This window comes from Coregonus lavaretus (genome assembly GCF_964263955.1).
Source record: "Coregonus lavaretus genome assembly, chromosome: 30".
NCBI classification, from domain to species: Eukaryota; Metazoa; Chordata; class Actinopteri; order Salmoniformes; family Salmonidae; genus Coregonus; species Coregonus lavaretus.
In genome coordinates, this window is record NC_140017.1 from 32,198,300 (window position 1) to 32,316,807 (window position 118,508).

General features: G+C 44.1%; 6 protein-coding genes and 1 pseudogene across 10 annotated transcripts in view; 3 read left to right on the forward strand and 4 right to left on the reverse strand.

Moving 5' to 3' along the window:
- The first annotated feature begins 5,500 nt into the window (after positions 1–5,500).
- Positions 5,501–10,184, forward strand: LOC311106209 (thymus-specific serine protease-like; annotated as a pseudogene). The gene is made up of 6 exons: positions 5,501–5,598; positions 6,498–6,612; positions 7,968–8,174; positions 9,373–9,463; positions 9,649–9,851; positions 10,071–10,184. The product of its transcript is annotated as a thymus-specific serine protease-like (transcript).
- Positions 10,185–14,756: 4,572 nt separating this feature from the next.
- On the forward strand, positions 14,757–22,500 carry LOC311105527 (glia-derived nexin-like). Of its 2 annotated transcripts, none has more exons than XM_084147704.1 (9): positions 14,757–15,085; positions 16,627–16,919; positions 17,298–17,525; positions 17,774–17,971; positions 18,818–19,016; positions 19,426–19,523; positions 19,846–19,932; positions 20,095–20,178; positions 21,944–22,500. In XM_084147704.1, the coding sequence occupies exons 2-9, from the start codon at positions 16,655–16,657 to the stop codon at positions 21,979–21,981; spliced, it is 1,197 nt and encodes a 398-aa protein (XP_084003830.1). In that variant the 5' UTR covers positions 14,757–15,085; positions 16,627–16,654; the 3' UTR covers positions 21,982–22,500. The 2 variants fall into 2 exon arrangements, with proteins under 2 accessions (XP_084003830.1, XP_084003831.1); XM_084147705.1 differs by having other exon boundaries at positions 14,918–14,983.
- An 8,246-nt stretch (positions 22,501–30,746) lies between these two features.
- On the forward strand, positions 30,747–59,605 carry LOC311105945 (WD repeat and FYVE domain-containing protein 1-like). Of its 3 annotated transcripts, XM_084148183.1 has the most exons (15): positions 30,747–30,907; positions 33,267–33,334; positions 33,476–33,549; positions 33,765–33,819; positions 34,580–34,730; positions 34,867–34,979; positions 39,978–40,104; positions 40,492–40,597; positions 42,336–42,437; positions 42,820–42,950; positions 43,403–43,511; positions 55,662–55,840; positions 56,969–57,077; positions 58,161–58,298; positions 58,393–59,351. In XM_084148183.1, exons 1-15 carry the CDS (start codon positions 30,771–30,773, stop codon positions 58,426–58,428), a joined length of 1,635 nt encoding a protein of 544 aa, XP_084004309.1. In that variant the 5' UTR covers positions 30,747–30,770; the 3' UTR covers positions 58,429–59,351. The 3 variants fall into 3 exon arrangements, with proteins under 3 accessions (XP_084004309.1, XP_084004307.1, XP_084004308.1); XM_084148181.1 differs by lacking the exons at positions 55,662–55,840; positions 56,969–57,077; positions 58,161–58,298; positions 58,393–59,351 and adding an exon at positions 44,586–44,756; XM_084148182.1 differs by lacking the exons at positions 30,747–30,907; positions 33,267–33,334; positions 33,476–33,549; ... (6 more) ...; positions 42,820–42,950; positions 43,403–43,511 and adding an exon at positions 54,721–54,837 and having other exon boundaries at positions 58,393–59,605.
- LOC311105809 (dehydrogenase/reductase SDR family member 12-like) lies at positions 49,076–54,110 on the reverse strand (the record flags this gene model as incomplete). The annotated part of the gene is made up of 10 exons (XM_084148009.1): positions 49,076–49,191; positions 50,171–50,308; positions 50,574–50,664; positions 51,369–51,473; positions 51,619–51,680; positions 51,776–51,857; positions 52,161–52,256; positions 52,362–52,444; positions 52,618–52,751; positions 54,040–54,110. 10 exons carry the CDS (start codon positions 54,108–54,110, stop codon positions 49,076–49,078), a joined length of 978 nt encoding a protein of 325 aa, XP_084004135.1.
- Positions 59,482–63,339, reverse strand: LOC311105944 (secretogranin-2b-like). Its single transcript, XM_084148180.1, has 2 exons — positions 63,274–63,339; positions 59,482–61,914 (listed from the first exon to the last, which is right to left on the reverse strand). Exon 2 carries the CDS (start codon positions 61,900–61,902, stop codon positions 59,887–59,889), a length of 2,016 nt encoding a protein of 671 aa, XP_084004306.1. The 5' UTR covers positions 61,903–61,914; positions 63,274–63,339; the 3' UTR covers positions 59,482–59,886.
- A 23,560-nt stretch (positions 63,340–86,899) lies between these two features.
- On the reverse strand, positions 86,900–88,101 carry LOC311105675 (potassium voltage-gated channel subfamily E member 4-like). The gene is made up of 2 exons (XM_084147892.1): positions 88,037–88,101; positions 86,900–87,794 (listed from the first exon to the last, which is right to left on the reverse strand). Exon 2 carries the CDS (start codon positions 87,756–87,758, stop codon positions 87,222–87,224), a length of 537 nt encoding a protein of 178 aa, XP_084004018.1. The 5' UTR covers positions 87,759–87,794; positions 88,037–88,101; the 3' UTR covers positions 86,900–87,221.
- Positions 88,102–92,849: 4,748 nt separating this feature from the next.
- The window catches only part of LOC311106303 (fatty acid CoA ligase Acsl3-like), a 56,258-nt gene continuing 30,599 nt past the window's right edge, over positions 92,850–118,508 (reverse strand). The window contains exons 4-15 of the mRNA XM_084148606.1: positions 117,617–117,726; positions 112,639–112,777; positions 108,418–108,568; positions 107,481–107,604; positions 107,284–107,355; positions 104,433–104,572; positions 104,025–104,197; positions 101,931–102,005; positions 99,991–100,179; positions 98,875–98,989; positions 95,269–95,426; positions 92,850–95,071 (exon numbers count right to left, since the gene is read on the reverse strand). Of these exons, the coding sequence (XP_084004732.1) occupies positions 94,914–95,071; positions 95,269–95,426; positions 98,875–98,989; positions 99,991–100,179; positions 101,931–102,005; positions 104,025–104,197; positions 104,433–104,572; positions 107,284–107,355; positions 107,481–107,604; positions 108,418–108,568; positions 112,639–112,777; positions 117,617–117,726 (1,604 nt within the window). The 3' untranslated portion in view covers positions 92,850–94,913. The remainder of the gene's footprint in view (positions 95,072–95,268; positions 95,427–98,874; positions 98,990–99,990; positions 100,180–101,930; positions 102,006–104,024; positions 104,198–104,432; positions 104,573–107,283; positions 107,356–107,480; positions 107,605–108,417; positions 108,569–112,638; positions 112,778–117,616; positions 117,727–118,508) is intronic.

Genomic DNA, 118,508 nt, shown 5'->3' on the forward strand with positions numbered 1-118,508 from the left:
CTTTACACGGATCAGTCGTCCTGGTCCCTTTGCAGAAAAACAGCCCCAAAGCATGATGTTTCCACCCCCATGCTTCACAGTAGGTATGGTGTTCTTTGGATGCAACTCAGCATTCTTTGTCCTCCAAACACGACGAGTTGAGTTTTTACCAAAAAGTTCTATTTTGGTTTCATCTGACCATATGACATTCTCCCAATCCTCTTCTGGATCATCCAAATGCACTCTAGCAAACTTCAGACGGGCCTGGACATGTACTGGCTTAAGCAGGGGGACACGTCTGGCACTGCAGGATTTGAGTCCCTGGCGGCATAGTGTGTTACTGATGGTAGGCTTTGTTACTTTGGTCCCAGCTCTCTGCAGGTCATTCACTAGGTCCCCCCGTGTGGTTCTGGGATTTTTGCTCACCGTTCTTGTGATCATTTTGACCCCACGGGGTGAGATCTTGCGTGGAGCCCCAGATCGAGGGAGATTATCAGTGGTCTTGTATGTCTTCCATTTCCTAATAATTGCTCCCACAGTTGATTTCTTCAAACCAAGCTGCTTACCTATTGCAGATTCAGTCTTCCCAGCCTGGTGCAGGTCTACAATTTTGTTTCTGGTGTCCTTTGACAGCTCTTTGGTCTTGGCCATAGTGGAGTTTGGAGTGTGACTGTTTGAGGTTGTGGACAGGTGTCTTTTATACTGATAACAAGTTCAAACAGGTGCCATTAATACAGGTAACGAGTGGAGGACAGAGGAGCCTCTTAAAGAAGAAGTTACAGGTCTGTGTGTCAGGTGGCGATGGTGAAATGCGGTATTCGAAGTCAAACGCAGGACACAGAGCTTACTGGAAACGTACTTTACTTTACAGTAACCAGGAAAGAAAACCATCTCCATACAAGGAGGAAAACAACCCGCACACTAACACTGCCGAAGACGAATACAATAACACACAACACACAATGCACGACAGAGGGTTAAATAGGGGAAACAATACAACATAATTGGGAACAGGTGTACACAATCAGGACAAAACAAATCAAACACCGAAACATAGATCGGTGGCAGCTAGTACTCCGGGGACGACGAACGTCGAAACCTGCCCGAGCAAGGAGGAGGAGCAGCCTCGGCTGATTCCGTGACAGTACCCCCCCCCCTTGACGCGCGGCTCCAGCCGTGCGCCGACCCCGGCCTCGGGGACGGCCAGGAGGACACGGAGCAGGGCGAGTCGGATGACTCCGGTGGAAGTCCCTCAACATGGAGGGATCTAGAATGTCCCTCCTGGGGACCCAGCACCGTTCCTCCGGACCGTACCCCTCCCACTCCACGAGATACTGCAGGCCCCCCGTCCGACGCCTTGAATCCAAGATGGAACGGACTGAGTACGCCGGAGCCCCCTCGATGTCCAACGGGGGCGGAGGAGCCTCTCGTACCTCATTCTCCTGGAGTGGACCAGCCACCACCGGCCTGAGGAGAGACACATGGAACGAGGGGTTAATGCGATAATACCTGGGCAGTTGTAACCTATAACATACCTCGTTCAATCTCCTCAGGACTTTAAAGGGCCCCATAAACCGCCAACCCAGCTTCCGGCAGGGCAGGCGAAGGGGCAGGTTTCGGGTCGAGAGCCAGACCCGGTCTCCCGGTGCATACACCGGAGCCTCACTGCGGTGGTGATCGGCGCTCGCCTTTTGACGCCTGATGGCCCGCTGCAGATGGACGTGCGCAGCGTTCCACGTTTCTTCCGAGCGCCGAAACCACTCGTCCACCGCAGGGGCTTTGGTCTGGCTCTGATGCCAAGGTGCCAGAACCGGCTGATACCCTAACACACACTGGAAAGGCGTAAGGTTAGTGGACGAATGGCGGAGGGAGTTTTGGGCTATCTCTGCCCAGGGAATATATCCCGACCACTCCTCTTGCCGGTCCTGGCAATATGACCTCAGAAACCTACCCACATCCTGGTTAACTCTCTCCACCTGCCCATCACTCTCAGGGTGAAAACCTGAGGTAAGGCTAATCGAGACCCCCCAGACGTTCCATAAATGCCCTCCAGACTCTAGAGGTGAACTGGGGACCCCGATCAGACACTATATCCTCAGGCACCCCATAGTGCCGGAAGACGTGTGTAAACAGGGCCTCAGCAGTTTGTAGGGCAGTAGGGAGACCTGGCAGGGGAATGAGATGGCAGGCTTTAGAAAACCGATCCACAACGACCAAGATCGTAGTGTTCCCCTGGGAGGGGGGAAGGTCCGTGACAAAATCTACCGATAGGTGAGACCACGGCCGTTGTGGAGCGGGTAGGGGTTGTAACTTCCCCCTGGGCAGGTGTCTAGGTGCCTTACACTGGGCGCACACCGAGCAGGAGGAAACATAAACCCTCACGTCCTTAGCTAAGGTTGGCCACCAGTACTTCTCACTAAGGCAGTGCACTGTCCGACCAATACCCGGATGACCAGAGGAGGGTGACGTGTGAGCCCAGTATATCAAACGGTCGCGAACCTCGAGCGGCACGTACCTCCGACCCTCTGGACACTGTGGAGGAGTAGGGTCGGAACGTAACGCCCGCTCGATTTCCGCATCCACCTCCCACACCACCGGTGCCACTAAGCAAGACTCCGGGAGTATGGGAGTGGGCTCAATGGACCTCTCCTCTGTGTCATATAGTCGGGACAGGGCGTCTGCCTTAGCGTTCTGGGACCCTGGTATATAGGTGAGCTTAAATACAAAACGGGAAAGAAACATTGACCACCTTGCCTGGCGAGGATTCAGCCTCCCCGCTGCCCGGATGTACTCCATGTTACGATGGTCAGTCAGAATGAGAAAAGGGTGTTTAGCCCCCTCAAGCCAATGTCTCCACACCTTCAGGGCTTGAACCACAGCCAGCAGCTCCCTATCCCCCACGTCATAATTGCGCTCCGCCGGACTGAGCTTCTTAGAATAGAAAGCACAGGGGCGGAGTTTAGGTGGCGTACCCGAGCACTGAGACAGCACAGCGCCGATCCCAGCCTCAGAAGCGCCCACCTCCACCTGGAATGCCAAAGAGGGATCCGGATGCGCCAGCACCGGAGCCGAGGTAAACAGGTCCTTCAGACGTTTAAACGCCCTGTCCGCCTCAGCTGACCACTGCAGGCGCACCGGACCCCCCTTTAGCAGAGAGGTAATGGGAGCCGATACCTGTCCAAAGCCCCGGATAAACCTCCGGTAGTAATTGGCAAAACCCAAGAAGTGCTGCACCTCCTTTACCGTGGTGGGAGTCTGCCAATTACGCACGGCAGAAACGCGGTCAATCTCCATCTCTACCCCTGACGCGGACAACCGATGTTCCAGAAAGGAGATGGACTCCTGGAAGAACAGACATTTCTCCGCCTTCGCATACAGGTCATGCTCCAACAGTCTACCAAGCACTCGACGCACCAGGGACACATGCTCGGCTCGTGTAGCGGAATATATTAGAATGTCATCAATATATACATTTTACATTTACATTTTAGTCATTTAGCAGACGCTCTTATCCAGAGCGACTTACAGGAGCAATTAGGGTTAAGTGCCTTGCTCAAGGGCACATCAACAGATTTTTCACCTAGTCGGCTCGGGGATTAGAACCAGAGACCTTTCGGTTACTGGCACAACGCTCTTAACCACTAAGCTACCTGCCGCCTCATACCACAACACCCTGTCCATGCAAGTCCCGGAAAATCTCGTCCACAAATGATTGGAAGACTGAAGGAGCATTCATTAACCCGTATGGCATGACGAGGTACTCATAGTGACCCGAGGTGGTACTGAATGCTGTCTTCCACTCATCTCCCTCCCTAATGCGCACCAGGTTGTACGCGCTCCTAAGATCCAATTTTGTGAAGAATCGCGCCCCGTGTAATGACTCCGTCATACTAGCAATCAGAGGGAGAGGATAGCTGTATTTGATGGTGATCTGATTTAGACCACGGTAATCAATACACGGGCGTAAACCCCCATCCTTCTTCTTCACAAAAAAGAAACTTGAGGAAGCAGGGGAAGTAGACGGCCGTATGTAACCCTGTCTCAAAGATTCGGTGACGTAGGTTTCCATAGCGGCCGTCTCCTCCTGAGACAGAGGATACACATGAGTACGTGGAAGCGCAGCGCCTACCTGGAGGTCTATCGCACAATCCCCCTGTCGATGAGGTGGTAATTGAGTCGCCGCCTTCTTACTGAAGGCGAGAGCCAAATCGGCATACTCAGGTGGAATATGTAAGGCGGGAACTTGGTTCGGGCTTTCCACCGTCGTTGCCCCTACGGAAACGCCTACACACCGCCCAGTACACTGATCAGACCATCACTGGAGAGCTCTCTGCTGCCATGAAATGTTGGGGTCATGAGCTGTTAACCAGGGAAGCCCCAACACCACGGGAAACGCAGAAGAATCAATCAAATACAAATCTCCTCATGACCCTCCTGCGTTTTCATCCGGAGAGGCGCCGTGACCTCCCTAATCAACCCAGACCCCAACGGGCGGCTATCTAGGGCATGAATGGGGAAGGGCACATCAACAGGTACGATAGGAATCCCTAACTTATAGGTGAACTGGCGATCAATGAAATTCCCAGCTGTGCCTGAATCTACTAGCGCCTTATGCTGGGAGTGAGGAGAAACCTCGGGAAACACCACTTTAATACACATATGATCAGCAGAGAGCTCTGGGTGAGTTGGGTGCCTACTCACCTGGAATGACTCATCAGTGCGTCGCCCACTGCCTCGATTCCTAGGAGACCCTCCCCAGCACCGACCAGCAGTGTGTCCTCTGCGGCCACAGTTGGTGCAGGGGACGGCCTCCCTCCTGGTCTCCCTAGCACCAGCACCCCCGAGCTCCATAGGGGTCGGCTCGGAAGTGCTGGGGGATGGAATGGGCGGCCCCGAATCCGGACGTCCGCGGGTAGCCAACAGGGTATCCAGGCGAATCGACATGTCCACCAGTTGGTCAAAGCTGAGGTTGGTGTCCCTGCAGGCCAATTCCCGACGCACGTCCTCCCTCAGGCTGCATCTGTAGTGGTCGATGAGGGCCCTCTCATTCCATCCCGTGTTGGCTGCTAGCGTCCGGAAGTCCAGCGCAAACTCCTGCGCGCTCCTCCTCCCCTGTCTAAGATGGAATAGACGCTCACCCGCCGCTTTACCCTCTGGGGGATGATCGAATAATGCCCGGAAGCGGCGGGTGAACTCCGCATAGCTGACCGTAGCGGCGTCTATCCCACCCCATTCGGCGTTGGCCCATTCCAGCACCTTGCCGGACAGACAGGAGATGAGGGCGGAAACGCTCTCGTATCCCGAGGGCGCCAGGTGAATGGTTGCTAGGTAGAGTTCTACTTGGAGCAGGAAACCCTGACACCCGGCCGCGGTGCCATCATAAGCCCTCGGGAGCGAGAGCCGAATCCCACTGGACTCCGGAGATGGAACGATGGGTATGGCTGAGGGTGGTGGTATTGTTGGAGGAGGTGTGGGCCAACCTCCTCTCTCCCATCGGCTCAAGGTGTTCATCACATCTTGCATGGCGGTGCCCAGTTTCTGGATCATGGCGTCTTGGTGGATTACGCGCTCCTCCAGTGACCCCGTTGGCACCGCTGATCCTGCTGACTCCATGGGAAGGTGTGTTATTCTGTCAGGTGGCGACGGTGAAATGAGGTAGGCGAAGTCAAACGCAGGACACAGAGCTTACTGGAAACGTACTTTACTTTACAGTAACCAGGAAAGAAAACCATCTCCATACAAGGAGGAAAACAACCCGCACACTAACACTGCCGAAGACGAATACAATAACACACAACACACAATGCACGACAGAGGGTTAAATAGGGGAAACAATACAACATAATGGGGAACAGGTGTACACAATCAGGACAAAACAAATCAAACACCGAAACATAGATCAGTGGCAGCTAGTACTCCGGGGACGACGAACGCCGAAACCTGCCAGAGCAAGGAGGAGGAGCAGCCTCGGCTGATTCCGTGACACTGTGAGAGCCAGAAATCTTGCTTGTTTGTAGGTGACCAAATACTTATTTTCCACCATAATTTGCAAATAAATTCATTAAAAATCCTACAATGTGATTTTCTGGATTTTTTTCCTCAATTTGTCTGTCATAGTTGACGTGTACCTATCATGAAAATTACAGGCCTCTCTCATCTTTTTAAGTGGGAGAACTTGCACAATTGGTGGCTGACTAAATACTTTTTCCCCCCACTGTATGTATTCTGCTTACACTTCCAGGTAGTTTTATGTTTAATGTGTGTATGTTTCCCCTTGCACAAAAAGGAGTAGATAGAAAGGAGCGAGCTAGTGTCAAATTGACTCTAAAACAGAACAATAGTGTCCTAGTGTAGAAGATGAGGTTGTTTAGACAAAGATAAATACTATTGTACCATTAGCGTGCCAGGCTTACTTATACAGAGGTCTAGTTCCATGAATGCCTATACTGTCATCAGCAGTGGCCCTCAGTCTCTGTAACGCAGCACTCTCTCTGTCTCTCACTCACTCTGTCTCTCAGCTTATGTTCAAAACTGCAGATCTAGTCAGAGAAGGATCGGGCGTATATCCTAGATGCCCTGGCAGACAACATTATGAACACAGTCCAATACAACAATAACAATAGAGAATTTGAGGTAAGAGAGGTTTGTGGACAGTAAATCATTTCAGGGTATAAGGAGCCTGGTTGACCTAGGAGAGGAACCATTTTGAATGAGAGTTAGGGTAGTTTGGGGGTGAAATGGGGTTGGGGAAGAAGAGACAGGTAGCTCAAAGCTGAAGCCCAAGGTAGGAAATTTAACCGCCATTGTTCAAATGCGAGACGCCCAGGGTTGTGGCCCAGAAAAGAGGCTCTCCTGGGGGTTCACTGGGCTTTCATGCACCCCTATTCGAAAACCGTGCCCCCTCTCTTAACCAAGTAGTGTCTGTCTTTCCCTCAGGGAGGGGGGCCAGGGAGGGGGGTCCGAGCTTAGAGATGGGGTATCTGACCATTTTCCCAGAGGTCTGTTGTGGTCACCATGGTGATTCTCTCTGTGGCCTGTTGCCAGTGGAGATGTGAGTGCATTTACCAATAAGCTGATGTGGAAATGGCACAAAAGAGTCTTTAGATTCATACAGGCTCCAGTTTCCTTCCCTCAGAGCAGAGAGCTGCTTTAAAAGGAGTGGTGTTGTATGACCTCCACAGAACAACACACTAATAGAATGATTGGTAGGCTCCAGCGCCCAGAGGGATGGATAGGGGCTGGCTACACTGGGGGTTCAGGTACCACTGAGGAATTTGAATAGGGATTAAAACAGATAGGGGTGTGTAATCTAACCAGATAATCTAATACCCTGCATGGTTGAGCAACGTGTGGCTCACAAAATAGGAAGGAAACTTAATATAGCTGTCACGACTTCCGCAGAGGCTGCCGCCCTCCTGGTTCGGGCAGGCTTCGGCGTTCGTTGTCACCGGAGTACTAGCTACTGCCGATCCCATTCTCATCACTCCACTTGTCATGTCTTGTCAATCACACACACCTGGTGCTCATTCCCCTAATTAGTATGTGTATAAGTGTTCCCTCTGTTCCCCTTGTCTTTGTGAGTGATTGTTTGTTGTGAGAGTGTTTATGCCAAGGTGGATGTTTTCCCTTGTAATAGTTTAGTTTGACGCTTTGGGCGTTTGATTTATGTAAACGGAATAAACTCTGGACTTCGGTATTTTACCTCCTGCGCCTGACTCCTTCATTCACACCTTGTCACAATAGCAGAGATACAAATATGGACTTCTTGTGATGGTCACAGGTGGGGTTAATTAATACAGGTCTGTGTAGAACCCAGTTGTAGTAAATATGTAACTAACTAAATATCTAATGTGTACCTTAGCTGTTTAGCATACTAAGTATTGCTCTGTATGATGCCAGTGAAGGAGAGACACAGCGGTAGTCAATGAGATTCTACAGACTTCCACCCACAGTTGTAGTAAGTAACCATTATGTTTGTGTCATTGCAGCATGTGTTGGACACCAACTGCACCATTAAGACTGTGTGTGGGGTGATGTCCAAGGCCTCTCTGGGAGACCCCTACCACCACTTCACTTATTTTGTTCGCCTCAGAACCAGGACCACCTTCTTAAGCCCTGTTTTAAAGGCCTCACGTACAACGTCAACCTTCAGGACCTCAGGAACACATATTATAGCGAACCCCACAGCGGGGAGGGTGAAAGGGGGAGAGGGGCAAAGGATCCCACGGCGGGGGAGGTGAGGAGGGAGAGGGGCTGGAGTGGTGTTTGGGGGAGAAGGGGTGTGGAGAGTTGAGGGGGAAGGGGTATAGCCTGTCTCTGGGGATGTATGTCAATATCCACAATAAAACCAATTCTGTACAATGCCAAGGGACAGAAGAATCCAAACCTGCTTTATCAGCAGTTAACACCCTGATGAACACACAGGCCGTCACTCAATAACACCTAGGCCGTCACTCAATACTGGTCCAGGGGACCCTTGTCCATAAGGCTTTTATTTGCATTGTTATTTTCACAATTATTTGCTTTGCTAAATTTGAATGGTGATCACTATTTGAATGAATTACCTCTTGCTATATCTTTTGTCAAGAAAGAGATGAAAATGAAGAGTATAAGTGATGGCCTGTAGCTAGAGCATCTTCGGCTCCTTTTGCCTCTGCATCGTGCAAAGTGTGTTTTATAGACTTGTAATAGTGTTATTCAGCAGTAAAGAAAGATCCCTCCTTGTTATACTGCTCGATGGTAGAGTTGTGTGTGCGCGTGTGTTTGTGTGCATGTGCGTGCATGCATTTGGAAAGGCAGTGCTAAGACAGGCGTTTTACACATCTTCCTTTTAGTTTACAGTGGAAAGTGAGTCTCTCTATATCCTCTGATCCAGAACTTTGGTTAGAGCCCTGTCGTAGGTTGTGTTCGGTTAGTAATAATGACTTTGCATGTTCAACCAGTTTCCATGTTGTGCTCTGACCTTTGGCTGTGGCCGTGGTTCCCAGGGCTAGTTTCCTTGACTGGGAGGGCGTATTGGTTTAGTGGGGATCATAGGAAGTGGGCTTTTAATGAGCCGCCCGGAGTGTCTATAAACCACCCACTCCTCTCTCTCTCTCTCTCTCTCTCTCTCTCTCTCTCTTTCCTTTCTTTGTCTTTGCTCAAAGGCACAAAAAGGAACAGTAAATCGTTTTTTACTCAAACTATTTTTGACTGATTGTTGACCTAACCTGTGTCATTCAAGTATTGTGGTATTAATATGTAATTTAAGCAATGAAGTTGAAAGTTAATATTTGTTCTAGTGAGACACATATTTGCTCTAGTGAATCAGACGAGATGAAGTCACCAGAGACGTACATACAGATGATGATTGTCCCTACTGTGTGTCTGTACGGTATGTATCTTTGTATCCAGGGAGACAGTGGACGTACCAGACCTGCACTGAGTTTGGCTACTTCCAGACCACTGACTCTCCTAACCAGCCCTTTGGTGGCTTTGGCCTCCATTGAGTACTTATTTAATGCTGACAAGTATTCTCCTCCAGGTGTGTGTGTGTGTGTGTGTGTGTGTGTGTGTGTGTGTGTGTATTAGTGAAGGAATGTCTATCTGTGGTATGACTGGATCAATGGGCCTCTCTCCTCTCTCATCCCCCTCTCCCTCCTCTCTTTCCATCCCTTCCCTCTCTGGCAGGTACCATGTGGAACAGTGTCAGGACAATTTCAACATCAGCGCAAAGACACTCTACTCTGGAATAGACCAGACCAAAAAGAATTACAGCAGCTACAACATCCGTGCCACCAGAATAGTCTTCCCCAACAGTTCCATCGACCCCTGGCATGCCCTGGGCATCACCTCTAGCATCTCAGATGACCTCCCTGCCATCTTCATAAAGGGTGAGGGTTCAACGTTGGTCCTTCTATCCTTCAACTGATGTCTATGGTGTCTTGTGACTACATTCAGGTCCTTTCAGCATCTGACAAACGCTTTGCAGATAGTTATTCTTCCATACTGTATGTACAGGAAGAGGTCAAGAGAGCAGCTGTGTCATATCACTGTATAACAACAATGCTGTATAACAATAATCTCTATCTCACTCACTCGCTCTGATCCAGGAACAGCCCACTGTGCCAACATGTACCCTGCAAGAGCTGAGGACCACCCCCAGTTGACCCTGGCTCGGGAACACGTCTTCCAGCTCCTACAAAACGTGGCTGAAGGAGAAGTGATAGACAGCCACGGTGGCCAATCAGGCTAGGCTGAAGGAGAAGTGATAGACAGCCACAGTGGCCAATCAGGCTAGGCTGAAGGAGAAGTGATAGACAGTGAGATGATTTTACTTGGATCTTACAGTACATTCATTAAAAATAAAAAGTGTATTTCCCAATATATCTGAATTGTTTTTTTCCATACAGTCAGTGCACTTCACAATGTCTGACTGTCTTCTCTTGTGAAATATTGGCAGGAAAATGCATAAATGATGCTCTCTCTCTTGGCACTATGACAGTAGGAGAACTATGATTATGTCCTACAAAAAGACCAGAAGATGACGTGTCAAACACAAACATTCTGGAAATACAGTCACTCTACAGCAGAGGAGCTGTGTTACAGTATATCATCCAGACCATATACAGTTGAAGTCGGAAGTTTACATACACCTTAGCCAAATACATTTAAACTCAGTTTTTCACAATTCCTGACATTTAATCCTAGTAAAAATTCCCTGTCTTAGGTCAGTTAGGATCACCACTTTATTTTAAGAATGTGAAATGTCAGAATAATAGTAGAGTGATTTATTTCAGCTTTTATTTATTTAATCACATTCCCAGTGGGTCAGAAATGTACATACACTCAATTAGTATTTGGTAGCATTGCCATTAAATTGTTTAACTTGGGTCAAACGTTTCGGGTAGCCTTCCACAAGCTTCCCACAATAAGTTGGGTGAATTTTGGCCCATTCCTCCTGACAGAGCTGGTGTAACTGAGTCAGGTTTGTAGGCCTCCTTGTTCACACACGCTTTTTCAGTTCTGCCCACAAATATTCTATAGGATTGAGGTCAGGGCTTTGTGATGGCCACTCCAATACCTTGACTTTGTTGTCCTTAAGCCATTTTGCCACAACTTTGGAAGTATGCTTGGGGTCATTGTCCATTTGGAAGACCCATTTGCAACCAAGCTTTAACTTCCTGACTGATGTCTTGAGATGTTGCTTCAATATATCCACATAATTTTCCTTCCTCACGATGCCATCTATTTTGTGAAGTGCACCAGTCCCTCCTGCAGCAAAGCACCCCCACAGCATGATGCTGCCACCCCCGTGCTTCATGGTTGGGATGGTGTTCTTCGGCTTGCAAGCAACCCCATTTTTCCTCCAAACCTAACAATGGTCATTATGGCCAAATGGTTCTATTTTTGTTTCATCAGACCAGAGGACATTTCTCCAAAAAGTACGATCTTTGTCCCCTTGTGCAATTTTTTATGGCGGTTTTGGAGCAGTGGCTTCTTCCTTGCTGAGCGGCATTTCAGGTTATGTCGATATAGGACTTGTTTTACTGTGGATATAGATACTTTTGTACCCGTTTCCTCCAGCATCTTCACAAGGTCCTTTGCTGTTGTTCTGGGATTGATCTCTAGGAGACAGAACGTGTCTCCTAGAGATGAACGTACTTTGGTGCAAAAAGTGCAAATCAATGTTTTTATTTTTCCTATTTATTTTATTTTCTTGACCATTGCTGGCCGTGATGGGTTCATATTCCTGAAGTGGCCATACAACAAATTACCATGCACATCATTTATTTAAACCTAGTAAATAGAAACGCTATATGTATTTCAAGTTTTGCAATCCCATAGGCAGCGCAGTTTATAATATACAGTCAAGTTTAACAGGTGAACAGTTGATATTTTACATTGAAGTAGGCCTATGTATGCTACTATAACTAGGCTACCCTATTCCCAGTGGGCACACACTGGTTAAATAAATAAAAAATCCACATCATTTCAATGACATTACATTGAACCAATGTGGAATAGACGTTGATTGACGTCTGTGCCCAGTGGGTGTAATTGTATTTCTTTACAATGTTTCAGAATTCACAGGGAAATGTTGATATAAACCATTGTTGAGTTCAAACATTCTGCTGACAGGCCACAACAATTTACCATTGTTTTCTCCTATAGAAACTGAAACAGTCCTTTTGAAGATACAGCATAAATTACTGCTAAAGATTAAAACATCCTGCCAACACAGTAAATAGACCGGTAGTTTATGCTAAATATTTGACAGTATGGGTAATCTACGGCATTGCTATGCGATAACAGCAGGACATCATTGCCTATTTCATCTCAGAGCCTATACCAAGGCAGGACATAGAAACCCAATAATCTATTGATAGACTAAATATTGAACAACAATTTCTCTTTTGCATAGAAGTGTGGGCTGTAGCGTTTATCCTACTTTTAAATTGTTTCGAATATACAATCAATCTTGCAGAATGCACGAACAGGCACTCGACTATATAGGCAGCATGCATGTTTAGTTTGGAAAAAGTCACTTCAAAATATCAAAACATTCTGCCCACACCTCTACAGAAATGTGATTAAAATTGCCATTGCTCTTTCTTTTAGAAACTGCTGTGGCCTAATTCCAATAGTTTTAAAATGATACAGCAAATAAAGGGCGTTATTAGCACCATAAAAGGTGAATGGAGGGCGTTTTCCAGGCGGGGTTTTAATGCTCATTCATGCACGCACAGTCTCCAACTGGGCAGAGGAGCAAAGGCTATGTCTGCGGGGTCTATTAAAGGGAAGGACAGAGAGGGCTCCAATATCTACTGTAGATATAGAGTAAGGGTCTATTAAAGGGAAGGACAGAGAGGGCTCCAATATCTACTGTAGATATAGAGTAAGGGTCTATTAAAGGGAAGGACAGAGCGGGCTCCAATATCTACTGTAGATATAGAGTAAGGGTCTATTAAAGGGAAGGACAGAGAGGGCTCCAATATCTACTGTAGATATAGAGTAAGGGTCTATTAAAGGGAAGGACCGAGAGGGCTCCAATATCTACTGTAGATATAGAGTAAGGGTCTATTAAAGGGAAGGACAGAGAGGGCTCCAATATCTACTGTAGATATAGAGTAAGGGTCTATTAAAGGGAAGGACAGAGAGGGCTCCAATATCTACTGTAGATATAGAGTAAGGGTCTATTAAAGGGAAGGACAAAGAGGGCTCCAATATCTACTGTAGATATAGAGTAAGGGTCTATTAAAGGAAAGGACCGAGAGGGCTCCAATATCTACTGTAGATATAGAGTAAGGGTCTATTAAAGGGAAGGACAGAGAGGGCTCCAATATCTACTGTAGATATAGAGTAAGGGTCTATTAAAGGGAAGGACAGAGAGGGCTCCAATATCTACTGTAGATATAGAGTAAGGGTCTATGAAAGGGAAGGACCGAGAGGGCTCCAATATCTACTGTAGATATAGAGTAAGGGTCTATTAAAGGGAAGGACAAAGAGGGCTCCAATATCTACTGTAGATATAGAGTAAGGGTCTATTAAAGGGAAGGACAGAGAGGGCTCCAATATCTACTGTAGATATAGAGTAAGGGTCTATTAAAGGGAAGGACAGAGAGGGCTCCAATATCTACTGTAGATATAGAGTAAGGGTCTATTAAAGGGAAGGACAGAGAGGGCTCCAATATCTACTGTAGATATAGAGTAAGGGTCTATTAAAGGGAAGGACATAGAGGGCTCCAATATCTACTGTAGATATAGAATAAGGGTCTATTAAAGGGAAGGACAGAGCGGGCTCCAATATCTACTGTAGATATAGAGTAAGGGTCTATTAAAGGGAAGGACAGAGAGGGCTCCAATATGTGGTCCTCTGTAGCTCAGCTGGTAGAGCACGGCGCTTGTAACGCCAAGGTAGTGGGTTCGATCCCCGGGACCACCCATACACAAAAATGTATGCACGCATGACTGTAAGTCGCTTTGGATAAAAGCGTCTGCTAAATGGCATATTATTATTATTATCTCCTGTAGATATAACCTACAGTTGAGCATCTGTTATTAGCGTACATGACTCTGCAGTCTGCAGGATCTGCTCTGCTTCTAGTTTCAGCAGCCTTTTGAGCAGGACATTTAAAAAAAAGATGCCTCCCTCACCTGCTTACATAACCAAATCCCCCCTTATTGAGCACACTGCCTCTTGATTACATGTACATTCCCTCTTATTTAATCTCCTGTAACTCAATCCCCCATACATCCACTAACTCTTAAATAATCATGTATTTTTATTATGGCAGAGGGGGTGTAACTGAGGCAGGGCCCCTCCTGTATGTGTGTGTGTGTGTGTGTGTTTGGGCGGCACACAGGTGAACAGAGGCACCAGGTGGTCCTTTTGTCCTGCCAACAGTTATCTGGGGGACCCATACAGGGGCCACAGGGGGCAATTGACTTACAATACAAGCTTTCTTACAATGTCTCCATAGTGAGTGGGGGAGAGGTGAAGTTTGAGTAGGCTACTTATAACTTTATGTTACAAACACTCTCTTCTGGGTCTGACATGTCATTGCTGGGTGAGAACACACCACTCCCTTGTGTTAGCATTAATAAAAATGAGTAAAAGCAATTAAGCAAATGTTTAAAATAGGACACCCACCACTATCACATACACAAAGCTAAATTAAATAAATGAACCATTTTGAATCCCAAATGGTAGGCTAGCAGTTAAGACAATTATTTTTAACCGTGAAATAACAAGGACTATTCAATGTTGCGCGACATGTTCATTGTCACTTCCTGTTGACAGCAGCCTACTAATTTAATAGTAGTATTAAACATTTGCAAGTTGTCACTTTATGCGTTGTTTTTTTCTTCTCTCATCAACCGTTCTCCGATTCGAGTTTCACTCTCGGGAGGGCGGAGTTCAACTCACCAAAACCCTCCATATTATAAACTAAGTGTCAGACAGAATCTTTACCTTTGGGACAAACGTCGACGGAGACCTTGTGCCTTGCTATTCACTCTTCTGGTAACTCGAGAGAGGCTGTTGACGTATTTGTATTGAGTTACTAACCGGAACCGTTGTATGCTCAAATAACGTTTTTGGACCGTTTACATCCAAACTATTCAAGTAAGGATCTATTATCTCCACATGGAGACGCGATATACACTTAAAAAATGTATGTAGGATATGGCAATGTAACTATGTTTCAGGCTAGCCTATGTCTTATGTTCTTTGTAGAGTTCGAGAGAGATGAATGATGAGGCTGCATTTTGCCAGCCAGGATGGACGAATTTTAAACTTCAAGTGCGACTCTTCAAAGTGTAGCTATTCTAATTAGCTACATCGTAAACAATGATCATCATTGGTAAACACTTGGGTCATATTCTCATTTGTCTCGATTTCACGGTTAAACGTCATGTACTGTTAGCAAAGCCTACTCGATTTCCATAACTGAAATGCAGAATTATACGGCAGTTTTTTTTTGTTTTAGCCATGGATAGTGTTTCTCAAAGTAGATGTCAAGGTGATTTAGTAGGCTGCTTGTCAACTCATTTCTTTATTCAAATTTCCAGACTGGCGTCCTTCACTTTTGTAACCAATTTTAATGAATAATGAACAGTAGGGTAGGCTTTAGCCTACGATTTCCTAGCCAAACACACACAGCTCTGAAGGAGCTCTGTTTACAGTCTGTCCGTACATGTCTGAACTGGAGTTAGTTTAATTAACTTGTGGAGGAGACTCAGGAGAGGCAGGGGCAGGTTGTCACCACCTTTAAATACCTTGGCTGCAGGAGTCTATGACTGAGCACTATGACTGAGGGTTGTTGATAGTTCCTGGTCAAGATTGGGCTTGGTGTTGGGTTATCTTGTTCAATATCTCAGTCAGTAGCCTACTGTTCCAAGGGCTTTTTCTTTTACTAACAGTTTCAGAATAAAGTAACTGTGATGAGGATTAAACATCCCAAGGAATGTCCGAGAATTCCAATGATTAGCTTGGTAACTTAGTTGATATACTGTAGGCCATTGTGTAGAGAAACGCCTTACTTATATTATTTAATATTTTTTATAATATAATTAACCCACCCCATCTGTTTCTCAATCTGCACTGAGACAATGGCTGTCTGGGTTTATTGCAAGCATAATTGAATTCATAAAGCCAGTATTTCCACAGGAAGGAGGATAGATATGATGTAGTCTCCTAAAAATGTTATATGACTTTATATGAACTATAGAAATACTGGCAATGAGGTGCCAATAACAGGATAAGTAGTGCACTACTTGGTGCTGGTTTTGGGGGCTGACAGTATCCATTAGTCATGTTTAGACAGCATGACTAACCTTACATTTTACATTTGAGTCATTTAGCAGACGCTCTTATCCAGAGCGACTTACAGTTAGTGAGTGCATACATTTTTCATACTGGCCCCCCGTTGGAGACGAACCCACAACCCTGGCGTTGCAAGCGCCATGCTCTACCAACTGAGCTACAGGGGACTTCATTTGACAATGGTGATACTGAAGCCAGTGCCATAGGGGCACAGCACCTTTCAGCTCCTGTCAAAACCATTCGGAACAAGGACATGCTTGGATTATGGTGAACCACAGTGAGTCATAATCCTACATGCAAATGACTTCCATGACTCTCTCTCCCCCTCAACCCTCTTCCAGGTGTGTCAGTCAGTGAGTGAGACCTGAGATGGGCCTCCCCTCGTTACTGTGCCTGCTGGTGACCCTGGGTGTCCACCGGGGGGTGCTCTCCCAGGCCCCCTCCACCCGCTCCTATGGCGAACGGGGCTCCGACCTGGGGCTCCAGGTGTTCCAGCAGGTGGCCCGCTCCAGACCCCAGGAGAACGTGGTGCTCTCCCCTCACGGCGTGGCCTCTATCCTGGGCATGCTGCTGCCAGGCGCCCATGGAGAGACCCGCAGGCAGCTCCTCACAGCACTCCGCTACAAGAAGAATGGTAAGACTCCCTTAATAATAGTCCTTTCATAGCCTCATCCAGTGTCTCTCATTAAAGGGATACTGCGAGATTCTGGCTTACCCAGAGTCCGATGAACTCGTGGATACCATTTTTGTGTCTCTGCGTGCAATATGAAGGAAGTTGTAGGTAGTTTTGCAAGCCAATGCTACAGTAACTAGTGTTAGCGTAATGACTGGAATTCTACAGGTATGCTAGCGTATGCTACTGTACCTGTAGACTTCCAGTCATTGCGCTACCCAGAGGAACAACATGATGATGACTTGAATGACTTCCAGTCATACTCCTACCCCGAGGAACAACACTGTTTTCAGAAAATCCCAAAATATCTCATTGAAATTCCCCAACTCTTCTTTCCAGGCCCTTATAAGATGTTGAGGAAGCTCCACAAGACGCTGACGGCCAAGTCCAACCAGGACATTGTGACTATCGCCAATGCTATGTTCTCCCAGCAGGGCTTCCCTATGGAGGAGGCTTTCATGTCCTCCAACAGGGCCAACTTCCAGTGTGAGAGCCGGACCTTAGACTTCACTGACACCCAGGCTGCTGCAGCCGCCATCAACGACTGGGTCAACAACCAGACCAAAGGTGAGACTGCAACTGGATTCAAACTTACTGTAGGACAGTCAATTAAAACATGACCATAGATCTCTAATGGTATGTAATTAGGTTACATTCTAATAGCGCCAGACTTTATTTCACTAGGTCTTGTGATGATTTTACATTCAATGGGGGTATCTAACTTGTCCTATTCAATTAATGAAGGTTTATATTGGTCAGTGTGTCATTGGTGTTGGAATGATACATTTTTCTGACGGCTGTGTTCTAATTTACAGGCCACATCCCCACTCTGGTCAAGGCAGACATGTTGGATGGAGCTCTGACCCGCCTGGTAGCCGTTAACGCCATCTACTTTAAAGGCCTGTGGAAGTCCCGCTTCCAGACAGAAAACACCAAGATGAGAACCTTCAACGCGGGAGACGGCAATGCATACAAAGTCCCCATGATGTCCCAGCTGTCGGTCTTCAACATTGGTGAGTTCTGCTCTGAGACCTAAGACACCACTTTGAACCCTTCTGACCTTCTCACTGGGATAATATTTTGACCTGCATGTGAAATGATATACTGTCTGCTGTAGTTAGACCCCATAATTCCATCTTGACTGTAGTTTAGCCTATTAAGTGACGTGGATAGAGTTTGCCATGTAGGCTTAAGAGTAGTCGAGTTGGGTATTTATCAATGCCTTACAGCTTCAGCACAGAATAGCGACTGTCTGGGATTATTTCCCTGACAGCCTAGTTCATTTCTGAGAGTAAATTGTGAAAGACTCTTGAATAAAATTACTGCAATAAAACAATGCTCTTGGGAATCATATTTTCATCCTCCATTTACAGAGAAAATACTACAAAGCAACACATTTGGCAAGCATACTTCTCAGACATAAATGACAGATTAAATCTCTTTTGATATTTGAGTATAATGGGAAACATATTGTTGCTTTAGTACAACATGTGGAGTTCAGCTTTGATTACTTGTTGTATGGCTGTTTCACAGTATGACTATATGGTCCTGTCTATAAATGCTTGTGTTGTTGGATTGGTATCACTGTGGTTTTGGCATTTTTGTCTTGCCACATCCCACCACAGATTGTTCTGGGAACCAACAAACACCATCCTTGTCATTATGCAACTAAAGTCAAACTAGGCTAGAAAACTAACATATTAATGTCACTATAGAGGAGAGATATAGTATTTATTCACAAGATGACTATCCTCATAAAGGTGTTGAATAATGTCAGAATTTCAGATGGACCATGAATACAGTAACACTTCTTAGCCTACGGTATGAATATCCCTCACCCCTGACCCCTTATCTCCTAGGTCTGGCCAGCACACCCCAAGGGCTGAATTATAAGGTCATTGAACTACCGTATCACGGCAACAGCATAAGCATGCTGATCGCCCTGCCATCAGAGGAGGACACGCCCCTAGGTGATGTCATCCCTCACATCAGCACAGCCACTGTACAGAGCTGGTCCAAGCTGCTGCACCAGAGGAAGGTCCGCTTGCTGCTGCCCAAGTAAGACTCGAACACAACAACCCACTCACTGGTTCAAAAACCCTTACCCAAGATCCTGTTCAGGAGGGTGCAATGTTCTTAACACATTGCAGTTAAAAATATATTGTATAGAGCTGACGTTATTGCCCACTACATGACAGAGAAGCGTGTTGGTAATGTTGCACCCCAATGACCAGGTAACTTCCAGGTACTGTTGCAGGGACAGGTCAAAGACAAGACACACCCACTCCTGGCTCTTATGGCCAGGAAGCACTTCCTATCACCTGCTAACACTCATCATATGTCACACTTAAATGACTAACTCCTAGGTACAACATTGTGCAATCTTGCTATTTGTTATGTGTATGAAAAGTCTTCACTAATTGGTGAAGGAAATGCTCATTACGTCATTGGCCTGTGTTGTGTGTAGGTTTACAGCTGAAGCCGAAGTGGACCTGCAAGCCTCCCTCTCAGCCCTGGGGATAACAGACATCTTTGATGAGGGCAAAGCCGACTTCAGACACCTCAGTGAGTGGCACTGGGATCATAAATCAAACATCACATAGAACTGTAATGTCTTCTTTCTGACAGTGTATCAACCATTGACACAACAATGACTGGTGCTAATATATGAAAGCATCGTTGACTGTTTACTGTAATGAGAGCTCCAAATAGCCATGATTCATGTCTAGCTGTCCGGTGTGAAGTGGCCTTATATCCTTATATAATGGACCAGAATTAATATGTGCATAATAATTGGGTTGTCCTGTAGCAACACCCAGTGGGACATTGTTTTTATCAATGGAACTTTACAGCACTTTAATATTTTGTCATCCAACTTTTCCCTCAGGTACAGAGCCTGTGTATGTATCTAAAGCTCTACAGAAGGCCTTGATCGAGGTCAATGAGGATGGAACCAAAGCAGCTGCTGCCACGAGTGAGTGTTTGTTGGTTTAGTCATTTTTGCTTCTGTTTGTATTTAGTTTAGTGTGTGTGAATTGAGTTTTGCATCTGTGTGGATATTCTCTCTGAATATTAGAGGAGATAAGGCAGGTTGAAGACTTAAGTGTTTTTGTTTGTATTTCTCATTTTTCTCCAGCTGCCATCTTAATGGCCAGGTCTTCTCCACCTTGGGTCATCGTAGACCGACCCTTCCTCTTCCTCATTCGGCACAACCCAACAGGTACAGCATGCCGCCTGTCTCTGTCAATCTCTCATGTTTCTATTACTTTTAGAATGTACTCTAATGGTTTCAAAAGACTGACATCCTATTTGGCAAAGATCACTAGTTGTTGAACTAGCTGTTGTGTAATTGACACGACATACACTACCAGTCAAAAGTTTGGACACACCTACTCATTCAAGGGTTTTTCTTTATTTTGTACAATGTAGAATTATAGTGAAGACATCAAAACTATGAAATAACACATATGGAATCATGTAGTAACTAAAAAAGTGTTAAACAAGTCAAAAATATATTTTGAGATTCTTCAAATAGCCACCCTTGATAACAGCTTTGCACACTCTTGGCATTCTCTCAACCAGATTCATGAGGTAGTCACCTGGAATGCATTTAAATTAACAGGTGTGTCTTCTTAAAAGTTAATTTGTGGAATTTATTTCCTTCTTAATGCGTTTGAGCCAATCAGTTGTGTTGTGACAAGGTAGGGGGGGGGTATACAGAAGATAGCCCTATTCGGTAAAAGACCAAGTCCATATTATGGCAAGAACAGCTCAAAAAGCAAAAAGAGAAACGACAGTTAATCATTACTTTAAGACAAGGTCAGTCAATACGGAAAATTAAGAACTTTTTATGTTTCTTCAAGTGCAGTTGCAAAAACCATCAAGGGCTATGATGAAACTGGCTCTCATGAGGACCACCACAGGAATGGAAGACCCAGAGTTACCTCTGCTGCAGAGGATAAGTTCATTAGTTACCAGCCTAAGAAATTGCAGCCCAAATAAACGCTTCAGAGTTCAAGTCACAGACACATCAACATCAACTGTTCAGAGGGGACTGTGTGAATCAGGCCTTCAGGGTCGAATTGCTGCAAAGAAACCACTACTAAAGGACACCAATAAGAAGAGACCTGCTTGGGCCAAGAAACACGAGCAATCTCCAAATGAGATTTTTGGTTCCTACCGCCGTGTCTTTGTGAGACGCGGTGTGGGTGAACGGATGATGTCCGCGTGTGTAGTTCCCACCGTAAAGCATAGAGGAGGAGGTGTTATGGTACTTTTCTGGTGACCCTGTCTGATTTATTTAGAATTCAAGGCACACTTAACCAGCATGGCTACCACAGCATTCTGCAGCGATACGCCATCCCATCTGGTTTGGGCCTAGTTGGACTATCATTTGTTTTTCAACAGGACAATGACCCAACACACCTCCAGGCTGTGTAAGGGCTATTTTACCAAGAAGGGGAGTGGTGGAGTGCTGCATCAGATGACCTGGCCTCCACAACCCCCCAACCTCAACCCAATTAAGATGGTTTGGGATGAGTTGGACAGCAGAGTGAAGGAAAAGCAGCCAACTAGTGCTTAGCATATGTGGGAACGCCTTCAAGACTGTTGGAAAAGCATTCCAGGTGAAGCTGGTTGAGAGAATGCCAAGCGTGTGCAAAGCTGTCATCAAGGCAAAGGGTGGTTATTTGAAGAATCTCAAACAAAATATATTTGGATTTCTTTAACACTTTTGGTTCCTACATGATTTCATATGTGTTATTTCATAGTTTTGATGTCTTCACTATTATTCTACATTGTAAAAATAAAGAAACCCTTGAATGAGTAGGTTTGTCAACTTTTGACTGGTACTGTACAATCGGGAAGCAGGTCAGGTCATATTCTGTCTTTGTTTTTCTACTTATTGACATGTTGACCATGTTAATTTCCTTCAATTTGCTGTAGAATTACTTGTTTATTATTATTGTTGTTTCCTTGGTCCTCAGGTACGATCCTCTTCATGGGCCAGGTCAATCAGCCTTGAGCCTTTCCAGCCTGCAGATATCCCTTTCACTGGAATGTGCCTTCAGAGCTTCAAAATAATACATGAATATACACAGCAAACACTTCCTTGCTCACATGCAAACACACCTATACAACACTTGCACACAAACAAAATTCACACTCATACTCAGACTTGTATTTGTGTACAATGTGGACATATTATGATGTTATTTGTTTTAAATGTTTGCATTTGATTTGACTTTTATTATGGTCCATAATATAGTGTTCTGCCAATGAGACATTTCCATAGTGTTTTATCCTCTGTATACTTTCTAGAGTATTTGCTAGCTTTTTTATATGACCCTGAATGTCAAACGTGTATATTATATAGAGTACATTATATAGTGTACATTTCAGTTTGAATTAATGTTATTGGTGGTTTTACATGTTCATTTTAAGATTGGAAAGTTACACTTCAAGTCCCTGAATTAATTTAGCCACTCAAACCCATGTTTTGATATGTCAATCATTTGCATTAAACTCTGTTTGAGGACTCCTATACTTGGAATGAATTTTTTTATTTTTTCATATGTAATGTAACAATTACCATCTGTTGTTGAGGTGGATGAGTTGGTATTTTGACAAACTTAAAATATTGAGGGGTGTGCTTAAATAAACACTTTTTGTATCAAATATACAAAACGTTCTTTAAAGTAAATGCATATATTTATAAAGTTCTAGCTATATGTAAAGGATACCTTCTATTATTGAAAAGTACCTTTGATGTGCATTTGACTGGGGGAGATTCACATTTGGAAAAAACAGTCTGCTCCTCGACTCCTCCGTGACCTGGAAACCACTCAAGTGGTAGAGGAGCGTGTCAATTAGTTAGTAGGCGAATGGAGGAGTGTCCTTGCCTCCCTCGCCGACGAAGCACAAGAGTAATGTGAGCTAAAGTTTTGCCATCATGGAGAGGCTAGAGATAGGCAGCCTTGTAAATTGGGCTAAGGAATAGAAGGTGCGTATTGAACAAAGGCCATCCGTATGTGTTCTACAAACAGTACAGCGGATGAAGGCACGGCATGACTGTGGTGAACGGATATATATGGTTATGGACAGCGAGGAAGAAGGAGAAGAGCCGAGTGCAGTAGGAAGGTGTGTGTTGAAGTACAAAATGTATTCTGATGGCTCAGAAGTAGAACCCGACAAGAGTGAGAATGAATTACCTGTGGTGGCAGGTGTGGTGAAGACCTCTGAGTCCGAGCCTCACCCAGATGGTCATGCAAAGGATGATTCGGGCACAGTGGAAGTGGATACCTGCCTTTTGGCTGAGCCATATATAGTCTCAGACTGGGTAGAAATAAGTTGAGTACTGTTAAATCGGTGAAGGTAGCTCGAAGTGGACTTGTGATGATTTTATATGCTTCTTCAGTCCAGAGGGAGCGGGCACTTCGCGTCACGCACCTAGGGACAGTGGTGAAAAACCTACCCAATTGTTATACTTGAGTTGTGACGAGGTGTGATTGACGGAGTCAGGCGCAGGAGGTAAAACACAGAAATCCAGAGTTTATTCAGTTACATGAATAAAGCGCAGCAAGCGTCAAAACGAAACTAGCACAAGGGAAAAATCCACCTTGGCTACATACAAGGAAAGCGTAGCTCAACCGAGTTACTCACAAGGGAGCAGAGGGAACACTTATACACAGACTAATGAGGGAATGAGTACCAGGTGTGTGTGATTGACAAGACAAGACAAGACAAATGGAGTGATGAAAAATGTATGCACTCACTAACTGTAAATCGCTCTGGATAAGAGCGTCTGCTAAAATGACTAAAATGTAATGATAAATGGAGCGGTAGTGGCTAGTAAGCCGGTGATGACGAACACCGAAACCTGCCCGAGCAAGGAGGAGGGGCATGAGTAAAAGTAAAGATACCTTAATAGAAAACGACTCAAGTAAATGGGAAAGTCACCCAGTAAAATACTACTTGAGTAAAAGTCTAAAAGTATTTGATTTTAAATATACTTAAGTATCAAAAGTTAATTGAATTGCAAAAGTACAAGTACAAGTATACATCATTACAAATTGCTTATATTAAGCAAACCAGACGGCACAATTGTCTTGTTTTTTAAATTTATGGATAGCCAGGGGCACACTACAACACGCAGACATTGTTTACAAACGAAGCATTTGTGTTTAGTGAGTCCTCCAGATCAGAGGCAGTAGAGATGACCAGGGATGTTCTCTTGATAAGTGTGTGAATTAGACAATTTTCCTGTCCTGCTAAGCATTCAAAATGTAACAAGTACTTTTGGGTGTCAGGGAAAATGTATGTAGTAAAAAGTACATTATTTTCTTTAGGAATGTAGTGAAGTAAAAGTAAAAGTTGTCAAAAATATAAATAGTAAAGTAAAGTACAGACCCCCCCCAAAACTACTTAAGTAGTACTTTCAAGTATTTTTACTTAAGTACTTTACACCACTGCCTAGGGATAAGACATGTGACTTGCTTTGCTCCCCAGAGCAGAGTGCCTTTGAAAGGAGTGATTACTGGGGTGGCGTTAAGTGTTGAGGTGGAGCAACTGAAAAAAAAAATCCCTGTGTCTGTAACGCCCACCGTTTGGTGCGAAGGCAGACCCGGTGGTGAAACTGAGATGACACTGTCTTTCCTTTTGAGTTTTGAAGCAGCCTTTACCTGATAAAGTCAGTTATCCCGTGAGAGCTTTTGTGCCAAACCCACTATGGTGTTTCAGATGCCAAGCTTATGGTCATGTTGCAGCAGTGTGTAGGAGGTTGATTCCAAGATGTGAGAAGTGTGTATGAGGGCATGGGACAAAGGAATGTGTAGTATCAGTGGAAAAAACAGTGTTAATTGTGGGGGTGCCCATGTTGCTGGGGATCAGAAGTGCCCGGTGCGAGAGAGATAGGTTGGGTTGCCAGGGTCAGAGTATAACAAGGTGTTGCAAGCTGAGGCAGTGAAGAGAGAAGAGCATGATGAGTCAAGGGTGAGTAGTAGGCCTAGGCCAATACAGAGTGATACAAATTTGTGCTTCGGTAAGGTTGGCATCTTAGCATTCATTGCCATGGTTATCAACTGTACCACAGAAATGGAACGTAAATCACAGAAAATAGATGTTGTGGTGGCAGTTGCAGAGAAGTACTTGTGTGTACGAGGTTTTACTGCAGAAGAGTTACAAGGTGTGTTGAACGAAAGAGTCCTGTCCTCCCAAGCCATCGGCCTGGTGTAGGATCAGTTAGGGTAGTAGAATGGGGTGGTGATTTATATTTTATTTTATTAAATAGTGGTATAAAGGTGGAGGGTTAGTTGGTGGTATGTAATAGTGGTATATAGGTGGATGGTTAGTTGGTGGTATGTAATAGTGGTATATAGGTGGAGGGTTAGTTGGTGGTATGTAATAGTGGTATATAGGTGGAGGGTTAGTTGGTGGTATGTAATAGTGGTATATAGGTGGAGGGTTAGTTGGTGGTATGTAATAGTGGCATATACAGTGAGGGAAATAAGTATTTGATCCCCTGCTGATTTTGTACATTTGCCCACTGACAAAGACATGATCAGTCTATAATTTTAATGGTAGGTTTATTTGAACAGTGAGAGACAGAATAACAACAACAAAATCCAGAAAAACGCATGTCAAAAATGTTATAAATTGATTTGCATTTTAATGAGGGAAATAAGTATTTGACCCCTCTGCAAAACATGACTTAGTACTTGGTGGCAAAACCCTTGTTGGCAATCACAGAGGTCAGACGTTTCTTGTAGTTGGCCACCAGGTTTGCACACATCTCAGGAGGGATTTTGTCCCACTCCTCTTTGCAGATCTTCTCCAAGTCATTAAGGTTTTGAGGCTGACGTTTGGTAACTCAAACCTTCAGCTCCCTCCACAGATTTTCTATGGGATTAAGGTCTGGAGACTGGCTAGGCCACTCCAGGACCTTAATGTGCTTCTTCTTGAGCCACACCTTTGTTGCCTTGGCCGTGTGTTTTGGGTCATTGTCATGCTGGAATACCCATCCACGACTAATTTTCAATGCCCTGGCTGAGGGAAGGAGGTTCTCACCCAAGATTTGACGGTACATGGCCCCGTCCATCGTCCCTTTGATGCGGTGAAGTTGTCCTGTCCCCTTAGCAGAAAAACACCCCCAAAGCATAATGTTTCCACCTCCATGTTTGACGGTGGGGATGGTGTTCTTGGGGTCATAGGCAGCATTCCTCCTCCTCCAAACACGGCGAGTTGAGTTGATGCCAAAGAGCTCGATTTTGGTCTCATCTGACCACAAAACTTTCACCCAGTTCTCCTCTGAATCATTCAGATGTTCATTGGCAAACTTCAGACGGGCCTGTATATGTGCTTTCTTGAGCAGGGGGACCTTGCGGGCGCAGCAGGATTTCAGTCCTTCACGGCGTAGTGTGTTACCAATTGTTTTCTTTGTGACTATGGTCCCAGCTGCCTTGAGATCATTGACAAGATCCTCCCATGTAGTTCTGGGCTGATTCCTCACCGTCTCATGATCATTGCAACTCCACGAGGTGAGATCTTGCATGGAGACCCAGGCTGAGGGAGATTGACAGTTCTTTTGTGTTTCTTCCATTTGCGAATAATCGCACCAACTGTTGTCGCCTTCTCACCAAGCTGCTTGGCGATGGTCTTGTAGCCCATTCCAGCCTTGTGTAGGTCTACAATCTTGTCCCTGACATCCTTGGAAAGCTCTTTGGTCTTGGCCATGGTGGAGAGTTTGGAATCTGATTGATTGCTTCTGTGGACAGGTGTCTTTTATACAGGTAACAAACTGAGATTAGGAGCGCTCCCTTTAAGAGTGTGCTCCTAATATCAGCTCGTCACCTGTATAAAAGACACATGGGAGCCAGATATCTTTCTGATTGAGAGGGGGTCAAATACTTATTTCCCTCACTAAAATGCAAATAAATTTATAACATTTTTGACATCCGTTTTTCTGGATTTTTTTGTTGTTATTCTGTCTCTCACTGTTCAAATAAACCTACCATTAAAATTATAGACTGATAATTTCTTTGTCAGTGGGCAAACGTACAAAATCAGCAGGGGATCAAATACTTTTTTTTCCCTCACTGTAGGTGGAGGGTTAGTTGGTGGTATGTAATAGTGGTATATAGGTGGAGGGTTAGTTGTTGGTATGTAATAGTGGTATATAGGTGTTAGTTGGTGGTATGTAATAGTGATATATAGATGATAGTTGGTAATAGTGGTATATAGGTGTTAGTTGGTGGTATGTAATAGTGGCATATAGGTATAGTTGGTGGTATGTAATAGTGGTATTTGGTGGATGGTTAGTTGGTGGTATGTAATAGTGGTATATAGGTGGATGGTTAGTTGGTGGTATGTAATAGTGGTATATAGGTGGAGGGTTAGTTGGTGGTATGTAATAGTGGTATATAGGTGTAGGGTTAGTTGGTGATATGTAATAGTGGTATATAGGTGTAGGGTTAGTTGGTGATATGTAATAGTGGTATTTGGTGGAGGGTTAGTTGGTGGTATGTAATAGTGGTATAATAGTGGTCCTCTGTAGCTCAATTGGTAGAGCATGGCGCTTGTAACGCCAGGGTAGTGGGTTCGATCCCCGGGACCACCCATACGTAAAAATGTATGCACACATAAAAGTGGATAAAAGTGTCTGCTAAATGGCATATTATTATTATTATTTGTTGGTGGTATGTAATAGTGGTATATAGATGTTAGTTGGTGGTATGTAAAAGTGGTATATAGGTGGAGGGTTAGTTGGTGGTATGTAATAGTGGTATATAGATGTTAGTTGGTGGTATGTAAAAGTGGTATATAGGTGGATGGTTAGTTGGTGGTATGTAATAGTGGTATATAGGTGGAGGGTTAGTTGGTGTTATGTAATAGTGATATATAGATGTTAGTTGGTGGTATGTAATAGTGGTATATAGGTGGAGGGTTAGTTGGTGGTATGTAATAGTGGTATATAGATGTTAGTTGGTGGTATGTAATAGTGGTATATAGGTGGAGGGTTAGTTGGTGGTATGTAATAGTGGTATATAGGTGGAGGGTTAGTTGGTGGTATGTAATAGTGGTATATAGGTGTTAGTTGGTGGTATGTAATAGTGGTATATAGGTGGAGGGTTAGTTGGTGGTATGTAATAGTGGTATATAGGTGGAGGGTTAGTTGGTGGTATGTAATAGTGGTATATAGATGGAGGGTTAGTTGGTGGTATGTAATAGTGGTATATAGGTGGAGGGTTAGTTGGTGGTATGTAATAGTGGTATATAGATGGAGGGTTAGTTGGTGGTATGTAATAGTGGTATATAGGTGGATGGTTAGTTGGTGGTATGTAATAGTGGTATATAGGTGGAGGGTTAGTTGGTGGTATGTAATAGTGGTATATAGGTGGAGGGTTAGTTGGTGGTATGTAATAGTGGTATGTAGATGGAGGGTTAGTTGGTGGTATGTAATAGTGGTATATAGGTGGAGGGTTAGTTGGTGGTATGTAATAGTGGTATATAGGTCTAGTTGGTGGTATGTAATAGTGGTATATAGGTGGAGGGTTAGTTGGTGGTATGTAATAGTGGTATATAGATGGAGGGTCAGTTGGTGGTATGTAATAGTGGTATATAGGTGGAGGGTTAGTTGGTGGTATGTAATAGTGGTATATAGGTGGAGGGTTAGTTGGTGGTGCATTTTTTTCCTTTTCCCCCTTCCTTGTTTTTGTATCACAAAATGTAACGTGATCGACCACACACTACCGCACAGTAGATGGCGGTATGCACAAACAAAATATGCGAACGCCATAATACCAGAGAAGAAGAGGAAGCTAAAGAGTATCCTGCCTGAGTCCTTCACGGAAGAGTTTAGAGATCCGCCACGTCCCCTTGAATCAGCTGTGGTTTACTCATAGGAGAAAAGCAGGCACATATTTAATAATGATATGCTACTTATAATTGTATCTATAAAATGTCTAGCACAATTAGCTAAATGTCTTTTTACCTCGTTACACATTTAATTTGGGATTCCACCCCTGTAAACATCATTTGCATGATCAAATCAAATCAAATTGTATTTGTCACTGAATATAACAGGGGTAGACCTTACAGTGAAATGCTTCCTTACAAGTCCTTAACCAACAATGCAGTTTTAAGAAAAATAAGTGTTAAGAAAGTATTTACTAAAATAAACGGAAGTAGAAAAATAGATAAGTAAAAAAAATTGTAAACAAATAATTAAAGAGCAACAATAAAATAACAGTAGTGAGGCTATATACAGGGGGTACCGGTACAGAGTCAATGTGCGGGGGCACAGGTTAGTCGAGGTAATTGAGGTAATATGTACATGTAGGTAGAGGTAAAGTGACTATGCATAGATAATAAACAGAGTAGCAGCGTAATAGTCCGGGTAGCCATGATTAGCTGTTCAGGAGTCTTATGGCTTGGGGGGTAGAAGCTGTTGAGAAGTCTTTTGGACCTAGACTTGGCGCTCCGGTACCGCTTGCCAAGCAGTAGCAGAGAGAACAGTCTATGACTAAGGTGGCTGGAGTCTTTGGCAATTTTTAGCGTCTCCCTCTGACACTGCCTGGTATAGAGGTCCTGGATGGCAGGAAGCTTGGCCCCAGTGATGTACTGGGCCGTACACACTACCCTCTGTAGTGCCTTGTGGTCGGAGGCCGAGCAGTTGCCATACCAGGCGGTGATGCAACCAATCAGGATGCTCTCGATTGTGCAGCTGTAGAACGAATTGTTGATGGGAGTGAAGTGAAGAAAAATAGTCTCATTTTATACAAGCTTATTTGTTTCCACATTTCCTCTACTCGGTTACGTTTGACCCTTTTCAAAAGGAGTCGAGGAGAGGATGGATGAGTTGAGTAAACCAATTGAGAATCTCCCTAAGTGTGACCATAGAACAGTGACAGCAGCAAAGAGTGGTGCGCCCTAGTAGACAAGGCATTGGCTTTGGATGGACAGTTGAAAAACGTATATTTCCATTTTCTATTTGTAATAAATGTGCAAAAATGTCTGAAAACCTGTTTCGGCTTTGTCATTATGGGGTATTGTGTGTAGATTGATAAGGGGAAAAAACGATTTAATCAATTTTAGAATAAGGCTGTAATGTAACAAAATGTGGAAAAGTCAAGGGGTCTGAATACTTTCCGAATGCACTGTATAATTGATATTCGTGCTCCACTGGGTAGAAGTGAGGCCAAATGTAAGATTAGAGCCATTATGATAGATGGGACTCAGAGCCCAAGGGCCGGCATTTATATGCCCTCCAAAGAAAGGTTGGTGGACCAAGATTCAAGGGTCAGGTTAGTAAGGAAGAGGTGGTGTTTGCTTTGTTGCGTGTAGGACATTGTACTTTGAACTCGTCATTATATCTGGTTGACAAGCATGCAAATGTGTATGTTGTGTATGTTGATGAAACAGTGATGCAAGCATGTGTTGATGCATTGTTGTAAGTACCGTTATGTGGAAGAGAGGGAAAGATTGATGTGTTGGGTTATTGAGATTGGACGGGGATGGGGGAGGGTTTGATAGAAGTTAGTAGGGCTATACTTTTATTCTTAGTAGTACAGGATTAGATAGGAGGGTTTAGTTTCTCTTCATGTTTATTTCTTTATATTCATTTAGTCTGTAAACTGTGATGACTACACACTCCAGTACAGTAGGTTGCGCAATGCACGTTTGTTTACGGACCGCCATAATATTATAGTAGAAGAAGAAACAAAGTTGTGCGCTGCTATTATAGACATTACGGTAATCCCACTAACCCTCCATAGCTGTCAGCTGATTGTCGAGTTGGGAGGAAAAGAAAACATAGCCATGGCGGCAGAGATTCATTCGAGGCCTCAAAGCTCAAAACCAGTTCTTTTAAATAAGATCGAAGGACACTCGGACGCGGTCAATGCTGCAGTTTTGATACCGAAAGAGGACGGAGTGATCACGGTTAGCGAGGACAGGTAGGTTGGCTGACGCCCCATTAGCTGTTATCCAGACCATGATCTAGCTATTAGCCAGATAACGGTAGCTGGCTAGCTTGTTAGCCTGCTTACTAGGTTATCGTTTGCCTGGGGACCAGGCGGTGCATTTCTAAATAAGCCGTCTGGAACATCATGACAGTGTTTGATTCTGGAAATGGTACTCTCAGGTTCTCCACAAGCCGGAATGTTGAATACAATTCTATTTGAATTTACTCTGCCGATTGTCCGTGATGATGTTGGTCCTTCAGCTGCTCGAAATTTTAGACAAAATATCCACAGGAAAGTATCATTTAGTCGACTTTTCAGAGCACCGGTACTGAAGTTTTAAATTTATATCACCTGGTAGATGCGCAAAACCATGTAAACACCTGCAAGACCATAGAGATCATATTAAATTACTAGAGGGGCTAGCTACAAATATTTGTATAACTAACCCAGAGCCTATCTTTCCAATGGGAGCAAATTTAATCATAGTGGACAGAACAAGTAAGGAGGTGGGCAGAGCCAAGCAGGAGCTAGTGAGATCCTATTGGCACGTTTTAGCCTTTATTTGAATATTTCCGATAGGGAAGGCCTACTTTGTGAAGTGCGCGTGTGTAATAACTCAATTCGCCCTTGCACTCCTTCTAAACAAAGCACATTTTTTGAATCTTTGGGAAAAGTCTACAAAAAGCAGTCCACTCTGTTTGCCACAGATTCTAGTTTTGGAAACAGAAAACTGTATGGAGATTAAATGTTTAATTGAATGTCGGGCAAAATCCATCTTGTTCCATCTACTCCCACTGGGCTTCCACTCATCACCATATTTGGTAGTGAGTGGAAACGTCAACCGGATGCTTCACATTTATACATCCGGTGAAATATATGGCTCATTGTTCTTTATGTGCTAGCTATGTCATAAACCCTCAAAGTTCCATATAAGGGCAAAAAAGCCATCTTCCTCTGGGAAAAATCCAAAACCCGTCTAATTGGAATGAATGACATTAGAGGCAAATATTTGTATAACTAAACCAATATAGACCACAGCCTGTCGTTTCAAATTGGAACAAATGAGCCATAATGGGCAGAACAAGGAAGGAGGTGGGCAGAGCCAAGCACGAGCTAGCGAGATCGTATTGGCGCGTTCTAGTTTACATTTGCATATTTCCATTGGGGAACGCCTACTCTGTGAAGTGCTCGTGTGCAATAACTACATTTGCCTTTGCACTCCTTCTAAACAACACAATTTTTTGAAACTTTGGCAAAGGGTAAAGTCTACAAAACTTAGTCCACTCTGTTCATAACAGATTGTAGTTTTGGGAACAGAAAACTGTATTGAAAACAAATTGGCTCCCAATGTATAAAGAAGATGGAGAACAAGCTATGAAGGAATACTGGAGTTTTGGTGCAGATAGAGCCATCTAGCGCAAAATAATATTACGACGTTGTTAAAACTATATGATATATTGTCAAAAATACTATCCCGATATGTAACTGTATCGATAAAAAAACAAACAAAAAAAAAAAACATATTTATTTTTTATTTTATTTTTTATTACTACTACATACCCAACGGTCACCATTATTTGAGACTTTAACTTAAGGGTATGCACTGTGTGAAGCAATTGACTAGTGAATCAATTGACAAGTGTTACTGCCACCTCCAACCCCAATTGCAGTTGAACATTGTTTTGTTTTCAGTCATTTTGTACACCCCCTGACCCCTAACCACACAAAAGAGATGTAGGCTATTAACACCTTCCTCCAAAAAGTAATGCATAAATGGTGAGGAAGAGAGGGTAGCATGGGAACTGGCTCTAGAGCGGGAGGCCATCCTCTTCAGGTAAACTTTAGGCAACAGGCCTAGATCAGAGCAAATTAATGTGGTGGTCATGCTTGGTCAATTTGTACATTGAGTAGCAATATCCTGAGCAAGGTATAGAGACAATTGAAATCTCTGGAGCGATACCCTTCCCTACCCCCAATAGGATAAGCTTCTGGTGGTTGAAGAGAAAATGAATGTTTTTGAGGAAGGGAGAATCAAGTAGTATTAGATGTTGGTTCAGGATTATTTTTTTATATCTCTCATGACGGGACTGTCGTAATGGCACTGTACTCTCCTTTTGTGTCACGAGTCACAATGATCTTGTGGCTTGAGAATTTCATGGTGTTATAAAACTGTATTGTATTGCAATAGAGGAACTGATGTTTTTACACAGATATTTTTCTCCCAAGTAGCCCAAGGTCTAGTACTGTGATCCCTATTCACATTTGAGACTTATTATGCTGCACTTTCAGGAACAGTGCCAAGAGGGGCACTTGAAGTTTGAATATGACATTTCCTGTGTCCTCTGTCCAGAACTATCCGGGTATGGCTGAAGAGAGACAGTGGACAGTACTGGCCCAGCATCTACCACACAGTCTCCTGTAAGTACCACAACCGATTAGAAGTAGCCCTCAGTTGAAACATCCACTAGGTGCTAAAAATAGCTGAAGCGTATACTTTTGAATCAAAACATTGGCCATACGCAATTGTTTTTCAATACATAGTTTTATTCTCTGTACTAGCGCCGTGCTCCTGTATGTCGTACCATCACGACAGCAGGCGCATCTTCATAGGGCAGGACAACGGAGCCATTGTGGTGAGTGAGCTGAATGAAGCCTTAAAGATTACCTCATGCTTAAACCCCAGTCTGCCTGTGTTTGACTGGACTCATAACATGCCATTCTGGTTCACACTGACCCAGTTTCAAATGTTTCCCTGCTTTGAATGAGGAACAAGCTAGAAGTATGAAGTTACATGGAATAAGAGTGGGACTGGTAATTGATCTTTACTATTGTTTGGTGGTCCTAACAGGAATTCCTTCTGTCTGAAGATTTCAACAAGATGAACCATGTGAAGACCTATCCTGGTGAGATCTGAGTGGGGGTTTCCTGCCTTTACAAAGCCAATGAGAACTAAGACGCCTTGGTGATGTAGACATGATATTATCTCTAGTGTTCAGTAATGCAGTCCTGTGTATCAGGAACAGTATACTGCAGTGATAATGGCTCTTTAGTGTGCATTAGTGTGTCTACTGGGCTGTGTTCTGCAGTCCCGCCCAGTCCCATGAGAAATCATCTGGTCCCTACCAAGCATGCCTCTGGGCAAATGTCCCTCTGTGGACTCGAACAGGAAATCGAGGCTGATGTCATTGCTGCTTAGAACACATGCATGCATACACTCACAGAACCAGACCCACAGTGTGAGATGAGAAAGTAATCATTGTCCAAGCAATCATAACTTGAAGATGATCCACCACCACTTCATATTGGCTGATTTACTTGTATTATTCTGTTATTACAGTCCCCTTCCCCCAGGCTCAGAGAATATGATCTATATGACTAACAGCCTAGCCATGCAGCCTGGACCCTGCTCTCATCACTGGTAAATCCCTGCTTTGGGAAACTTGAGAGTTTTAAGCATTAGATGCTAAAAAACAGATGTCACTGTGGAAGTTTCCAGCAGTTCTCTTCCAGCAGAGAAAATGAGCCCAGAACAGAAAAGCTCCATTAAGTAATTTATAGTCATTCTACTCACTCAAACCTTTTGCAGAAAGAGAAAGTTGAGTGGAGAATGAATTTGTGTGTGCGTGTATTTAACCCATTGTGGTTGTCTGTGTGTGTGTCCAGCCCATCAGAACCGTGTGTCAGACATGGTGTTTTCTCTGGAGAGCGAGTGGGTGGTGAGCACCGGACACGACAAGAGTGTGAGCTGGATGTGCACCCAGAGCGGCAGTATGCTGGGACGCCACTACTTCGGCTCCTGGGCCTCCTGTCTACAGTATCCTTCTCTGTTTGCATGAGAGCTGGACAGGTGTCAGTTTATTGTAATGTTCATATTCCTAAGAATTACTTATTGTGTCAAAGGTAACTTCCTATGTGCCCTTCCTGTGTATCTTCCTTGACTCTGTGTGTAGGTATGACAACGACACCCAGCATGCCTTTGTAGGGGACTACTCAGGACAGATCACCCTGCTGAAACTGGAGAGAGAGACCTACTCCACCATCACCACACTGAAGGGCCATGAAGGTAACACGCATACCACAGGAGGTTGGTGGCACATTAATTGGTGAGAACGGGCTGGTGGGAATGACTGGAGTGGAATGGTATCAAATACATCAAACGCATGGTTTCCAGGCGTTTAATTCCATTCCATTTACTCCGTTCCGGCCATTATTGTGAGCCGTTCGCCACTCAGCAGCCTCCTGTGACACACGTATACTGTACATCTGCCTATGCATGGAAGCGGACACTGCAAACTGTTCAGATGCCATCTCTAAATGGCAATCATTTTAAAAGAGGAAATGTTGCTAGCAGATTGTATGGTGCTATGCTATATCGTCATGCAATGTGGTAGCAGTTGTGTGTGTATGTGTGTGTGTGTGTGTGTATATATATATATATATATATATATATACATACATACATACATACACTGGTCAAACGTTTTAGAACACCTACTCATTCAAGGGTTTGTCTTTTATTTTTTTTACTATTTTCTAGGTTGTAGAATAATAGTGAAGACATCAAAACTCTGAAATAACACATATGGAATCATGTAGTAACCAAAAAAGTGTTAAACAAATCAAAATATATTTGAGATTCTTCAAATAGCCACCCTTTGCTTTGATGACAGCTTTGCACACTCTTGGCATTCTCTCAACCAGCTTCATGAGGTAGTCACCTGGAATGCATTTCAATTAACCTCTACGGGATCGGTGTCCCGTATATGGGACGGTTGAGCTAACGTGCGCTAATGTGATTAGCATGACTGTTGTAAGTAACAGCAAACTTTCCAGGACATAGACATGTCTTATATGGGCAGAAAGCTTAAATCCTTGTTAATTCTTGTTATATTCTCCTACATTAATTTCACATTTCCACAAACTTCAAAGTGTTTCCTTTCAAATGGTATCAAGAATATGCATATCCTTGCTTCAGGTCCTGAACTACAGGCAGTTAGATTTAGGGCTGTCATTTTAGGTGAAATTAGAAAAAAAGGGTGCAATCCTTAAGAGGTTAACAGGTGTGCTTTCTTAAAAGTTAATTTGTGGAATTTCTTTCCTTCTTAATGCGTTTGAGCCAATCAGTTGTGTTGTGAAAAGGTAGGGGTGGTATACAGAAGATAGCCCTATTTGGTAAAAGACCAAATCCATATTATGGCAAGAACAGCTCAAATAAGCAAAGAGAAACGACAGTCCATCATTACTTTAAGACATGAAGGTCAGTCAATCCAGAAAATGTCAAGAACTTTGAAAGTTTCTTCAAGTGTAGTCACAAAAACCATCAAGCGCTATGATGAAACTGGCTCTCATGAGGACCGCCACAGGAATGGAAGACACAGAGTTACCTCTGCTGCAGAGGATACGTTCATTAGAATAACTGCATCTCAGATTGCAGCCCAAATAAATGCTTCACAGAGTTCAAGTAACAGACACATCTCAACATCAATGGTTCAGAGGAGACTGTGTGAATCAGGCCTTCATGGTCGAATTGCTGCAAGGAAACCACTACTAAAGGACACCAATAAGAAGAAGAGACTTGCTTGGGCCAAGAAACATGAGCAATGGACATTAGACTGGTGGAAATCTGTCCTTTGGTCTGATTGCTTCCAACCGCCGTGTCTTTTTGAGACGCAGAGTAGGTGAACAGATGATCTCCGCTTGTGTGGTTCCCACGTGAAGCATGGAAGAGGTGTGATGGTGTGGGGGTGCTTTGCTGGTGACACTGTCTGTGATTTATTTAGAATTCAAGGCACACTTAACCAGCATGGCTACCACAGCATTCTGCAGTGATACGCCATCCCATCTCTTACTTAAAGTTTTCTCTTACTTGGACTATAATTAGTTTTTCAACAGGACAATGACCCAAAACACACCTCCAGGCTGTGCAAGGGCTATTTGACCAAGAAGGAGAGTGATGGAGTGCTGCATCAGATGACCTGGCCTCCTCAACCCAATTTGAGATGGTTTGGGATGAGTTGAACCGCAGAGTGAAGGAAAAGCAGCCAACAAGTGCTCAGCATATGTGGGAACTCCTTCAAGACTGTTGGAAAAGCATTCCAGGTGAAACTGGTTGAGAGAATGATTTGAAGCGTCTAAAACAATTAATCAATTTTGATTTAACACTTTTTTGGTTACTACATGATTCCATATGTGTTATTTCATAGTCCCTTTTTCCACATTTTGTTACGTTACAGCCTTATTCAATTTTTGTTAAATTTAAATGTCACTCATCATCTACACACAATACCCCATAATGACAAAGCGAAAACAGGTTTTTAGAAATGTTTTGCAAATATATTAGACATAAAAAAACAGAAACCTTATTTACATAAGTATTCCGACCCTTTGCTATGAGACTCGAAATGGAGCTCAGGTGCATCCTGTTTCCATTGATCATCCTTGAGATGTTTCTACAACTTGATTGGAGTCCACCTGTGTTAAATTCAATTGATTGGACATGATTTGGAAAGGCACACACCTGTCTATATAAGGTCCCGCATTTGACAGTGCATGTCAGAGCAAAAACCAAGCCATGAGGTCGAAGGAATTGTCCGTAGAGCTCCGAGACAGCATTGTGTCAAGGCACATCTGGGGAAGGGTACCAAACCATTTCTGCAGTATTGAAGGACCCCAAGAACACCGTGGCCTCCATTCTTAAATGGGATAAGTTTGGAACCACCAAGACTCTTCCTAGAGCTGGCCGCCCGGCCAAACTGAGCAATCGGGGGAGAAGGGCCTTGGTCAGGGAGCTGAACAACAACCCGATGGTCACTCTGACAGCGCTCCAGAGTTCCTCTGTGGAGATGGGAGAACCTTCCAGAAGGACAACCATCTCTGTAGCATTCCACCAATCAGGCCTTGATGGTTTAGTGGCCAGATGGAAGCCACTCCTCAGTAAAAGGCAAATGACAGCCCGCTTGGAGTTTGCCAAAAGGCACCTAAAGGACTGTCAGACCATGAGAAACAAGATTCTTTGTTCTGATGAAACCAAGATTGAACTCTTTGGCCTGAATGCCAAGCGTCACGTCTGGAGGAAACCTGGCACCATCCCTACGGTGAAGCATGGTGGTGGCAGCATCATGCTGTGGGGATGTTTTTCAGCGGCAGGGACTGGGATACTAGTCGGGATCGAGGGAAAGATGAACGGAGCAAAGTACAGAGAGATCCTTGATGTAAACCTGCTCCAGAGCGCTCAGGACCTTAGACTGGGGCGAAGGTTCACCTTCCAACAGGACAACGACCCTAAGCACACAGCCAAGACAACGCAGGAGTGACTTTGGGACAAGTCTTTGAATGTCCTTGAGTGGCCCAGCCAGAGCCCGGACTTGAACCCGATCGAAAATCTCTGGACAGATCTGAAAATAGCTGTGCAGCGACGCTCCCCATCCAACCTGACAAAGCTTGAGAGGGTCTGCAGAGAAGAATGGGAGAAACTCCCCAAATACAGGTGTGCCAAGCTTGTAGCGTCATACCCAAGAAGACTCAAGGCTGTAATCGCTGCCAAAGGTGCTTCAACAAAGTACTGAGTAAAGGGTCTGAATACTTATGTAAATGTTATATTTCTTGGTATTTAATTTTTTGAAATAAATACTAAAAAACAGTTTTTGCTTTGTCATTATGGGGTATTGTGTGTAGATTGTTGAGAAATACAATTTCATCCATTTTAGAATAAGGCTGTAACATAACAAAATGTGGAAAAGTCAAGGGGTCTGAATACTTTCCAAATGCACTGTACTTGACGGGGTACCAGTTCTGTGTCAATGTGCAGGGGTACGAGGTAATTGAGGTAGATATGTACATATAGGTAGGGATAAAGTGACTAGGAAACAGGATAGATAATTAAGCAATGAGGCATGAGGGGCTGTGGTATATGGTCAATATACCATGGCTAAGGGCTGTTCTTATGCACGACATAACACGGAGTGCCTGGATACAGCCCTTAGCCGTGGTACAGTATATTGGCCATATACCGCAAACCCCTAAGGTACCTTATTGCTATTATTATTATTATTATTATTATTATTATTATTATTATTATCATCAATGTAATTAGAACAGTAAAAATACATATTTTGTCATACCCTTGGTATACAGTCTGATATATACCACGGCTTTCAGCCAGTCAGCATCCAGGAGCCAAACTACTTGGTTTATAATAAACATTATACCATGGCATTGTTGAATACTAATTTCTGATTGGCTTGAAGGGCATTCTAGAGCGTGTATTATTTCCCTATAACGCATGGTATGTCAGCACGGTAGAATTCAATGGCTGTAGTTCATTCTTACAAGTTCTATGTTTGAGCTGCTTTTGAAAGCAAAAGTCGAATTGAAAACATTATTGGTATTGTTGAATTTGATTTTCATAATAGCAATAGGGCTGATGGTTTGGTTAGCTAAACTTGCAAGCCTGTTTGTTTGATCACCAAAGCAACTAGCTACTGAACTATCTACTCTAGTAAACTTGCTGGTTACTTCAGTGGATGTTGAACACATTTCTACATGCAAATGAACACATTTCTAGCGGAAAATGTGGTAAATTATACACCTTCCACATCGTTCATTATTTTCCATAGAATGCATAGCCCCTCGTTGATTATCCCATACGTAGCAGCATCGTAAGTGATGAGTCAAAGAGTGCAAAAATGGTCAATGCAGATAGTAGCTATTGGTTAACTATTTAGAAATCCTATGCCTTGGGGGTAGAAGCTGTTAACGGTCCTATTGGTTCCAGACTTGGTGCATCGGTATAGCTTGCCGTGCGGTAGCAGAGAGAACAGTCTATGACTTGGGTGGCTGGAGTTTAGACAATTTTTAGGGCCTTCATCTGACACCGCCTGGTATATAGGTCCTGGATGGCAGGGAGCTCTGCTCCAGTGATTTACTGGGCTGTACGCACTACCCTCTGTAGCGCCTTGCGGTCGGATGCCAAGCAGTTGCCAAACCAACCACCCGTCTGTTGTCATAACTTCCTGTTCTCTCTCTTGCTTCCTCTCTCTCTTTCTCTCCCCCCCTTTCTCAGGTAGTATTGGAGCTCTGTGGTGGGATCCTGTTCAGAGGCTTTTGTTCTCAGGAGCGTCTGACCACAGTGTCATCATGTGGGACATCGGGGGCCGCAAGGGACGCACACTACTGCTCCAGGGACACCAGTAAGAGGGAGTGTGTGTGTGTGTGTGTGTGTGTGTGTGTGTGTGTGTGTGTGTGTGTGTGTGTGTGTGTGTGTGTGTGTGTGTGTGTGTGTTATCCAGTGCATATGCTTATCGGAAGCAAGGCTCTGTAGGTCAGTACCAGCTGTCGCAGGGAGCTGTTCACTTCGTAGTGTTTTATTTTTATGCATGTTTTACCATCTGTGAGCTCCCCAGATGGCGTAGCTATCAGACCAAGTCAATGGAGTTCCACTGAAGTTCTATCATTATGTTACTACATTAAACAATTTATGTCTGGAATTCTTTGAAAGATTACTCTATTTTCTACATTATTCCTTCCTCCTTTTTTTCCTCACCCCTCTCTCTCTCTCTCTTCCTCCCCGTCTCCAGTGAACGAGTGCAGGCGGTGCGCTACCTGCAGCTGACCAGGCAGCTGGTGTCCTGTTCTGCAGATGGAGGCGTCACAGTGTGGAACATGGACACACCCAGAGAAGAGGTAGGCACAGTGCATTCGGAAAGTATTCAGACCCCTTGACATTTTCCAAATGTTGTTACTTTACAGCCTTATCCTAAAATGGTTTAAAAATATATCCTCATCAATCTACACACAATACCCCATAGTGACAAAGGAAATTGATAAAAATACAAAACTGAAATATTTACATAAGTATTCAGCACCTTTGGCAGCGACTACAGCCTCAAGTCTTCTTGGGTATGACGCTACAAGCTGGGCACATCTGTATGGGGAGCGTCGCTGCACAGCTGTTTTCAAGTCTCTCCAGAGATGTTTGATCGGGTTCAAGTCTGTGCTCTGGCTGGGCCACTCAAGGACATTCAGAGACTTGTCCCGAAGCCACTCCTGCGTTGTATTTGCTGTGTGCTTAGGTTCGTTGTCCTGTTGGAAGGTGAACTTTCGCCCCAGTCTGAGGTCCTGAGCGCTCTGGAGCAGATTTTCATCAAGGATCTCTCTGTACTTTGCTCTGTTCATTTTTCCCTCGATCCTGACTAGTCTCAGTCCCTGCCACTGAAAAACATCCCCACAGCATGATGCTGCCACCACCATGCTTCTCCGTAGAGATGGTACCAGGTTTCCTCCAGACGTGACGCTTGGCATTCAGGCCAAAGAGTTCCATCTTGGTTTCATCAGACCAGATAATCTTGTTTCTCATGGTCTGAGAGTCCTTTAGGTGCCTTTTGGCAACTCCAAGCGGGCTATCATGTGCCTTTTACTGAGGAGTGGCTTCTGTACCATAAAGGCCTGATTGGTGGAGTGCTGCAGAGATGGTTGTCCTTCTGGAAGGTTCTCCCATCTCCACAGAGGAACTCTGGAGCTCTTTCAGAGTGACCTTCGGGTTCTTGGTCACTTCCCTGACCAAGGTCCTTCTCCCCCGATTGCTCAGTTTGGCTGGGCGGCCAGCTCTAGGAAGAGTCTTGGTGGTTCCAGGCTTCTTCCATTTAAGAATGATGGAGGCCACTGTGTTCTTGGGGACCTTCAATGCGACACAATCATGTCCCGGAGCTCTACGGACAATTCCTTCGACTTCATGGCTTGGTTTTTGCTTTGACATGCACTGTCAACTGTGGGACCTTTATATAGACAGGTGTGTGCCTTTCCAAATCATGTACAATCAATTGAATTTACCACAGGTGGACTCCAATCAAGTTGTAGAAACATCTCAAGGATGATAAATGGAAACAGGATGCACCTGAGCTCCATTTCGAGTGTCATAGCAGGGGTCTGAATACTTATGTAAATAAGGTATTTGTTTTTTATTTTTAATAAATTTGGCAACATTTTTAAAACCTGTTTTCGCTTTGTCATTATGGGGTATTGTGTGTAGATGGATGAGGGGGGAAAACAATTTAATCAATTTTAGAATAAGGCTGTAACGTAATAAAATGTGGAAAAAGTCAAGGGGTCTGAACTTTCCGAATGCACGGTATATCAGGAGCCAGGAATACATCTCAATGCCTCTCTGCACCCCCTCCTCTCCTTACAGCAGGGGTGGGTAAACCTTTTGCCCCCCCCAAAAAAAAAACAAGAACAAAAAACATGCCGTAGTTTGCCCACCTCTGCCTTAGAGGCTGCTGTATTCCCAATCGCCTTGGTTAAGGACCGTCACCAGCTCTGTACTACCCTCTGGTGTTGAAAGTTGAACATTGCTACAAAGTATCATCACTCCCTCTCTACTCTGTATGTAACTCTCTCTCTCTTCCTGCTTGACTCTCTACAGGCTCCTCAGTGGTTGGACAGTGACTCATGTCAGAAGTGTGAGCAGCCTTTCTTCTGGAACGTCAAACAGATGTGGGATTCAAAGACCATTGGACTTCGGCAGGTGAGAGGGCAGGCAGCCTCTGGTATAGTCCAGAGCCTTGTATTGAGAATATAATACAAGGCTCTGACATAGCCATTACTGTTGTAAGAATTGCCTTGTAACTGTATAATAGTCATGGTAGAAATACAGGAACTAGGAGTGATCAGTCCATATTCTTTGATCCTTGGCTAATGCTGATATGTGATTCTAAGACCATTGGGCTTCGGCAGGTGAGAGGGCAGGCAGCCCCTGGTGTAGCCATTACTGTAATACAAATATCCTTGTGACTGAATTGTAATAGTAGTGGTAGAAATATAGATACAGGCATATAGAAATACAGGAACTAGGAGTGATCAGTCTTTATTCTTTGACCCTTGACTAACCCTCGTGTTTCCTGGTTCAGCACCACTGCAGGAAGTGTGGCAAAGCGGTGTGTGGGAAGTGTAGTTCCAAGAGCACTACATACCCTGTGATGGGCTTTGAGTTCCAGGTGCGAGTGTGTGACACCTGCTACGACACCGTTAAGGACGAGGAGTGAGTATGATACACTAGTAATAGAGCATAATAGAGTAATAAAAACATCCCAAAACAATCTAAGTAAGTCTCTCTGGATAAGTGTCTGCTAAATGACTTAAATGGAATGTCAATGTAATAATACTGTAATGGAGTATAATAAAAATGTGACTCAGATTTACTTTTGTCTTCTTCATCCCACCCCCTCATTCCTTGCTACTTGTTGTCCTCACCCCACCCCCTCATTCCTTGCTACTTGTTGTCCTCATCCCACCCCCTCATTCCTTGCTACTTGTTGTCCTCACCCCACCCCCTCATTCCTTGCTACTTGTTGTCCTCATCCCACCCCCTCATTCCTTGCTACTTGTTGTCCTCATCCCACCCCCTCATTCCTTGCTACTTGTTGTCCTCATCCCACCCCCTCATTCCTTGCTACTTGTTGTCCTCACGTACCACTTTGTCTCGTCTTCCAGTCGTACTGCGTTAGCAACGTTCCATGAGGGGAAGCACAACATAGCCTTTATGGACATGGACCCTTCCAGAGGCCTGATGGTGACCTGTGGCAGCGACCGTGTCGTCAAGGTCAGACATACTATCAGCCCTGTTCAGAAAATAACCACTATATTTTATTACAGATAAGGTCTTACAGAGTTTTTGTTGCATCAAGAAATTACTTTATTCAAGTTTCAACAAAGCCGATACCAGTCTGCAGAGTGCCCCCCCCCCCCCCCCCCCCCCCCCCTTACGGTCTCCCTCCATTTTATATAGTCCTCTTCAGTTTTCCCGCTCTTTTATTGCTCTGCCCACTTCCTTTGTCTCTGAGAGCGGCTAAACTCAACATTCATTAAGTTCAGAGTACTACACTCAATCAATCCTTATCTTGCAAAAACACTCATGTTTAGTTTAAACTCTGTTCAACCCTGGCTCTTTTCACTGTGTTTGAAGACAAAAACAAACGTCCCAAGCCAGTTTCAGTCTTTGATATGATAAGACAACCATGGATCTAAGTAAGAGCAAGCACTCTGACCCTAGGGCAGATTCCCTCTCTACTCACCCACACAGTGAAATTAAATGACCCAATACAATTCCTGGCCCAGTAACAAAGAATTCTAACTTTATGCTCTTGATTAACCCAGTTCTACCTCATAGTCCATTAAACTCTACAGTTCATTAATAATAATTCACCACAGTGGTCAGATAGACAGTCCCTGATCAATGGGGATTAGACCCAATACTATTAAATGTTTTTAATATGCTTGGAAAGCGGAAAACGTTCTAGAACGTCAAAAAGTAAACATTACTGGAGACATCTTGCCGTTTTGGAGACAGCATTGCCTTTGCTAGCAAATCTTGGCTAATTAACAGTAAGTAAGTGAATTGTTTCGCCCCAAAGTTAGCCAAGATTATTAGCTAGTCAGCTAAAATTGTTTACAGTTAGTTAGCAATCGCTTCTACACTATGTTGCTAGCTACAGTAGCACTGCCATGTCAATAACCTGTCTCCAAAAATGATGAGGTGTTGGTTGTTTACATTTTACCATTGTGACGTGCATTAATGTGTATCCACTTTCTATGCGTATGACTCATCTTTGCATATTCATCTGTCTGTTTTTCATCTGACTTTACTGACTCTCTGATTGGCTCTTTCTTTCCACAGATATGGGACATGACGCAAGTGGTTGGCTGTAGCATAGCAACAGGCTTCTCCCCACGTTGATTAACCCCCGCCCCCTCGGCCCCCAAACTCTGTCCTCTACTCTACTGACAGGTGTCTCTGTCCTTGGGACTGCTGTTGCCATGGCAACTCCTCTGTCTTCTCATCCTTCTGGCTCCTCTTCTGTCTGGCTGCTTCTGTTCTCTCATCTCCCACTGGACGTTTGGATGAAGATACGTATGTGTGTGTGTGTTGTGTAAATGGGTGGGTACTAGTGTTGGTAACCCTTCGCTTGATTTGGTGTCAGTTTTGTACGTGAGAAGTTGAGTCTCAAATGTGTCTCAGGTCTAACTTCCAGTGTGTACCCGTTCAGCGGAGCTCCAAGCACAATGTTATGTTCTAATATGTGTGTGTGTGAATGGAAGGAGCAGTGTTGGTGTTTGTGTTTACGTATGTTAGACTTCTGTCTGGTTTCTTTGACATAGTGGGTCAGCTCTAATTCCTCTTGCACTGTAACATTGGACTGCTAGACCCCGATAATCCACTAAGCCCTGCCCAACAGACACACATAGGGCTCTCCTATTGGCTGCTTACTTCAACTTTCTACATTTTTAAATATCGCAAATGCTAACCACGACAACACAGCTTTTATATATCAATATGCATAGTGTGTACAGTATGAGATGTAGTGTGCTTATCGCTGTATATCCCTCACTGATCATGAGGTCAGTTTCTCTCTTTCCTCGCTAGTCGTTATTTCTCTCTTTCTCATTCTCTCTCTTCACTAGTTGGCCTTAAACTCACTCGTTTGTCTCAGGAGGAGGAGATGGAAGAGTCATTAGAGGGCATGGCTGTGTGTGCCGTCACCATGGCAACCCTGGCCGAGCCGTAGCCACAGCTGTTCTCCCACAGACCTTGTCCAACTTCACCTCAGACACACCTAAAACATATTTCATCAATTTACACAGCTGTACAGATATCACTTCTAGCCCTGATAACCAAGACCCCATACTCTGTTGCCTTTGCGTTAAGTTAAGATGAATTTGCGTGTAATGAAAAACGGTGTATGGTTTTGAACAAGAGGTTTTTATTTGGCTTTTGCTCTCTTTAGACAGGCACTTAGGTACTGAAATGGTACTGTATAAAAGTCAATGTAGCACTATAGTTCCCATGCACTCTGATGTTTTACGCTGTCTCATCTCTCACTGTGGGATTGAGGGTAAAATTTGAAGCTGCTTGCATTTCCTCTAAGGCCTTAAGAGAGGGATGCATCAAGCCTTCTAGATCCTTCAAAACTCTCACGACTGTTCTCTCACACGTACACACTTACACACACACACTACTCTGTAGCATAGCTGCGTTTTTCTCTCAACCCTCACCCATGAATACTTAGCATTCAACACTATTGACTAGTTTCTCTGTCACTCTCCCACGCTGTTCTGTTTCCAGAGCCCCATAAGGTTCTCCACTGCACTGCACTAATTGTGGTTTAGAGAGCAGATGGGCTGTGCATTTTATTTTTACAAGTTAGATTTTTGGGAGATTTGATTCGTTACGTCTTGAGTTGCATAGCATCCTTAAACTGGTAAATATTTGGCTAATTTGTGGTAGGTTAGACTAACGCTTGCCTTAAGCTAAAAACGGAACATAACGTGGGAGTTCCGATTTTCAAATGTAGTCCCATTCCAGTTTTGATCACCTAGTATATCATATTTATATTTGTAGCAATGTGTTTGATTGTTTCTGGTTGTTTACTTCATGTATAGGATGGTGGTGGTAGTGGTGAGATCACACAGACAGGATGATGTCACAGGATGAATTGGTCACAAGATGTGCTGATGTCACTGAGAAATCTGTCACAGGTGTGCTTGCCATGTCATGTCAGAAACATGATGACATGTTTATGTCACAGAGGCGTTGACATCATACATAAATATTGTGACATCACAGAGATTCAGAGGTGTTCATGTTACACATAGATGTCATACAGAGAGGAGTTAATATCACACAGAAACATGCTACTATCACAGAGGGACATGGTGAGGTCACAGAAGCTGCAGGTAGCCTAGCTGTTAAGAGCGTTGGGCCAGTAACCGGAAGGTCGCTGGTTCGAATCCCCGAGCCGACTAGGTGAACAATCTGTCAACATGCCCTTGAGCAAGGCACTTAACCCTAATTGCTCCTGTATGTTGCTCTGGATAAGAACGTCTGCTAAATGTAAAGTACAGTCATCAGGGATGTGCAGTGTTCTTGGGGACACTTTTGCTACAGTACAATCAAGGCTCAAGTTCAGCTTTTTTTTAAATTGTGTTAGATCAAAATAATTATCTGGTGCTCTGTAAACACGACCCTAACCTTAACCCTCTGAATTATAGAGGATACCTGGGACAGTTAACTGGAGTACCAGTGATTTCTGTTCCCAACTATAGATGAATTCCAACTAGATGAATTCCATTATGAGGAGTAACCGAGAGCCACTAACGTTTAGAGGCTAACATTTGTGATTCCCTCCACAAATTATTGTTCCCACCACAATTGTGATCAATACAATTCTATAGGTATGTTGGTTTGTAATGAAGTATAAGTCAGTTTTATGGGTCGATCCCATGAAGAAGAATTTATATACTTTTTACATTATTATTAGTTTTACAGTTATTTGTAATCTCTTTGGTTATTTTCATCATGGCGGTCATATGTAATTTGACTAAACCCCATCCACGTTTTCACACAGATATAAAATAGTAAGATCTCAAACTGGAGCCATGTCTAGCAGAGGCTAGTGGGAGGAGCTATAGGAGGACAGGTTCATGGGATGGATGGAACGAAGTCAAACGTGGTTTCCATAGGTTTGATGTGTTTGATACCGTTCCATTTATGCCATTCCAGCCATTACATTGAACCCTTCCTTCTATAGCTCCTCCCACCAGACGCCTCTGAATTCTGCAGAATAGATTCTCTACTATGTTAACCTCTATGATGTTGTTTGTAATTTGATAATGTCATACTGCTTGTAAAATAATCTTGTTGTATATCTCTGATAATTGTATTTTTAAAGAGAAACTCTTGTTGATAATGTTGACAGTACTGACTTTAGCCTCCCTGTGGCACTCTGTTCTGTCACAGGGAGGAAATAAATAAAAGCTTAATAAAGATATACATTCAGACCTGTTATTAAGTCTATAACTCTTGTGTTGGATGCCTCCCCCATCTGCAATATAGTAACACTCAGAAAATACTTTACATCAGCTGGGTTTTACATCAGTGTATTTTTTTATTTATTCAAGGATGAAATCACAAAATACATGACTGCCACAGTTTAGTATTGCCTCATCAATAAGCATATATATATATATATATATATATAGCTTATTACTTCCTCAAACTGTTTAAGTGCCCCTTAAACAACAACATTGTTGCATAAATATACCTTGGCTGTATTGTACATGTCAGGTAATGCGGTGGTTCCCTCATGTACCTCTGGTCTGAATAGGTAAAAGGCCCATCTACCTGCTGATAGTGAGAGGTCTCTTCATGCCTGGGCTCAGCATAACCACCCAGAGGGGTATACTACAACGCAAGATCAATGATTTTAGCCAGCTAACTTGCCAAAATATTCTGAAATCACTTTTTTTGGGGAAAGATAAGCATGAAATGGGCATGGTCTAATTGGCTTTACAACCAAAAACACAAATCTAAGTTTAGGTTTCAATAGTTGTTTCTGGTTGTTAATCAAAGTTAGTTGGCCAACTCTGATCCTGCTTTGTAGTATATCCCTCTGGTGTTTGCCCTCCTCCTCATGTTGTCATTTTGTTAATGCACACCAATACATTTCATCCGTTATGTACACAAGCTTTGTAGACTTTTCATGGATCAACAGACAACTTCATAAGGTTGTAATACTCAAGAAGCACTTGGGTAATATAGTTTGAACATTTTCAAAGCAGAGCAAACCAACCAACCATGTGTTGTTAGGCTGGGCCCATAGCAACATGCTGTGATGTGATTGGTGGATGGATAAGGAGGTGACTTTGGTCACATCAGATTCCCATCTGACTGACAGCTTCCATTGAGTCACTGCGTGAAGTGGTAGAAAAACAATGTATTGTGTTTGTTGGGTTAAATGTTTAAAGAATGGAAAAGTGCTTTCCCTATCAGCAGCTCAAAGGCAACAAGGTAAAGAACCCTTTTCAGGGAACCCCAAATCAGCATCATCACCATCAAACACTGTTCTGTTTTAGCCCTCAGTGCAGGAGTTTTTAGCCTAGAATATTAAGTGTTTTAAGCCATGTAGAGGTTGTATATTTAAAAAGTGCTCTAGTTCGATAAATATCTCAACTGTTAAAGTAGTGCAAATCAAATCTAGTAGGACCCCCCATCTCCCCCCTTACAGGTATGTGTAAACTGTTGTTAGCTATGCTGAACTGGTTCCCAGTATACGGCACTGGTTCCAGTGTGTACTATAGTACTGGTATGGTACTTGTGTGGTAGTGGTCTCAGTGGGGCTGGAAGGTCTTGGCCAGATCCTCCATCACACTCATGAACTTCTGCTGCTCCAACTGGGAACTGTGGGTCCAGGCCAGGGGCAGGTGGGCCGACACCATCCTCCGATCTGACACACACACATACAATACAATCTGTTTTACAACCTGGTTGGTTAAAATATAAGCATTTACTATTCACATTGTGATTGATCCATCCTATAGCCATTTCAATGAAGTTAGCTAGAAAATACAGTTAAGCCAAATCAAAACGTAGGCCTAGCTGTTGATCCCAGATCCCCTGACATGCATTGTGTAAACGCAGGCCCAGAGATGAGGGGGTGTCTGTGTTAGTGACTATTGAAGTGTTTCTTTTCAATCCCGCTGTGCTGGGGAAGGTTACTGAGGTCGCCGCATTGGAGGGAGAGGGTGTGTGTCAGAGGGGGGTTCCACTGTACTCTCTGGCAGTATCTAGTACCGAGAGCTCCAGCTGCAGTGGACCAACGCCAGAAACCCAGCCCAACCCACCCCCGCCCGCCTGCTATCTCCAACCTCTCCCATCCTCTCATGCCCTCAGTCCAACCCACACAGACAAACACTGCATTCAGACAGCACTCATCTTCTTTCTCTCTCTCGTCTTCCCCTCTCTCTAAACCCCTCCCATATGCTTGAACTATCCTCTCTCCTCTCTTTCCCTCTCTGTCTCGCTATTCTTCTCTCTCTCCTCTTTCCCTCTCCTTTGGTCTCTCTCTTCTCCAATTTTGACTGAGGTCCACTGTACCGAGAAGCCTGGCTGTTTTAAAGAGCTCTTGTTTTCTCCAGAAGCACAGATTGAGAACGGGTTGTGAGGAGAGGGAGTGTGTGTGGATATGACCGTTAACCCATGACACTCCACACTAGACCTCATTTTGCTGTCTTACTGTATCTTTCTCTCTCTCTTCTGGTCATGACCTCAGATACTTTACCATAAAACATGTATTAAATCGCTCCCTGTAATTGGTAAACAAATGGGGGCAATCCCATTCTTCAGACAATGCTTCACTTTTGTTTGTGATACTTAATTTAATAGATAACTTGTGGTAAGTGTGTTCCACGTTTCTTACTGCCTACCCTGGAAGAAGCTTCCGCTGGGCTTGGTGGCGGCGGCCTCTGAGATGGCCAACCACACCGCGGTGTCAGCCCCCTGCTCCGGGGTCCGCAGACTGTCCTTCATAGACTGGTGGAAGTCAGGCATGGCGTTGGCCACCGCTACAACACCACAGAGAGAGACGGGTCAGTAACAAAGTTATCTTCTTTTAATAATAAATTGTTTATCAGAGTGTATTATGTTTAAAACTGTATTTAGACTATTAGATTTGTATTAAAACAGCATCGGATTTATGTACTGAAATAGTAAATCTCAATAGTAAATGTCAATCTCCAAATGTGGATATGTGTTTACAATGTTGTCATACTCAGAACCAAAGCTGTTTGTTGCTGGTGATTATGTAGCTGTGGTGTATTGATACAGTACCCGGCGTGTCCACCCAGCCAGGGTGCATCACTGAGAAGTGAACGTTGCTATGGGTCTTGGCCCACTGCTCTGTCATCACCACCTGTTGCCTCTGAAACACACACACACACACCAGCAGCTGGGACCAGTTCAAACACAAATCTCAAACACAACATTTCTGACCAAATAAAATCTGCCCTAGACCATGTGACACAAGCACAGACCAGCAAGAGACCACCACATCATGCATTTAATGGAATTGTCTCCAACCCTGTATGGTTCACTGGGGCCAAGCTTCCTCCTGCCATCCAGGACCTCTATACCAGGCGGTGTCAGAGGAAGGTCCAAAAAATTGTCAAAGACTCCAGCCACCTTAGTCATAGACTGTTCTCTCTGCTACTGCACAACTTCTACCCCCAAGCCATAAGACTGCTGAACAATTAATCAAATAGCTACCCATTGTATTTTTTATTAATTTTTTACACTGCTGCTACTCGCTGTTTATTATCTATGCATAGTCACTACTCCTACCTACATGTACATATGACCTTAATTACCTCGACTAACCTGTACCCCCGCACATTGACTCGGTACCAGTACCCCCTGTATAAAACCTCGTTATTGTTATTCTATTGTGTAACTTTTTTTAAACTTTTGTTTATTTAGTCAATATTTTCTTAACTCTTGTTTTCTTAACTACATTGTTGGTTAAGGGCTTGTAAGTAAGCATTTGTATTCGGCGCATGTGACAAATAAAATTTGATTTGATGTCTGACCCAAAACAAAATGTGATGTGTGTGCCACTGCTCCCCTCACCTTGTGCTGTGCGTAGACCATGGTCCCGTCATAGCGACCTATTTCTGTCTGCAGGTTCCCTGTCCTCAGCTTCTGGACCAGCATCCCTCCAGATGAAACTGTGATCTGAGGAGGAGGAGGGAGACAGGAAACATGAAAGAATCATAAACGGGACACACACTAAAGTACATTTTTTTGTAATTGAGTAAAATTACATCTAAGAGAATAACCCCAGGTGGTGGTGCCAGTGGGTTGTGGGTTTCAAACTCACCACTCTGGGCTCTGCACTCTTCTCCAGTAAGGGAATCAGGCCCTTGGTCAGGATATACACACCTAGAGAAAGAGAGAGATGTGTGTCTTTCAAGAGGTTTTGAACGGAAGGGGTTTTGAGACTGAAGTATTCACATTCACCTCTCTCATTGACTCACCCATGACGTTACTGGCAAAGCTCTTCTCCAGCCCCTCTGCGTTCACATCCCTCTCACTCATGATGCAGCCTGCATTATTTATCTGTTCACATCAATCAGTCAATCAATAATCCTACATTATAAATACTGTACGCATGTAATAATACATCAAACATGGGAAGAACCCCTACATTATGGGAAGGATGAGAGAGAGAGAGAGATATGGAGAGAGAGAGAGAGAGATAGAGAGAGAGAGAGATATGGGGAGAGAGAGAGAGAGATATGGAGAGAGAGAGAGATATGGGGAGAGAGAGAGAGGATGATGAAAGGCAGGGTGATGACTAGAGGGAGAAAAATATATGTTACAGGGTTATCACTTTGATTCAAACATATGTTCAGCACTCACCAGTACGTTCAAGGCTTTGTACTTCCTCTTGAAGGCCTCTGCAAACTCCCAAACCTTCCGTGTCTCCGACAGGTCCAGAATGTGGACGTATATTTCCTGAAATTACATGATTATTACACTCTGGTTTATAATATCCAAACAGTGTAAAAAGTCCCCCACACAAACATTTTGAGGGTGAGAGAGAGGCCCAAACTCACTCACTTTATTTCCTGACTCCTTGACAATGTCAGCCCTGGCCTCCTCTGCTTTGTCCTTGTCCCTGCACACCATATGGACCGTACCACCTGTAGAGGGGATGGGGGATAACAGTAGAGCAAGAGTGGCTGAACCAGGGGTGTATTCAGTGCGGTGAAACGTGATGATTCTCTTCCTCTAAAGACACACATGCACGCACTGACTCACACTTACACACACACACACACTCTCTCTCTCTCTCTACTCTACAGACACACCATACCTCTCCTGGCGATGGCCATGGCTGTAGCTCTCCCTATGCCACTGTTGGCCCCAGTGATCATGAAGACCCTGCCTGCCATGGACACCTCCAGGTCCTTTTCCACAAAGCGCTTGGCTGCAGAGAGGAACGCACTCCTGCAACACACACAGGTAGACAGACAGCAGTCAGGTGGAGGATATTCATCCACTGCTCCACTCCACAGGGTGGTAGAGGGTGACTGAGGAGCTCAGTAACAATACACCCCTTTCGACTTGAAATAATTGATTGAATGATTGATTGAAAACAGATTAGAAGAAAGTAGGTCAGTGCCAGTGCACATAGATGTCCTGGGGTCAGATAGGTTCCGAGCAGGGAGACCGCATCTAAAATGAAACAAATTCCAAAGAGTTTAGATATTCAGTCAGAAAGACAAAGGTCTAACAAAGAGAAAGACTGTCACATCATCTCTTAGGTAATGTGAGAAGGAGAGAGGAGGTGGTTCTGAGGCCACCGCTGTGGACAGCGACAGCGGCCTGTGGGCGGCGTCAAGGGGTTCAATGGCTGCCATTGTTCCCAATGGGGGGATTAAAGGAGCGAGGCGGCGCCGTGCTTAGGGATTGTTTTGGGCTAAATGCATGCTCTGTTTGGTGGTGTCACGCAGCGTAAACACTAGTGGAGTCCAGGGTCAGAGAGACTGGTTGGTCTCTGCAAGAAAACACAACATTGAACAAAGGAAGTGCTGAACAAATGACAAAGGCATCTCTTCAGTTGGATTGGATTGTTGTTTAGAATGAGGAAGGGCAGTGTGTGGTCTGATGCTATTGGTAAGCCATTTATCAACAGTTCCACATGATGGCCTTGCCTTGAGCTTGTGGATTTCCAAATAAGATTGTAAGCTTTGTAATTAGCATTGATGACCCAATTTATTTAGTAATATGATGGCAAAAAGTAAACGGTTCTTCAACAGTTTTGTCCATTTAGTGGTTTTGACATCACACAGCAGTAAAGGCCCAGGCACTATTTTGCAGATCTTGGATCAGTTTTGCCTATCTTGATTCTTAATCAATGAGGGTGGAAAAATCTAGAATCTATCTGAACCACTGTGATGTTCACTGTGATGAATTGAATACTATCATGCCAAAGGATGAACACCCATAGAAAGAGAGAGAGAGAGAGAGAGAGAGAGAGAGAGAGAGAGAGAGAGATAATATACACATTGTTCTGGAAATAGGAAAGATGTCTTTTGAATCATTCAGTTTTATACATTTGATTGATTTAGTGGGATTTGATTCCATTAAATAACCGAATCAACCATAACACATCTGTGCGTATGGACCCAACAGGTGGGGGACCACTGATCAATTGCCTACAGTCCTCCAGAGTAAATATAAAAGCATCAATGCTATGATGATGACAAAAACACCATAGCGGAGCAAATCTTACCTGGTGAATTCAGTCATTCCTTTCAGAAACCAAGCGGAGTTGCGGTAAAGAGACATCGTTGTATTACCCATGGAATCCTCTCGTCCCGCCGTCCCGTTATTGCACGCTCTCCTCCGGTTTTAACTTGGGCCAAACCCACGTGTTTGAATTGACATTGGATGACACCCAGCGGCGAGTAGGGAACAACAACTGAAGCACAATCAAATTCAGTGTCAACTGGTGTCAGCTCGACACTTTCCTTGATGTCTATAGGCTTGAATTAATGAAATAAAATATATTTCCTACTGAATCTTCAATAGGCTTACATGGCAAATTCAGGAGTTGCATGCACAGTATTTGTAATTTCAATTTCAACAACCGCATATTTCAGTAACATAAGAACATTTTATCAGGGAATTATTGATAATACTTCTGGGGGAAATTAGGCTATTTTAGGCATGTAGTCTACAATAAAAAAAGCCAAAAGAACACGCAATATGTCTGGAAATGAAAGATTAGACCCACATAATTTGGTTTGACAAACAGGATGGTATCTACATTTGATCATAAACCAGAGTGTACAGGACACTACAATGCACCTTGCCCAGGAAGCTCCTGTGACAGGTGTGAACCAATCTCGACAAAGCAAAGCAAATAACTGGGCGCGACACAGTCTATAGGTGTGGTTTCGCAATTTAACCCACAGCATTGTGGGAAGGTTGACGATGCCCGTCCATATGAATCGGTTTTACGCAAGAGTTTAGATAACATATTTTCCCTCTAGTGTCGGCCTTAGCCTCATATTGCAGCTTCACGATGGTGAGTAAAATGTCGGCTTTTGGTGTCATGTTCAAGTTTGGACATATTTTACAGGGCAAGTAAATTCTCTCTGTGGAACATGCACCTGTCCAAAAGGTGAGTAACTATGTGGTCTATGGCGGTCAGTCTGCGCATAACGACTATTAAAGCTAGCACTTGCACACAGGCTACGCTACAGCACACTCAGTTCCTTTGGCTTGTCCTTGCACTTGAGTCTTGTCGTCTCCACCTGTTTGCCCGGAGGCTACAGTAGCCTAAAGAAGCGTTGCTAGCTAGCACCACTGAAACCACCTCTCCCACTTGAACAGTTGTGCCTTCTGTCTTGCTTAAGAAGCTCTTTATCAATGGGTTGTTGCACAATGTCTTGTTTTTATAGTAGAACATCTTGAAAGTAATGTGTAAGTTAAATTTTTGCTTAAACTGTCCATTATAAGTCTGACTGTGGAGAATAGTGAAATATTGTTTATGTCTGGCACAACAACCACTTATTAGTTAGAAGTGTTGTTTTGAATTGTGGTTTGGATTGAAGCACTTCATCTAGGCCTAATGAGTGTGTAATTGTGGGGTGTGTCCAACGTGTCTGAGTATGTGTGAGTGAGTAGCCTTCATGAATGTATCAGTGTATTTCTGTGTATGTGAATATGTATTAATGCAGTTACTGATTAACTAGGCGTTAACAACATGGTTTGACCTGAGTGACACCAGAGAGAACCTAATGAACAAGAGGAACTGTTCTGCTTCAATCTGTTGCCTGCAATAATACCCATTCTATTTCTATGATTTGGGTCCCATGCGGGTCAACTTCCTGCCCCCTCTCCCCACAGATGCGCTTCCTGCTGCTGTTCAGCCGGCAGGGGAAGCTGCGACTGCAGAAGTGGTTCACTCCGGTGACGGAGAGAGAGAAAAAGAAGGTGATCAGGGAAATGACTCTGATGGTGTTGGCTCGCCCTCCCCGCTCCTGTAACTTCCTCCACTGGAGGGACCTCAAGATTGTTTACAAGAGGTGACTGAGGAAGAAGAATCTCTGTTTGAGTCTGAGCTGGATCTGTCTGTGGTTTACCTTCGATCGCTTTCTCTTATACCCCTTCTCTCTGTCTCTGATTTGCTTTATTTGGCAGATTATTTGTTTTCCTATGTTTGACTTCTGTCTTTTCTTCTTTTGTCTGTTTCTCTGTTGACCCCTATTGCTGTCTGTGTTTCTCTCCCTCTCACTATTGTCTCTGGGCTGAAACAGACTATGGTGCCTGTGTACTGTAGGGGTGTGGAGGGATGGGGGAGGGAGGGAGGGAGGGAGGGAGGGGGGGAGGGGGTAGACTAGAGCCATCCTTGGCCATGTTATTAGTGGTTAATGTTTAACCTCCTAAACCCATCCTCCTCACCAATCCTTCTTACACACACATGCAAACACACACAAAAAAAACATACGCGTGCACACGCCCAAGTTAAAGTTAAATATACACTGAGTGTACAAAACATTAGGAACACCTTCCTAATATTGAGTTTCACCCCCTTTTTCCCTCAGAACAGCCTCAATTTGTCAAAGCATGGACTCTACAAGGTGTCAAAAGCATTCCACAGGGATGCTGGCCCATGTTGACTCCAATGTTTCCCACAGTTGTCAAGTTGGCTGGATGTCCTTTGGGTGGTGAACCATTCTTGATGCACACGGGAAACTGTTGAGCGTGAAAAACCTAGCAGCGCTGCTGTTCTTGACACACTCAAACCAGTGCGCCTGGCACCTACTACCATACCTCATTCAAAGGCACTTTCACCCTCTGAATGGCACACATACACAATCCATGTCTCAATTGTCTCAAGGCTTAAAAGTCCTTTAACCTGTCTCCTTCCCTTCATCTACACTGATTTGAAGTGGATTTAACAAGTGACATCAATAAGGGATCATAGCTTTCACCTGGATTCACCTGGTCAGTCTGTCATGGAAAGAGCAGGTGTTTCTAATGTTTTGTACACTGCGTACATGTTAAACACATAACAGACGAGCAGATTGTTCTACCCTTACAGTCACTATATGGCTTAACCTTAAGCATTAACCTCTATGGTAAAGTGATTTGCATATAAACATAACAACCGTAACCCTGTTCCTGTCCCCTGACCCCTTGCTCCCTTGAAGGTATGCCAGCCTCTACTTCTGCTGTGGTCTGGAGGACCAGGACAATGAACTGTTGACCCTGGAGGTGCTGCATCGATATGTCGAGCTGCTGGACAAATACTTTGGCAATGTAAGCATAATGTACAGGCAATGTAAGGGCTATTCATTGGCAGGTGAAGGTCTCTGGGGGCAAGTTGAAAGAGAACACAGGGAAAGTATAGGTTAAATTGGTGAATAGAAACTAAATGTTAAGGTCTATGTGCTTTTACAATATTTTCAACATTGTATAATCTTAATGGTGTCTATTTCCTCAGCGATGTGCTGTTGTGTCGCCCTGTCTGCTCTGTGTCGCCCTGTCTGCTCTGTGTCGCCCTGTCTGCTCTGTGTCGCCCTGTCTGCTCTGTGTCGCCCTGTCTGCTCTGTGTCGCCCTGTCTGCTCTGTGTCGCCCTGTCTGCTCTGTGTCGCCCTGTCTGCTCTGTGTCGCCCTGTCTGCTCTGTGTCGCCCTGTCTGCTCTGCTACATGTGTGTGGGTTGGATATCATCTTTAACTTTGACAAGGCCTACTTCATCGTGTGTGTGCACGTTTTAGTCCCCTCAAGAATAGTAAACCAACTAAAATTCAGAGAAGTGTGGACATTTTGCCGGTCCTCAATTGTAAAAAGGCTATTTTAGGCTTAGGGGTTAAGGTTAGGGCTAGTGTTAGGTTGGGGTTAGGGAAAATAGGATTTTGAATGGGACTCAATTAATGGTCCCCAAAAAGTCCTGTGTCTGTGCGTGCGTGTGGTTATTAGGGAATTACATGAAAAGTGGAGGCTTGTGCTGAAAGTAAAATGATGTGTTTGGTCTATCAGTAAAATACATCAACAGACACACTGAGACTCCACTCTAATCTATTGTTACAATGACAAAACAGAAGCGATCTGAAAGTGTATCATGAATCAGGATCCATAGTAAACAAATCATGCTACCATACTCATCTATCGGAGTGCTGACTCCCAACAGAAAATGTATGATTGAAAGTGACGGCGTCACCCTGATGTGCGCCAGACAGGACTCGACAGGCAACCAAAATATAAGACCACTGGCTGACGACAGCCCCGTCACAGGCACCTCCCGTAGCGCACGGTCTCTTTCTGCAGTCCCCTGCAACCCTGCCTCATTCTTTGGTCCAACGATGGAATTTAACTATGGACATGTGCATGCGCGCTGCAGGTGTGTGAGCTGGACATCATCTTTAACTTTGAGAAGGCCTACTTCATCCTGGATGAGTTCCTGATGGGAGGAGAGATCCTGGAGACCTCTAAGACAGCTGTGGGCACTGCTATAGAGGAGGCAGAGACACTACAGGAGGTGACACACACATACACATGCACACACACACAGTCACTTAAGTGTGACACACTTGCCTAAATATTTAAATATGTTTTTTCTGTTCTCTCAACAGACAATGGAGGAGTATATGAGTAAGCCGACCTACTGAACCTATAACAGGGACGTGAGTCGAATCTTGAGACTGAAGAATCCTTTCCTCAATCGCCATAAGTGCCAAAACATTTAAACGATTAAACTGTAGTACACTCTTCCATTCAGACAGCATACATAGTCTGTTGTTTTATATAAGCACCTTCTAAAAGATGCATTAGGAGTTTTTATAATTTAGGAGTTTGTTTTAAAACAGTTTTACTTTTTTAACTTTGAGATCTTTTCAAATGTGTTTTTAGTTTAAATTATTTGCTAATTACATTATATTTGATAGGATCATACATGTTTTAAAATAATTGTAGCCTACTTTGCCTTATGTGATTTTCAAGCAAATCAATGTTATTTTAGAATATTGCTGCTGCATTTTCAAATGTTTTAATTCAGTTGTGAGTTGATCCAAAGGATTGTAACCACAACTTCTTACCATTTTGAAAGTCACATTTATTATTGTAATTCTATGTTGGCTAACGTAGCCATTGCCTACACAAGCATAGTGCCTTATTGTAATATTTCTCAGTAGTCAAGCTATAGCCAGAGGGTTCTAAGACTGAAGCTAAAGGTGGATGTTTTGGAAAGTGGTGCCTACTCACAGTACCGTTAAAGTTGTACGGTCTGAATAAATAGTTTTTTAAATGTTAGTTAGGGTATGTTGTTTCCAACTTTTGTAAATGGATTATCGCTACTTTATTAGAATATATCTCTTGGTTTTATAGCTGGAATTGACAAGGACTACCCTGCTTGCCCCAGGCTAAGAAATGTGTTGTCTTAGTTCGTTGCGACCGGAGCTGTCCATGGTGCTAAAATCATAGAAATAGAATGTCATTCCATGTGGCTGAAATGCCCAACTTCACGTTTGCTCATTATTGTAGCTTCAAATTGCCCAAATTGATTACAATATACTAATAGCTTACCTGTCAAACTAAGATGTTTGATTGATCGAGGCTACATATCGTTGTTGCTGACACATCGAGGTAGATGGTGTTTTGAATGTGATATTCTGCAGCTTGTTCACCATCTTTGCGCTCCAAATGAGTAAACACTACACAGTAAGGAAAAAATAAAGTCAATGCTTTATTAACCTCATACGTCACACATTACCGAACACATGTACGAAATATAATTTACGAGGAAGAACACAAGTGGATGTAAAGAATCCAACACTGATTCGGCTGTATGTGCGCTGAAATGTACGGCTAGTATAAAGTGGTGTGTTGTTTTAACTAGCCTATCAAAAACATTGAATATTATGCAACACACCCAGTTACAACCACGAATAGGCACTCCCTTGTAGCTACATCAGATCAAGTTCATGTATAAATTGGCTATTAAAGCATGAGCTTTAATAAATCTACTGAATAGACTAAACTCCATTGCATGTATTTATTTTTCAAAATACTTTATTATGATTTACCCCCCTTCAAAACAATTATATAATATGTATCTGCATCCCCACCATCTACATTCCTTTGACAGTTTTGGCATAAAGGTCCTTATCTTCGCCCTCTTCGGTCTCTGGGTTCAGATAGCCTAGAATTTTCAGCAGCGTGTCGTCATCCAAGCCCTGCGTTTGTGAAGCATCGCCTGTATCCTCCTCGGGTTCTGACTGTCTTTTCTGAGGCGGGCTTCTGTCTGAGTCCATTTGGTCAAAGTAGTCCTGTATCGCCTGCTCAAACTTTCCCAGCACAAGCTGATCATCTTGTGAGCGAGGCTGCGAGGCACGCTTTTTTTGGTCTGCCTTGTTTGCTACCTGCGGATACTGCACCAACATCTGGGCAGCCAGATACGTTGATAGCTCGTCTTCATCGACAGTGTTGTCGTAGTCGTCCTTTCCTTTCTCTGGGACATTTGGCTCAGAGAACATGTAGTCTCTCTGCCTTCCAGCTGGCGCGTAAAACCTGGACGGCGGGCTTGTATGCTGTTTCTGCTTCTTAAGCGCGTGTGCGTTCTGATTTGCCACGCTTCCCAGCCCGAGGATTTTTAGAATGTCTTCTGTGTTTATTTCTTCCGGGACGTTGCTTGTTTGGGTCTCAGGCAGCCGTCTGTTGAAGAATGTCTCTGGAGGGATCTTATTTTTCTTAGAGGAAATGTGAGTTAGTTTGTCCTCTACCTTGGCCAGATCGTTGGGTGTCTGAGAATGTGCTTGTGTCCTCAGTGGTGTCCTGGCCTGTTTTGTCATCTCCCCACTCTTCAGCATGTCCATCAGGTCTTCTGGTGGGATCTGTAGTTTCTGGGAGATTTGGATGAGCTGGTAAATGGCCTGTGGATCTACCTTGTCGCTGTGCTGAGTTTGAGCTGCCCTCCTCTCTTCCCTCTCCTCCTCCTCCTCTTCTAGCTCTCTCTTCCGCTCCTGCTCTGTTTTCTCCAGCACCTTCAGAAGGTAGTAGTCGACCAGTTTGGTGATGTCATCTGGGTCATGTTCTCCCGGACCCGGCTGGCTCGATCGCTTGACCTCATCAATCCCCTCTTCTTCATCATCCTCTTCATCATCCTTCAAGCCTCTGTTGAACGCCTGCCTGTTGTCTCTCTCCTCTTCCTCCATCTCCACCTGCTCCTCTAAGGGCGTCCAGTCCTCTCCCCCCATCACATCCTCATAGGCCAGGTTCCTCACCCGGAACATGTCATCATCATCATCATCCTCCACTTCATCATAATCATCCTCATCATCCTCAGTCTGGCGTTTGTGTCCAGCCTTGGCGTTGGCTATCCTCCCCAGTTCCTCAAACACAGACTGCAGGTTGGCCAGGTTCTGGGGTGTGTACTTCCCCTCCATGTTCTCATTGGTGCGTTTGAAGGGGCTCTCGGGGCCCGGGGCTCTGCCTTCTTCCTCACCGTCCTCATCTTCAAACATCAGCGGGTACTTCCTGTAAGACCGGCTGGCATGCTGCTGCTGCGACCATGGATACGCCACGCCCTCTCCCACCTGGCTCTCCTCCTCCTTCGCCGGTCTCCGCCCTTTGCCTAGAGCCTGGCGGGCTACACTGGGCCTCACAGGGGCTGGCTTGGGGCCCTTCTCGGTCTGCTGGAGGGTACTCAGCACCGCCTGCAGCCACTCCTGAGTCTTGTCCTCCTTTTTGCGCTCCCCTTCCTCATCCTCCTCATCATCTTGGTCCTGGCCGATCTTACTCTGACTGGTCTGGGTAGGAGAGGCTAGCCTCAGCATTGAGCGGAGTTTCTCTGAGTCTAAGTCTATGTTGGTGGTGTCGTAGTCTGGGGTGAGGGGAGCCTGCTCCTGGGGGGCTGACACCACTGCCCCGGTACTCTGGCGGAGGCTCTCAATGTACTCCAGGGCCTTGAGCATGTCTGCGTTGGTGGGGAGGTAGGGGGCGTCTCTTTGCTGGGGGTCCAGCTCACTGCCCCTCAGTCTGTGTTCTCTGAGAGAGGCCCCCTGGACACTGCCAGAGCCCAGGAGGAGGGGGAGCAGGGAGAGGAGGAAGGCCATCCCTGCCGAGGAGAGCTTGGGGAGTGACGGCATGGTGTCTTCAGCCTGGAGACAGACACAGCAGGGAGAGAAGTGTCAGAGCTGACCTTTTATGTTTAGGATAAGATTTTTCACTGGTCAGACCGTTATGTACTTATTTCTTTCAAACAAGAATATGTTAAAGGATTGTGCAGTCAAAAAGTGTGATTTTCCTGTGTTTTTTATATATATATTTCCACACTGAGGTTGGAATAATCCTATGATAATGCTCTTTTTGGTGTAAGAGCTGTTTGAAAAGACTGCCTGAAATATCAGCCTGTTTTGATGGGATGGAGTTTTGGCCACCCTGGTGACATCACCAGGTGGTAAATTAGTTAATAGACCAATAAGAAAGAGTTCCAAACCTCTCTACCAATAACAGCTAGTTTTCAGTTTTCCCCTTCTCACTCCCAGACAGTCCTAGCAAAATTCATGCTTGAGAAATTGCTCTTTACTAAGAAGCTATTTTTGTTTCTTTTTACCATTTTAATTTAATATAATCCCAGTAAGATACTTAATTGTTACCCAGATATTATTTCATATTAAGATCAAAATGGCTGCATTGGACCTTTTTTAATGATAAGGCCAGTTTAAAGGCTTTTGTAATGATCAGCTCTCATGATCCTCATTGAAATTCTAAAACCTTTCATTTTCAGACCTGCCATTTATTCCCGTTTGATGCTTCAGCTGTATTGCTATAGCTTACTAGTGGTAGTTATCTGAAATGAGGTTTTGTCACTCTAGAATTCTGCCAGTAGCTGCAGTTTTTATCCAGAGAATGAAAATCACATCTGTTGAAAGCCCAAATGATTGTTTGCGGAGCAGTAATACCATGGGCATTCAGCTCGCCTGTAAATCTCATTAGTTTTCATATTGCTGCCTTCCGGAATGAGTCACAATCTAGTTGTCTAGGTAACCCTTCGGCTGATGCTGGCTGCTGTCGAAACACAACTACCTACACCCAAAACATCTCCAGCGGACTAAAACGCTATTGTGTTGCACAAGCTTTTTACTGAGAAAATGCAATGGAACTTTATAATCATACACCTAATTTGGATACATTATAAACCAACTAGTGGATTAATTGGTTTTGAAATCAAATTGTTTAAATTAGGCTACTTATCTGCTTAGCCTACATAATAAAAACTACAACTTACTTTTGCAAATCACTAAAAACGAAAACCATAATAAACTTGAATAGTTAATATAAAACAGATTTTGCATCTCTTCACTGCGGCAGACCTGTTTGCAATGCATCAGGTTGGTTGCAAAGCTAAACGGATTTTAAAATGGACAAACATATTAAAATAACTGAAAATAGTGACATTGAATTCCATTTTCTCAAAACAAGTATAATTTCGATGTAGGCCCTATATAAAGTCTTACCTCTGCAAAATAGTTTCAAGTGATAGTCGTGAGTGAATTTAGCTTCTCTTTCTCAGTGTGAGCGCGAGCAGGGATTCTCTGTGTTCAGCACCGGGGACAGCTCCTCCCATTATATGAGGCGCCACCTGACTTGTGCGTCACTGCGACATACGCAATACTAGATCCAAAGAAACAAACAAACATGATTAGAACTGGTTCACATTTGTTCAATTATTTTCTAATCTCTTCACCTCAACTTTCAATTGGAAATGCTTATGTTATCACTGTTTTGTTATCATGTCTAATTATGTTGGTTGTTAACCAATAGCATAATATAATATGCCATTTAGCAGACGCTTTTATTTTACATTTTATTCATTTAGCAGACGCTCTTATCCAGAGCGACTTACAGTTAGTGAGTGCATACATTATTTTTTTAAATACTGGCCCCCGTGGGAATCGAACCCACAACCCTGGCGTTGCAAACGCCATGCTCTACCAACTGAGCTACATCCCTGCCGGCCATTCCCTCCCCTACCCTGGACGACGCTGGGCCAATTGTGCGCCGCCCCATGGGTCTCAAAGCGACTGACAGTCATGCGTGCATAATATTTTTGTGTATGGGTGGTCCCGGGGATCGAACCCACTACCTTGGCGTTACAAGCGTCGTGCTCTACCAGCTGAGGTACAGAGGACCACATGACTAATATATCTAATATCTGGACATTTTAAGGGCATGATTAATTTGCTCACAGCACAATGTCTATTTAGATGGTCATAGACCTATACAACCATGCCTACGGGTTCTCCAGATAGAGTATAGGCTAATTATAGATTATAATACTTTGTGCCATGGATTTAAGCCTACATGAGGCATTTCGTATGCAAATTAAACATTTGTGTAGGCTATTACAGAAACGCTGCACAGCATTTTGGATAATAATGTGGGCCAGGCAAGGAGAAATGCAACATCTATTGATTTAAAACATATTGGTAGAGATCACTTCCTGTTCCCGTATCCTCCTAATCAGGTAGCCTACCATAACTGCTGATGTTCGCAGTAAATTGTGATTTATACCTATGCGTCAACAAAAAGGCGCTCGCGGGCGTCCCTCGCGACAGAGAGTAAAGTCCATCGATGACTCACTCACGCCCAAGATCGGCCAAAGAATGAGGCGGGGTGATGAGGACTGCAGAGAAACCGTGCGCTACGGGAGGTGCCTGTGACGGGGCTGTCGTCAGCCAGTGGTCTTATATTTTGGTTGCCTGTCAAGTCCTGTCTGGCACACATCAGGGTGACGCCGTCACTTTCAATCATACATTTCAGTTGGGATTCGGCACTCAGATGTGTACGGTAGTATGATTTGTTTACCTGATTCCAGATACGCTTTCAGATATCGCTTCTGTTTTGCCATTTTAACAATTAGATTAGAGTCGTGTCTCAGTGTGTCTGTATACGTCTGTTGATGTATTTGGCTGATAGACCAACCATATTTTAAATTCAGCACAAGCCTCCACTTTTCATGTAATTCCCTAATTACCGCATGCACGCAAGCATGCGCAAACATATACACACACACACACACACACACACACACACACCAAGCAGTAAAGGACGTAAGACTCAAGCAGCTTGGCTAATTGCTTGTGGTTGTGGCGGTGCTCCGGGTAAACAGAAACCAATTACCACCCAGTTCCACCCTCTCCCTCCTCCTACAGCCCATCCGCCCAAAACACGGGCCTTTAGGGTCAAATAGAAACTTTCTTGCTGGCATTTAATTAGCAGCAGTCTCAAGTGTAACTACAGACATACACATATTGGTGTCATATCTTTTGTAAGTAGTATTTGCATATGTTCCACCATCTGTTTGATGTGATATAACATTGTATCAGCCTATTAGACATAACCTGCTGTCTCCAAGTGCCTCAGATACTAATCAACCTGCTTCATCATAGGCCCTGGGTGTAGCCTAAAGATGCTCTCTAATTTCAATAAGATAACATCATTGAATTTCTGGCCAATTTGTTCTTAATGCTTGTTTGGCATCATACAGACATTGATCTGTAGTAGGCTATTGTTCTGTTCAGTATCAGTAATACACAGACATCTGACACATCTATACTAATCCTATTTGAATTGATCTAATCGATCAAATTGATTCCAATGCCATACCAATTATTCATATCACTGAAGATGTCATATCATAGGGAAACTGCATCATGACAATGATACTGCTCGTTAACCCCAGCTGTCAATGTCCTGGCAGGGTGGATCGAGAGGGGGAGAGAGACCAGAGAGAGAGAGGCAGAGAGATACAGGGCGAGAAGGATAAATTGTATTGGTCTAGGAGCTTTGTCATCAATGGCTCAATTTACAGGTAGGTCATGTCCCTCTTTGTGTGTGTATGTATGATATGGGCTGGTTGTCTCAGCAGTTGTCAGCATGTGTGTTATGACAAGTTTCTCTGGTATCGAGTACTTCAGGATATAAGAGAATATGGGACACAGATGGAGAGTTGATTCAGTCATTATTTAATGCAGTACTGGATTCAATGACGGGTGGTACAGACGTAGCCTCTTGTCATCTGAATGAATTACATAGAAAATCTCTCAGTTTATATAATGCTCTCCGAGCTACTTCTGTCCATCATCTGCCAACCATCATTGAGTGTCACACATCTCCTACAATAGTATCCCCATACATGGTATCGTGTGGCACCCTAGCCAGGCCATTCCATCACATACTCCTTCTAAGATTATCACAAGTGGCCCCCAATCTATTTTGGCACACCGACCCTCTGTCACTCACCAGTGACCTCTATAACACATGGCGTTTCCTTGTCCTCTCTCCCACATGCAGCTCAGGAGTTTACAAACATGAATGAATCCTGTATCAAAAGTTGTTATATCACTGTGTTTGCATATTTCTCTGTCTGTGTGGGGGGCATGAACATGAGTCACTGAATTCTGTACATCTGTGGCAATGGCAATGGCAATTTGCTTCAGATATACATATTGTGTGTGTGTGTGTGTGTGTGTGTGTGTGTGTGTGTGTGTGTGTGTGTGTGTGTGTGAGTGACGCACTTGAGTGTGGGAAGACTATTACATTCTTTCAATATGCTCCAGCCTCCAGAACGCCATATGCACGCTCATCAATGTGGCATAGGCCTTATAATTGTGAGGGGATTTACAGGTAGATTACAAAAGCGTCAGTATTATCAAGGAGGTTTTAATGTCACGCGCACAAGTACGGTGAAATGCCTTTCTTGCAAGCTCTAAACCCAACAATGCAGTAATCAATAACAATTTAATACTAAAAATAACATAAGGTAGAACAAAAACACAAGATAAATAAAAATAAGAAATAAGAAGAACAGGAGAAATGAAGTAAGCATACTATATGAAGGGTCAGTCAGTTCCAGTACCAGATGGATCCTGGATCGATAGAGGTAGATATGTATAGGGGTAACATGTCTAACCTTATATATGTGTAATTTGTGAGGCGTTTGTTGATGTAGTTGTACCTCGACATACTACTCTTACATAAATGTACCCTTTTTTTATTTTTCTGTTTTCATCTCCCGCTAAAAAAGGAACAACATGTTTTCATTTCTACAAGAGGATGAGTCAGACAGCTTTTTTTACAGACAGATGAGAGAGAAATCAGAGACATGCAAACATCCTCTGCTGTTGTTGGATGTGAGATGCAAAGAGATGAAAAGAGATTTATTTTCAAACTAGAATTATGAAGTAAATTATAGAAAAAAAGTGCATTAGTTTGGACGTTTTTAAAATGTGTACGAGAGGATTGACGAGGGTGATTCAGCGATGGAGAGGTCAAGGAGGGATGTACAGCACAGAGCCCTGAGGAACCTGACCAATTAAAATATGTTCTTTAAACAATCTAGATGTCTCTGCTTTTGTTTTTGTAGAGTGCTCCAACTCCTTTCTACCTCGAATTAGTCCTTTTGGAATACAGAAGATAGCCCCATTTGGTAAAAGACCAAATCCATATTATGGCAAGAACAGCTCAAATAAGCAAAGAGAAATGACAGTCCATCATTACTTTAAGACATGAAGGTCAGTCAATACGGAACATTTCAAGAACTTTGAAAGTTTCTTCAAGTGCAGTCGCAAAAAACATCAGGCACTATGATGAAACTGGCTCTCATGAGGACCGCCACAGGAATGGAAGACCCAGAGTTACCTCTGCTGCGGAGGATAAGTTCATTAGAGTTACCAGCCTCAGAAATTGCAGCCCAAATAAATGCTTCACAGAGTTCAAGTAACAGACACATCTCAACATCAACTGTTCAGAGGGGACTGTGTGAATCAGTCCTTAATGGTCAAATTGCTGCAAAGAAACCACTACTAAAGGACACCAATAAGAAGAAGAGACCTGCTTGGGCCAAAAAACATGAGCAATGGACATTAGACTGGTGGAAATGTGTCCTTTGGTCTGGAGTCCAAATGTGAGATTTTTGGTTCAAACCGCCGTCTCTTTGTGAGACGCGGTGTGGATGAACGGATGATGTCCGCATGTGTAGTTCCCACCGTAAAGCATGGAGGAGGAAGTGTTATGGTGTGGGGGTGCTTTGCTGATGACACTTTCTGTGATTTATTTAGAATTCAAGGCACACTTCACCAGTATGGCTACCACAGCATTCTGCAGCGATACGCCATCCCATCTGGTTTGCGCTTAGTGGGACTATCATTTGTTTTTCAACAGGACAATGACCCAACAGACATCCAGGTTATGTAAGGGCTATTTGACCAAGAAGGAGAGTGATGGAGTGCTGCATCAGATGACCTGGCCTCCACAATCCCCTGACCTCAACCCAATTGAGATGGTTTGGGATGAGTTGGACGGTAGAGTGAAGGAAAAGCAGCCAACAAGTGCTCAGCATATGTGGGAACTCCTTCAAGACTGTTGGAAAAGCATTCCAGGTGAAGCTGGTTGAGAGAATGCCAAGAGTGTGCAAAGCTGTCATCAAGGCAAAGGGTGGCTATTTGAAGAATCTCAAATATAAAATATATTTTGAATTGTTTAACACTTTGTTTGGTTACTACATGATTCCATATGTGTTATTTCTTAGTTTTGATGTCTTCACTATTATTCTACAATGTAAAAATAAAAATAAACCCTTGAATGAGTAGGTGTGTCCAAACTTTTAACTTGTAGTGTAAATGTCAATGCAAAACAACTGAAACAAATTGAAAGGGAATGCTAGTTTAATTTGACTGTGTTAGCTTTTGTTTACTGTTGTTTTCGAAAATCCCCATTACACTCTGGGGTAGGGATAGAACTCTCACCCATTTTTAGTAAAGGGTTCTTTAATCTCATCCAAAGAACCAAAAGGTTCTATATAGAACCCCAAATAACCCTTTTTTCTAAGAGTGTAGGTAATGCTCAGTCTTCTAACAGATGATGTTTACACACTACAGTAGTGTCTATTCTGGGCTCCTTCTCCATCCAGTGCTGTCATAACACATCAGACCACAACAGGACTTCATCACAACCACGCTACAGTGGTGCCACATCTTTCCTTCACATTACTTCCAATATATTCCTTTTGTTCCTCACCCTGTCTCCTTTGCCTAAGGAAGCTAACAAGCCAATGGAAGAGTCGGGGGGTGATTGGCAGATGCTTTGTGATTGGCACAGAGAAGGAGACCCACAGAATTTCCCAAAAGAAACATCACATTACACTTTAATACTGTACATACCCACAACAGGGAGGAGAAAACAGGAAGAAAGGACAAAGAGGGAGATAAGCTGTTCACCCCAGTAGAGCGTGTCTGTGTTCATTTCAGTGAAGCACATGCAAAGACACTTCTCTTCAGCAACTTGGCTCCCGTTTCAGCCCACTGAGTCCATAGTCAATTTAGAGGAAATTCAACCTCCTTCCAATCCCCATCTGAACTGAAACCAAGCTGACACTGGAGGAAACTACCATGGTACTATATGCTAATTAATTATTATGTCTCTTTTCTCCCAAACACCACTGGTTTCTTTGATCCCATTCCAACCTTCTCCAACGTTCTCATGCCACAGGTGTCAAAAGAGACTTAATATTGACATCACAACTAACAGCAATTTGGCCACCAAGATCTATTTCCAGACCTCTAACATGTTGATTTAACTGACCCTCTTGTGTATAAGGAGGAGGTTAAAGGTTATGTTGTGAGAACTAGGACTTTTTGTTTTTGTCCCAGTGTGCCTGGCTTCCTGTAGCGGTGACGTACGATTTCCCTAATTGACAGTTCAACATGCCGCGCACCTAGCGGTTGCTAAGTGCCCATTGAGACAGGAAGCTGCATAGGCCACGGCTGTCTGCTCTAGTAAAGCGTTTGTCTGTGAGATCCCAGAGAGAGAGGGATGGAAGAAGAGAGAGGGGGGGAGAGAAGGGAAGAGAGATAGAGAGGGAGAGAGACAGGAGAGAGGGGGAGAGAGAAAGCAAAGAGAGATATTAGAGTTTGAGGGAGGAGAGAGATGGGCTGGGGGGGAGAGGAGGAGAGAGAGAGAGAGGGAGGGGGGAGGGGAGAGGGAGGGGGGAGGGAGAGGGAGGGTGTATGGAAGTACAGCCAGCATGACTCATAGGTCAGATTTGAATGAGAGAGCTAGAAAATGTATGTGTGTGTGTGCAGACATCTTTGCCTGTATGTGTGTCTTTGTGTGTGTGCGTGTGTGATTGCGCTTCTTGTGATATGTGAGAAATAAGAAAAACAGAACCACCTGATTTTATCTCCCTCCTAACCCATGGTACCCAAAACACCAGCGTCAGTTAGAGAGTGTGAATCATCATGCCCGATCGCTCTATAAAAATAAGTGACGGATATGACAGCAAGAAGACTCAAGGCTTCGAGATAAGCATGAAACCTAAAGTAATTATTTTCCATGAAATGTGGTTTCTACTATTATACTGACCCAGCTAGCACATAACATTCTGAGAACCATATATTTCTTAGGGCTTGGTGAGAGCGTGGTTGTCCTAAGGTTATTTTGCATACAACCTTCCCACAACATTCTGGGAATGGTGAAGGATAGTGGCTTGGCTTTGGAACATTCTCAGCACATTTAAGGAACTTTTATTTATTCTTATTTTTTCACGTAGATTCCACGTCACAATACGTTCACTAATTTTTTATTTATAATTTCATTACTTTAATTTCCTAAAAGTAAAAGGTTACATTTCATTACAATTTTGGTAATGTTCTAGGAACGTCTTCAAACTGGTTTGACATTGGGAATGTTCTCAAATAGTTCAGAGAACGTTAAGAAACAACTTTCTTCTGTGGGAATTTCAGTACTTGAGCATAACTTTTCTTACAGGTTTCCTCATGGTTCTATTTAAAGTAATTTCTCAAATTGTTCAGATAACATTAAGAAATTTCCCATAAAAAACACGTTCTAGGAATGTTCATTTAAAATATACATTCCGTTCTATCCTCTGTCTTGTTAAGTGTGTTCAGATGCCCATTAATTGGCCACACCTGATCTTAATGAGTGCTTGTTTCCTTTGAAATGGGGTCTGTTTAAATAGACAAAAATGAACAGCTTTGTATGTGTAAAAAAAACAAGGTATGCTAGCTCCATCCTGGTGGCGTAGTGGACTAATTCCATGGATAGAAAATACAAGATTATAGGTTCGAATCTCACTGTCAAAGTAAAATTAAATGTGTTAATGCCTAAGGAAATGAATTGTCATGTTTTCTATCTGAGCTTTGAGTTCAACAAATGTTCACCCAAAATAAGCTAGCATTGTTAATAAAAGTCTTATTGAAACATTCAGCGAAAGTTTTAAGGAAGTTATTCAAAAACCTCCAAATAACCTATTATTTCCATTCTCAGAGCGTTAATAAAACCTTCCAGGAAAACTTTCAGGGAACCATAGTATAACGTTATCAGAACTTCCCTGCAACCTAAAAATGTAAGTTCCCAGAACAAGTGAAATTTTCACTTCCATTCTCAGAACTTTAAAAAAAAGTTATGTTTTACTGGTCAGGAAACGTTTCGCTTTGTTCCCAGAACCAATACGAAACCAAAAACATACGTTCAAACAACTTCCAAGGAACCAAATGTGCCAGCTGGGGAGGTGCAGACTGACTGTGTAGACAATACATTCTGCTCCCTGGGTGGCTGTGAGATCAGGTCAAATAAATCCAGTACATTAACATGTTGAATGATAGAAGGATACTGCTATCATGCTGTCTCCCTGTTGACCCTATGGCTGGATGACTAACGTGTTGGTCTGTCTCCTATGGCTGTGTGACTTCTTGGTCTGTCTCCTGGGGGGGGGGGCTCTTTAACTGATCTGTGACCTGTCTGTTGGGCCAGTGAGGATTTTCAGCTTGAGAGAGCAGAGTGTGGACAGTAGACTATACACTGATAGGCAGACTACAGCTACTTTCTCCTTTTGAGATCGGAGTGTTAGAGCAGTAAACACACACAGTCACCTGGGACAACTGGGCCTTAGTGTGGTGGGAAGTCTCAATCAATAAACTGCTCAGGCAGATGAAACAGACTGAGGTGTGTGAGTGTCTGAGTGTGTGAGTGTGTTTGTGTGTGTGTGAGTGTTTGTCTGTTTATTGTGTGGGCGGCTAGGTTAGTGAAGATTGGTAGGTTTAATGTTATTGGAAGCAGCTCTTGATCTCCCTCGTCATTGAGTCCTCTTGCTCTGCTACATCTACATTCTGCGTCTGATTTGTTGTGACTTTAACTACTATAACCATTACAACAGACAGAAAAATACTAATCTTTTTGATCAACTGGTTTGGGCTTAGATAGAAGGCAGACTATGAAACTGATGAACCGTGTATCACCATAGAGCTTTCTCTAAAACAGGTATTTCCTGACAGGCTCAAGGCTTGCTGTAATGTCTTTTATCATTCCCTAGGATAGAGGAACAAGGCAATTGTCTTCTGTCAACCAGGATGTCATTTCCTGGCGGCTCTGACAAACTGCCCGCGACAGCCAGACAAATTAGCCCCTTTCCTGGGTCATAGGAATCCACACAGCCCGGAGCCAGGGCCACTTCCCCTCCCCTGTCTCTCTTTATCACCCAACGACTATAAGACACGCGACGGGGCAAAGGAGAGGTGAAATATGCTTAGCCCCCTATTTATTTGTCCCATCATCTCTCTCTCTCTCTCTATAGTATACACATCTCTCTCTCTCTCTGTCTCTCTCTATAGTATACACATCTCTCTCTCTCTCTGTCTCTCTCTATAGTATACACATCTCTCTCTCTCTCTGTCTCTCTCTATAGTATACACATCTCTCTCTCTCTCTGTCTCTCTCTATAGTATACACATCTCTCTCTCTCTCTGTCTCTCTCTATAGTATACACATCTCTCTATCTCTCTGTCTCTCTCTATAGTATACACATCTCTCTCTCTCTGTCTCTCTCTATAGTATACACATCTCTCTCTCTCTCTCTCTCTCTCTCTGTCTCTCTCTATAGTATACACATCTCTCTCTCTGTCTCTCTCTATAGTATACACATCTCTCTCTCTCTCTGTCTCTCTCTATAGTATACACATCTCTCTCTCTCTCTGTCTCTCTCTATAGTATACACATCTCTCTCTCTCTCTGTCTCTCTCTATAGTATACACATCTCTCTCTCTCTCTGTCTCTCTCTATAGTATACACATCTCTCTCTCTCTCTGTCTCTCTCTATAGTATACACATCTCTCTCTCTCTGTCTCTCTCTATAGTATACACATCTCTCTCTCTCTGTCTCTCTCTATAGTATACACATCTCTCTCTCTTTCTCTCGCTCTCTGTCTTTTGGGCAGGGGTTGATTTGGGAAGTGTCAAAAGAACAGGCTTATCTGAACTGGGTTAACAGAAGTATATTCAAAATTCAACGCTGTATTTCCCTGTCATGCAGGCAGCTAGCTACACAATGGATCAGACAAAACGTTTGATTACAAGGGAGAAAAATGTCTGCAATTATACAGGACTAGGAGTTCAGTGTGTGTGTGTGTGTGTGTGCGTGCGTGCGTGTGTGTGCGTGCGCATACGCACACGCGCACGCAAGCAATCACACACACACACACACACACACACACACACACACACACATACACTGACCTATGCACATCAACACACACATCACCTTACATCCGTCCACCACTTACCTCAACCTCACATCAACACATGCACACATTCACACGTACACTCTGTCACACCTGTTGGTATTGAATCTCTTCTCTCATCTATTTGCTCTTTGTCACTTCCCCTGCAGAGAATACCACTTGGCTTTTGTGAGCGGTGGTATCCATGGTGACAAAGGAAGTCGCTCAATTGGTGAATGGCCCCCTCAGGAGCAGGTGATATGAAGTGGCTTTCAACTGGCTTTTTACTGCTTATAGCACCGTGAGACATTGTGACATTGTTACCCTCGGCAACAGGGGTCTCAGTGCAGTGGAGACATGCAGAGAAGTCACATAACTCAAATAAAAAACAACAAAACATAATTGATCACTATCAACATTCAACAACACAATGTAGAAAGACACACATCGATATAAACGTCACTGATATAATCATTTGCCTTATACACTCAGACACATACCACTAACATAATACATCTATTTTACTAACATAAACATATACTTTGTTGTGAACAGTAAAGAAAGCAGTATAGAATATCAGAAACACACTCTTCTTTATATGTCAATGAAGGAGAAGGTGCAGTAGAGGATAGGGAGAGATGTGTAGAGGACCAACAACCAACAGTATTTATAGTTTATAGCAATACCATAAAAATAGATACAGATGATGCAATATGCTTTCCTGCCTCTGAAGGACATGTTTTTTTTATTTAACCTTTATTTTGACAGGGAGTCATGCTGAGACCTCTTTTACAGATGAGCCCTGTAATTACATACAGTGCCTTCAGAAAGTATTCACAACCCTTGAATTTTTCCACATTTTGTTGTGTTACCGCCTGAATTTAAAATTGATTACATGTTTTGTCACTGGCCTACACACAATACCATACCATCCCAATATATCCCTTTGAGCATGGTGAAGATATTCATTACACTTTGGATGGTGTATCAATACACCCAGTCACTACAAAGATACAGGCGTCCTTCCTAACTCAGTTGCTGGAGAGGAAGGAAACCGCTCAGGGATTTCACCATGAGGCCAATGGTGACTTTAAAACAGTTACAGAGTTGAATGGCTGTGATAGGAGAAAACTGATGATGGAACAACAAAATACTAACCCAATTGACAGAGTGATAAGATGGAAGCCTGTACAGAATAAAAATATTCTAAAACATGCATCCTGTTTGCAACAAGGCACTGAAGTAAAACTGCAAAAAATGTTGCAAAGCAATTCAAAAAAAAATCTGAATACAAAGTCTTATGTTTGGGGCAAATCCAATACAACACGTTACTGAGCACCACTCTCCATATTTTCAAGCATAGTGGTGGCTGCATCATGTTATGGGAATGCTTGTTATTATTAAGGATGGGAGTTTTTCAGGATAAAAAGGAAATGGAATGGAGCTAAGCACAGGCAAAATCCTAGAGGAAAACCTGGTTCAGTCTGCTTTCCACCAGACAATGGGAGATTAATTCACCTTTCAGCAGAACAGTAACCTAAAACACAAGGACAAATCTACACTGGAGTTGCTTACCAGAAGAAAGTGATTGTTCCTGATTGGCCGAGTTACAGTTTTGACTCAAATCTGCTTAAAATGTATGGTCCCCCCAAGTGGCACAGTGGTCTAAGGCACTGCATCGCAGTGCTAGCTGTGCCACTAGAGATCCTGGTTCGAGTCCAGGCTCTGTCACAACTGGCTGCAACCGGGAGACCCATGGGGCGGCGCACAATTGGCCCAGCGTCGTCCAGGTTAGGGGAGGGTTTGCCCGGCAGGGATGTTCTTGTCCCATCGCGCAGTAGCAACTCCTGTGGCGGGCCGGGCGCAGTGCACGATGACACGGTCGCCAGGTGTACGGTGTTTACTCCGACACATTGGTGCGCCTGGCTTCCGGGTTAAGCGGGCATTGTGTCAAGAAACAGTGCGGTTCGGTTGGGTTGTGTTTCGCAGGACGCACGGCTCTCGACCTTCACCTCTCCCGAGTCCGTACGGGAGTTGCAGCGAAGGGACAAGACTGTAACTACCAATTGGATACCACGAAGTTGGGGGGGGAAATGGGGAGAAAAAAAAACATGTATGGCAAGACTTGAAAATGGTTGACGAGCGATGATCAACAACTAAAGCAGCTTGAAGGATTTTTAAAAGAATAATGGGAAAATATTGTACAATCCAGGTGTGCAAAGCTCTTAGAGACTTACCCAGAAATACTCACAGCTGTAATTGCTTACAAAAGGTGATTCTAACATACAGTACAGTGGGGAAAAAATAATTTAGTCAGCCACCAATTGTGCAAGTTCTCCCACTTAAAAAGATGAGAGAGGCCTGTAATTTTCATCATAGGTACACGTCAACTATTACAGACAAAATGAGAAAAAAAATCCAGAAAATCACATTGTAGGATTTTTTATGAATTTATTTGCAAATGATGGTGGAAAATAAGTATTTGGTCAATAACAAAAGTTTCTCAATACTTTGTTATATACCCTTTGTTGGCAATGACACAGGTCAAACGTTTTCTGTAAGCCTTCACAAGGTTTTCACACACTGTTGCTGGTATTTTGGCCCATTCCTCCATGCAGATCCCCTCTAGAGCAGTGATGTTTTGGGGCTGTCGCTGGGCAACACAGACTTTCAACTCCCTCCCAAAATTTTCTATGGGGTTGAGATCTGGAGACTGGCTAGGCCACTCCAGGACCTTGAAATGCTTCTTACGAAGCCACTCCTTCGTTGCCCGGGCGGTGTGTTTGGGATCATTGTCATGCTGAAAGACCCAGCCACGTTTAATCTTCAATGCCCTTGCTGATGGAAGGAGGTTTTCACTCAAAATCTCACGATACATGGCCCCATTCATTCTTTCCTTTACACGGATCAGTCGTCCTGGTCCCTTTGCAGAAAAACAGCCCCAAAGCATGATGTTCCCACCCCCATGCTTCACAGTAGGTATGGTGTTCTTTGGATGCAACTCAGCATTCTTTGTCCTCCAAACACGACAAGTTGAGTTTTTACCAAAAAGTTCTATTTTGGTTTCATCTGACCATATGACATTCTCCCAATCCTCTTCTGGATCATCCAAATGCACTCTAGCAAACTTCAGACGGGCCTGGAGATGTACTGGCTTAAGCAGGGGGACACGTCTGACACTGCAGGATTTGAGTCCCTGGCGGAGTAGTGTGTTACTGATGGTAGGCTTTGTTACTTTGGTCCCAGCTCTCTGCAGGTCATTCACTAGGTCCCCCCGTGTGGTTCTGGGATTTTTGCTCACCGTTCTTGTGATCATTTTGACCCCACGGGGTGAGATCTTGCGTGGAGCCCCAGATCGAGGGAGATTATCAGTGGTCTTGTATGTCTTCCATTTCCTAATAATTGCTCCCACAGTTGATTTCTTCAAACCAAGCTGCTTACCTATTGCAGATTCAGTCTTCCCAGCCTGGTGCAGGTCTACAATTTTGTTTCTGGTGTCCTTTGACAGCTCTTTGGTCTTGACCATAGTGGAGTTTGGAGTGTGACTGTTTGAGGTTGTGGACAGGTGTCTTTAATACTGATAACAAGTTCAAACAGGTGCCATTAATACAGGTAACGAGTGGAGGACAGAGGAGCCTCTTAAAGAAGAAGTTACAGGTCTGTGAGAGCCAGAAATCTTGCTTGTTTGTAGGTGACCAAATACTTATTTTCCACCATAATTTGCAAATAAATTCATTAAGAATCCTACAATGTGATTTTCTGGATTTTTTTTCCTCAATTTGTCTGTCATAGTTGACGTGTACCTATGATGAAAATTACAGGCCTCTCTCATCTTTTTAAGTGGGAGAACTTGCACAATTGGTGGCTGACTAAATACTTTTTTTCCCCACTGTATATTGACTCAAGGGTGTGAATACTTATGTAAATGAGATATTTCTGTATTTTATTTTCAGAAAATGTGCTAACATTTCTAAAAACATGTTTTCACTTTGTCATTATAGGGTATTGTGTGTAGATGGGTGAGAATTTTTGTTATTTCATCCATTTTGAATTCAGGCTGTAACACAACAAAATGTGGAATAAGTCAATGGGTATGAATACTTTCTGAAGGCACTGTAAATATACACATGAATACACAAGCTAGTTTTGTAGATTGTTCCACAAAACTATAAACAGATTTACCTTACTCAGTGGATATCGAAGGAATCTCCAGAGTTAGCCATCCCTGAGAACGGGTCTGGTAGCTCACATAAATATACACATCAATACATTCCGAAAATAAAAACAGAGATACAAAATACAATCATAGAAAATAAATACATTCTTCAGGTTAACAATGAAGTAAGGAACGGCTGACGTTTGTTCAAGAGGGCTTTCTAAACAAAAAGAGTGCAATGCATTGATCTACAAGACTTCAAAGAGGACCCGCCCACTTTCTGATACAGAATGCATTGATGTGTACTAAACCTTTGCCCGTAATAAAGTGTATAGTGCTTTGATAAACTGCATCCAATGGCTTCAATACAGTGGCAGCTGCATTCATATAGACGTATTGCCATAATCTATAACTGGTATGAATGTTGACTGAATTATTTTGTTTTCTGCTATTTAACAAAAGGCATGACCTGCAGTTCAATGATCAATCAGCAGCTGACATTTCAAGAGCAAGAGCAGACTTTACAAAAGACTCAACTGCACTGCACAGAGGAACAAAAAGTTTTAGGAAGTTTTGCTGAATGTTCTCATACCATTGTATTTACCCGTGTGCATGTGTGTGTTTGTATATGTGTGTGTGTGTGTGTGTGTGTGTGTGTGTGTGTGTGTGTGTGTAAGCGTTCAGAGATGTTTTATGGTTTATGACGACTTTGTCTTGCTTCATTAAAGTCCCGTCCTCTCCTGGTCCTTCTATAAATATTCTGGCTAGGTGACTCATCGTCCGCTCTACCAGTCATCCCTCCCTCCCTCCCTCCCTCCCTCTCAACCCTGTGTCTGTTCTCTTTCTCTCTGTCTTTGTCTTTGTCTCTCTCTCTCTCTTTCTCTCTCTCTCTCTCTCTCTCTCTCTCTCTCTCTCTCTCTCTCTCTCTCTCTCTCTCTCTCTCTCTCTCTCTCTCTCTCTCTCAGTTCAATTCAAATTTCAATTTAAGGGCTTTATTTCTCTCTCTCTCTCAGTTCAATTCAAATTTCAATTTAAGGGCTTTATTGGCATGGGAAACGTATGTTAACATTGCCAAAGGAAGTGAAGTAGATAGTAAACAAAAGTGAAATAAACAATAAATATTAACAGTAAACATTACACTCAGAAGTTCCAAAAGAATAAAGTCATTTCAAATGTCATATTATGTATATATACAGTGTTGTAACAATGTGAAAATAGTTACAGTTACAGTAAAATAAATAAACATAAATATGGGTTGTATTTACAATGGTGTTTGTTCTTCACTGGTTGCCCTTTTCTTGTGGCAACAGGTCACAAATCTTGCTGCTGTGATGGCACACTGTGGTTTTTCACCTAGTAGATAAGGGAGTTTATCAAAATTGGGTTTGTTTTCGAATTCTTTGTGGATCTCTGTAATCTGAGGGAAATATGTGTCTCTAATATGTTCAAACATTTGGCAGAAGGTTAGGAAGTGCAGCTCAGTTTCCACCTCATTTTGTGGGCAGTGTGCACATAGCCTGTCTTCTCTTGAGAGCCAGGTCTGCCTACGGCGGCCTTTCTCAATAGCAAGGCTATGCTCACTGAGTCTGTACATAGTCAAAGCTTTCCTTAAGTTTGGGTCAGTCACCGTGGTCAGGTATTCTGCCACTGTGTACTCTCTGTTTAGGGCCAAATAGCATTCTAGTCTGTTTTTTTTGTTAATTCTTTCCAATGTGTAAAGTAATTCTCTTTTTGTTTTCTCATGATTTGGTTGGGTCTAATTGTGTTGTTGTTGTTGTTGTTGTTGTTGTTGTCCTGGGGCTCTGTGGGGTCTGTTTGTGTTTGTGAACAGAGCCCCAGGACCAGCTTACTTAGGGGACTCTTCTCCAAGTTCATCTCTCTGTAGGTGATGGCTTTGGAAGGTTTGGGAATCGCTTCCTTTTAAGTGGTTATAGAATTTAATGGCTCTTTTCTGGATTTTGATAATTAGCGGGTATCGGCCTAATTCTGCTCTGCATGCATTCTTTTGTGTTTTTGTTGTACACTGAGGATATTTTTTGCAGAATTCTGCATGCAGAGTCTCAATTTGGTGTTTGTCCCATTTTGTGAATTATTGGATGGTGAGCGGACCCCAGACCTCACAACCATAAAATTCGGCATACCAATTAGGATCTGGCTAAAAATACTTGAATCAGTTATAGATCCCATTGCCCTTTATGTTCCTTTTGATGGCATAGAAGGCCCTTCTTGCCTTGTCTCTCAGATCGTTCACAGCTTTGTGGAAGTTACCTGTGGCAGAGGCATGGGTATGTATAGTTTTTTGTGTGCTCTAGGGCAATGGTGTCTAGATGGAATTTGTATTTGTGGTCCTGGCAACTGGACCTTTTTTGGAACACCATTATTTTTGTCTTACTGAGACCTACTGTCAGGGCCCATGTCTGACAGAATCTGTGCAGAAGATCTAGGTGCTGCTGTAGGCCCTCCTTGGTTGGTGACAGAAGCACCAGATCATCAGCAAACAGTAGACATTTGACTTCAGATTTTAGTAGGGTGAGGCCGGGTGCTGCAGACTGCCCTCGCCAATTCGTTGATATATATGTTGAAGAGGGTGGGGCTTAAACTGCATCCCTGTCTCACCCCATGGCCCTGTGGAAAGAAATGTGTGTGTTTTTTGCCAATTTTAACCGCACACTTGTTTGTGTACATGGATTGTAGAATGTCATATGTTTTTCCCCCAACCCCACTTTCCATCAATTTGTATAGCAGACCCTCATGCCAAATTGAGTCAAAAGCTTTTTTGAAATCAACAAAGCATGAGAAGAGTTTGCCTTTGTTTTGGTTTGTTTGTTTGTCAATTAGGGTGTGCAGGGTGAATACGTGGTCTGTCATACGGTAATTTGGTAAAGTAGTTTGACATTTGCTCAGTACATTGTTTTCACTGAGGAAATGCACTAGTCTGCTGTTAATGATAATGCAGAGGATTCTCCCAAGGTTGCTGTTGACGCATATCCCACGGTAGTTATTGGGGTAACATTTGTCTCCACTTTTGTGGATTGGGGTGATCAGTCCTTGGTTCCAAATATTGGGGAAGATGCCAAATCTAAGGATGATGTTAAAGAGTTTAAGTATAGCCATTTGGAATTTGTGGTCTGTATATTTTATCCTTTCATTGAGGATACCATCAACACAACAGGCCTTTTTGGGTTGGAGGGTTTGTATTTTGTCCTGTAGTTCATTCAATGTAATTGGAGAATCCAGTGGGTTCTGGAAGTCTTTAATAGTTGATTCTAAGATTTGCATTTGATCATGTATATTTTTTTGCTGTTTGTTCTTTGTTATAGGGCCAAAAAGATTGGAGAAGTGGTTTACCCATACATCTCAGTTTTGGATAGATAGCTCTTCGTGTTGTTGTTTGTTTAGTGTTTTCCAATTTTCTCAGAAGTGGTTAGAGTCAATGGATTCTTCAATTACATTGAGATGATTTCTGACGTGCTGTTCCTTCTTTTTCCGTAGTGTATTTCTGTATTGTTTTGTGATTCACCATAGTGAAGGCGTAGGCTCAGGTTTTCTGGGTCTCTATGTTTTTGGTTGGATATGCTCTCTCTCTCTCTCTCTCTCTCTCTCTCTCTCTCTCTCTCTCTCTCTCTCTTGCTCTCTCTCTCGCTCTCCTTCTCTTTCTCTCTCTCTCTCTCTCTCTCTCTCTCTTTCTCTCTCTTTCTCTCTCTTTCTCTTACTCACTCTCTCTTGCTCTCTCTCTCTCTCTCTCTCTCTCTCTCTAAATTGATGCTTCTGGAAATTACTTTGAAAGATTTTCTCTCCTTTCTAAAAGGTTATGTATGATGGGAGAGACATCTGTTCTCTCTACATAGTCAGAAATAAGACATTTAGTGAGCATGCTTAATCTATACATTGCACAGGAGGTTGGTGGCACCTTCATTGTGGAGGATGGGCTCGTGGTAATGGCTGGAGCGGAATCAGTGGAATGGTATCAAATACATCAAACACATGGTTTGATGCCATTCCATTCGCTCCGTTCCAGACATTATTATGAGCCATCCTCCCCTCAGCAGCCTCCACTGATACAGTGACCCCTTACCACAGTCCAACTATACATAGGGGAAGTAGGCTTACATCCCTTCAATTACCATAGGACAAAGGTGGACACAGGTGGCCTTCAATTAGAGTTAATTTAGTCACAGGTGGCTAGCGTTTAGACTAATTTACTATTCACAAGCTAACTGACTTCTCCTGTGTTGGGAGGCATTCCCTTTTTTACCAGCGACAACACAGACTCAAGCTACCCACTGCCTTCTGCCTAGGTCGCCATAGAAACGCTCATTAGAAAAAGGGTGAGATTGGCTCCTCTGTTGTTTGTTGATGAGAAGCAACACGGCCGCCACCTCTTTGAATGCAACGCAAATGTGATTTATTCACAAACCTCGTACTGGTTATTTCAGTTTTTAAACCACATCTTCTCCAGCTCTGGCAGCAAAAAGCCCTTTGGTCCTCAGTAGCAGAAATACATCCTATGTCTGTGTTCTCGCAGTTTCTGAGTGGTTCACTTCATATTACTGAATATACAACAAAAGAGGACTATTGTTTTGATTAATGTATGATTTCTCTATTTCGGAGCCCTGGCTAACCACCCTTGATGATTACAGTAATATATTCAGCGGCCTTGGCAAGACTGACATCATTTTCAAGGGAAAATCCAGAAAGGTCATGAACCACATTTCCTTTTAAAAAGCAGAGAGAAAAGAGCAAACATCAAATGCTCCTCCCTCTCTGGCCAAATGCTGAAGACCAATCACTATTTATGATGGAAGAATTATTGAATAATTACTCTCACTGTTCTTTCCGCTGTAAGGAAAGTAAAATAAATCACATTGATTTAATGATGTACAGTATTTACCTTCTGCCAGATCCATAAACTCTGAGGGAGGGGACTCTGTGTTGCCGGAAAGAAATAACCACAATAACAGTCAACAAATGTATTGGCCAATGATGGAAAAAACTGTGACTCACAACAGATCTAGCACTGTGTCAATAGTTTGACTCATAATTACCCCTACTGGTTTGTATTTAACCCTTATTTTACTGAGTGAAGATGTTGAGTGACTAAAAGAACAACAGACAGAGAATGAAGGAGTGAAAGGATCCAGAGTCAATGACTCATTTAGCCTTCATTCATTGTTTATATGTGGGGCAGGATGCAGGAGGACGCAGGAGGACGCAGGCAGAACTCAACCGCCTCAGCTCCCAGTGGTGGAGAAGGCTATTTAGACACATCCTGTTGTATCAAGCTGCTACGCATTGTCTCTCTCCCTCTTGTTCTCTCTCGCTCTTCCTCCCTCTCTCTCCTCTTTCTCTTTCTCTCCTTCTCTCTATTGTTTTAGTCTCTTTCTATCTCTCTTTCTCTCTTTCTATCTTTTTCTCACTGGCTATCATTCTTTCCATTTCACACACTGCAGCTTCTACACTGAACAAAAATATAAACGCAACATGTAAAGTGTTGGTCCCATGTTTAATGAGCTGAAATAAAATATCTCAGAAATGTTCCACACACACAAAAAGCTTATTTCTCAAAAATGTTGTGCACAAATTTGTTTACATCCCTGTTAGTGAGCATTTCTCCTTAGCCAATATAATCCATCCACCTGACAGGTGTGTCATATCAATAAGCTGATTAAACAGCATGATCATTACACAGGTGCACCTTGTGTTGGGGACAATAAAAGGCCACTCTAAAATGTGCAGTTTTGTCACATAACAATGCTACAGATTTCTCAAGTTTTGAGGGAGCACGCAATTGGCATGCTGACTGTAGGAATGTCCACCAGAGCTGTTGCCAGAGAATTAAATGTAAATTTCTCCACCATAAGCCGCCTTCAACGTCGTTTTAGAGAATTTGGCGGTACGTCCAACCGGCCTCAAAACCGCAGACCACGTGTATGGCGTTGTGTGGGTGAGCGGTTTGCTGATGTCAATGGTGGCGGCGGGGTCATGGTATGGGCAGGCATAAGCTACGGAAAACGAACACAATTGCATTTTATCTATGGAAATTTTAATGCACAGAGATACCGTGACAAGATCCTGAGGCCCATTGTCGTGCCATTTATCCGCCGCCATCACCTCAGGTTTCAGCATGATAATGCACAGCCCCATGTGGCAAGGATCTGTACACAATTCCTGGAAGCTGAAAATGTCCCAGTTCTTCCATGGCCTGCATACTCACCAAATGTCACCCATTGAGCATGTTTAGGATCCTCTGGATCAACATGTACGTCAGCGTGTTCCAGTTCCCGACAATATCCAGCAACTTTGCACAGCCATTGAATAGGAGTGGGACAACATTCCACAGGCCACAATCAACAGCCTGATCACCTCTATGCGAAGGAGATATGTCGCGCTGCATGAGGCAAATGGTGGTCACACCAGATACTGACTGGTTTTCTGATCCACGCCCTTACCTTTTCTTTAAAGGTATCTGTGACCAACAGATGCATATCTGTATTCCCAGTCATGTGAAATCCATAGATTAGGGTGTAATGAATTTATTTCAATTGACTGATTTCCTTATATGAACTATAACTCAGTAAAATCTTTGAAATTGTTGCATGTTGCGTTTATATTTTTGTTCAGTATATAAAATGAACTACAAGCAGTGAGCGCGGTAAACTATATTTTTGTTCAGTATAGTTCCACTTCGATGTCCGGTTCTTTCTTTCACCAACCCGATCTCTCTGGTTGTCCCTTATTAAAAATACATCTACTACATGAACCCAAACATTCCTACAGCTGTAGTTCCACTTTATGGTGCACACTGATGTGTCTACACTATCAATCATTAGTGGAATAGCATGAGGTAGACAACAGCATTAACCCTGCCTCAATTTTCTTGTGTATAATGTATGAATTGTACCCCAAATTTAACTATTTCACATGAATAATTCAGTTATGTTTAAGGTGCTCAGGAAATAGGATTTAGTATGCCTCAACTAGTTTTTGTGATTGTATCTATGCCAACTTAACGAGAGAGAGAGAGAGAGAGAGAGAGAGAGAGAGAGAGAGAGAGAGAGAGAGAGAGAGAGAGAGAGAGAATTAGGCCAATGCCCACTAATTATAAAAATCCAGAAAATAGCCGTTAAATTCTATAACCACTTAAAAGGAAACGATTCCCAAACCTTCCATAACAAAGCCGTCACCTACAGAGAGATGAACTTGGAGAAGAGTCCCCTAAGTAAGCTGGTCCTGGGGCTCTGTTCACAAACACAAACAGACCCCACAGAGCCCCAGGACAACAACAACAACAACAATACAATTAGAGTGGCACAGTGGTCTAAGGCGCTGCATCGCAGTGCTAGCTGTGCCACTAGAGATCCTGGTTCGAATCCAGGCTCTGTCGTAGCCGGCCGCGACCGGGAGACCCATGGGGCGGCGCACAATTGGCCCAGCGTCGTCCAGGGTAGGGGAGGGAATGGCCGGCAGGGATGTAGCTCAGTTGGTAGAGCATGGCGTTTGCAACGCCAGGGTTGTGGGTTTGATTCCCAAGGGGGTATGAAAAATATACTAACTGTAAGTCGCTCTGGATAAGAGCGTCTGCTAAATGACTAAAATGTAAAATGTAAAATGTAGACCCAACTAAATCATGAGAAAACAAAAAGAGAATTACTTCACACATTGGAAAGAACAAACAAAAAAAACACAGTAAACTAGAATGCTATTTGGCCCTAAACAGAGAGTACACAGTGGCAGAATACCTGACCACTGTGACTGACCCAAACTTAAGGAAAGCTTTGACTATGTACAGACTCAGTGAGCATAGCCTTGCTATTGAGAAAGGCAGCCGTAGGCAGACTTGGCTCTCAAGAGAAGACAGGCTATGTGCACACTGCCCACAAAATGAGGTGGAAACTGAGCTGCACTTCCTAACCTCCTGCCAAATGTATGACCATATTAGAGACACATATTTCCCTCAGATTACACAGATCCACAAAGAATTCGAAAACAAACCCAATTTTGATAAACTCCCTTATCTACTGGGTGAAAAACCACAGTGTGCCATCACAGCTGCAAGATTTGTGACCTGTTGCCACAAGAAAAGAACAAACACCAATGTAAATACAACCCACATTTATGTTTATTTATTTTCCCATTTGTACTTTAACTATTTGCACATTGTTACAACACTGTATATATACATAATATGACATTTGAAATGTCTTTGTTCTTTTGGAACTTCTGAGTGTAATGTTTACTGTTAATATTTATTGTTTATTTTTTAAAAATGTACTATCTACTTCACTTGCTTTGGCAATGTTAACATACGTTTCCCATGCCAATAAAGCCCTTAAATTGAATTGAATTGAATTGAGAGAGACAGAGGGAGAGAGGGAGAGACAGAGAGAGAGCGATGAAGAGAGAAAAATAGAGAGGAGGGGAGAGGAAGGGACAACTCCTGTGACCGCACACACACACACACACAGAGCTTATTGCTTGAGAAAGATAAGACTCCTTATTGACTAAGACCCAGACAGGGGCCATTACATTCTAAATAGCTTCAAAAAATACATTCATTTTCTTTCACGCTATTGTTCTACCTAACTTTGGTTTGGCATGTTGTCAATGGAGTGATTTGTGTGCATTATGGCCTGAAGCGGGGCTGATATGGTAAGGTGTTTGGGTGGGTGGGAGCTTGGGAGCTTGGGAGGGGGATGGGCTGTAGTAGCGTTGTCGTCATTGCGATGAGGAGTAATCACATCATTCTCCGGGCTCGATTCCCAGGATTCCTATCGGATGGGAAGGTCTCCAGTGGGTGGGATGGTTTGGCCTAGCCTTACCGTATGATGACTTGTCAGATATACGTTACTGGTTCGAATCTCCGAGCCGACTAGGGGAAAAATCTGCCGATGTGCCCTTGAGCAAGGCACTTCACCCTGATTGCTCCTTTCAGTGGCTCTGGATAAGAGTGTCTGCTAAATGACATAAATGTAAATAAGTCAAAATCAATAATCAGCTAACTGCCTGAAAATATGGCTTCTAATTTGATCAATTAGTATGTCAACACTTCAGAACAAAACAATGCAAGGACAGGATGGGGGCGGCAGGTAGCTTAGTGGTTGGGCCAGTAACCGAAAGGGCACTGGTTAGAATCCCTGTGCCGACTAGGTGAAAAATCTGTCGATGTGCCCTTGAACAAGGCACTTAACCCGCTTGCTCCTGTAAGTCACTCTGGATAAGAGCGTCTGCTAAATTACTAACATGTAAATGCTGATTCTAATGAAATCACTGGTGTGCCTCAGCAACATGTGGTGTAAAACTACTGCAGCACTGCCCCCTTCTGGAGAAAAACTACATATTGCAACCTCCCTTTGATTTAAAAAAGAGAGGATACACTTTTTTCAACATAGAAACATTTATTCCAACATTATGCCTCAGAAGAGTAGAGAAGAACCATATATCTTAAACAGAGCATTCTTTTTTCTCTTCAATTTACACAACAACCCCAAGTAAACCTACATAGACATTATGAACACTGCACAGTGAAATCATTAGGCTACGTCTTAAGAGGGTTTCGTTTCAGAAAATATATTTCAAGTGGGTTCCAGGTACGTTTCAATGCTCAGAACCGGATGGTTAGAGAGCACTTTCTTTACCAGTCATTCCTTTCTCCACTTATTTCCTATATGACGTAGAGGGATGGAAAGTACAGTTTTTTTGCGTTTATTTCCACTCTCATCATCTGTTCTGAGCGTCACCGTTTCTCTCCGAGTATCTGTATCTCGGCCGAGTCGTCGCTGTTGTAATTAGAGCTGCCCTTCAGGGTTTCGTCCGGCCCCACCGCCGTCCCGCTGTCCGACTCCTCCTCGATTGCGAAGCGCACGTCGGCGGAGGAGCACAGTGAACTGACGCTGCTTTGCTCAATAGAGCACAGGGCGCAGGCCAGAGGGGAGCTCAGGACCCTTCCTTCATAGAGGTCCTGGTTCCCGGTGGAGAAGGGAAGCGACACCTGGAAGGAGGGCATGGTGATGCTGTTCTTCTTTTGCAGCGCGCCCCATTCCCGCTGCTCCTCCTCGTGCACCAGGCGCGTAAACACGTTCGACCTTCTCTTCTCCCGCCTTTTGGAGCGAACGTAGCCCAGCATTATACCAACGAGGAAGACCCCATAGAAGGAGATTACTATGAAAATGTACACGTATGCGTTGCCATTGCTTTTGTCAATTTGGGACGCGTCATTAGCCCTCTGCAGGGGAAGAACTTGGGGCGTTGTGAAGTTGTCTGACCTCTCCATCCTCAGTGGATTTTATGAAGTGGACTGAAAAGTTTCCTTTAAAAATAAAAAAATGTACAGAGGTTATGATCTTGATTCTTTACCCACACTTTTACGCACACGCACACATTTAAGCACACGTTTAAGCACACCATTCCTCAATTGCAGGCTATAGGAATTATTTTATTAATCGTATAAAAGTATGCCTATTTAGCCAAATATTTTTTTTATAAGACATAACTTAGTGAACAATGGCTAAAGCCTATTTTTACTATTGATACACTACTTATCCAACTTACCGAGCAACAGAGCTGTGGAACATGTGGACCCAGCTGTATGATCCGTGTCCTCGTGGGTGTGTGCGCCTCTCGAATTTAACAGGATATCCAAGTGCATGGGAATATTTATATAGCGACCTTGGGATGTCACCAATCACGTGGACTCTGTGGTCGAGAGGCACGTTTTGGCCCAGTTTCAAATGTCGAGTGGACACAGCCCAGACACAAATGTGACAAAAAATGGTTAACAGATTTGTATAAACTGGGTGGTTCGAGCCCTGAATCCTGATTGGCTGACAGCCATGGTATTTCAGACCATATACCATGGGTATGACAAAGCATTTATTTGTACTGCTCTAATTACGTTGGTAACCAGTTTATAATAGCAATAAGGCACCTCGGGGGGTTTGTGGTATATGGCCAATATACCATGTCTAAGGGCTGTATCCAGGCACTCTGCGTTGTGTTGTGCATAAGAACAGACCTTAGCCTTGGTATATTGGCCATATACCACACCCCCTTGGGCCTTATTGCTTAATTAGAACGCTATGTTCCAATTCTGTCAAGTTACTAAACTGACTTTTCCTTTTCTGATCAAATACAATATTTAACAGCTGTTTATAGAATTGATGCAAAATAATCTTCCATCGACATGTATTCATGTGAGTTTTTGGGTGAGCAATGATTCAACTCTTGCACACAAATCCTGTCATTTCAATATTACACCTCCCAATATTGCACCTCCCGGACATTGAAAATACATATTTCCCAGACATTGAAATCAGGTAAATTTTCGTTTCTGGAAGAAATGTGAAAATACTTTTTTGGTCATTGATTCTATGGCCAAATTTCAACTGCACATACAGTACCAGTCAAAAGTTTGGACACACCTACTCATTCCAGTTTTTTATTTATTTATTTTTTACTATTATCTACATTGTATAATAATAGTGAAGACATCAAAACTATGAAATAACACATATGGAATCATGTAGTAACCAAAAAAGTGTTAAACAAATCAAAATATATTTTATATTTGAGATTCTTCAAATGGCCACCCTTTGCCTTGATGACAGCTATGCACACTCTTGGCATTCTCTCAACCAGCTTCATGAGTTTGTCACCTGGAATGCATTTCAATTAACAGGTGTGCCTTCTTAAAAGTTAATTTGTGGAATTTCTTTCCTTCTTAATGCGTTTGAGCCAATCAGTTGTGTGTTAACAGAAGATAGCCCTATTTGGTAAAAGACCAAGTCCATATTATTGCAAGAACAGCTCAAATAAGCAAAGAGAAACGACAGTCCATCATTACTTTAAGACATGGTCAGTCAAGGTCAGTCAATACGGAAAATTTCAAGAACTTTGAACGTTTCTTCAAGTGCAGTCGCAAAATCCATCAAGCGCTATGATGAAACTGGCTCTCATGAGGACCACCACAGCAATGGAAGACCAAGAGTTACCTCTGCTGCAGAGGATAAGGTCATTAGAGTTACCAGCCTCAGAAATTGCCGCCTAAATAAATGCTTCACAGAGTTCAAGTAACAGACACATCTCAACATCAACTGTTCAGAGGGGACTGTGTGAATCAGGCCTTCATGGTCGAATTGCTGAAAAGAAACCACTACTAAAGGACACCAATAAGAAGAAGAGACCTGCTTGGGCCAAGAAACACGAGCAATGGACATTACACCGGTGGAAATTTGTCCTTTGGTCTGGAGTCCAAATTTGAGATTTTTGGTTCAAACCACTGTGTCTTTGTGAGACGCGGTGTGAGTGAACGGATGATCTCCGCATGTGTATTTATAATAATAATAATAATTCCCACCGTAAAGCAAGGAGGAGGAGGTGTTATGGTGTGGGGGTGCTTTGCTGGTGACACTGTCTGTGATTTACAGTGGGGGAAAAAAGTATTTAGTCAGCCACCAATTGTGCAAGTTCTCCCACTTAAAAAGATGAGAGAGGCCTGTAATTTTCATCATAGGTACACGTCAACTATGACAGACAAATTGAGAAGAAAAAAATCCAGAAAATCACATTGTAGGATTTCTAATGAATTTATTTGCAAATTATGGTGGAAAATAAGTATTTGGTCAATAACAAAAGTTTCTCAATACTTTGTTACAGTGGGGAAAAAAAGTATTTAGTCAGCCACCAATTGTGCAAGTTCTCCCACTTAAAAAGATGTGAGAGGCCTGTAATGACACAGGTCAAACGTTTTCTGTAAGTCTTCACAAGGTTTTCACACACTGTTGCTGGTATTTTGTCCCATTCCTCCATGCAGATCTCCTCTAGAGCAGTGATGTTTTGGGGCTGTCACTGGGCAACACAGACTTTCAACTCCCTCCAAAGATTTGCTATGGGGTTGAGATCTGGAGACTGGCTAGGCCACTCCAGGACCTTGAAATGATTCTTACGAAGCCACTCCTTCGTTGCCCGGGCGGTGTGTTTGGGATCATTGTCATGCTGAAAGACTCAGCCACGTTTCATCTTCAATGGCCTTGCTGATGGAAGGAGGTTTTCACTCAAAATCTCACGATACATGGCCCCATTCATTCTTTCCTTTACACGGATCAGTCGTCCTGGTCCCTTTGCAGAAAAACAGCCCCAAAGCATGATGTTTCCACCCCCATGCTTCACAGTAGGTATGGCGTTCTTTGGATGCAACTCAGCATTCTTTGTCCTCCAAACACGACAAGTTGAGTTTTTACCAAAAAGTTATATTTTGGTTTCATCTGACCATATGACATTCTCCCAATCCTCTTCTGGATCATCCAAATGCACTCTAGCAAACTTCAGACGGGCCTGGACATGTACTGGCTTAAGCAGGGGGACACGTCTGGCACTGCAGGATTTGAGTCCCTGGCGGCGTAGTGTGTTACTGATGGTAGGCGTTGTTACTTTGGTCCCAGCTCTCTGCAGGTCATTCACTAGGTCCCCCCGTGTGGTTCTGGGATTTTTGCTCACCGTTCTTGTGATCATTTTGACCCCACGGGGTGAGATCTTGCGTGGAGCCCCAGATCGAGGGAGATTATCAGTGGTCTTGTATATCTTCCATTTCCTAATAATTGCTCCCACAGTTGATTTCTTCAAACCAAGCTGCTTACCTATTGCAGATTCAGTCTTCCCAGCCTGGTGCAGGTCTACAATTTTGTTTCTGGTGTCCTTTGACAGCTCTTTGGTCTTGGCCATAGTGGAGTTTGGAGTGTGACTGTTTGAGGTTGTGGACAGGTGTCTTTTATACTGATAACAAGTTCAAACAGGTGCCATTAATACAGGTAACGAGTGGAGGACAGAGGAGCCTCTTAAAGAAGAAGTTACAGGTCTGTGAGAGCCAGAAATCTTGCTTGTTTGTAGGTGACCAAATACTTATTTTCCACCATAATTTGCAAATAAATTCATAAAAAATCCTACAATGTGATTTTCTGGATTTTTTTTCTCAATTTGTCTGTCATAGTTGACGTGTACCTATGATGAAAATTACAGGCCTCTCTCATCTTTTTAAGTGGGAGAACTTGCACAATTGGTGGCTGACTAAATACTTTTTCCCCCCACTGTATTTAGAATTCAAGGCAAACTTAACCAGCATGGCCACCACAGCATTCTACAGTGATACTCCACCCCATCTGGTTTGGACTTAGTGGGACTATCAGTTATTTTTCAACAGGACAATGACCCAACACACCTCCAGGCTGTGAAAGGGCTATTTTACCAAGAAGGAGAGTGATGGAGTGCTGCATCAGATGACATGGCCTCCACAATCCCTTGACCTCAACCCAATTGAGATGGTTTGGGATGAGTCGGACCGCAGAGTGAAGGAAAAGCAGCCAACAAGTGTTCAGCATATGTGCGAAGTCCTTCAAGACTGTTGGAAAAGCATTCCAGGTGAAGCTGGTTGAGAGAATGCCAAGAGTGTGCAAAGCTGTCATTTACATTTACATTTACATCATTTAGCAGACGCTCTTATCCAGAGCAACTTACAAATTGGTGCATTCAACTTATGATAGCCAGTGGGACAACCACTTTATTAATTTTTTATGGGGGGGGGGGCAAAGGGTGACTATTTGAAGAATCTCAAATATAAAATATATTTTGATTTGTTTAACACTTTTTTGGTTACTACATGATTCCATATGTGTTATTTCATAGTTTTGATGTCTTCACTATTATTCTACAATCTAGATAAAAAGGTGTGTCCAAACATTTGACTGGTAGTGTATATGTATTATTGGACGTGGATCTGTGCTGAGTTGGCTATTACTACACCTTCACCTACATGTTACATGTTCTTATTACAGATCATTAAACAGAGTATAAAACCACTTAAACAACACATTATCTAGGATAGTGCTAACGGGAGGGGTTTGGAAATTTGAGCCTCAAATAAGTAGGCTTTGAAGAATGACGATGGTGGGCACGATTGTTTAGTTTGATTAGCCTGGTCCGTTTTGAGCTTATTGGATAAATTAAGTTCAAATACTTCGTTCTCGCTTACAGCTCAAACAGAACTTTCTCACGCAGTCATCATTACATTTACATTTTAGTCATTTAGCAGATGCTTTTATCCAGAGCGACTTACAGTTAGTGAGTGCATACATTATTTAAAAAAAAATTGTTTTCCATACTGGCCCCCTGTGGGAATCGAACCCACAACCCTGGTGTTGCAAACGCCATGCTCTACCAACTGAGCTACATCCCTCATCATAACCACCTAACGGTGCATCACCAATCACTGCTTTATTATGGGTCTAATTGTAATGGACAACATAATGGACGTCAGATTTTTAAGACAGCCTAATTTCTCAATTTGCACTCAAATAACTCAGGACAGCACTGATAGACCAAACACAATCTTTATTTACTTCTTCATGTAATAATTTCCCAGGCAAATTACAAATAAATACAATTGATGCACTTATGTTACAAGGCAGATTCCCCGGACAAATGGGAGAGGAGTAACAAAACAGGTATATATTATAAAGCTACAATAGATTTAAAATAGAGGCTATAATAATTCCTTCTCCAGTGATCACTGCCCCTCATATACTGTATGTATAGTATACAGGAAAACATCAGAAAGGCATGTTATTCTGGGTTACAGTAACACATAATGTCAAGAAACGATATCTTACATCACTGTGTACAGCATTGTTATTAAAATATTTCCTATGCGTAGTTATCCACTTGAAATCCCAAGAAAAGGCAACATGTGTCATGTGTGGAATGATGTTCTACAGAGCCATGTTTGGACCATTTAGGAAAGCTCAAGGCCATCTTTTGCTGTGGTGTATCACATACAACAACATACAAGGAATGGCCTTTTCAAGTGCGAGAACACCGCATGCATGCGCACGCACACACACACACACATAAATGCTGAAGCTGTGCTCTTAACTAAATTATCAAAATTCTTGTACGGAACTGTTTTGTGTGAGTGTTTTGTGTGCATCTCTTCTTGCCATCGGCCAAGTAATCCTATCCTAGTTTGGTCCAAATGTTATATTATCATATTGCACACTGTTCACTTCAAGCATGACAGTGATTCTAGAACGACAGCTCTTACATTAGCACGTGAATGTGTGGTTCATGTAAGTGCACACCTATAACAGAGTACGAATATGTTTTCTACCACAAAATGGTATTCACCAATCTACATCTTTCTTACAAACATTATGAGTTCATGACAAGAGTATTATTAATTGGCATTATCATAAATAATAACAATAATATGAATGATAGAAACGTCAAGGGAAGAGTTCTGAAAGAAATACACTCACCTCCAAATGTTCAGTTTTTCTTCTAGGGGCAGAGACAACATTTCACTGCCCTAGCTGAAACCCACATTTCCCCATGGGGATAATAAAGTCATTATCTTATCTTAGTCTCTCTGAACCTCCTGTTGACTTCGTGCTTGTAGGATCAGATGGGCAGATGGGAATCTAATAGAAATCACAGTGCTAAAGCCTCACTAAGCAGAAAAAACAGCATCAACCAAACACAACAAAAATAAACACCAACAGCTAGTTTATTCCTGTCCTGCAGGAAGTAAGACTAGTCTCCGGGCAGAACTAGGTTCTGAAATAAACCAGAGAATAAGCAATGGAAAAACCTGGATTCAGGAATAGGGCTGAGAATTAGCCAGTGAGCAGCCCTGGATTTGGAACTTGGACAGAGAATCAGCCAATGTGGACTAACGTGGACAGAATCGCAGAATTAAAGGAGAAAATAAAATCTATACAGATTTTAACCAAAATGTTAATGGTACTTGATCTCTACAGGCTCATGGCTTAGCATTCCTGACACCCTCAGACAGAAGGGCATTGGGGTTAAATCAGAACCTTTTCCAACCAACCTGAGCTTGTGCTTCAATAACGGTCGACAACACTCAGACAGACATGAGCTCAACAGTGAACATGACCTACCTGTCCTGTCTCATAACTCACATCTGGAGGAAAATCATCTCCAAAGAGGGCAAGAAGTGGAATGAACATGGGCAAGGAGTGGAATGAACATGGAGATACTGTTTTAGGGTGTTCCAACAACACCCGTTACTTACTCTCACCTAACTAATACTTCTCTTCAACAGTCTTCAGGGCTAGGCTATTGTCTATTGATTTGAATTTTTAAGCAAAGCCATTTTATCGAATAAAGGAACAGTAGAGGGGGAATATTGCAACAACACAGCCTCCTCTCTTTGATATTTATATTTTTCTCCCTCTATCTCTCTCAATCTGTCTCTCTCTCTATCTCTGTCCATCTTTTTGGTCTCAGGAGAACAAAGTAGATTCAAGTAATTTCAGTGCTTCTGGGGGCTCGTCCGGGATGAGGGTCGGGATGGGGGTCGGGTGGGGATAGGAGCTGAGCGGCTCTGTGCTTGGAGAGGTTCTGGTCTGGTCTGGTCCTACTTCCCACCGTACATTCTCTCGATGTCGTCCTGGTACTTGCTCTTCAGCTGCTGGCGTTTGAGCTTGAAGGCTTCGGTCACCAGGCCCGTCTCGGGGGTCCAGGGGTCAGGGCTCAGACGGATCTTACGGGGGATCTCAAACCGCTCCAGCTGGGCTGCACAGACAGACAAGAAGAGGAAATGCATCACAATTCCAGTCAGATATGAAACCAAAGCACCACCAAAAGGAATGGATGACAAAAGTAGAGCTTCAACCTGACTCACTATAACCTGTATCTACTACTACCACTACCATCTTTCTATAACATCGCTCTCCTCTCTCTCCAAGGTCTGATGACCTTTGACCTCTCACCTGATAGGGCGGCCTCGGTGATGACCTGCAGGACCACCTCCTCCATGGCAGCGTTGTTACACAGCTCCTCCCATGAGCCCCGGATACGATACTGCTCCGCTAGCGAAAGCAGATGCTTCTGATTGGGCACCACAAAGCCAATCACGTACATCTCATCGCTGAAGAGAGATAACGGTTAAGAAGACACCACCATGTCTCCGTTTTTTTACATAGACTGATTCACACACACACACACACACACACACACACACACACACAGTTTTGTATTGCTATCCTTGTGGGGACCAAATAATTGATTCCCAACTGTCACGGCTTCCGCCAAGTCTGCCCCCCCTCCTGGTTCGGGCAGGCTTTGGCGTTCGTCGTCACCGGAGTACTAGCTACTGCCGATCCCATTCTCATCACTCCACTTGTCATGTCTTGTCAATCACACACACCTGGTGCTCATTCCCCTAATTAGTATGTGTATTAGTGTTCCCTCTGTTCCCCTTGTCTTTGTGAGTGATTGTTTGTTGTGAGAGCGTGTAGCTCGGTTGAGCTACTATTCACTGTGTTTATAATAATAATAATAATAATAATAATATGCCATTTAGCAGACGCTTTTATCCAAAGCGACTTACAGTCATGCGTGCATATTTTTTTTTTGCGTGTGGTTGGTCCCGGGGATCGAACCCACTACCTTGGCGTTACAAGCGCCGTGCTCTACCAGCTGAGCTACAGAGGACCAAGGTGGATGTTTTCCCTTGTAATAGTGTCGTTTGACGCTTTGGGTGTTTGATTTATGTAAACGGAATAAACTCTGGACTTCAGTATTTTACCTCCTGCGCCTGACTCCTTCTTTCACACCTCGTCACAGAATCACTCACCTGATCTGATATGAAGTCAGCAGGAGAAGACCTCATGCCTGGAGTTGTGGCAAGGGTCCAGGAGCATTCCTCGATGTTGGCCAGCTTGGGGGAAGCGATGGATCGGGTTCTTCAGGTGGTACAACGCCTGGAGAGGAGAGGATCCGATCTATCGAGACCAGCTGGTCAACCGGATCCAGCCACCTACACCCCAGCCCCTGGAGGGATCCAGATATCCCGGCCATCGGCGTTTGATGGGACGGCAGCGTGATGTAAGGGATTCCTACTCCAACTGGAGTTGTATTTCTCCAGCATCAGGCCGGCGCCCCGGGAGCGGGAGAAGGTATCCGTCCTCGTTTCCTGCCTTTGTGGGAGAGCCCTGGAGTGGGCCAACGCGGTGTGGAACGAGGAAGGTACCGCATTGGAGGACTACGGAGAGTTTGCTCGCCTCTTTCGGGCCGTTTTTGATCACCCGCCTGAGGGTCGAGAGGCAGGCGAACGACTGGTTCATCTGAGGCAGAGGACGAGGACCGCTCAGGACTACGCGCTGGAGTTCCGGATGCTGGCAGCGTGGTCCGGGTGGAACGAGCGGGCCCTGATCGACCATTTCCATTGCCATCAAAGGGAGGACGTCCGACGGGAGCTAGCCTGCCGGGATGCCATGCTATCGTTCTCCCAACTGGTGGACATGGCCATCCAGCTGGACAATCTGCTAGCAGCCAGAGGACGTCCTGGTAGGGGTCTGCCCGTTACCACTCCGGACGACTCTGACCCCGAGCAGATAGAGCTGGGGGGAGCCGCCAGTCGAGAGAGCGCAGGAGGACAGCGACAGTGCCACTCTGGTGGCACGAAGGGACAATCCACCTCACGTTGCAGTCAACGTTCTTTTGGGTCTGGAGGCGGTAGGCAGGGTACTCACGCATCACCCCAGGTAACGAACACCCAAACGTGTTCAGAGCCCTTTGCGGCGCACTGTACTTTATCTATCTCCTTTCCCGATCACTTGGTAGGTTCCCAGTGTAAGGCGCTAGTCGATTCAGGCGCAGCTGGGTATTTTATGGACAGGGCATTTGCACGCCGTCAAGGCATTTCATTGGTTCCCCTATCCATTCCACTCCCCATCAGAGCACTTGATAGTCGACCATTAGGGTCCGGGTTGGTTAAGGAAGTTACGGTACCAGTCACCATGATTACGCAGGAGACGCATGTTGAGCAGATCACCTTTATGATTATTGAGTCTCCTGCTTACCCTGTAGTCTTGGGTATCCCGTGGTTAGCCCTTCACAACCCCAATTTCTCATTGCCGCAGAGGGTTCTTACAGGGTGGTCGCGTGAGTGTCCGGGTAGGTGTCTAGGTGTTTCCGTTGGTGCGACCACGGTGGAAAGTCCAGACAGTACCCCCACCGTGCGCATTCCCCCCGGATACCATGATCTGGCGCTCACGTTTTCCAAGACGCAAGCGACTAAATTACCACCTCATCGGGAGGGGGATTGCGCGATAAACCTTCGGGTAGACGCTGTACCTCCCAGGAGTCATGTGTATCCCCTGTCGCAGGCTGAAACAGCAGCTATGGAAACATACGTCACCGAGTCCCTGTGCCAGGGGTATATACGTCCCTCCACTTCACCTGCCTCCTCGAGTTTCTTCTTTGTGAAGAAGAAAGTTGGCGGTTTACACCCGTGCATTGATTATCGACCACTGAATTATGTGACGGTACGATTTAGTTATCCTCTTCCCCTCATTCCTTCAGTGATTGAGTCAATGCATGGGGCCCGCTTTTCCACCAAATTAGACCTCAGGAGTGCCTACAACCTGGTGCGTATTCGGTAAGGGGATGAGTGGAAAACAGCATTCAGCACAACCTCGGGGTATTATGAATACCTGGTGATGCCCTACAGTTTGATGAATGCTCCATCCGTTTTCCAGTCCTTTGTGAACGAGGTGTTTCGGGACATGCTTGGTCGCGGTGTGGTGGTCTACATCGACGACATCCTGAGGAGGAGGGGGGGGGGGGGGTACTGTCACGACCTCCGGCCGAGGCTGCCCCCCCTCCTGTTTTGGGCAGGCTTCGGCATTCGTCGTCACCGGAGTACTAGCTACTGCTGATCCCATTCTCATCACTCCACTTGTCATGTCTTGTCAATCACACACACCTGGTGCTCATTCCCCTAATTAGTATGTGTATAAGTGTTCCCTCTGTTCTCCTTGTCTTTGTGAGTGATTGTTTGTTGTGAGAGCGTGTTGCTCGGTTGAGCTACTATTCACTGTGTTTATGCCAAGGTGGATGTTTTCCCTTGTACAGTGTCGTTTGACGCTTTGGGCGTTTTATTTATGTAAACGGAATAAACTCTGGACTTCGGTATTTTACCTCCTTCGCCTGACTCCTTCATTCACACCTCGTCACACCATCCAAAATCCTATTTTCCCTAACCCTAAATCTAACCCTAATTGTAACCCTAACCCTAAACCTAACTCCTAAGCCTAAAATAGCAGTTTTTCTTGTGGGAAGCGGCAAAATGTCCCCACTTGCCCGAATTGTCCTTCTTTTACTATCCTTGAGGACTTCTGGTACCCACAAGGCACAGGAGGTTGGTGGCATCTTAATTGGGGAGGAAGGTCTCGTGGTAATGGCTGGAGCGGAATTAGTGGAATGGTATCAAATACATCAAACACATGGTTTGATGCCATTACAATCGCTCCTTTCAGCAACCTAAACTGCCACAAGGATAGTTAAACAAAAACACGCACACACACACACACCTGTTGGCGTAGGCACAGATGTTGTCTATAAGGGGGCAGTTCTTCAGCATGGCCTCCACCTTCCCCAGAGACACATACTCTCCAGCCTGGAGCTTAACCAGGTCCTTCTTACGATCTGTAGACACAGGGACACACTGAGTAGAACTGGAGGAGAAACAGCACATTTTCCACTGCACTGCAAATCTTTACAGACAGATGTAGACAACAGAGAACCGTAGGATTTCTGTCAGTCTAATGTAAACACGGCTCAAGAGGAATTGTCAGAAGTGAGGTGGAATTGGGAAACAGTTGTTCTTGGGAGCTGCCCTGCTAGACTGATAGATGAACGTAGGGGCATAGGTTGTTTAGAAGGGATTCAGTGGTTTTGGGCATGATGTTGATGTGGTGTGCTGGCGTAGGTGGTATCAGGGATTTTTCTTTTTACATACTACTCTATATAGACATCAGAGGAGGCTGGTGGGAGGAGATATAGGATGACAGGCTCGTTGTCATGGCTGGAATGCAATCAGTGGAATGGTACCAAACACATCAAACACATGGAAACAACGTATTTGACTCCACTCCATAGATTTCATTTCAACATTTACATTTTAGTCATTTAGCAGACGCTCTTATCCAGAGCGACTTACAGTTAGTGAATACATATTTTTTTTATACTGGCCCCCCGTGGGAATCGAACCCACAACCCTGGCGTTGCAAACGCCATGCTCTATCAACTGAGCTACATCCCTGCCGGCCATTCCCTCCCCTACCCTGGACGACGCTGGGCCAATTGTGCGCCGCCCATGAGTCTCCCGGTCGCGGTCGGCGGCGACAGAGCCTGGATTCGAACCAGGATCTCTAGTGGCACAGTTAGCACTGCGATGCAGTGCCTTAGACCACTGCGCCACTCAGGAGTACACTGCGCCACTCAGGAGCCCGTCATCAACCATTACAATGAGCCCGTCATCCTATAGCTCCTCCCACCAGCCTCCTTTGATGGACATGCCCAAATGTAAATGTGTATCTTAGCAAATATGAACTTGGGTGCATAACCATGGTGAAAGGGAACACTTTGGAATAGAGTAGAAACCGAGAATGAGGCCATTCAGAAGAGGTGTTAGCCCTGCTCCTCACCAATGATCTTGAGGCATCCATCAGGATGGACTTCTCCTATGTCTCCAGTACAGAACCAGCGCTGGCCGTTGTCATCCACAAAGAAGTCCTGGTTCTTGGCCTCATTCTTGTAGTAACCCATGGTAACGTTGGGCCCGCCAATCAGGATCTCGCCTCGTGGGGTGGGCGTGTCTGTGCTGTGGTAGCCACCTGGAGGACAGAGCAGTAACAAGGCAATTAAGTAATGTGGCAAAGAAATGAACTTTATGTCCTGAATACAAAGCGTAATGTTTGGGGCAAATCCAACACAACACATCACTGAGTACCACTCTTCATACTTTCAAGCATGGTGGTGTCAAATTTTATTTGCCACATGTGCCGAATACAACAGGTGTAGACCTTACAGTGAAATGCTTACTTACAAGCCCTTAACCAAAAATGCAGTTTTTAAGAAAATAAAAAATAGCAAATAATTAAAAAGTAGCATTAAATAAAATAACAGTAGGGAGGCTATATACAGGGGGTACCGGTACAGAGTCAATGTGCGGGGCACCAGTTAGTCGAGGTCACACCCTGATCTATTTCACCTGTCTTTGTGCTTGTCTCTACTCCCCTCCAGGTGTCGCCCATCTACCCATTATCCCCAGTGTATTTATACCTGTGTTCTCTGTTTGTCTGTTGCCAGTTTGTTTTGTCTCGTCAAGCCTACCAGCGTTTTTCCCGTACTCCTGTTTTTCTCTAGTTCTTGTTTTCTAGTTTTCCCGGTTTTGACCATTCTGCCTGCCCTGACCCTGAGCCTTCCTGCCGTTCTGTACCTTGTGACACTGCCTTGGATTACTGACCTCTGCCTGCCCCTGAGCCTGCCTGCCATTCTGTACTTTTTGTACTCTGTTCTGGATTACTGACCTCTGCCTGCCCTTGACCTGTCGTTTGCCTGCCCCCGTTTTTGTAATAAACTTTTGTTACTTCGAAACTGTCTGCATCTGGGTCTTCTTGTGAGCTGTGATAGGTGGTGGCTGCATCATGTTATGGGTATGCTTGTCATTGGCAAGGACTAGTGACTTTTTTGGGATAAAAAGAAACAGAGTAGAGCTAAGCACAGGCAAAATCCTAGAGGAAAACCTGGTTCAGTCTGCTTTCCAACAGACACTGGGAGACAAATTCACCTTTCAGCAGGACAATAACCTAAAACACAAGGCCAAAAATACACTGGAGTTGCTTACCTAGACGACATTGAATGTTCCTGAGTGGCCTAGTTACAGTTTTGACTTAAAATCGGCTTGATAATCTATGTCAAGACTTGAAAATGTCTGTCTAGCAATGATCAACAACCAACTTTACAGAGCTTGAATAATTTTAAAAAGAATAATGTGCAAATATTGTACAATCCAGGTGTGCAAAGCTCTTAGAGACTTACCCAGAAATACTCACAGCTGTAATCGCTGCCAAAGGTGATTCTAACAAGTATTGACTCAGGGGTTTGAATATTTATGAAATCAAGATATATTAGGGTTTTATTTTTCCAAATTTATTTTTACAAATGTTATAATTTTTCTTCCACTTTGACATTACAGAGTATATTGTGTAGATCATTGACACACAATGACAGTTAAATATATTTGAATCCCACCTTGTAACAACAACATTTTGAAAAAGTCAACAGGTGTGAATACTTTCTGAAGGCACTGTATGTATGATGGAAAACTGTACAGAGGAAAGAGTTGTGTTTTGAATGACTTCCTTACAAGGTCATGGAGAACTGAATGCAGTTGAAATATGAGAGAGTGATCTTTCTCCTAAAACGCTGTCCATCTCTCACACTGACTAGGGCATTTGTGTAAATAATGTGGGATGGATTGGTAAACTATATGACATTGTTTTCATAAGTGTGTGTGTGTGTATATGTGTGTGTGGATAAAGAGACCCAGGGGTCCTCCTCCCTGTCTGTCTGTGTTACTCACCCTCCACCCAATCCTTGAGCTTGATTTCAGAACAAATGAGCGGTCCACCAACTCGCCCTGTACTGTAGTCCCACACTGGAACACACACACATACACATCGTCATCACAAGCTGCAGTGACTGACCACTGTACAATACACAGTGGCACTGTTATGCTAAATGCGCCTCATCCGTTACCGTGGCAACCTGACCCAACCATGGTAACCCTGCCAAGGCCCTGCTCTCACTCCCATCCCTAAGGCATGACAACACTGAAACCCTTTCTCATTGGACCATAGCTAATAGTGGTGCTGTGCAATGGGTCACTGCTGGCTTCAGTTCTTTCCTGCATTGGGGAGAACTAATGGATATTTCCATGATTTTAGAACTCTGCTGTCTCTCCTTTCCTTTCTCTTCAGCTCCATCCCTCTGTATCCACCACTGTCTCTCCTCCCTCCTACCCCAACCCTCTGTATCCACCACTGTCTCTCCTCCCTCCTACCCCATCCCTCTGTATCCACCACTGTCTCTCCTCCCTCCCTCCTACCCCAACCCTCTGTATCCACCACTGTCTCTCCTCCCTCCTATCCCATCCCTCTGTATCCACCACTGTCTCTCCTCCCTCCTACCCCAACCCTCTGTATCCACCACTGTCTCTCCTCCCTCCTACCCCATCCATCTGTATCTAACATTGTCTCTCCTCCCTCCTACCCCATCCCTCTGTATCCACCACTGTCTCCCTTCCCTCCTACCTTATCCCTCTGTATCCACCACTGTCTCTCCTCCCTCCTACCCTATCCCATCCCTCTGTATCCACCACTGTCTCTCCTCCCTCCTACCCTATCCCATCCCGCTGTATCCACCACTGTCTCTCCTCTCTCCTACCCTATCCCGTCCCTCTGTATCCACCACTGTCTCTCCTCTCTCCTACCCTATCCCATCTCTCTGTATCCACCACTGTCTCTCTTCTCGCCTACCCTATCCCATCCTGCTGTATCCACCACTGTCTCTCCTCCCTCCTACCCTATCCCATCCCTCTGTATCCACCACTGTCTCTCCTCTCACCTACCCTATCCCATCCCTCTGATCCACCACTGTCTTTCCTCCCTCCTACCCTATCCCATCCCTCTGTATCCACCACTGTCTCTCCTCCCTCCTACCCTATCCCATCCCTCTGTATCCACCACTGTCTCTCCTCTTGCCTACCCTATCCCATCCCTCTAATCCAACACTGTCTTTCCTCCCTCCTACCCTATCCCATCCCTCTGTATCCACCACTGTCTCTCCTCCCTCCTACCCTATCCCATCCCTCTGTATCCACCACTGTCTCTCCTCCCTTCTACCCTATCCCATCCCTCTGTATCCACCACTGTCTCTCCTCCCTCCTACCCTATCCCATCCTGCTGTATCCACCACTGTCTCTCCTCCTTCCCTCCTACCCTATCCCTCTGTATCCACCACTGTCTCTCCTCCCTCCTACCCTATCCCATCCCTCTGTATCCACCACTGTCTCTCCTCCCTCCTACCCTATCCCATCCCGCTGTATCCACCACTGTCTCTCCTCCCTCCCTCCCTCCTACCCTATCCCTCTGTATCCACCACTGTCTCTCCTCCCTCCTACCCTATCCCATCCCTCTGTATCCACCACTGTCTCTCCTCCCTCCTACCCTATCCCATCCCGCTGTATCCACCACTGTCTCTCCTCTCTCCTACCCTATCCCATCCCTCTGTATCCACCACTGTCTCTCCTCCCTCCTACCCTATCCCATCCCGCTGTATCCACCACTGTCTCTCCTCTCTCCTACCCTATCCCATCCCGCTGTATCCACCACTGTCTCTCCTCTCTCCTACCCTATCCCATCCCTCTGTATCCACCACTGTCTCTCCTCCCTCCTACCCTATCCTATCCCTCTGTATCCACCACTGTCTCTCCTCCCTCCTACCCTATCCTATCCCTCTGTATCCACCACTGTCTCTCCTCCCTCCTACCCTATCCCATCCCTCTGTATCCCTCCTTTCCTCAACCCCCCCCCCTCTCTCTCTCTCTCTCACTCTCTCACTCTCTCACTCTCTCACTCTCTCACTCTCTCACTCTCTCACTCTCTCACTCTCTCACTCTCGCTGATGGTTCCAGCTCCACAGGTCTCGGTGAGGCCGTAGCCCTGGCCCACGGGGCAACAGAAGCACACGTTCATGAAGCGCTGGGTGGCGGCAGAGAGGGGCGCCCCGCCCGACAGCAGCACCCTGGTCTTCCCCCCCAGTAGGGACCGCACCTTCTTAAAGACCAGGCTGGAGGGAGTAGAGGGCCAGTAGGGACCGCACCTTCTTAAAGACCAGGCTGGAGGGAGTAGAGGGGAGGGGAGGAGATCAGTTAATCTGCAAGGAAAATTCATGTTTACACTTCTGGATGAACTGTGCTTCACTATGTTATTTGTTTTGTATGAGGTTTTGTATGAGCAATATATATAGTGTGTATATGCAAGGATTTGTGTGTGTGTGTGTGTACTGTAGATGACTGACGTACTTGTCACACAGTGGCGTGCTGCGTCCTTTGGAGAGCTGCTCCAGCTTGTAGTTGTAGGCCAGAGTGAACAGAGTCCTCTGAGCACTGCTCATCTCCTCCACCTTGGTCATCACATTCTTATAGATACGATCCATTATCTCCTGTAGCACACAGAGAGAGAGAGAGAGAGAGAGAGAGAGAGAGAGAGAGAGAGAGAGAGAGAGAGAGAGAGAGAGAGAGAGAGAGAGAGAGAGAGAGAGAGAGAGAGAGAGAGAGAGAGAGAGAGAGAGAGAGAGAGAGAGAGAGAGAGAGAGAGAGAGAGAATAGGGGAGGAATTAAGAGATGGAGCAGAGACGCAAAAAGAGAAAAATAAAGAGGGGGAGTTGATTTGGATATACAGTACCATTATGGATATACACTACCATTATGGATATACACTACCATTATGGATATACAGTACCATTATGGATATACACTACCATTATGGATATACAGTACCATTATGGATATACACTACCATTATGGATATACACTACCATTATGGATATACACTACCAGTCAAAAGTTTGGACACACCTACTCATTCAACGGTTTTTCTTAATTTTTTACTATTTCTTACATTGTAGAATAATAGTTAAGACATCACAACTATGAAATAACACATATGGAATCATGTAGTAACCAAAATGATTCCATATGTGTTATTTCATAGTTTTGATGGCTTCACTATTATTCTACAATGTAGAAAACAGTAAAATAAAGAAAAACCCTGGAATGAGTAGGTGTGTCCAAACTTTTGACTGTTACTCTATAAGAGAGGGTAGAAAATCGGGGGAGATGGAGAGGCAGAGACAGGGACAGAAAGAGGAGGGGAAATAAGAAGAATGTGGTGTTCGAGTCAATAAGTTCTGGATCTGTCTGTATGTGGCCAAAGCACATTGCTTTACACTGTGTCTGTCTGCGGTCTTAATATGGGGCTTTGGTCCCAGGCCCAGACAGCAGATTCCTGACACGTCTCTGTCTGGAGGTCCAGTTCTGAGGAGCTATGTGAGCACAGAGATAATACATGGAGGGGGTGACATCAGCCAGTGTCTCTTCTGTATCTGCCCAGCAGAGACTCTGTGTCCTGGGCATGAAAACAAGACCAAGTCCCAGACCAACCATTTCAATATTAGAGGTCTTAGCTAGATGATATCTTAGATAGGTCTAAATTCAATCAATTCTGTAAAGATGCTCACAGATTCAGCAACTATTAAAGCATTCAGAATATACTGTGGTGTATTGGGGAACAATCTGGTCAATATGAAACATTCAGTGTTTCAGTAAACAATAAAATGGGAATGCCCGACCCTGCTAGCTGCCTGTGGGCATGGAAAACAGTGACCTCATCACTCCCAGAGAGATTGATAAAGAGAGAAGGAGAGGAGCCTAAAGTCATTCAGTTGTCCAGTCAGTTGTTCTCGGATCTCAGATTCCACTCTGAAGGAGATTATGGGATTGATGCTATAATATCTTAAAGATGGCACCATGTCCGTGTGTGTGTGCGTGTGTGACTTAGCACTATCTGTTTCTTAGCGACATGGTGACTGTAGGGAGAGTTTGTCCAACCCCACTAAAACCCAGATCACTTCGTTATTAAAGTCATGAGTTTGTGAGTTCCAAAACCGGGCTCCAAGTTTTAATGGAGTAAAGGGCACAACAAACAACAAACAACAAAACCAGCTGGTGGGTGTGAGAGTCTGTGTTTCTGTGCATGTTAGATAAAGTAGTGAGATAGGAAGTTGATGTGGGACACATGCAGACTGGTATCACAGACGAAACTACACACTGTGAGCGGTGTGTGTGTGTGTGTGTGTGTGTGTGTGTGTGTGTGTGTGTGTGTGTGTGTGTGTGTGTGTGTGTGTGTGTGTGTGTGTGTGTGTGTGTGTGAGAGAGAGAGAGAGTGAGAGTGAGTGAGGGAGTGTGTGTTTGTCTATGACGGGGAAAACCACACAGGGCTTTCTCACGTTCTGTTTACAGCTGTGAATGGTTCCAGACACTGGGGCCCTCTGACCTGTGTCCCCTGACTCCTAGGGTCCTCATGGGGGAACACACAGATGAAGAGATGCATGGGGTCTCACAGAGAGAGGGAGAGTGACAGAGACAGAGACAGAGACAGAGACAGAGACAGAGACAGAGACAGAGACAGACAAGAGTGAGGGACTGAATGACTCACCAGAGTAAGAGAAAAAGAGAGAAAGAGTGAGGGACTGAGTCACAGTATGTAGTGAAAGAGTGAGGGAGGCTCAATAACTCACACCTGTATACACCTGTATATAACATTTCAACTATTTTCTACATTGAAATAAAATCACAGAATGGCTTGGGGTACTGTGACAGGAAAGAGAGAGAGAGGGGGAGGGATAGAGATAGAGATAAAGAGAGAGAGAGAGAGAGAGAGGGGAGGGAGAGAGAGAGAGAGAGAGCGAGAGAGAGAGAGAGAGAAGAGAGAGAGAGAGAGAGAGGGAGGGAGGGGGAGGGAGAGAGAGAGAGAAGGAGAGAGAGGGGGAGAGGGAGGGAGAGAGAGAGGGAGAGAGAGAGAGAGAGAGGAGGGGAGAGAGGGGGGGAGGGAGAGAGAGAGAGAGAGCAAGAGGAGAGGGGGAGGGAGAGAGCGAGAGAGAGAGAGAGAGAGAGAGAGAGAGAGAGAGAGAGAGAGAGAGAGAGAGAGGGAGAGAGAGAGAGAGAGAGGGAGAGAGCGAGAGAGAGAGAGAGAGAGAGAGAGAGAGAGAGAGAGAGAGTCAGGGGAAACTGTCTGTACTGGACCAGCAGTACTGATCTTAGTCTGTGTCTGGGAAAGCAACCCTACATGTACAGTACTGTATGTACGTCTTACCGGCACAGCTGCCATAAGAGTAGGTTGCAGAACACTGGTGTCTCCTTTACTTCCTGTTTTTATCTTTGTCGACTGGTGTGAGAGAAAGGATACAGTTATGATACAGGTACTCTACACATATATTCACCTTTTATATATGTGTTTAGTAATGTACAGTCCAAGCATGTGATATACAGAGCAGGGGGGGACCACCTCACCTGGTCCGCTAGTGTCTGGGGGGAGGAGTATCCGATCCTGCAGCCGTGAGCCACACACACCAGCTCTGCACTCAGCTCCAACACATGGGCCAGGGGGAGGTACCCGATGTAGGTGTCATTCTCACTGCCACAGCACAATATAAATAACTCATTATTATTCTAGCATACGGACAGACAGACAGACAGGCAACAGTCCAACAGTACACAATCATATTTCAATAAACTTGCATGACAAAACTATATGTATAAGAAAGGTTTACACAATTAAACAACAAAATACACAAAGCACTGCAGTAAATGTCCTTCTGGGCCAGATCAAGATGATGTTGCTCTCTGAAGGGTAACAACCTGACCCCCTCTCTCCCATCCTCCTTTTCCCATTTTCCTCTCTTCCCCCAATCCTGTTCTCCAGAGAAAGTGAGAACACAAAGCATATGTCGTCATGGTGATCACCAGTGTGATGGTAGAGTATCTACTTGTGTTTACAGCACAGCCTTAAACCCACACTTCTGCACGTGCTCAGTTGACACCAAGGCCCCAATCAGGAAGTTGTCCTCATAGATCACTTTGAGTGTTTTCTTTAATTCAGCGTTGAAATGGGACCTACTATGTATAACCATCCCACTGTACTCCCCCACTGACAGCTGAGATCAGTCAAAAATGCATAGAAAGGACATTATGGGATCTTCATCTAAGACAGCTCCAATTGAAAAAGGGCTGTGTAAACATTTTATCCATCTTCCTGGATAAGGTGCACTTTGGAAGCCAGCTTGGACTGTCAAAATTCTTAGAGTATTCAAAGTGGTATTCGATGATTCATGAAAATTCAGCTTATTAGGAAATGTCGATAGTAGTTTGGTACTGGAGGAAGGTGATGGTATGTAAAGCCCAGGAGGGTAAAGAGAGGGTATAAGGTTGGCAGGTTTGTGGTACTTACCCCAGGTTGGGTATCCTTTCTGCCATGCCAGTGATGCCAGCGATGATGTTGCTATGGGAGATCATGACGCCCTTGGGTACGCCAGTGGAGCCGCTGGTGTACATGATGACAGCGATGTCAGAGGGCATGGGCTGTTTACACCCACGAGACACTATACACACACACACACACACACACACACACACACACACACACAGACACACACAAACACACACACACACAAACACACACACACACAGAGACACACACACACAGAGACACACACACACACACACACACACACACACACACACAGGAAACAAATTAGTTCATGGCATGGCATGAAAGCATGTTTTTGTAAATATTCAGCATATTGTAGGAAAAGGGAGTTCATGGGAGATCATAAGATATGGTGCAGGTCAGGACAATAAATGGAGGAGGCTTGTTAAGTCCATGTTAGGATATATAGTCTAGGATGTGAAGTCTGTAGGCGAAGGTCCTGGGAAGATATGGGTGTCGTTAAACAAGATGGGGGTAGAGGAAGTGGAATAAAACACACATAATGATGAATATCTAAAGAGAAGAAGAAAGGAACATTCCTAATGGAATGAAGAGGGAGAGGAACATCAGTCAAATGAAACATTAAATCACATTAAACTCAATGGCACCATTTAGTAAACGTCCTTCAGCCTCTTGGTACTCTCAGTAGGAAGATACAGTATTTCTAAGAGCTGTGTTACTGCTAATAACACCATCTACCTCTCTCTCTCTTCCTTTATGTCTCTCTCTCCCTCTCTCCCTCTCTACGGCTCTCTTCCTCTGCTCTCTTTCTTCTCTGAGTTTTGGCTGTGTGTTAACTGTCTGAGATTTATTCAATTGAAGTAAAGCCTCTCCTCCCCGTCAGCCCACTTCAAATGTTTGGACTTAAGTTCTCCAAGACATGTTACTCTTGTCTAGGCTTGCCAAAAAGCCACTCAGAAATTATATTATGTCATGCAATGTGGATTCTGACAATGTGAAAAGGAGTGAGATGACTCTAGATCTCAGTTGGTAGAGCATGGCGCTTGCAACGCCAGGGTTGTGGGTTCGTTTTCCACTGGGGGCCAGTGTGAAAAATGTATGCACTCACTAAATGTAAGTCGGTCTGGATGAGAGCGTCTGCTAAATGACTAAAATGTCAAATGTAGATCATGTAGGTTTCTTAAACTATGGGTCGGGACCCAAAGTGGGCCCTAGGCATGTGAGAGGTGTGTTATAAGACTACATCTACAATCACACACTATTTCTTCTTCATTTGGGTTGTTGGAGGATGATTTGGGTCACGGGAGGATGGCCAATTTATAAATTTATCGAGCTAAAAAATAAAAATAAATCCCTGTTCTAAATTATATAAGAAACAACAGTCAGCAGTTTTCTCTCAGTTGTCCTCATGTGGAAAATGAAGACGTGTTTTTTATTGTTTTTTTTAGGGCTGGGGGGGGGGGGCTTGCTCAGTGTCGTGTGGAATATAAACATTTCCAAGACGTCACCAGCGGGTGCAGAAAAATAAAACACAACCCAAACAGAAGACAGAGAGAGAAAGAAGGGAGCAAAAGAGAGGGAGATAGGAGAGGGAGAGAGGAGGGGGACGTGACTTGGAGTCAACCGCATGCGAGAGGAGGGGCCATGTTCTGACATAAACATGGACCCAGAGATAGGGGGGGGGGGGGGGGGTGGAGTGATGTCATGTGAAGTTTACAGAAGTGTCTATAAACATGACCCTCCTTCCTAATCCCACAGGTCAGATAGCGATGATATGCTATCCTGCATGGTTTGGTACTAATGCTGTGGCATGTCTGTCCCTGCAGCCCATTTTCTAGTTCATTTCCCTAGCCACTGATTCATAGCATTGTCCTGCTGCTCAAACTCACTCTGTAACTCTCTGTCCTTCTGACATGAGTTTCAACTGATAAATACTAACAAACAATAAAACCTACAAACACGCACACACACTTCCACTGATTTAGGCCTAGACCACAGCAGGCTATTTTAGCAGTGACCACTGCAACACACACCCACACACACACACACACACACACACACACCTACCCTTCACAGTACCAGCTCTACTTGTTATGGGTCAAGCAGTGCAGCACTAGAGACCAGACGGAGAAAAGGAGGGATGGAAAGATAGAGGAAGGGAAGGAGAAAATAGGAGAGAAAGGTAGAGTATTTCCTCTCCAAGCTTTAATCTGACACAGATGTGTCCACTTCCTCATTCACATGACCTAATGAGCCACCTCCCCCTTTGAGACTACAGTATCTTTGAGACTACAGTATCTCTGAGACTACAGTATATCTGAGACTACAGTATATCTGAGACTACGGTATCTTTGAGACTACAGTATCTTTGAGACTACAGTATCTCTGAGACTACGGTATCTTTGAGACTACAGTATCTCTGAGACTACAGTATCTTTGAGACTACAGTATCTCTGAGACTACAGTATCTTTGAGACTACAGTATCTCTGAGACTACAGTATCTTTGAGACTACAGTATCTCTGAGACTACGGTATCTTTGAGACTACAGTATCTCTGAGACTACAGTATCTTTGAGACTACAGTATCTCTGAGACTACGGTATCTTTGAGACTACAGTATCTCTGAGACTACGGTATCTTTGAGACTACAGTATCTCTGAGACTACAGTATCTCTGAGACTACAGTATATTTGAGACTACAGTATCTCTGAGACTACAGTATCTCTGAGACTACAGTATCTCTGAGACTACAGTATCTTTGAGACTACAGTATCTCGGAGACTACAGTTTCTCTGAGACTACAGTATCTCTGAGACTATATTATCTTTGAGACTACAGTATCTCTGAGACTACAGTATCTTTGAGACTACAGTATCTCTGAGACTACAGTTTCTCTGAGACTACAGTATCTCTGAGACTATATTATCTTTGAGACTACAGTATCTCTGAGACTACAGTATGTTTGAGACTACAGTATCTCTGAGACTACAGTATCTTTGAGACTACAGTATCTCTGAGACTACAGTATCTCTGAGACTACAGTATCTCTGAGACTACAGTATATCTGAGACTACGGTATCTTTGAGACTACAGTATCTCTGAGACTATATTATCTTTGAGACTACAGTATCTCTGAGACTACAGTATGTTTGAGACTACAGTATCTCTGAGACTACAGTATCTTTGAGACTACAGTATCTCTGAGACTACAGTATCTCTGAGACTACAGTATCTCTGAGACTACAGTATATCTGAGACTACGGTATCTTTGAGACTACAGTATCTCTGAGACTACAGTATCTTTGAGACTACAGTATCTCTGAGACTACAGTATCTCTGAGACTACAGTATCTTTGAGACTACAGTATCTCTGAGACTACGGTATCTTTGAGACTACAGTATCTCTGAGACTACGGTATCTTTGAGACTACAGTATCTCTGAGACTACAGTATCTTTGAGACTACAGTATCTCTGAGACTACAGTATCTTTGAGACTACAGTATCTCTGAGACTACGGTATCTTTGAGACTACAGTATCTCTGAGACTACAGTATCTTTGAGACTACAGTATCTCTGAGACTACGGTATCTTTGAGACTACAGTATCTCTGAGACTACGGTATCTTTGAGACTACAGTATCTCTGAGACTACGGTATCTTTGAGACTACAGTATCTCTGAGACTACGGTATCTTTGAGACTACAGTATCTCTGAGACTACAGTATCTTTGAGACTACAGTATCTCTGAGACTACAGTATCTCTGAGACTACAGTATATTTGAGACTACAGTATCTCTGAGACTACAGTATCTCTGAGACTACAGTATCTCTGAGACTACAGTATCTTTGAGACTACAGTATCTCGGACTACAGTTTCTCTGAGACTACAGTATCTTTGAGACTACAGTATCTCGGAGACTACAGTTTCTCTGAGACTACAGTATCTCTGAGACTATATTATCTTTGAGACTACAGTATCTCTGAGACTATATTATCTTTGAGACTACAGTATCTCTGAGACTACAGTATCTATCAGCTAGCAGGAGATACTGTAAGGAGAGATGACTCTGCACTGACTAGTGACTACAGCCTTGTCCAGAAAAGTAATTACCTACAAAATAATAAATGAATGCATAACTATGTTATACATGTCTGTACATTTCAGTGTAATGCCGTTAAAGAAATGTTGAGTCCACACGCACACACACACACGTGTTTACCATTCTCAGGCTTGGTCCCCAGCTCCTGAACAGTGGCCATGTTGTGGACACTGATGCCTCGTGGGTAACCGGGCCACTTGGTGGGCGTGTCATCCACCACGATGATGTGCTGCAGCCTGGGCACCTCCAACAGGATGAACTAAACTCAACCAGGAAACACACAAAAAAGTATTTAAGACAGCTATACTATAACCATCAAATGGTTGGTCGGGACAGGGATAGGGCATACTGATAGGGTTTGGCTGATTCCTTAAGGTCGCAGACTGGCTACTGGCTACAAACAGTGGTTTTGTTTACGTGTTCATATTCAAGTATGTTTTCAAAGGCTTGACCTTTCCGTACACGTGGACATGCAAAATAAACACATGCACTTTGTACATCATTCTACTTCAGTATGTTTAGACAACCTAAACATGTGAGTCAATTCTTTCAGGTTTTGACAGATACATATTGCTTTACTGGCTCTGTACCCTGTCTCTCTCCTCAGGAGGGAGTATGGACTGTATGTCTCTGTCTCTAACCCAGTGTGTTGGTCTGTGTCTCTAACCCAGTGTGTTGGTCTGTGTCTCTAACCCAGTGTGTTGGTCTGTGTCTCTAACCCAGTGTGTTGGTCTGTGTCTCTAACCCAGTGTGTTGGTCTGTGTCTCTAACCAAGTGTGTTGGTCTGTGTCTCTAACCCAGTGTGTTGGTATGTGTCTCTAACCCAGTGTGTTGGTCTGTGTCTCTAACCCAGTGTGTTGGTCTGTGTCTCTAACCCAGTGTGCTGGTCTGTGTCTCTAACCCAGTGTGTTGGTCTGTGTCTCTAACCCAGTGTGTTGGTCTGTGTCTCTAACCCAGTGTGTTGGTCTGTGTCTCTAACCCAGTGTGTTGGTCTGTGTCTCTAACCCAGTGTGTTGGTCTGTGTCTCTAACCCAGTGTGTTGGTCTGTGTCTCTAACCCAGTGTGTTGGTCTGTGTCTCTAACCCAGTGTGTTGGTCTGTGTCTCTAACCCAGTGTGTTGGTCTGTGTATCTAACCCAGTGTGTTGGTCTGTGTATCTAACCCAGTGTGTTGGTCTGTGTATCTAACCCAGTGTGTTGGTCTGTGTCTCTAACCCAGTGTGTTGGTCTGTGTCTCTAACCCAGTGTGTTGGTCTGTGTCTCTAACCCAGTGTGTTGGTCTGTGTCTCTAACCCAGTGTGATGGTCTGTGTATCTAACCCAGTGTGTTGGTCTGTGTATCTAACCCAGTGTGTTGGTCTGTGTCTCTAACCCAATGTGTTGGTCTGTGTCTCTAACCCAGTGTGTTGGTCTGTGTCTCTAACCCAGTGTGTTGGTCTGTGTCTCTAACCCAGTGTGTTGGTCTGTGTCTCTAACCCAGTGTGTTGGTCTGTGTATCTAACCCAGTGTGTTGGTCTGTGTATCTAACCCAGTGTGTTGGTCTGTGTCTCTAACCCAGTGTGTTGGTCTGTGTCTCTAACCCAGTGTGTTGGTCTGTGTCTCTAACCCAGTATGTTGGTCTGTGTCTCTAACCCAGTGTGTTGGTCTGTGTATCTAACCCAGTGTGTTGGTCTGTGTATCTAACCCAGTGTGTTGGTCTGTGTCTCTAACCCAGTGTGTTGGTCTGTGTCTCTAACCCAGTGTGTTGGTCTGTGTCTCTAACCCAGTGTGTTGGTCTGTGTCTCTAACCCAGTGTGTTGGTCTGTGTCTCTAACCCAGTGTGTTGGTCTGTGTCTCTAACCCAGTGTGTTGGTCTCTGTCTCTAACCCAGTGTGTTGGTCTGTGTCTCTAACCCAGTGTGTTGGTCTATGTCTCTAACCCAGTGTGTTGGTCTGTGTCTCTAACCCAGTGTGTTGGTCTGTGTCTCTAACCCAGTGTGTTGGTCTGTGTCTCTAACCCAGTGTGTTGGTCTGTGTCTCTAACCCAGTGTGTTGGTCTGTGTCTCTAACCCAGTGTGTTGGTCTGTGTCTCTAACCCAGTGTGTTGGTCTGTGTCTCTAACCCAGTGTGTTGGTCTGTGTCTCTAACCCAGTGTGTTGGTCTGTGTCTCTAACCCAGTGTGTTGGTCTGTGTCTCTAACCCAGTGTGTTGGTCTGTGTCTCTAACCCAGTGTGTTGGTCTGTGTCTCTAACCCAGTGTGTTGGTCTGTGTCTCTAACCCAGTGTGTTGGTCTGTGTCTCTAACCCAGTGTGTTGGTCTGTGTCTCTAACCCAGTGTGTTGGTCTGTCTCTAACCCAGTGTGTTGGTCTGTCTCTAACCCAGTGTGTTGGTCTGTGTCTCTAACCCAGTGTGTTGGTCTGTGTCTCTAACCCAGTGTGTTGGTCTGTGTCTCTAACCCAGTGTGTTGGTCTGTGTATCTAACCCAGTGTGTTGGTCTGTGTCTCTAACCCAGTGTGTTGGTCTGTGTCTCTAACCCAGTGTGTTGGTCTGTGTCTCTAACCCAGTGTGTTGGTCTGTGTCTCTAACCCAGTGTGTTGGTCTGTCTCTAACCCAGTGTGTTGGTCTGTGTCTCTAACCCAGTGTGTTGGTCTGTGTCTCTAACCCAGTGTGTTGGTCTGTGTCTCTAACCCAGTGTGTTGGTCTGTGTCTCTAACCCAGTGTGTTGGTCTGTGTCTCTAACCCAGTGTGTTGGTCTGTGTATCTAACCCAGTGTGTTGGTCTGTGTCTCTAACCCAGTGTGTTGGTCTGTGTCTCTAACCCAGTGTGTTGGTCTGTCTCTAACCCAGTGTGTTGGTCTGTGTCTCTAACCCAGTGTGTTGGTCTGTGTCTCTAACCCAGTGTGTTGGTCTGTGTATCTAACCCAGTGTGTTGGTCTGTGTCTCTAACCCAGTGTGTTGGTCTGTGTCTCTAACCCAGTGTGTTGGTCTGTGTCTCTAACCCAGTGTGTTGGTCTGTGTCTTTAACCCAGTGTGTTGGTCTGTGTCTCTAACCCAGTGTGTTGGTCTGTCTCTAACCCAGTGTGTTGGTCTGTGTCTCTAACCCAGTGTGTTGGTCTGTGTCTCTAACCCAGTGTGTTGGTCTGTGTCTCTAACCCAGTGTGTTGGTCTGTGTCTCTAACCCAGTGTGTTGGTCTGTGTCTCTAACCCAGTGTGTTGGTCTGTGTCTCTAACCCAGTGTGTTGGTCTGTGTCTCTAACCCAGTGTGTTGGTCTGTGTATCTAACCCAGTGTGTTGGTCTGTGTCTCTAACCCAGTGTGTTGGTCTGTGTCTCTAACCCAGTGTGTTGGTCTGTGTCTCTAACCCAGTGTGTTGGTCTGTGTCTCTAACCCAGTGTGTTGGTCTGTGTCTCTAACCCAGTGTGTTGGTCTGTGTCTCTAACCCAGTGTGTTGGTCTGTGTCTCTAACCCAGTGTGTTGGTCTGTGTCTCTAACCCAGTGTGTTGGTCTGTGTCTCTAACCCAGTGTGTTGGTCTGTGTCTCTAACCCAGTGTGTTGGTCTGTGTATCTAACCCAGTGTGTTGGTCTGTGTATCTAACCCAGTGTGTTGGTCTGTGTATCTAACCCAGTGTGTTGGTCTGTGTCTCTAACCCAGTGTGTTGGTCTGTGTCTCTAACCCAGTGTGTTGGTCTGTGTCTCTAACCCAGTGTGTTGGTCTGTGTCTCTAACCCAGTGTGTTGGTCTGTCTCTAACCCAGTGTGTTGGTCTGTGTATCTAACCCAGTGTGTTGGTCTGTGTCTCTAACCCAGTGTGTTGGTCTGTATCTCTAACCCAGTGTGTTGGTCTGTCTCTAACCCAGTGTGTTGGTCTGTGTCTCTAACCCAGTGTGTTGGTCTGTGTCTCTAACCCAGTGTGTTGGTCTGTGTCTCTAACCCAGTGTGTTGGTCTGTGTCTCTAACCCAGTGTGTTGGTCTGTGTCTCTAACCCAGTGTGTTGGTCTGTGTCTCTAACCCAGTGTGTTGGTCTGTGTCTCTAACCCAGTGTGTTGGTCTGTGTCTCTAACCCAGTGTGTTGGTCTGTGTCTCTAACCCAGTGTGTTGGTCTGTGTCTCTAACCCAGTGTGTTGGTCTGTGTCTCTAACCCAGTGTGTTGGTCTGTGTCTCTAACCCAGTGTGTTGGTCTGTGTATCTAACCCAGTGTGTTGGTCTGTGTCTCTAACCCAGTGTGTTGGTCTGTGTCTCTAACCCAGTGTGTTGGTCTGTGTCTCTAACCCAGTGTGTTGGTCTGTGTCTCTAACCCAGTGTGTTGGTCTGTGTCTCTAACCCAGTGTGTTGGTCTGTGTCTCTAACCCAGTGTGTTGGTCTGTGTCTCTAACCCAGTGTGTTGGTCTGTGTCTCTAACCCAGTGTGTTGGTCTGTGTCTCTAACCCAGTGTGTTGGTCTGTGTCTCTAACCCAGTGTGTTGGTCTGTGTCTCTAACCCAGTGTGTTGGTCTGTGTATCTAACCCAGTGTGTTGGTCTGTGTATCTAACCCAGTGTGTTGGTCTGTGTATCTAACCCAGTGTGTTGGTCTGTGTCTCTAACCCAGTGTGTTGGTCTGTGTCTCTAACCCAGTGTGTTGGTCTGTGTCTCTAACCCAGTGTGTTGGTCTGTGTCTCTAACCCAGTGTGTTGGTCTGTCTCTAACCCAGTGTGTTGGTCTGTGTATCTAACCCAGTGTGTTGGTCTGTGTCTCTAACCCAGTGTGTTGGTCTGTATCTCTAACCCAGTGTGTTGGTCTGTCTCTAACCCAGTGTGTTGGTCTGTGTCTCTAACCCAGTGTGTTGGTCTGTGTCTCTAACCCAGTGTGTTGGTCTGTGTCTCTAACCCAGTGTGTTGGTCTGTGTCTCTAACCCAGTGTGTTGGTCTGTGTCTCTAACCCAGTGTGTTGGTCTGTGTCTCTCTGGTCCTACTCTGCATCACACACTGATAACAGTGGGCATAGTACCTCTCCCCCTCCTTCTCTCTCTCCCACACACAAACTCCTCTTTCACACTCTTCCTGTCCCTTCTTCCTTTACCTCCTAAATTCATATCTACACATTTTCAGATGTGTGTGTGTGTGTTTGTGTGTGTGTGTGTGTTCTCTCACTTTGAGTCTGGTCTCCAGTAGCTCTCTGCTGGTGATGATGTGACTGACCTCTGTCTCGTTCAGACCGTGAGTGATGGCCGGACCCCCCAGGGTAGAGTACAGAGTGACCACTGCAACACACACACACACACACATACATACATACATACACACACACACTAAGGTAAGACCAATGAGGTATCATCAGATAATGCTGCTTATGATAAGATATCGTATGGATAGAGTTAGAGTAAGATTTAAGATCGGGGTGAATTTTCTGGTCCTGTTTGGGAGTGAGGCCACATGGTACAGCCCTAGTGATCAGTATATTATGTTTGGGAGTGAGGCCACATGGTACAGCCCTAGTGATCAGTATATTCTGTTTGGGAGTGAGGCCACATGGTACAGCCCTAGTGATCAGTATATCCTGTTTGGGAGTGAGGCCACATGGTACAGCCCTAGTGATCAGTATATCCTGTTTGGGAGTGAGGCCACATGGTACAGCCCTAGTGATCAGTATATTCTGTTTGGGAGTGAGGCCACATGGTACAGCCCTAGTGATCAGTATATCCTGTTTGGGAGTGAGGCCACATGGTACAGCCCTAGTGATCAGTATATTCTGTTTGGGAGTGAGGCCACATGGTACAGCCCTAGTGATCAGTATATCCTGTTTGGGAGTGAGGCCACATGGTACAGCCCTAGTGATCAGTATATCCTGTTTGGGAGTGAGGCCACATGGTACAGCCCTAGTGATCATTATATCCTGCTTCAGGGCTGTGTTAATGTAACGCTGCAGCGATGGCATCATGTCTGCTCTGGCTCTGTCACTGGCGTGAGTGAGTGGCCTGGGACTGGGCTAAACCAGGCTGAACTGGGCTGGGCCCAGGCTACATTACATTACTATATGTCTGAC

Excerpts from the sequence above, each read along its gene's own strand:
- LOC311105527 (XM_084147704.1), top strand. The coding sequence starts at position 16,655 with ATGGGCCTCCCCTCGTTACTGTGCCTGCTGGTGACCCTGGGTGTCCAC. Across the intron at positions 17,972-18,817 it reads GCTGTCGGTCTTCAACATTG|GTCTGGCCAGCACACCCCAA; the intron begins GTGAGTTCTGCT and ends CTTATCTCCTAG. Across the intron at positions 19,933-20,094 it reads CAAAGCAGCTGCTGCCACGA|CTGCCATCTTAATGGCCAGG; the intron begins GTGAGTGTTTGT and ends ATTTTTCTCCAG.
- LOC311105945 (XM_084148183.1), top strand. The coding sequence starts at position 30,771 with ATGGCGGCAGAGATTCATTCGAGGCCTCAAAGCTCAAAACCAGTTCTT. Across the intron at positions 30,908-33,266 it reads ATCACGGTTAGCGAGGACAG|AACTATCCGGGTATGGCTGA; the intron begins GTAGGTTGGCTG and ends TCCTCTGTCCAG. Across the intron at positions 33,335-33,475 it reads CATCTACCACACAGTCTCCT|CGCCGTGCTCCTGTATGTCG; the intron begins GTAAGTACCACA and ends TCTCTGTACTAG.
- LOC311105944 (XM_084148180.1), bottom strand. The coding sequence starts at position 61,902 with ATGCCGTCACTCCCCAAGCTCTCCTCGGCAGGGATGGCCTTCCTCCTC.
- LOC311105675 (XM_084147892.1), bottom strand. The coding sequence starts at position 87,758 with ATGGAGAGGTCAGACAACTTCACAACGCCCCAAGTTCTTCCCCTGCAG.